Source organism: Leuciscus leuciscus (genome assembly GCF_965113295.1).
Source record: "Leuciscus leuciscus genome assembly, chromosome: 21".
Classification (NCBI taxonomy): Eukaryota; Metazoa; Chordata; class Actinopteri; order Cypriniformes; family Leuciscidae; genus Leuciscus; species Leuciscus leuciscus.
In genome coordinates this window covers 12955294-13068671 of record NC_138745.1, presented here as the reverse complement: position 1 = coordinate 13068671, position 113378 = coordinate 12955294, and the positions used below count along the sequence as shown (strand labels likewise).

Here is a 113378-nt window from a genome sequence, read left to right as displayed (position 1 = left end):
GCTAACACTATTATCGTCAAAGATAGAGACAGAGACCGTGTTTACTTTGAACACGTAACAAAATGTAGTGAGACTATTTAGGGCTGCTTTTAGTATACATTCTTTGTGTGATATCTACAGTTTTTAGTGTAGTGACATTACAAAACGCACTGTGTTTAGTTGAAGACGCAAAAAAACTGTGCACATTAGCATACTCCCCTTCAGACTCTCTAGATTGGGTGCACCCAAAACCTTCTTTTATGTCTTTTAAATAAAATGAAAAGCTCGTCTTCACGGATGCTATTGCTATGACTATGACTGGATGATGATGATGATGAAGTGTCCATGTTTTCTCAGCTGTCGGCGCGATTCGCGCGAAAGTTTTGGAATGTTGAAGCTCTCTGAACGTCACAGACGTCGCAAATTCGCGTCGCGGCTGATGTGAATGGTTTTGATGCAAACTGTTCGCACACGAATTATTCGCTTTTTCGTTTCGCTTTTCCGTTACGCATCCGGTGTGAAAGGGCCTTAAGTTGATTATGGAAAGTGAACAGCACGAGAAAGACAGGATGCGCAATATATCGAAAGACATGGAGCGGGTCAGACATGATTTTGACCACTTCATTAAGTTTTGTTTTGTAGAAAACCTTTCTTTAAAGTGAATTTCGTTTTGTATAAATTGTATCTTAATTTTAATCAATTTTTCATCAACCAATGGCCTGGATTTAATAAAAAAGAAGCATATACAGGCAATATAATCATGGAGGCGCCCGAGCGGTCAATTGCATTGCACGATAAATGGAGCGCATCTCATCCTAACTTAATGAAACTCAGTGTATGCCTCACACAGACATGAGAAATACATCAAATACACAAAGCTTGAAATGTCTTTAAACGAAATAATTCAAAACGAAAAGAAAAAGGCTACTCTCTGAATATGTAATCCATTATGTGCATTTCTCTCTATAGGCGCGTTCACTATACGGATACGGCGATCGTCAACTTCATCTTTGCAGTCGACACTGTCAGAAAACACTAGTTTATTAATAAAAATCAATGCACGCATCACCGGATTTACAAATACACATCTTGCTTGTTGCACGCACACATATTATGTCGAAATAACGAGATATTATGTTGAAATAACCTTATTATTAATAATACATCTTTTAGAATATTTGATTGAATGCTGAATGTTGCACTTGTTCAATTTAATATAATTAAAACTTTAATTGTGATCATTAAAATCATTGAATATTAAATATTTAGTGGCCAAGTTTTGCTGAATTATTATTAGTATATATAGCTCCCCCTGTCAATGATCTAGCACCCCCTCAGCACATGCGTTAAAAATTCTCTCACTATACTTTATATTATATTACCTTTTAAAAAAATTACAAAAAAACTAGTTAATGCTGCTGTGAGGGTTTCTAATACAGCATCTGTGGGAGTGATGACAAATTGACATATATCTCTTCGGAGTTCTGACTGCCGTTATCCATCTCTGGCATTTTTTTTCCTCTTTTTGAAAGTTGTGAAAAAACTATAGAGTTTTTCTTTTGCTATTTGAGCAAATGGGAAAAAAAAAATATAGGCCTATTTAATATTCTCTCATTCACCGCTATATATATTTATTTATTTATTTTTTTTGACCACCGAGGGCCGGTGGTCTACGAAATTTCCCGGTAGATTTTTTGGTCCCACTCCGCCCCTGGTGTCAGGCATAATGCGCACCCTTTGGATTTTTGATATTTATTCAAATAAATTTAAGTTTGCTATTGAAGTTAGAAACGTGTTTGCCAATGTTGTATGCAACTTTAGAGACTTTAGAGACACTAAATGTGCGAGTGTCCAATGTCAAGCCAATTTTACATTTAGTCATTTAGCAGACGCTTTTATCCAAAGCGATTTACAGTTAAACTAACAATATGCAAGCTAGTGCTATGACTCTTCCCTGTTTAAGCTAATGCAATACACGTAGGCATAGGGTTGGGGAGTAACGGAATACATGTAACGGCGTTATGTAATCAGGATACAAAAATCCAGTAACTGTAATCCGTTACAGTTACGTCAAAAAACATAGTAATCAGATTATAGTTACGTTTTGAAAAAAGGGGGAATACTTTCAGGATTACAATGGTTTAATTTAAAACTAAATAAATAAGTATTTTGGCATAATAACACTATATTAAGCGCTGCTTGATTATACAGTAGTTCCTGGTTCTGTTGCCAGTAATGACTCCCGTGTGCCACGCACTGGTGCATGCGCAAATAACAGCTGTCTACAATCTCCTCAGACGCAGATTTGAATCACTGCTGCTAGTAGAAACGATGCTGCCTGTGGGTAAAATCGCTTTTAATTCATGGAAATTCCGCTGCTATTTTGTAGAAATTAGGAGAGTAGCTTTTTTAGTGCCCAAAATGTCCTTTCTTATCTTTTCTCACATAACAGGATGTTCGCTGTCTAGGTAACGTAGGGGAACTCCCACTGCCAACGCCCCAAGTTCCAAATAGAAAGATCACGGCTTTAGTCAACATGTAGGCCTATTTTAAAATAAACTAATATGTAGATTGTTTAAAATTTTTAAATGTTGTGTTTTTATTTTTTAGTTAAAAATTAGTTAAAAATAAAACAAAATAATCTGTAATACCATACATTAGCCACTAGATGTCTGTATAGCCCTTTACATAAATATATATTCAGGCATGTGTGTATATTTTGCAAATATTGTACACTGGACCAAATTCTTAATAAAAAAAAATAATAAAATGTATTTTAATAATATTTCTTGCTTGACTTTATTTATATACGTGACCTTGAAGTAATCCCAAAGTAATCAGTTACATTACTTTCATATTATAGTACTTGGATTACGTTACTGAATACTTTTTTTATGAAGTAATTTGTAACTGTAACGGAATACATTTTTAAAGTAACCCTCCCAACCTGCATATAGCCTATATATATATATATATATATATAGAGAGAGAGAGAGAGAGAGAGAGAGAGAGAGAGAGAGAGAGAGAGAGAGAGAGAGAGAGAGAGAAAGAGAGAGAGAGAGAGAGAGAGAGAGAGAGAGAGAGAGAGAGAATAGAATCGAAAAGAAAGTGTTAGTATTAATTGATCAAGTGTTGATTTTATGCCAGTATATCACGAAACGCTCAGAAACTTTGTGCGTTAAGTTCATATTTTGAGTTCATCTGCTTGTAGCCTATATAGTAGCCTCCCAGCTAACAATTTTTGGTTCCCAGAATGTTCTCAGAACGTTCTTATTTGGTTCCCCCAAAGGGGGAACGTTCTGTGTTAACTGGGCTACAGCCTACATCCCCAATAAGGTGCGAGTTTGGTCTTTTATATCACTGTATTAGTCGTTAAGCGTTTTGTCCCGACGGAAGGGGAATCCTTGAGTATGAGGTATTGAGGGAAACCGATTATAATCCTGTTCATGGTAGAGAAAGCTGATGCCATGTAGGCTACACAGCGAAAGTAACAATGAAGTTATTGAATGAAACATAAACACAGCTTTTGTGTGTTTATCATCTTTTCCACATATATTACTGACACAGATAATCATTTTCATTTTATGAATGAATGGCTTGCTCTAACTTTTGCTCGGTCTTCGTCAACAACACGCGCTTTTGCACCTCCTGCTGGTGAGATCAACTAACAGCAGATGGAGAGCATGCTCGGCAATCTACTGCTTTTCCTGCAGTTCCTGGATGTCAATGTTGAATTTACTGTCGAATTTGAACCACTGAATTTGTGGAAGCGAATTTGCAAAGCGAAATAAAATGGACCGAAAATTGCCTGTTGAATATTATAGGTTGTATTTTTAAACAGTTAAAATATTTTGGAAGTGAAATATGAAAGGTGAATATGGATTATTGAATTTTTAATAATGAAAACGTGTTTGAAATGTTTTTAATTGAAATATTCACAGCTTAAATATTCAACCATGATTTTTTAGCCCATAAAAATGCAAGCCCTAAAAATACAATGCATTAAAATGCAAGCATGGTTAATGCAATGCCTATTTTTTTCAAGTAGTGCAATTCAACAGGCTTTTTTATTTCAAAAACATTTGACATTATTTTACTTCCATAGGAGAACAAAGTTTGTATAGTATGTGTTTGTGGTTGGTCTTGTGGGTTTCCTGTGGGGCTAAACTGTGGGGAGTTTGACTTTGTTGACATTCCCTGCTGTGGCTAGTTAACCGATGCCAGATGAGGGAGTGTCTGTAAGTCGACACTCTTCATTTGTAGATGATATTTACTTGCAAGTTAATATTAAACAGGAGGTTGAAACTCTATCATCTGATATTTAGTCTTTCTTTGGTTTAGTTAACATTTCTTCTAAGTAGCAACATAATTTTAATGGCAAAATGGAAATGATGTTGAAATATTGCAAAAACAATTTAAATCCATGATGTATAAAAACATCAGCATAGCCATACATATAAACAGGTGTAGAAAATGGATGGATGGATGGATTTCAAACAAATATTTATTGCTTATTTAATGACTAAATGTGTTATCTAAACTTGCCACGTTTTATTGTATATCTAAATTGCTTAGGTTTGCTTCGGGTTCAGTACTGAAATTTAGTTTTATAAATGGTCACATAAATCATTTGAGATATTTCTTTCTGAGTGTTGTCTAATTCTCAGTGCTTTAAGAGGAAATCTGGTCTGTAAACTTTTTTCATTTAAAGTGTCACTTGTCAGACACTCCCTTGAACTCAGATTAACAGTTAAGATAACACTGCTGAAAGTTTGGAATTCAGCCCTGGCTGTCCGAGAGTTATATAAGCAACCCTGCACTTTAGGAATTTATTACAGTAATGCCCAAGGAGTAGAAAGAAATATAGGGACACAGTTAGAAAAGGGAAAAATCAAAAGAATACTTAGAATTAGAATGCTAAAAGTCTAAGAAAGAAACTTTGGACAGCTAACAGAACATGATAACTATTCAAGGAGGTCAAGCGAACAAATAACTTTAGGAGTATAGGCAAAGACAGTGAGGGGCTCAAAGTGTATATTTTAAGGCTACTAATCCAAAGCTCATTTAAGAAAAAATACAAGTGACATTTCAAAAGCATAAAGGAACAGGACAGGAAGAAATAACTCAGTATACTTTAAGGCAAAAAGAAAGATTTCAACAAGAGTAAATTAGGGAGGAAAACTTCAGAAAGCTGGACTAAAAAGGATAAGAGGATATTCTGGAGGACGCTTTTTGTGGTGATGGAGGAGGTACTGCTGAGCTATGAAGAAGCCATTAAGAGGGCAGGTGATGCTATTCATCGGTTTCCTCTAATAGAGGTTCAGGGTGTCCCTCTCATGAGCACCATTGCAGACAACTGGAAATCAATCTGGGAATTCTGTCCTGACCCATCAGACCTACTCATCTCTACTTATCCTAAAGCAGGTAAAAAATAAAAAATAAATAACTTGCTAATCATCCTAAGGTCTTGTGCTTTTTAATGCCCACTTACTGTAAGACCAGACTACACTGTATACTGTGTACTTTGCACTCTTTCTTGACACCATTTGAGCAATGGATTTAAAGGAACAGTCCACCCAAAATGAAAATTCTTTCATAATTTACTCACCCTTAATATGAATGGATAAGTCTTCTGTTGTGGGAATACAAATTAAAGAATCTGTCTAAGATCCACTGATTCTATGTCCTGACATAACATCACATGAAAAAAAAAAAAAAAACTAATGTGAACTATGTTATATATGGCATTCAAACTGAACGCAATGGCATTAGTTTAATGATTAGATTAAATAGTTTCCATTCAAGGGGTTCTGCCAGTCTCTTCCTACTGAGGGTCAAACTATGTGTTGACATGTCTATATTTCTCATGACCAGGGACTAGGTCTGCTGGATCTCACAGTCAGGGGTAATGTCCTGTGTTGCCTTTAGATGCTTTGGTTAAAGCGGTCATCTCTGAGGCTGAAGTAATAATAAAATAGCAGAAAAAGTACTGGCAGCTCATTACCTGGACATTATCCATTAATTTTACGGACCTTTCCGTTAACTCTAAAACACAACACAATGCAGTGTAAAATTCAAAATACAGGTAAAACACCTGTAAAAAATAAATACGAAAAATTCCTTCTAAGCCCTATTTTTATTAAAAAAAATATTTTTTTTTAGAGTAGCACGTTCTTAATAAAGAATCCTGCTGAAGAGATATCCGGGTTGCAAAGAAAGAAAAGTTATTGTGACATCAGCACTATATTCCACGTCTGTTAATCAATGTTAATTTATTTTTATTTTTAGAAGTAACATTTAAAAAAAAAAAGTTCAATCCAAAAAACCTGAGCAAAACCTTTCTCATTTGTAACCAAACATCTCATATCATTCACAGGGATTTTCCTGGGTCAAAAATGGTCATCAGTGGTGGTGGACAAACACAGTCATCCACACACACAGTACAAAGTACCCTACCCCTGTGAACTGCGAGCCCAGTACTGACAATCAATCCAAAATAAATGCAAAAAAAAACAGTTTGTAATATTAACTCATCCTATTTATTCATGAAATACAAAATAATCACTGTCAGAACAGATCATAAAACAAATGTGCTTAGAACTATTTTATATACAGTGGGTACGGAAAGTATTCAGACCCCCTTAAATTTTTCACTCTTTGTTATATTGCAGCCATTTGCTAAAATCATTTAAGTTAATTTTTTTTCCCTCATTATTGTACACACAGCACCCCATATTGACAGAAAAACACAGAATTGTTGACACTTTTGCACATTTATTAAAAAAGAAAAACTGAAATATCACATGGTCCTATTCAGACCCTTTTCTCAGTATTTAGTAGAAGCACCCTTTTGATCTAATACAGCCATGAGTCTTTTTGGGAAAGATGCAACAAGTTTTTCACACCTGGATTTGGGTATCCTCTGCCATTCCTCCTTGCAGATCCTCTCCAGTTCTATCAGGTTGGATGGTAAACGTTGGTGGACAGCCATTTTCAGGTCTCTCCAGAGATTCTCAATTGGGTTTAAGTCAGGGCTCTGGCTGGGCCATTCAAGAACAGTCACGGAGTTGTTGTGAAGCCACTCCTTCGTTATTTTAGCTGTGTGCTTAGGGTCATTGTCTTGTTGGAAGGTGAACCTTCGGCCCAGTCTGAGGTCCAGAGCACTCTGGAGAAGGTTTTCATCCAGGATATCCCTGTACTTGGCCGCATTCATCTTTCCCTCGATTGCAACCAGTCGTCCTGTCCCTGCAGCTGAAAAACACCCCCACAGCATGATGCTGCCACCACCATGCTTCACTGTTGAGACTGTATTGGACAGGTGATGAGCAGTGCCTGGTTTTCTCCACACATACCGCTTAGAATTAAGGCCAAAAAGTTCTATCTTGGTCTCATCAGACCAGAAAATCTTATTTATCACCATCTTGGAGTCCTTCAGGTGTTTTTTAGCAAACTCCATGCGGGCTTTCATGTGTCTTGCACTGAGGAGAGGCTTCCGTCGGGCCACTCTGCCATAAAGCCCCGACTGGTGGATGGCTGCAGTGATGGTTGACTTACTACAACTTTCTCCCATCTCCCGACTGCATCTCTGGAGCTCAGCCACAGTGATCTTTGGGTTCTTCTTTACCTCTCTCACCAAGGCTCTTCTCCCCCGATAGCTCAGTTTGGCCGGACGGCCAGCTCTAGGAAGGGTTCTGGTCGTCCCAAACGTCTTCCATTTAAGGATTATGGAGGCCACTGTGCTCTTAAGCCTGGAACACACCAAGCCGACGCCGACGAACTAGCGCTGATGAAAGCCGACTGTGTTGTCGCCTCGCGTCGGGGTAAAAAGCTGCACTTGAACACACCGAGAGAACTACTGCCGACTGTTAGCTAGAATGCGCGTTCTGCGCCTGCGTGTAAATGAGACAGCTGTCTATTTCTGCAGATATATTCGTCTATATTCGTCATTCAAAAAGGGAAACCGACGCTGCCGGCTGCAGTTACACAAACCGTAAACAAAGCAGTGCGTGCTTACCGTTTTGAATATCAATCCTGCTAAACACTTTCTTTATTCCACTCCTCTCGTGTTAATATTGAAATATTCGCCAAGGAACACTCAGGTAAGATGACATATAATTGGAACAGCCTTCTATCTGTTCCGTTTTGACTTTGCTCGCTGTTTTGCTATTATTCTCGTGCACTGACTCGGTCACTAAGCTGAACAGCCAATCAGAGTTCCCTCTTTCACCGACGGCCCGACGACGATTCAACATGTCGAATCGGCGTTACAAAGCCGACGAGGACCAATTTCAGCCGACGGTGCGGAACACACTGAGAAGATTTAGTCGGCCAATGCACGGAAACTGCCCAACGGCCGACCGTCGGCTTGGTGTGTTCCAGGCTTTAGGAACCTTAAGTGCTGCAGAACTTTTTTTGTAACCTTGGCCAGATCTGTGCCTTGCCACAATTCTGTCTCTGAGCTCTTCAGGCAGTTCCTTTGACCTCATGATTCTCATTTGCTCTGACATGCACTGTGAGCTGTAAGGTCTTATATAGACAGGTGTGTGGCTTTCCTAATCAAGTCCAATCAGTATAATCAAACACAGCTGGACTCAAATGAAGGTGTAGAACCATCTCAAGGATGATCAGAAGAAATGGACAGCACCTGAGTTAAATATATGAGTGTCACAGCAAAGGGTCTGAATACTTAGGACCATGTGATATTTCAGTTTTTCTTTTTTAATAAATGTGCAAAAATGTCAACAATTCTGTGTTTTTCTGTCAATATGGGGTGCTGTGTGTACAATAATGAGGGGAAAAAAATGAACTTAAATGATTTTAGCAAATGGCTGCAATAAAACAAAGAGTGAAAAATGTAAGGAAAAATCTGAAAAATCTGAATACTTTCCATACCCACTGTATAATAATCTGTAGATTTAAATGTAAAAAGTCACTGAGTGACTGATTTGAAAAGTGAACAACAAAGTAGCACATTACACATTACATTGAAGAAGTATCAGGTCTATTATTTTGCATGTACACTCCAAGACTTAAAGGGCCCCTATTATGGATTTTTGAAAATGACCTTTCATGTAGTGTGTAACATAGCTCTAAGTGAATGAAAACATCCTGCAAAGTATTAAATCTGAAAGTGCACCATATATAAAGTTATTGTCTTTCAAAAGTAAGAGTCGACTCTGAGTCAATTAAATGAATAGTTTTTTAAACGAGTCATAAGCCGTTTCGTTGTGACGTCAAGACGAAACATTAGTATATTGCCCGACCACTTATTGCGTCAGGGAAAACTTGAACCTCATACCAACAGCTGATTCCTGTGGATACTGGATAGCATCATGTCGAGAAGATGGCGTTGTGCTTTATAATGTGAAGGTAAAGATAGGTTTTTTTTTCACTGCCCAAGGACGAGCATGTGAAGAATCAGTGGTTAAAATTCATCTTTACCATGATATCACAGCAGTATAATCCGAAACTTTTGCTGTGTTCCCTTTATTTTACTGATGACTGCTTCTCAAATCTCGGAGTTCAATGCAGGATTCGCAAACCGTTTTTACTCTTGAAAGATGGTGTTCAAAAAATGTAGTTTTGAGTTTTATATTGTGTAGGTCTCCTGCTAACTGGCTAACTCACGTTATCACTATATTACTGAAATACTTTTGCAAATCAGTTGTGGACCACTATTACCTTTAACTGTGTTTATTAATGCTGATTGTCTGTCATTCTCACTACTTTGAGGAAATATTTGTTTTACCAAACGTTTATGTTACATCAGATCATTCACTCTAGTGCTCGGCTAATACATTGCATACATGCACTGTTATTGATACAGTTTCCACGTATTCACCGCAATATATTAGAAAAATTCTCGGTAAATAAATGAGTACAAGTAAAATAATCGGTTTGTTGATGGACATGCACTTGTTAATGCTGATGGTGAGGAATTACAGTTGCAACATCTCATACGATGTACCTCAAACTGAGTAGTGTATCACTGAGAAACACTGAGTCCTGCTCGAGTCGTCCTTGTGATGGAGGTTCTGGTTGAATAACTAGTTCTTCCAGTGTTTCATCATCGGACTCGCGCTCGCATTGATATGGTCAAATCGACGTCATTGTTCGTTACTGTGTTTAGTTTACAGTGTAGGAAGCCTCAGGACAGCTGACGTTGTTATGGTAATGGCCGTTTTTGTTTTCGGCGCGATGTACACGGTAGGCCAATCACAACAGACTGAGCTGTCTGGCCAATCAGAGCAGAGTAGCTCGTGGAATTAGAGAGGGATTTAGAGAGATTGATTCATCTCACGAGTCGTTTGAGAATCATTGAAAATGTGATGATGTGCAAATGTATATTATGAGGAAATTAAACAGTTTTTTTTTACCTTTGATGCATGTAAACATGTTGTAGGAGACTCCACAACAACATTAGGAAACTTTTAAAATAGCATAATAGGGGCCCTTTAATGGACAGATCATTTGACATCCCTTACGAAAAAAAAGTATACTTCAAGTTCTCTTCTGCCTTCAGCTTATGTTTGCTTTTGCAGCGAGCTAAACAAAGGCTTAGTAAAAGTCGTAGACATTTGTCAGGGTCAAACTTGCTTTACTGAAGCCCAATTTGTGAAACTGTAACACAAATGAACGATGATATTTAAAAAAATATCAATTACAATGTTACATTCAGTTCACATAAATCAAAACATTATTTAAGATGCACATAAATCACCCTTACATAACTTAGAAGATAGCTGTGTCAAGAAGAACAATCAAGCATCACAATTATGTGCTTCGGGCTACATTTAACATGTCACATGCAAATCGTTCTCAATCATATGTATATATATATATCAGAATACATGTAATCATATTTTACCGCTTAGATTAGTCTTTTTAACTTACAGATTGTGCCGTTTCAAGAGCAAAACAAGAAGGATGGACGTGGATGCACCTCTATACTCTCCACCATGAGCTCTAAGATCCAAAATGGCTGATATATTATTAAAGGCGATGTACTTCTTAAAGTAACCACAAGGTGTCAGTATTGACAAAGTAAACTATATTATAAATAAGGCCAGGATACTCCCCGCCTGACATCAACAGATGTCACATCAGACTTGAGGAACAGTAACAAAGGCGTCAACATCCAGATCGTTAAGCCACCTTAATTTGTGTCCTTTGAAACCAGAAGAACAACCTCATTGACTGGTCTCACGAAGAATCTTTGTTCACCTTTCTTTATGATTTTTACTTCAATCTTTCTGACTTTGCCATCCTCACTTGGGTAAGTTTTACATTTACATTTATTCATTTAGCTGACGCTTTTATCCAAAGCGACTTACAATTGCTATATATGTCAGAGGTCGCACGCCTCTGGAGCAACTAGGGGTTAAGTGTCTTGCTTAGGGACACATTGGTGTCTCACAGTGGATTCGAACCCGGGTCTCTCACACCAAAGGCATGTGTCTTATCCATTGCGCCACCACCACCGCACCACATAAGTTTTAGTTATGATCCCAACTGGCCAGTCATTTCTTTTCTCCTGGGCATCTTTCAGAATCACAACGTCTCCATTTTGTAGGTTTGGCTTAGCCGTGCGCCACTTGCGACGTCCTTGAAGTCCACTCAAACATTCATTCTTCCATCTTCCCCAGAAGACATTGGCTAAATACTGAACGCGACGCCACTGAGCTCTGCATAGATCATGGTTTTCAAATTGGCCAGGTGGTACTGGTGGGGCTCCAACTTTCTGCGTGAGGAGCATTGCTGGTGTTAGTATCATTGGTAGTTCTGGATCAGTAGAGACTGTGGTTAAGGGACGAGCATTCACAATTGCACTCACTTCTGCCATGAACGTTATTAAAACTTCATGTGTAAGTCTTGCAGGGCTGTGTTGAAGGAGCATGGCATCAAGGATACGTCGGGAAACTCCAATCATGCGCTCCCAGGACCCAGCCATATGTGAAGCATGAGGAGGATTGAACTGCCAGCAGCATTGATTATCAGATAGGTAAGCTTGGATGTTTGTGTTGTGGCAACCTTGCTTGTCAATTTGTAGCTCTTTGCAGGCTCTCACAAAGTTGGTTCCACAATCAGACCTCAAGATCTTAGCGGGGCCTCTGATTGCAAAGAAACGCCGCAGGGAGTTGATAAAGCTTGAGGCACTCATAGACTCGATCACTTCTAGGTGAATCGCCCGTGTAGTCATGCAAGTAAATATGACCGCCCATCTTTTAGCTTCTGCCGGACATCCTCGTGTTTTCCTGACCGCGACTGGCCATGGACCGAAAACATCCAGCCCCACGAATGTGAATGGCGGGTCTATGTGTAATCTGTCAGCTGGTAAATCTGCCATGATCTGCTCCTCTTGTTTGCCTCTCAATTTGCGACAAGTAACACAGTTGTAGATGGAGCTGCTGACCGATCTCTTACCTCCAACAATCCAGTAACCACCTGCCCTGATGGCACCTTCCGTGAGATGTCGGCCTTGGTGACATACCTTCTCATGAAAGTGTCGAATCAAAAGCTGAGTAACATGATGTTTACCAGGTATGAGAGCTGGATACAGTTCTTCAGATGGTAGTTGAGCTCTCCCCAGCCGACCTCCTACTCTGAGAAACCCTTCTGGGTCAATGAATGGACAGAGTTTGCTGAGAGGACTTGACTTTTGGACAGGCTGACCTTGTTCTAGGCGTTTAAAGTCATCTCTGTAGACTTCTCTCTGAACAGTTTGAATGATTGTAGCTTTAAGGGGGTCGCACACCGGACGCGCAGCTCGGCGGCGCGCCGCGCAGCGCCACGTCTTTTAAATTCGAACACACTATTCTCTATGAGAGTACACACACCGGCGGCGCCTTTCGGCGTCTGTCCGCGGCGGCTCAGGAACGTGTTCAAAATCCTGCCGCGCCACAGAGCGCCATTTACATAGTTTTATATTAAATTTACATGTATGTGTCTCAAATCGTAGTTAATGTATATACGGACCTCACCCTGTGCTGCAATATACATTTAGTTTTATATTTATTTACAGAAATCAGAAAATTGCTGATGTTATCGGATTTTCAGGTGACAGTTGTCCTAGACGTGGCGCGGCGCGGCGCTGAGCTGCGCGTCCGGTGTGCGGCCGCCTTTAGCCTGCTTCAGCTGCTCTTCCTCCTTATGCTTGTTGCAAATGTGCCATCCGCGACAGACATCTCCTGACCCAGACTTGACACACTTGGCTATGTGTTGCAATCGTGCTATGGCCTTTAACAGGGAGCTCCAACTAGAGAATCGTTGGAACCTTTCACTCCCAAGGTTTCTTTGTGACAGGCTAGTCACACAGGTAATACACTCTGGACGAAGCTCTGCATCTGTTTCAGGACTGACGAGGGTGTAAGACCTTTTATTAAGTTCGTCTTGTCTTGTGTGTAAGAGGAATGGAGGCCCTGTTAGCCAATATGATGAAGTTAGTTGCTCTGAGGGGAGTCCTCTGCTTGCAGCATCGGCTGGATTAAGATGAGTGGGCACAAAGTTCCACTGATGTGGTCCCGTAGAGTGTCTAATGCGCTGTACTCGATTATGAACATAGACGTGAAAACGTCTTGTCTCATTGAAGATGTATCCTAGCACTACTTTAGAGTCAGTGTAAAATCTCACATCATCCAGTGTTGTATCCAGCTGTTCTTGAAGCATCTCTGCTACTTCCACTGCTAGTACAGCCGCACATAACTCAAGTCGAGGGACAGTGACATCCGGCTTTGGAGCAAGCTTTGCCCTACCGAAGAGGAAACCAACCTCACTGAGACCATCTGTGTTAGTAACTTTCAGGTAAGCTACTGTACCTACAGCTTTAGTGGAAGCATCACAAAACACAATGATCTCTTTCTTGTGTGCACTAGACAATGAGATGGAGGTATACATTCTTGAGATTTTTAGTCCTTGCAGATGTTTGAGGGAATCTTTCCATTTTTGCCACTTCTCTTGTTTCTCTTTGGGCAGAATAACATCCCAATCATCTGCATCTCCAGAGATGTCTCTCAGGATGGAGCGACCCTCAATGCTTATTGGTACTACAAATCCTAGAGGATCATACAAACTGTTGATGGTAGAAAGCACTCCTCGCTTAGTGTAAGGTTTGTCACTGATGGATACTTGAAATACAAATGCATCTATTGACAAGTCCCAACACAATCCTAAGCTTCGTTGGATGGATAGTGAGTTCACACCAAGATCGAGGCCCTGCAGCGTAGTTGCCAGATCCTCATTCTGTAAGGCTCTCATGATGATGGGGCTGTTGGATGAGATTTTGTGTAGGTGGAGGCTGGATCGTGCTAGCATCTGTTGAGCTCTGTGCAGTACATCAATGGCTTCAGCTTCGGAACTGAATGATTTTAGCCCATCGTCCACATAGAAATGGCGCTCGATGAAGAGCCTGGCATCACTTCCAAACTCCGACTCTCCCTCTACGGCTGTTCTCTTGAGCCCGTATACAGCTACTGATGGGGAGGGGCAATTGCCAAAAATGTGGACTCTCATGCGGTACTCCACGATATCTCCATTAAGGTTGTGATCCTTAACCCTCTGGGGTCTGAGTGGTTTTTGGGGTCCTTGAGATGTTCTGACATGCCCTGACATTTGTGCTTTTTTCAGTTGCTTATAAACATATTAATGGCAAAGGTATAATTACACTCTATTTAGCACAAACAGGGCTATCATAATATGTGAGCAACATGCATGTACATGTTTGTATTTTTGAGAGAATAATGTTTATGCATGGTTATTGAAAAAACTAAAAACTAAAGTTTCTGAAATAAGGCCACAAAACACATACTAAATATGTGACAATAAGACTTTTGACTAATGGATGTCGTTGCCTAGAGTTTTTTCTTCAAAATGATGTGAAAATCATCCTGCCCTTATCATTCACATAACACAATACATTGATTTAAATCTTGTAAAACACTTTTTGTTTGTAAAGACAATATGCGCAAGGGGCGTCAACGATTCAACAGCATCATGCATATTTAGTGATTCACACCTGAGGTGACAATGGGGCCCGCATACTTAATGAGCCATTCATTCAGGTGTGTCACCTATAGCCACAAGAAAGAATGCAAGAGCAATATATATATATATATATATATTCTACCAAATTGGTTCACAGTTGGAAGCAAGTCAATTTTTTCACAAATTTTGCTTGCAAATTGTATAATATCCAAGGAAAACATGTCTAGTAATTGTGCAGTTAATTCTCATACTGTATTTTCAGTTTTGGAATATGTATCCTCTCCCCAAATTTGTCAATAATAAAACACAATAAAAATTATTTAAAGAAAACACAATTACAACAACAATTGAAGTGTAATCTTTCTTTGTAAAAACTAAAGTATACATTTTATCATACATATTTCAAAGTTAAGGATTCATTACTTCGAAATATAGCCTACATTGACGAAACATACTATATTTAACATATTAGCAAAAATTGGCAAAAAAAGCTTATTTGAGGTGGCAGATATTTTACAGTAAAAATGTGTAATCTATCCAAAACTAGTCAACGAAATGTTGTCTTTCATTTGTCTGTAACATAGGTCTTTCGTTTTTATTATAAGGAATATAAATGTTAATTTGCAGTTTAATATGTTGCTTATACAAATACATTTTATTTCAACATATTTCAGTCGATTTTTACTCAGTATAGCAAAATAGTTTGCTAAAAGCAGATCATTCATTCACACACAGAAACGCAATTCAAATTTAAACCGTCTTTTTGCGAGTTGTGGTAAACAGCGCATCTCTGCCGTTCATTCATTCACACAGAAACGCGATTTACTTGAGAATGAAAAAAAACTTACTACAGTATTCCATCCGTTGCTCCTCGAAATACCAGCACTTCTGAGGTACGTTTTCCATTATTATTATTCCTCACAGCGCTGCGAGACAGTGTAAACAAGTGCAATGATCTGAATAAACTTGATGTGTTTTCTCGAGCTGATATGGGGGCGTTCACAGTTTGTATGGGATCGTCTCAGTCATTTGCGTTTGAATAGCGCGCGCTCTCCGTGGGCGGGGCAGATTAAAACGTAATGAGCTGAGATGAGAACGACTGACATCTCTCTCTTTTCATAAAGATTACATAAACAGAGAATATTTTTTTTTATATATATAAATTACTTAATTTAAAAGAAGAGAATTCAAGCTTCATGCCTGTGTGTCTGTGTGCCTGTTTGACTGAGTATTCGCTGAGTTATTGTTCATTTTCGGACGCGTTTCAGAATGGACTTCACTGACAGAGAGAAGGCAGAACTCGCTTCGTGTTTATTTTTCTTTATTTTGCGAAAAGCACAACACTTTGTTTTTATTGTGAGTATACACAAAAATAATACACATTTAACAGAATCGATTGATGTATGAAACTTGTTTGTAATATCAAAGTCAACAGAGCAAAATGAATCTCTTTTGAACTGATAAAAAAAAAAGCGAGCTGGTATCGCCGGCGATACAGCCGACCCCAGGGGGTTAAACCACAAGAAGCGCAGGTAATCTCGATGTTCCTCTTTGACCAGAAAGCTGTGAAACATTTGCTCAATGTCTGCCATCACAGCGTAGGAGTCAGATCTGAAGCGGATGATCACACCTATCAGGCTGTTGTTCAGGTCTGGGCCTTTAAGGAGAACTTGATTTAAGGATATGTTGTTGTATTGAGCACTTGAATCAAACACTATCCTGATCTTCCCTGGCTTTTGTGGGTGATAAATGCCAAAACTTGGCAGGTACCAACATTCCTTGTTGTCTTCAAGAGGGGGAGCAATCTCAGCATGTCTTTTTTTTAACATTGTCTCCAAGAAATCCACATAATGGTCTTTCATGTCCGTCTTCTTTTTCAGAGAACGACGAAGTGATAATAGACGACTGACAGCCTGGTCTCTATTATTGGGCAAACGCTCTCTGGGACAGCGAAACGGGAGTGGAGCCACCCAACTATTTGCTTTGTCTTTGGTGAATTCGTTGTCCATAATATCCAGGAAAACCTCATCTTCTCCAGATAGTGCGAGCATGTTGTCTTCTTTGGTTTGTTTGAAGATATGCTTCCCAATGTCATGAGATCGTTTTGTGCTCCTTATGAGTCTGTGCTCTTCACTTGTGAACCTTTCTTTAGAACAGATACTGTTTTTGCAAGGTGTGAGAAAGCTGGGCCTGCCGTTCTCAAGCACACTAGTTTTGAAAGTGCTCACTGTGGGTTTGTGAGCTCCACCGAGGCACACATCTCCTACAATCACCCATCCCAGGTCGAGGAGTTGGGCATATGGAGCATTGTGAGAACCATTGCGCTGTCTGCGGACCTTGTGCGCACGGATAAGATCTCTCCCTATGAGAATGAGAATGTCAGCTGCGGGATCCAGTGGAGGTATCTGAGAGGCAATGGCTTGAAGATGAGGGTGGTAAGCAGCGGCTTCAGGAGTGGGAATCTCCAGTCTGTTATCAGGGGTCGAATTACACTCTATGAGTGTTGGAAGCATCATTGATACTTTCCCATCCAAGGATTCAACCACAAAGTCGTTTGCTCTCCTCCCACTAGTATCAACTGTGCCTGAGCATGTTCTCATTGTGTAAGGGAAGTCTTCACCTTGAACATTGAACGTGCGAAAGAAGGCTGACCTCGCTAAAGAGAGGTTACTCTGATCATCCAACATTACATACATGCGCTTCTTTTCCTCAGAACAACCATCAGGGTAAACATTGACTAAGCAAATTTTTGAGCATGACTTTCCTTGTAACCCTGTTCCACATATTTCTGTGCATACGGATGTGGTCACTGTGGAGGTTGGTTCGTCTTGCTCCCCACCTTGAGCCTCTGTTGGTGTGGCGGGACCCTTTTCGAGCCATGGAGCTGGACCATCATGAAGAGCAGAGACATGGTCATGGCTATTGCATTCTGAACAATGGATAGTCACCCTGCAATCTTTGGCCCTGTGGTCTGAAGAAACACAGCACTTGTAGCAGATAGAGTTCTCCTTAAGAAACCTCTTCCTTTCAGCTAAAGACTTCATTCTGAAACCTCTGCATTTCAATAGTGAATGGTTCCTTTTATGGAAGGGACATTGTCTTGTCAGGTCAACTGAACTGGTGTTGGAACTTACAGACAAATTTGATTCAACCTCTGTTTTGCTGGCAAAGATAGAAGGTCTGAATCTTGACTGCTTCATTTGGACTGTTTCAACTTTAGGCGATGTATTAGAAGATTGAAAAGAGAAGCTGGGATCTGTTCTCATTTCAGCATTTTCATTGACAAACTCGACAAAGTATGAAAAAGGTGGATAATGAAGTAGATATTCTTTCTTGTATTTTGTTCCCTTAACTATCCATGCTTCCTGAAGACTGTGAGGCAGTTTTTCGACGATAGAGTTTATTCCCTTTGATGTGTCAAGGAATCCAAGACCAGGTAGATTGCCTTCCTCTTTCACTGCTTGCACTTCCAGGAGCAGATCTGCGAGTGCTTGCAACTGATTGAAGTCTTTGTGAGAAATCTTAGCGAAACTCTCTAAACGTTTGAATAAAGATGCTTCAATGACCTCTGGGGAACCATATTTTTTGTCCAAACGTTGCCATAAATGTCTGAGACCAGCTTCAGGATCATGTGCATGGGCAGCTCTTATTCTCAGAGCATGTCGGAGGGACTCACCTTCGAGCCACTTGGTAAGCAAATCAATCTCTTCATTGTCTTTTAGATTTAGACCATCAATGGCATTCATAAATGCTGTTTTCCTGGGTATGTAATTCTCTGGCTTGTTGTCAAATACTTTGAAGCTACAAGTGAGAAGATCCCGGCGTGCAAGAAACACTGCAAGATCAGACACCTCTCTGGATCGAGGTACTGGTTCGCTTGGTGAGCAGGGGTTTCTCACATGAGAGGGAAAGCTATTCGGCTGTCTTGTATGCTTATACCCCAATTGGTCATGTCTGCTTATTGCATTTACAGCGTTAGGAGTAGACTGGCTGATTCCAGGAATGTCTCTTTCTTTCTTCATACTCTGGTTCTGAGAAAAGTGTGTCCTAATGAATTCTTCTGTGCGTTCAGCAGCCAAAGAACTACCCCTTTCAATTTCGTCATTTGAACAAATTGCGGCAGATTCCAACACCCTTGCTGCTGCAAGAGCTGCTTCAGCTTCACCCTCCTCTTTCAGAGCATTCAGCGTTGCTTCAATCCTAGCCTTTTCGATCTCCATATCTATCTGGCGCTTTGCAAACTCAGCTCTTGTGCGTGCGGCCTCTGCCTCTGCCTTTGCGCGTGCTTCAGCTGCAGCTTGGCTTGCGTTAGATTTATGAGAGCGACGTGTGGATGAAGTGTTGCTGGCTGAAGATCTAGCCTCTGACCGGGTTTCCAGCTTGGAAGCTTGGCTGTGTTTCGACGAGTGTGGCATACTGGTTCTTTGTGTAGATAGAGCGCATGTAGTCCAGTGTTAAGCTCTCAATGTGAAGTCAATCTTTTCACTCTTCTGCCTTCAGCTTATGTTTGCTTTTGCAGCGAGCTAAACAAAGGCTTAGTAAAAGTCGTAGACATTTGTCAGGGTCAAACTTGCTTTACTGAAGCCCAATTTGTGAAACTGTAACACAAATGAACAATGATATTAAAAAAAATATCACTTACAATGTTACATTCAGTTCACATAAATCAAAACATTATTAGAAGATAGATTAACTTAGAAGATAGCTGTGTCAAGAAGAACAATCAAGCATCACAATTATGTGCTTCGGGCTACATTTAACATGTCACATGCAAATCATTCTCAATCATATGTATATATATCAGAATACATGTAATCATATTTTACCGCTTAGATTAGTCTTTTTAACTTACAGATTGTGCCGTTTCAAGAGCAAAACAAGAAGGATGGACGTGGATGCACCTCTATACTCTCCACCATGAGCTCTAAGATCCAAAATGGCTGATATATTATTAAAGGCGATGTATTTCTTAAAGTAACCACAAGGTGTCAGTATTGACAAAGTAAACTATAATATAACTAAGGCCAGGATAAGTTCATTTTATGAAGTATACTTGAGTAATGTTCAAGTATATTTTTAAGTATACTTTATGTAGTAAGTATACTAATGTCAATATGTACTAGTAGTAAACTTGTAAGTGTACTATTTTAATACCGCTTGGGACTAAATTGGCCCACTTGAAGTATATAAAAGTATATGTTTAAGTGTACTATAAGTGTAACAGTAGTAAACTTTAAGTGCACAACTAGTTCATAATTATGTTTCTCATTTGTACTGCAAGTGAACTTATGAGTATACTATTTACTATTTTAATACTTGTAGCAACTTTGAAGTATACTCTCAGTAAACTACTAGTTTAGTAGTTTTATACTACAAGTTTTATTTTAATGTACTCTCAGTAAACTACTAGTTTAGTAGATTTATACTACAAGTTTTCTTTAAGTGAACTTAACATACTTATAGTTTACAATGTATATATTATTTTTACTCTTTTAGTGTACTCTCAGTAAACTACTAGTTTAGTATTTTTATTCTACAAGTTTTATTTTAATGTACTCTCAGTAAACTACTAGTTTAGTATTTTTATTCTACAAGTTTTCTTTTAATGTACTCTCAGTAAACTACTAGTTTAGTAGTTTTATTCTACAAGTTTTCTTTAAGTGAACTTAACATTATACTTATAGTTTACTATTTATATAATTTTTTGCAGTTGCAGTAGGCCTATACTACTATGTTAAAATGTTATTTTTTTATACTTGAAAAATACCTTTAACTCTACTTTAATTTTAAAAACATTTTATTAGCTTCATGCATCCTTTTTTATCAACATTTGAATGTCAGTAAGTTTCATAAAGGCAACATTTTAAACAAAATAGTTGAGAAAATCACATTTTTGTCAAAGACTACGCCTTGATCAGATCCAGAACGATGATCAAAACACAGGTGGAGTAGATCGAGTCCAACACCCCCAAAGTCGTTTTCTCTTCATGGGTTAGGCCTACGCTTCATTTCATTTGGAAACATTAAGCAGTTATGATTTACAAGCTGTTTAATGTTTGATATTACATTATTTTACATTTGAGTGTGCAATCTTCTATCACTTGTTTCAGCTTCTTCTTCTCCTGTGTTTTGATCCAGAGATTCTGTACTAGAAGATGTGTCATAGCGCCCCCTACCGTATACCAGTGAAAACATGGATAGCTGGAAAATTCAGTCAATGGTGGGGAAAAGTTAAATTAAAGTAAATATGTACACTACCAGTGGACTAGCCTACACAAAAATTCAGATACGCAGAATTAGAAACATATCTGTTTTATATCAATATTTTAATCAATATTTTCAAACAAAGTTTCATAAGACTGTATATGAAAAACGATGTAAAAAAAAGTATATTTAATAGGCTACTCGATCAAAAGAGTTAACACAACTACAAGCCAAGTATACTTTGAATAATTCAAATTTTAAGAATATCTCGATCAAAAGATTGAGTACAAGTATAGGCCAAATATACTTGGACTTTTCTCTCAGTATAAGTCAAGTGCACTTAAGTGCAATTAAGTATAGTTTTGAGAAGTATATAAAATGTAGACTGAAAGTATGCTTTCTTCTTTTTAGTTGAAAAGAAGTATACTAATAGAACACTTGAATAAACGTATTTTCCATGCTTATTTTATTTACTCTATAAGCTATTCCACCCGAAAGTTTGTTACTATATAAAGCTGAACATGTTAGTTTATAAGACGGTGTGTAATATTATGTTTTTAAAAAAGTATTTAATAAGCTACTCAATCAAAATAGTAAACACAAGTACAAGCCAAGAATACTTAGAATACTTAATTATACTTTTAAGTATATCTCGATCAACATAGGCCAAATATACTTAGACTTTTCTGTCAGTATAAGTCAAGTATACTTAAGTGCAATTTGAAGTATATTTCTGAGAAGTACATAAAGTATATTTCTGAGAAGTATATAAAAAGTAGACTGAAAGTATACTTTCTTATTTTTAGTTTAAAAGAAGTATACTAATAGAACACTTAAATAAACTTCTTTTTCGTAAGGGATATCAGTAACAGATATCAGTATCAGTATCAGTTCTGTGGATATCACTGTTAATCGGATTCAATCTTACATTTAAATATGGCTGTCAATCCAGAAACATTGCAATGTATAGTTAGCGGCATTAAAAATATATAGCTATACAGAAAGCGAGCAAAGATCGCTGCCATTATTTTCACTGAAGCTGTCAATTACAACTCGAGGTACACAAAGCTGCACTCTTGCGAAAACTCCCATTATAATCAATGAAGCTGTGCAATGAATCTCTTATTGACATTGTGTTTATACTTTGTTGGTTATTGTAACACAGTTCGTTGTTGTGGGAAGAAGGAGGTGGGAACCGGCAAACGTTCAAAAGACTTTAATAAATAAATAAACAAATACAAAACGAAAGTAAAGGCCCTCACGGATGACTGCTGCCACATATAATAAAACAAAAACAACGTAAAATCCAGGCCTGGCCTCTTTTGTCCTTCACTGTCGTCGCTCCTCCTTTTCATTATCAATCATGCCACCGGCCTCACGCCGTTCTCTCACGACCCTCCTTATCCTGAAGGAGGGAATGGAAATGTTACGTAAGTGACTGACGAATTGGGATCTCGCCTGAGAGCCCAATCACATCCAAGTGGTACAGACGGACATTGGCAAGTGAGATTTGCACAGCAAACCACCCCCCTGTGCCACGTGTATAATGAAGCATGCAGGACTCACTCATGAAGTTTTTGCTGAGAAGCCAAACCAGTGCCCGGTCGCTCAGCGATGGACGGGAAGTAACGCATCCGTCCTCTCAATAGGTAACCAATGTTTTTTCTACCTGTTGATAATTCTGAAAGAAAACAAGACTGGAACCAAACGTTGCCATATTAGGCTAACAAATACATCTTCTAATCGCACCTGTTTTAAAGATTAACCATACGCTCCTATTTTAGCTCAAGGCTTTGTAAAGTAGGTTAAACAGTGTTAAGTTAAAGAGCACAAACTTTATCATTCAACTGAACTGTGCACATTCATTTTAGACACTTATGCTCTTGTGCCATCCATGCAATAAACGCACATCTTTAAATGATTGTTGTTTACTCGGGTTGAATTGACGTAGATCAGCAATGAGATCCACCCCATCCCTGTATCCATCAGTGGCTTTACACAGATAATGTTGATCACTGCTGTTCCTACTTACCTATACAGTGAGACTATTGGATAACACTGGGAAAGTGTGCCTATTCCAATGGAAAGGGACGCTACAGAGGCTACATCCTGCCTGTAGGGAGGTAACCTGGAGTTACACATGTGGACTGACTAACCCAAGGATTTGGGGCGATGACGGTGTGTGCGAGGACAGAGGCGATGCCGACGGGAAGGAGGAACCTGCTGCATATAAAGGGGTGGATGGACGGATTGCAGCGGATGGCCCGTAAATCCATGGCGGAAGTGGTGTGACGACTGATCAAGGGGGAGCCGGTGGGATGAGGGAACCTGGAGAAGCCACTAGGCTGAGGGTCTCTCGTGGAGCCAAAGCTGGGAGAAGCCAATACGGAGCCGACAGGTCAACGGGCCGAGATGGAGCAAAGGGATCCGAGACCGGAGGCGGAGCCACAGGATCCTCTTAAACAGGTGCTGCTGGTGGTTGCATGACCCCAGAGACGGCGCAGGGCTGTAAACGTCCAGTAGCGATGGGGCAGGAGGACTGGATGAGCTTTGTGATGGTGCTAATGCAACCAAACTTGAGAGGATGACCGTAATTATGATGCATTCCACACAGGTTAGCGCAAAGAATAAATCCCAATTCATATTGTTGTCCTTACACAGTCGTAAGTCTGTACAGGCAGATGAATCACAGTTCACTATGCATAATAAAGATGATTCAGATACTGGATGGGATAGGAGGGTGGGAGTTGACAAGTCCCCATCGAAGTCTATCAGTCAGTCCTCCGCTTCCGTTCCCTCGGCCGCTGGTTTCACGGGCTCACACCCCTGGTCAGATCCACACTGGGGCTCCACTTCCGGGGTGATGGTAAGCTCTGTCCTCTTGTCCACGGGCTCTGGCTCACTCATCGCGGCGGGTGGTGCCGCTCGATCTGCGGAGGGCTCCACGTGACTTCTCCTTAGTCATTGGTGTAGAAGTTTGCTTTGGGTCTGGCTGTTCTCTGGATTGGGATGCGACGCTCTCCAAACACCCAATGACGGCCTCTCTCCAGTTTAGTCCTTTGGTGTTTGGGAGGTCAACGGGATGATAATAGTTTTCCCGATCCAGAAAAGGGACTTCAGAGTCTCGTCATCGTAAGGGCAGGTGAGTGCAAGACGGCAAAATCTTTCGGTGAAAACAAAAAAGTTCTGAGCGAATTGCACTGCGTGGTCCATTTTTTGTCCGGTCATCTGTCACAGGGTATTTGCAGATGAACAGACAAAGACAGGAGAAGAAGGTTCCAAACAACAGGTTCCAGCACTATCTGCACAAGGACACGTGACAAATGAAAACAAACTGAAAGTCCACGAGAACAGAAACTAACAGAACATAACAGTGATAGTATCCTCATGACAACTGATGAATTAATGATATTAAGAAGAGGATCTATGACCTCTGGAAACATCTCTTTCAGTAGCATAGTCAGTATAGGGTGTAACATACATGTTGTTGATTTAGATGATTTAACAATTTTTGGCAAAGCAAGTGTTGTGGCACTTTAATTCACTAAACAATCATCTTTGGCGTAAGAGACAGTCTGGAATCAAATGATCATTAAAAAGTCATTTATTCTTGCAAGAAGGCCCAGTTGCCACACAGAAGTCACAAGTACAGTCTGTGGAACAAGTGCGACCAGGAGAGAGAGGCAGGCCAGTCTTTATACTGTTATCTTCAAGGTTCTCTAAACACTCCATAGATGGATAAGACACTCCACCAGTGATCCTATTATACACTGAACTTTAGTTTAGCTTAACTTACAGCCTGCAAGTCCTAAATTGGACACCCTTTGACCTTAGGGGTCAAGGCCTCGGCGTCTCCCCCTCTTCTCCTGCCTCACAGAAGTTCCACATCAATCATTATATCACATGGTCAGCAGCACACATAGAAGTCAATCCTGTGTATGTTAATGAAAATCAAAAATCTCCCATTACACAAGTTTATTTGTATAGCACGTTTCATACACAATGGTAATTCAATGTGCTTTACGTAGAATAAATTAAAATAATCAAAAGAAATAAGATTAATTAAAACAGTTTAGAATAAAAAAGAAAAGAAAATACTGTGCAAATAGTCAAACGAACAGTGGCACAGTGCTCATTCAGTAAATGCATAGCTAAACAGATTGTTTTGGGTCTGAATTTGAATGTGACTACTGTAGGAGCACATCTGATCTCTTCTGGAGAGTGGTTCCAGCTGCGGCTGGCATAATAGCTAAAAGCGGACTCACCATGCTTAGAGAGAAACCTTGGTATTTCTAGCTGATGTGATCCTAATGATCTGAGTGATCTGTTGGGTTTACATTAAGTGAGCATATCTACAACGTATTGAGGTCCTAGGCCATTGAATGATTTATATACCAGTAATAATACTTTGAAATCAATCCTAAATGTAACTGGCAGCCAGTGTAAAGACCTGAGGACTGGTGTGATATGTTCATATTTTCTGGTTCTGCTCAGAATCCAGGCAGCAGCGTTCTGTAGTAGCTGCAATTGTCTTATGGTCTTTTTGGGAAGGCCAATGAGGAGTCCATTACAATAATCCACCCTGCTGGTGATGAAAGCATGCACAAGTTTCTCTAAGTCTTGACTGGAAACAAAGCATCTAATTCTTGCAATATTTTTTCAGATGATAGTAAACTGATTTAGTTATTGCTTGACATGACTACTGAAACTAAGGTCTGAATCTAGAGTCACACCAAGATTCCTGACTTGATTTTTAGTTGCTTGACCCTTAGAGTGAAGGTATGCATTCACCTTGAGAACTTCATCTTTGTTTCCAAACGCAATTACTTTTCAATGACGCAATGAGTTTTGTCTTTGTTTAACTGAAGAAAGTTTTGGCACATCCAACTGTTTACTTCATCAATGCATTGGCACAGGGAGTCAATGGGGCTGTAATCGTTAGGTGTTATGTCCCTCCACTACCTGTGGTGGCTCTGTTTCCTCTTCTAATGTTTGGCTGCTCGGTAGTATGTTTTCATTTGTTATTGTGTGCAGGTGTGATCTGTAACGAATGGGCGGAGTGACACCCTTTAAAATCTCAGGCACTCCGTGCAGAGAGCGGAGACTTGTGTTCCGGCTACCATGCCTGTGATTGATCTTCCTGCATTGTTTTTATTCTGTTGTAGTTAATCTCCCATTTTCTGTTTTGTTGGTAATTTACTTAATTGTTTAATAAACCCCCTAGACAAACGAGTCCAACTGACTTTGTGGTCATTCTATGTTGTGGCCAGTGTGTCTGATCATAACATTAGGCGATAGGATTAAGTAGATGTGTGTGTCATCTGCATAGCTGTGGATCCTCAGCTGACCACCCGCCGATCACACTCTCCTCCACAGATGTCTGCAATGCACTGAGCAGGATCAGCGCGCACAAGGCTGCTGGACCAGACAACATCCCTGGACGCGTACTCAGGGCATGTGCGGAGCAGCTCGCTGGGGTTTTTACAGACATTTTCAACCTGTCTCTTGCCCAAGCAGCTGTACCAACATGCTTTAAATGCACTTCCATTGTGCCAGTGCCAAAACACTCCAGCCCGAAGTGCCTTAACGACTACCGCCCTGTAGCACTCACACCCATCGTAATGAAGTGCTTTGAGCGGCTGGTCCTGGCACACCTAAAAGACTCTCTTCCATCCACATTGGACTCACACCAGTTTGCCTACCGTAGCAATAGGAGCACAGAGGATGCAGTTTCCATGGCACTGCACTCTGTGCTCACACATCTGGACAATAAGAACACTTATGCACGCATGCTGTTTGTTGACTTCAGCTCAGCATTCAACACTGTCATCCCAACTAAGTTAATAGCCAAACTTGGAGACCTGGGCATCAACACCTCCATGTGCAACTGGATTTTGGACTTTTTGACCAACAGACCCCAGAATGTTCGATCAGGCTCCAACTGCTCCACGTCCATCACACTCAACACTGGTGTACCACAGGGCTGTGTGCTAAGCCCGTTTCTCTACTCCCTCTTCACCTCTGACTGCAAGCCTGTGTACGGATCTAATTCCATCGTCAAGTTTGCGGACGACACTACGGTGATTGGTCTCATCAGCAACAACGATGAGACTGCCTATAGGGAGGAGATCAAGCACCTGGCCACATGGTGCACTGAAAATAACCAGCTCCTCAACACCACCAAAACGAAGGAGCTCATCGTGGACTTCAGGAAAGTGTCAAGAGGCACACACGACACCATCCACATCAATGGAATGGCTGTTGAGCGTGTCTCCAGTTTCAAGTTCCTGGGGACCCACATCTCGGCGGACATGACCTGGACAACCAACACCTCCAGCCTGGTCAAGAAGGCTCACCAGCGCCTTTTCTTCCTGAGGACACTGAGGAAGAATCAGCTCTCCTCCACTATCCTGGTGAACTTCTATCGCTGTGCAATAGAAAGCATCCTGACCAACTGTGCTACAGTGTGGTATGGGAGCTGTTCTGTTGCAGAGCGCAAGGCACTGCAGCGGGTGGTGAAAACCGCCCAGCGCATCACTGGGACTCCACTACCTGCCATCGAGCACATCCAGAGGAAACGCTGTCTGCATCGAGCTCGCAGCATCCTTAAGGACTCCTCTCACCCAGCCCACAGACTGTTTTCTCTCCTGCCCTCCGGCAGGCGTTTCAGGTGCCTCCGGACCAGGACCAGCAGACTAAAGAACAGTTTTTTCCCCAGAGCTGTCTCTTTATTAAACTCTAACCCTCATTGATCCCACTCCCCTCATATACTGATTGACTCTCCTCTCCCTCCTCACACCTGCCTCCATTTTGTTATTTGCAATACTATAATGTTCATTTGCACTGCTGACTGTTATTACAGAAACAACTGTTTACATATGCATCTTGCACTACTACCTTGACTGGAATATGCTCAATTTGCACTGCCGACTGTTTATTTACAGTACCGACTGTTTACATATACATTTGCAATACCGTACTTTAACTGTAATATGCAATTACTTCCACTGCACTTTCACTCGGATAGCTTCTGTCCAAACTTTATTTGCACTACTTTAAATCCATTGTTATACTGCTCATTTTAGCCTAACTTATACATATATCTATTTGTAAAATTCTGTTTATAGTAATAGCCATCTGTATATTATGCTCACATTCTGTTTATAGTAACACCCATCTGTATATATATATTCATAGTACATATCTATCTGTAAAATTCTGTTTATAGTAATAGCCATCTGTATATTATGCTCACATTCTGTTTATAGTAACACCCATCTGTATATATATTCAGTACATATCTATCTGTAAAAATTCTGTTTATAGTAATAGCCATCTGTATATTATATTCAGTACATATCTAGCTGTAAATTCTGTTCACAGTAATAGTTATCTGTATATTATATTCATAGGACAAATCTATCTGTAAATTTTTGTTTATAATAGTATTCAACTCTATATTTATTCAGTACATATCCATGTTCTGCACTTATGGAACCACTGTATATCCTGCACTTGCTGCTATTGCACTTCTGGTTAGACCTAAACTGCATTTCGTTGCCTTGTACCTGTACTTGTGTAATGACAATAAAGTTGAATCTAATCTAATCTAATCTAATCTAAGCAATTTGGTTCCTTCTCATTATTTGGCTCAGTGGGAGTATATACAGGTTGAATATATATACCTACTTGGTGCAAGAATTGAGCCTTGAGGGACTCCGCATGTCATGGATGTCCACTCAGACTTATGGTCTCCAATACTCACATAATAACCTCTCCCTCCTAAGTATGACCTGAACCATTTTAGGACTATCCCAGAAAGCCCGACCCAGTTTTCCAGCCTGTCAAGAAGTATGTTATGATCGACAGTGTGAAATGCAGCACTGAGGTCAAGTAGTACCAGCACTGATAATTTGCCTGTATCATTATTTAAGCGAATATCGTTTATTATCTTTATGAGCGCTGTCTCTGCTGTGATGCGGTCGGAAACCAAATATATATTCGAGCTTAAGAATTTGTTCAGCTGATTGAAGACAACTTTTTCAATGATCTTGCCTATGAAAGGAAGATTTGAGATTGGTCTATAGTTGCTTACTATGGTCTTATCCAGATTGCTCTTTTTCAGGAGGGGCTTAACAACTGCAGTTTTCAGGGAGTTTGGAACACCCTGTAGCCCAAGACTGGTTGCCCACTGAAGCTAAGCAGGGCTGAGCCTGGTTAGTACCTGGATGGGAGACCTCCTGAGAAAACCAGGTTGCTGCTGGAAGAGGTGTTAGTGAGGCCAGCAGGGGGTGCTCACCCTGTGGTCTGTGTGGGTCCTAATGCCCCAGTATAGTGACGGGGACACTATACTGCCAAAAAAAGAGCACCGTCCTTCGGATGAGACGTTAAACCGAGGTCTTGACTCTCTGTGGTCATTAAAAATCCCAGGATGTCCTTCGAAAAAGAGTAGGGGTGTAACCCCGGCATCCTGGCCAAATTTGCCCCTTGGCCTCTGTCCATCATGGCCTCCTAATCATCCTCATATACTGATTGGCTTCATCACTGTCTCCTCTCCACCAGTAAGCTGGTGTGTGGTGGGCGTTCTGGCGCAATATGGCTGCCGTCGCATCATCCAAGTGGATGCTGCACATTGGTGGTGGTTGAGGAGATTCCCCCATCTATGTAAAGCGCTTTGAGGTCCCAGAAAAGGCGCTATATAAATGTAACAAATTATTATTATTATTATAAAGGGTGCAGTTTGATGTTTTAAGGTGCTGTACAGTTTCTTCCAAAATTTTGCCATCAACTTCTTCGAAATCAGACATAGTGACTACTTTCTCAGGTTGTGTTCTGATCTGTCTAACCCCAGCGCAACTCAAGGATGTGCTGATCACCTTTCTGATATTATTGATTTTCTCAGAGAAGAAGGAAGCAAACTCACTGCATTTGCTGTCTGAGAGCAATTCATTGGGAATCTGACTTGGGGGGTTTGTCAGTCTCTCTACAGTAGCAAAAAGAGTGTGTGTGTTGTTTAAGTTGCTGTTTATTCTTTTCAGAAGTTTAGTCTTCTGCCAATGCTTTTTTTGCATTGTCTTTTCATATTTTGCACTGCTTTTTGTCTGCCACTCTTCTTCCTGACTTTCACAAGAGCAATATCATCACTTTTAACTTTTGAGTTAAAAGAATCAAGGAGAAAATCAACAATTGTTAGAGATGTATTAGGATTTTGTTTAAAATCAAAACACAGCACCGCACCGCAATGTCAAGCACCGTCCCCAACACCCCCCTGATAAAAACATTTCCCGCGGCTAAAACTCTGTCCTTTTGAGCAGTGTTGAGTAGATTCTGACTAAACTTAAGCACATCTGATTGGCCATTGTGTTCACACGCTCAACAGATATGTCTGTGATTGGATACAAAGCTCAAAACTGCAACAACACATTGTAAATAGACACCTTTGATGCTCTTCACATAGCGCTATACTCACCATGACTCATGGGTGCATTTTAAAGCAGCTGGCTATAAGCGGGTAGCGGTACTGCAGAACAGTTGGTATCATCTCAATAAATTATCAAATTAATCTTTGGGGGGACAAAGATTCATTTTGGTGTTGGCCAAAATATTTTCAGTGCAGGAAAAACCCTGATACAGCGTACAAAAATGGTTATATCAAACAGTTGCAAATTTAAGGTGCTATTTAATTTGACCCTTGATGTAACTTAATGATATTAAATCATATTTCTGAAAACAAGCAGCTAATCACAAGTCACTAAAAGTTACTAAACCTTTTTTGGTTACCTGAGAAAATTTAACTGTGCCATTATTTGAATAAACATTTAACAACATATAAAACCTAAGATGGTTGAAAGCACTTTATTTTACAGTCATGTTTCGCATATGTCACCATAATGTTCAGTTTAGTTTCATTATGATGGACTTTTAGTTTGTTTTCATTCTAATCATGTGCTCCTTTGTTCAGTTTTCCTGCTCCAGCATGTATATACTGTATACTTATTGTAGTAATTACAATACACTTACACTTAATATTCAACAATATTATTGATCTGCCTGCATTGACACCATTATATGAGAACTGAACTGACCTGGACGATGGCATCACTGTTTGTTTCAGAGCAGCTATATATTGTAACGGAACGGCTGCCTCTCCCTTGTCATCAGCGGCACCCCGTCCCTTAACTCGCCACCCTTCGCCAGGTTCCCGACTGGAGTGGGTGTGAATGTGATTGGAAAGGAGGGCCGCTGAAGAGGAGAATTGGCAGCGTGTGATGAGGCGCACCTGAAGAATATGAAACCTCATCACCGCCGCTGTTAAATGATGAGCGCGCCTCTCCTCGAGAGATCGGTCTCTTCCCCATGCATGCATACTGGTGTTCTCGTGGGTCCAGGAATGAGCGCGGTGGGATTCCCGCGCAGTCCAAGATGTGAGTCGCCAGACCCGCGGTCCGGAATGGAGAATCATACGTGACGCCGCTGACAGGAGGATGCCGGGCCGCTATTCCCCTCAGTTGTAGGGGCCTAAAGAGGACAAGCAGCTATGCTCAATCCGCCACCGAAGAGGGAGAGAAGCGCGCATGACCACCGGACACCGCCCACTTACCTGGACCCATCCGATCTTTTCATGATTACCTGGCAAGACAAGGACATTTTGTTTTAAGACTTTATTTCCCCCATTTTTGGACATTTTATGTTTATTTACTTTAATAAATGCCCCTCCGAGGCTTGACACCACTCCCACTGTGTCTCGTTTGCAATAAGCAATTCGCTTATTTTGTTTTAAATACCTATAAGTATTGTGGTTCCCTTTCGAGAACGGTCACTTCGTATTGCGTAGCTATACGCAGTGGGGGAAACTCCTTTTCCTCAAAATTCTGAAGCCTAAAATGTAAAACGCATTTTGCAGCTGCACAGCTAGCACAGTGAGTGTCTGGCTCACTCATTCGCTGTGCTGTGGCAACTGCACATCCAATGGCGCGGGCGCCAAGGGGGCGTGGCCCGAGCCTATATTCGCCGCCTGTTCGCCGCCGCGTTCACACAGCTTAAAGGTGCTCTAAGTGATGCCGGGAGTGTTGACATTCGAATTGTTGTCAAACAAAACGGAGGCTAGCTAGACCCTCCCTCCTCCTCATCCCGTCTCCTCCCTCCTCCCCTCCCTTCCGGCATAAAGGAAAGTCAAAGTAGTCACTAAAAACAAAGTAAAGTTTTACTGATACTTCATTCAATGTGTAATGTCACCAAGTTAGATAAATGCTTTTATATATTGCAGAACAGAATGCAGAAAAAGAGAAACATTGCCTTAAAATCGTTTCGCCACCTGAGGTTATAACTATAACGTTAGCTCCCATACAAGGACGCAATAATAGCAAGATAACGTTAGCTTCCCGTTTCCCAGTGAGCATAAACAACGGCGGCGGCGTAAACAAATTTAGTCAAAGTTGTCGATAGCCCATAAATGAACATTCAAATCCATAACAAACAGTGGGTGAAAACAATCATTCACACAAATTGTCGCCCTACTGTGAATTTGCTTGACCATTTACAATAGAGATTGATCGCTAGCTGCTAGAAACATATGTTGTATTCACCAAAGCTAACGCTGACTGCATAGTTCTAGCTAATTACATCCTTGTGTTGGTTTGGCGAACATGAACGTCAATTTAGAAAGAAAAATGGATTTACCTGTTCTGCAAAAACAGAGCAACTGAATGTCGGATTGGAAGCCCTTCTGCCGGCGGAGTTCTCGCCACATTTCGAGGGTTTTTCCGATGTAAATTCGGGACTTCGTGCGTTCCTTATCCTTGTCCCTTATCCTTGTTATTGCTCTTCTTTGCAATTTGTTTATCGGAACGTCGTCTCTTTATTCGTGTGTCGGCCATAATTCAAACTTCCCTCTTCATGCTTCTCTCTCCTCCACACACCCCCTTCATGTGCACGCGCACTAACCCCCAAACCACACCCCTCAAATACTTCTTGTCTGTGATTGGCTGGAGCACTGTTTGTTGTGTTTCGTGGTGCGGGTGAGCCCAGTTTGTTTTTGTTGCCGTTTGTGGAGCCTGTGGTGTCTACAGAGACCGCGTTTTTTGACAGTGTGTTCAGGGGACAAGCAGCTAGCGGATAGTGAGGAGATGTTTGCTGTATGTGACAAAAAATGTTTTGGCCTAAAAAATGCGTGACATCACTTAGAGCACCTTTAAGGAGCGTGAGCGTTGTTACAAACGCCTCGCTCTACATGCGCCACTTGCGGATGCCATCTGCACGAGGCCGACGGGCACATGAAGTGCGTCACAAGCCTGGGAACCCCCCATGCTGAAGCTGCACTCTCTGCCCGAGGCTGCTCTCTCTGCGAGAGTATGCCTGTTCTGTGACTGCGCATGCGGCTAGCTCTCTGCAAGATGGCGACGCCGCTTCTCCTGCTATTCCTTTTCCCAGAGGAAAAAGAAGCGCCGCAGCCCGAAAGAATGGAGGTGAGCAAGCTCACGCCGGCCAAGTCCCTGCGTGTCTCGTTCTCCCCATCTCAGTCTCATTCGCCGGTACTGTTCACTCAGGCAGACCTGGGCCCCTCCCTTCGAGTGGCGGGTCTCGTCTCACTCGGCGGATCGGCTTATTTACATAAGCGCTCGTGGCTAGCTCTCCTTTGGGACGGCAAACCGCCTCTCACGCTCCCCCCGTTTCTTCCCTCGTCGAGCCTCGACGGAAGAAGCGCTCGGGGAGATGTTCGCATGGCTAGCTCTCTTTACGACACAAGAGAGATACCCCGCCCTCCGTTTTGCACGTCACACAGAAGCGCGTTTTCTCTGAAAATGTTCTCTCTCATGCGCTTGCCCGCTTCCTTCCCTCATTGAGCAGCGACGGAAGAAGCGCGCGGTCAGATGTGCACGCGGCTATCTCTCTTTATGACACGAGAGCTACCGCTCCCTTCCATTCTGTTCATCACGCAGAACCTTCTCCGTGATCAGACACAACAGCGCGGTTTTCATGCCTGGAATCAACCACGCTGAAACTGTTCTTTCTCACTGCGAGATCAAGCCGCCATTCTAAGTACTCTGAAGAGCTCTTATCTGTCAATCCACCCTGTGGCTCAGTGGTAGATTCTAAGACTTTCATGTCAGAGACCGGAGTTCAAATCTCGGCTCCACTGAATCTTTTCACCAAAGCGAACAAGCTCACGCCGGCCCCGCCCCCGCCTGACTCGCTCTCTTTGGCAACGTACGAAAAAGGGGTTGGTCAGGCTCAACGCTTGACCCCGCCCCCCCATCTAAACCCAGCATGAGTGCAATTGGACGAAGCATGGCCAGCTAGTCATGTTAACAAGCTGCAGTCTAAGGGCCCGCTGTAAACCGCGCACCGCTGCAAACTATCGCTGTTCTCACAGCAGCTCAAGCAGAGTGAGAAATAAATGTTCCCCCACAGCCCCCCCTCACAGGTGGCTGGGAACGTTCTCAAATCAGTCATTAGGCCATTTACAAGCACGCACCACTCATACTGCACACTATCACTGCAGTCATTGCGCCCACTACGAAGCGTTCACCACCACAGATAGTCACTGCTCCTACAACTGCTCTATAGAGCAAGATATGAGTCTTCACGAATCAGTCCGAGCCCGTCATGAGACATGATTTAATAAATAAATAAATAAACTACTCACAGCTCCCTGTTAGCTCAGGCGGCTGGAGAATTGTTTACTGTAGAAAAGTAACACCCGCTACACTGCGCCCGCCTCTACAAACAAAGAAAGCACATAAAGAGTATGTTTCACGGTCCCCCTTCATTAGGTGGCCCCATCCCAGTTGTTTCTCTGACTTTGCCCCAGGCGAAAGCCTTTGTAGTCAGCCCAACACTCAGTATGTGCACAAATCACAATATAAGGGTATCAGGTCCCCCTGTGTTAGGCGGCCCATCCCCAAACATGTGTCAAACCCTAGCCACATAAGCCCTGGCCTGGCAAGCCATTCCCGGTGTGTCGAGTTGGGTTTTAAACACAATAAAGCGAGGCTACTCACTCCAATTCGCTCGCAGACCCCCAAAATTTCAGGTGGTTGTCGAGACTTCGGTGAGAAGCAGCGGGTGTCACGAAATACAAAATGTGTTAGCAAAAGAGTGCTGTAGCTGTACATATCAACTACCTGGAAATGAAAGCAGTGTGTTTGGCCCTCAAAGCGTTTCTGCCAAACGTCAGGGGGCACCAGGTGTTAGTCCGTACAGACAACACGTCAGTGGTGTCATACATAAACCGCCAGGGCGGTGTCAGGTCGGGCAGCCTGTACGCCCTGGCGAGGGACCTCCTCATGTGGGCGCAAGCCAACCTGAGCTCTCTGAGAGCAGCACATATCCCTGGCATTCAGAACACGGATGCGGATATGCTGTCACGGGGCAACACTCCCCTAGGCAAGTGGTCCCTGAACCCTCAGATGGTGCGTCTGATATGGAGGATGTTTGGCAAGGCCGAGATCAAGGGAAAACACTCACTGCGCAGTGTTCTTCTCGAAGGACAGGGATGCGCTGGCCCATCACTGGCCCAGCCTCGCCCTTTATGCATTTCCCCCCATTTCAATGATTCCCCAGGTCATCGAACGGGTCAGGAAGAGCGGATGCCCAGTCCTCCTAATAGCCCCCCCCTGGAAATCCAGACCGTAGTTTCCAGAGCTGGTTCAAATGACGGGCGAGGTTCCCTGGCCTGTTTCGTTGAGGAAAGATCTCCTCACGCAGGCGAACGGGACGATATGGCATCCGCGACCCGATTTATGGGCACTCCATGTAGTCATAGCTGCCTCGTTAATTTTGGTACAACCCAAGTACAAATGAATGGTAATCACCTAATTAGATCCAGGTGCGCTATAGGTGTGTGAGTGTGTGTATAAGGAAGCTATTGCATTGTTGGAGCGCGTTGACTGCTGCAAACTTGGACGCCGTCTTTTCGAGCTGAGCCACGCAGTATTTGGGTATGTTACCATGAAGGAATAAATATTTAATGTGGGGCGAGCTGTTGGCTATATGCATTCTGTTATTTTTAGTATGCATCCTGGGCTGTTTATCTATCGTGGTCTGACGTTGGAAGGGCTGATTTGTTAATAATCAGGTGGGTAAACGATTTGATTTAATGGGTGGATATCCGCGAAAGGATTTGTTTATATCGTGTTCCCCTCTGTTGTAGCTGAAGAGGCCAAGAGCTGGTAATATGTCCGTGTGATGACAGCTGATTGGGACCGTGACCGGGCTTCCCTTTACTGTTTGGTCTTTGCCTTCGTTGTCTTGAGTAGCCTACTACTGTTGTTGCGCGTTGCCGCGACGTTCCGTCTTGCCTCATCTCAATTGCGCCTGCTTGACCAGTCCACATCAAGTGAACTTGACATCGGGAGATTGTGGAGACCCGAGTATTACTCCGTGTGGCCGTTCGGCCACCTCCGCACTGTTTCAACTGGAAGACTGTGTCTGTGGGGTTTGTATGGTTGTGTGGATGAATTCAAAAGTTGATGTGATTTGTTTGAGTGCATTTGTTTATTGTTGGAAGTGTGTGCGAGCGTATATGTACGAGTGTGTGAGCGTGAGAAATAAGTATTAATGGTTGTGAGTTTGCGTGATCTTAAATGCATCCTTTATGTGTGTGTATTGCTAATGGACCAGGTGTAATGTGATTTGCATCTGTTATTTTGTTGCTTTTTTTGTATTTTGTTGATCAACTTTGTATTTGTATTTTTCTTGTTTATTGATTTGATTTCTGTTATTTTTTGCTTTGTATTTTAGTTGATCAACTTGTACTTTTCTTTTCTCGTTTATTGATTTGATTTATGACAATTTGATTATTGTTCTCTCTTTTTCTTGTTTATTGATTTGTGACAATTTGAGTTGATTTTGGTAACTTTGTTGGACCGGCTGAGAAGGAGTGCTGACCACTCTAGGTCCAAGTTAATGGGTACCCTTGTTCACTGAGTGATTTGATTCTTTTGAATTTCCTGTCACTTGAATACACATGTGCTTGTGGTGAAGTGAGTACATTACTGTACGTTTGAAGTGCTTGTAGTGAAATGGAATTGGGTAGGTTTGTTATTTCTCCTTGCCATCCGACATGTTATCTTTGATCGTTTTTGTTATCTTTCTTTAGTTTTGATTCTGAAGCCATATTAACCCCTGGTGTATTGAATTGTGTGTGTGTGTGGAGCTTTTAGCCTAGTTATAATAAAGTATTATTGTTATTTTCTATATTCACGTCTCTGCTGTGTCTTTGTGGGAACGAACCTGTGTGTCCTTATTGGACCATTATTTCCCTGGGTGAAATTCCCAGGGTGGCGTAGTCGGTGTTGTAATTATAATTGAGTCCAGAATAACGAAATCCACCCCCTTCGGTGGCTACAAGTGCATGTGTGGCCCCTCAACGGGTACCCAGCGACCTTCCTGACAAGGTCCTAAACACGATCACTGAGGCCAGGGCCCCTTCTACTAGGCGCCTGTATGCTTTGAAGTGGTCAGTGTTCTCCAGCTGATGCTTGGACAAACACTTTGAACCCATGACATGCGAGGTACCAGTGGTGCTCTCCTTCCTACAGGAGCTGTTGGACGTGGGCAGGACCCCGTCCACGCTCAAAGTATATGTGGCAGCCATTGCAGCTTACCATGCTCCGGTGGATGGCCAATCGTTAGGAAGAAATTACTTGGTGGTACGGTTTCTGAAGGGAGCCAGGAGGATTAACCCCTCCAGACCTCCGTCTGTGCCGTCATGGGACCTCTCCACGGTCCTTCGGGCCCTGAAGGGTCCACCATTTGAACCGCTCCAGTCGGTTGATCTCAAACTACTCTCGCTGTACACTGCTCTCCTGCTGGCACTGGCATCTATCAAGCGAGTGGGAGATCTGCAGGCGCTCTCTGTGAGCCCCTCCTGTTTGGAGTTTGGTGTCGGTGACTCGAAGGTCATCCTCAAACCCAGACACGGTTATGTGCCTAAAGTGCTTTCAACACCGTTTAGAGCACAGGTTATCACATTATTAGCTCTTCCCCCTTCCATGGAGGTTGGGGAGGCTAATCTACTCTGTCCTGTCAGAGCACTGAGAATATATCTGGAGCGTTCTGCGTCGTTTAAGACATTCAGAACAGCTCTTTGTCTGCTTTGGTGGTCAATCCAAGGGGTCCCCTGTCACGAAGCAAAGGCTATCCAGATGGATAGTAGATGCCATTTATTTGGCATATACCTCAGTGGGTCAGGCTTGCCCTATTGGTACTAGAGCTCATTCGACTAGAGGCATGGCCTCGTCTTGGGCTTGGTCTTATGGGTTTCCTTTTCAGGATATTTGTGCGGCGGCCGGCTGGTTCCACCATCACTCCCTCAAAACGATCACTGTCACCCGAGTACTAATCACCTGTACCTGTCACTCATCAGCCATGGACTACTTAAACACAAACCTCAGTCACATTCATTGTCTGTTCTCCCAAGCGGATACAAGACTAACGCTCTATGCTCTACTTATCTGTGGACGATTTATCTAAGAAGATTCCAATTTCTACTCCAGCGTTCCACAATCCTCCACTCTATCGTCTCCCTCCTTTGTCTCCGTGCACTTCCCCTGTCTCTGTGGATTCTCTCCTACCAGCGGCAACTGAGGTGTGTGCATACCATCCATTCCCTTCGTTCATTCCCCACTCAGCTATATTCAAGAATAGACTGTTACTTTCAGCCTCCATATCATCATCGCTCAGTGCTCTGTTTGATTCTGATACCTGTCTGTTTTGACTCTCTCTCTGCTGCATCAATCAACTTGTGTATAACTGTTCTCCCGTCGTGCTCTCTGAGTCTGCATATTATTACAGTCATCTTGTGGCCCACAGAAATTTGCTGAGGCCCCCTTGTGGGCTCCAGCTCCCTGGTTGAGAACAACTTGTCTAATGTTTGTCTCTGTGTTGAGGCACAACCTGGACTCAAGAGATAGTGGATCTTCTGCGGCATAATGGAGATGCTGAGGTGTGCAAGAGAGCGCCGACAGCTGTCCGTATACCATTTCTGGAAATTTGCGCTCCTCCACCTATACCATCAGGTACACATTTCTGTGCATGCTTCATCTATACTTATCACAAGGTTTTTGTTATATGAAGAATGTGTCAGTGCACCTGTGTCTACACCACTCATGTCTTGAACATATTTATCTTTTATGCTTCATATAGGGCTTGACTTACTTAGACAGATGAAACCACCAAGAGTAATCAAAACTCACTTGCCCATTCAACTAGTGCCTAAAGGATTCTGGGAAAATAAATGCAAGGTAATAATGTAATTAGAACAATAAAATATACTTTTGATCATTTCAAATACAAGGTCAAATTTGGGTTTAGTTTCATTCTTCCTATCCAAAGCAAAAGATAACAAAATGACCTGTCTCTAGAGTGTACTGGTAATAGGCACTCAGCAATATAATGTGAAAACCCCTTGATCTGCCTCTGACCACAGAGTACCACAAATCATGTCCACTAACTGCCCTGCCTGCTTTTCCCCAGGTCATCTATATGGCCCGAAATGCTAAGGATAACCTTGTAAGCTACTTCCACTTTGATCGTATGAATCTTACCCAGCCAGAGCCAGGACCTTGGGATGGATACATTCACAAGTTCATGAGGGGGCAATGTGAGACAAAACTACTTATTTAAATAAATAATTCACCCAAAAATGAATATCCTGTCATCATCCAATCCTCTTCATTTTGTTCCATACCTGTGACTTTTTGTTTTCTGCAAACAACAATAAAGAAAATATTTTGACAAATGTTTCAACCATTCCAACTGACAGTGTTCCATTTTTGTGGTGAACTATCCCTTTACAATCATGTAGAATGTAATATAATCTAGAATCTCTGGTTACTCTGTACTCTAATGTTTTTACAGTAGGTTGGGGCTCTTGGTATGACCATGTCAAAGGTTACTGGAAGGAATGCAAGGAAAAGAATATTCTCTACATGCTCTTTGAGGACATGAAGGAGGTATAGTTTTAGTCCAGCATATCCTTTCAAGTCCTGTCATTTTGCTAAATTCTGATTTATCTTTTATTTTATATTTTTTATTTAAATATATATTTAGATTTTTTTTTTATATATATAGATTTTTTTTTTATTGACTCTCTTGTATCTATGTTTTTCTCTTTTCCTCTCACCAAGAATCCTCTTAGGGAGATTAAGAGAATCATGCACTATCTGGACCTGTCTGTTTCGGAGGATGTCATAGAAAGGATTGTGCAGTTGACATCCTTCCAAGTCATGAAAGACAATCCAATGGCAAACTACTCCTACATCCCAAAACCCGTGTTTGATCATTCTATTTCTGCCTTCATGAGAAAAGGTTAATATAAAACCATACTAGAAATTCCTTAGTATTATGGGTGTGACAATGCACTTAGCTCATGAGACGAGATGATAAATTATATTGGGTTCACCAGAACGAGACGAGACAATATTTTAACGCTATTTTTAAAGAAATCTTCAATAATGAAAGAAATGACATTTAAAATGTTTTTTTATTTGACTGAAAGTCACAAAATGCAAAACAATGCAGGTGCATTTTGAAATGTTTGAACTAATCTTCAGTTCTACTTTCTGAGTATGAATTATAATATTCTGTAAAAGACAAAACAATATAATGCACGCACTGTAAAAGGTTTTGCTACAAACTCAACTCCGTCATGCTGATATCGCAAGACAGCTTTTCACCTCGCGAGATCTCATCACACCCCTACTTATTAGATGATATCTATTCTTAGTTATTTAAACGTTTAAATGTTTTTAGTTATAGAATGAGGAGCAGGACCTAATATTGCCCAAAAAATAAGACTGATGTACCCCCTTAATGGCTGCCTGAGAAAGTTAGATACTGATATAGCCAATGCAGAGTTATTTTTAGACTGTAAGGAAAACATATGGGTATCCTGCTCATATGGCTGTTTAGCAAATACAGGGATATGACATATTGATTTGATGTAAAATGATTTTTCTTGTAGATTAGCTAGACAAGTAGTCCATTGCAGCATAAAGAACAATTAGCATACAGCAAGATAAACATTTTAACAATTTTACAGTTTTAATTTACTGTTGCAATCCAAATTGTTTTCTATTGTTGAGGCAAAAACAAGTAACTAACAAAACAGCATCAGGCATAAGAGACATCAAGATCAAATTGTCCTTAAAAGATATTTATTTCTTGCAAGAAATGTTCCCAGTCCATCCACAGACCAGCTGCAGGCGGAGTGAGACCCAGAGCAGAGGTTGGCCCGCATTTTTATAGTGTTATCTCTTTCAAAAGCTATCTCTTACAGCCCCCACTAAACAAAAGACACAGAGGAACCCCTGTGGCTCCCCTAACCCCCTAATCTTCTCACCTCTGGGTCACACACACACACCCTGCAGCTGTACTAACATCATAAAAGAAACTCAGAATACAGACAAATGAATGTATGGCATTCATTTGTTAAATCATTGAAAATAAATAAAAAGAAAAGATTAATTTTTTCCCACAACAATTCCTCCTCTTTATCATTCTCTGATAAACTATATATAAAAATTCAGCCTTGTTTTCTAATTTTAATTAAACCCATTACGCTATTAAATCTTCAGAATAGAATCAATTCAAGTCTTTACATAAGACTAGAATTAATTCGAGTTTCTTACATCACAGTTATACCCTTCATGTCTGATTTTCATATACCTGATCACTCTACTTGAACCTTGAAAGAAATAAGAAAAATAAAATAAAAATAAAAACTTTGGAGCAAGCAAGTAAACATTTTATCTGAAGCCGGGCTAAATGGATAAGCACTGTTACCATATTTCCCGATAAATCGGACCCTCAGTCACTCCAGTATAAACAAGAAATAGTATAGATTGTCATAGTAGGAAAACCATATCAATTTAACACCCCTGGTTGATTTGAATAAAAATGTTTACCGATAAAATTCAAAGATTAAAAGTAGAATAAAAATCCCTCATTTCAAACCCTGCATCCTTCTAACCAATGTAGTTGTTCAATATTAACTCTAATACTTCCATTATGGACTGTCTTTCATAGCTTATTACACATCAGTTAATAGATTTTCTACATTTGCACCAAACAAATCAATACCTAGTTTGATTCAATCAAATACAATCATCAAAGTCATCACGAAACATATTCTTCTGCTAAACTTAAACCATCAGTTGGTCCACATCTTTCTCCAGATGTGTTGATCATCTCGTTGCCCCATGGATGTTCCATCTTCACCATTTTGACACTTTGCGCATCGTTGAAATGGTCTTTCCAGCGTGGGCAAGAGAGGAATGTTTCTAGCACATATCCTTGATCTCTCGCTTTATTCTTCGTGTTGGCGTGTGGGGTTGCTGATGTTGGTTGGTTGATTTTCAAATCCTTACAAGGTTTTCCCTTAGATCATGATCGCACCCCCACTGGAATGAGTCGTTTACTGTCTGCTGTCACCTGTGAAAGCAGACCTTAAGTGATTTTGTTAGTGACCGCTTGTCTTGTCGTCCCTTTGGTGTGACCTGTGGATTCAACAGCCTGAAACATTATTGTCACCAGATAATTTTGCTCACTGAATAGCACTCAGGGTCCTTGTCCCCTAAAAAAAACATTCAACCCACGTTGCTCATGTTAACAAAAAAAAATACAGAATCAGTTCTGTTTGGTTCAATCCATCCTGACATCCTGCAAAATGAAAATTTTAAGTTAGGCATTGCACAGGGTTAGGCACTGTTTCTTCACTTTGCTCATGCCATGCGCAAAAGTCTGCATCTTCTGTAAAGAAAAACAAATGTTGAGGTTATTGTCACATAGTTTTCTTTTGTCTGCTGTGCTGCCACATCTGCTCCGGCGTTTCCTGTCGAAACAATTCTTGTTATTAGCCCACTTAAAATACAAACAATGCACACAATTAAACCCAATGTCCTCCCAACATTTATCTTCCCACCTGTGCGATGGCTTTCAGCAAATGTGAACCCCTTAGTAAACCAGATCTAGCTGGTTAAGACAAATAAAGTTCTTCTAACCCCTCCTGGTATCATTCTGAATGCAAATGGTCCTTCTGACCCCCTGAAGAGTTGAAAGGCTCTTATCTGACCACCAGTGGGTTCCTCCTGGACTTTTACTGTCCTCACATACCGATGAGGTCAAAGCTAGATAACCTCTCAGCCTGCTGTGAAGACAATGGGTTTACTGTTTTCCCACCTGTGAGGCCGAAATGTCTTTGTTTGTGGCCTGAATACAAATTATCCATACTGAAAAGTTCAAAGACTCATCTGACCACTTGTTTTACTGTGCGTTCTCTTGTTCCCGCCACAAGCATATTCATCCTCCTCTTGATGCACGACACCCATCTCGTGCATAAATTTAACATAATAAAATTCTCTTACTTTTATCAGACGCTTTTATCCATAGTGACTTCCATTTCAAGGTACACATTTACATTCTTATCAGTTCTTGCTTTCCCTCGGAAATCAAACCCATGACCTTGGCGTTACAGGTGTCAAACTCTAATGTTTGAGCTACAGGAAAACTGCAATATTTGTTCATATTTATTTGGTAACATTTGTTTGGATAAAGTTTGCTAACCCAAACGTTGTCCTTCAGCCAAATTTCCTTTAGACATCTTTCTTTGCCTCTTAAACAAAAATATTACTTAAAGCCACAATTTCATCTTCTTATCAACTTGTTTTTAATTATGGCCTCTTAACCAGTTTCAAAGCATGTCTGTTCATTATTCATTTGATTTTAGAAAAGTCAGCTGGATTGTTTTGGTTCATTATCTTATTTTGCTCCAGCTTTCTTTGGCTGACTGATAACAGAAAGACAGACAGAGTACCATCCTCTTCCTCCACTCAAGCAGTCTCTTTCTCTCTCATTATAAGCAAATAATCTTTTCAACAGCCTCCTAGGACTGTAACTAAAATAATCATAGTCAACCCTTAATAGTTCACAAATGTCAAAATACAGATGTTTGACTCAAATTAGAACCATTACAACGATCTAAAATACATTAGATACATTAGATTCATTAGATCTTTTCTAAGGTTATCTTTAGTTTAAATACTCAATTCACCTAACCTTCGTTTTTCAGAAATTTCTCTTGACTCATCACAAGCTGTTCTCATCTTTAGCCACCACCATGTCTAACGACCTTCAGAAGTTAAAACTAGTTCAATATCAAACATTTTTCCTTGCCCATAAGGCGACCAACATCATGTTCCTTATATAAATTAATACGTTTTGTTACGGTCTCCACAACAAATAATGACAATCACCCCTCGGTCTCAGTTGGCTCTTGAAAGCCCATTTCCATTAGCTCTTAAGCAATAATGTTCTTTTCTTCAGGGTGTTGTCTCCCTGGCATGTATGCAGACACATGTCACAATGGAAGACAAGCCATACAATCAACGCGGTTTCTTGTGAGTGGTATAGGGGCTCACATTTTCTGGGGCAGACTGAACTTCTTACAGCTCATCTCGCCTCTCAATGATCTGCTGATGCTGGTCGCCACTCAGTCAATCAGCGCCACTCTCATATCCATCTCACATAAAAAACACCTCCATCAGGAAATGCCCAGTGTTTTTGCGTGATTCTTCTGTCTTAGGTTGTCCTTTTGGCCTAAAAGATCTTACCCGTCTTTGAAGTAATCACTCGTACACACTGGTAACCGCTTTTCCCCATTACAGAATCTGTGACCGTTTTCTTCAACATAATCTGTTGTTTTCTGGAGCTTAGGAAAAGGCACATTCAAGAGTCATCAGAGCCATTCGGACTGCCTACTAGTGTTAAACATAGGGAGACAGATTAATAACAACAGTATTTAATCACTTAAATTCATTAATCATTTTTAAAGGCAGCAACCTAGCTGCTTAGATTATAGTCAGTGAATTTAGATCATAATCGTACATTCAGTGTACTGTTACTTCTGTAGCCGGAGCCATCAGCCCTGTTTTATGGTGGAGGCTAAAATGAGACAAAGTCACTGGTCCTAAAATAAATAAACAAGTTCAAAACAGTATTATTTTAAAGACTTCTTTAAAGTCTTTCAGTTTTACTTTTAAAACGTTTTAAGTACAAATTGCTCTTTGAATGGCAATGATTTCCTTTAACATCTCTGTGTCTATGATTTTCAACTGAAACACTGTGCTTTACACAGGCTCAGACAACAGCTTTCAGCTGACATTGAATGAGAGAGAGACTCTTGAGGCACTCAGGACTGATACACTGCATTCTCATAAACTTTTAACTTCAGACTTTATCTACCATCTTTTATCTACTCTAGCTCATCTTAAGGCATCTTTTCCATAAATTACATGTATTGTAATTTAGACATTACAAATTTCCACTCAGAATGAGTCTCTGTTGCACTGAAACTGTGGCAGTTTCAGTTACAGCACATACCAAATTCAGATAAGCAAACCTGTTTTGGCCAATTCACAATCTTATCTTTTGAACCCAAAACATCAGCTGTTAGCTCTTTTCATAGTCAACAACAAGCTTTTGTTTAATCAAATGCCTTCTTACACATTTTACATTTTGCAACTGTTAATCCTATAACACTGCTTCTGCTTATTTTATCTTAAAGAAATAATAAGAATTATTCTAGTTCTTAATAACGTTTAAAATTTCATTTCAATTTTAGTTGTCAGGTTTTCAATTGCCATAATTTAATACCTGACTTCAATGTTTTCTCTAGGAGTTTATCAATCTGCTTCTATGATTCAAACTAACTTTTGAGGCTGCGCTCTCTGCTTGTCATACATTTTATGATTATCACTATAAATCATTCGTTAGATTTGTCTCTCTATATCATATAAAACCTTATCAAAGCGTTTCATTCAAAACACAATCATCCTTTTAGTGACCGGTACTTTTAAAATATTTTGCAACTCATTTAGCTCATCTGTAATTTTACGTCAACCGGTACTTTTTATAGTTCTTTTCCTTTCAAAAGGAATTCCTTACACTTAATATCTTTCAATCTTCTTAACAACTTTCAAAAGTTCCCTCATTTACTTTTACAGTCATACAGTGGGCATTTTATAGTCACTGAATGACCTCGCTGACCGCAGTAAAACACTCTCTGTTATTCTACCTACAATCACTGTGATCTTTCTAACATCTCCACCCTACTTCACACCCCTGAAGCAGAGTGTTCTTATTCAGGAAATGCAAACAGAGCCACTGATAAGTTCTCTGCATTTTTCCCCACTGTCCCAGCTGCAAATTCAATTACAATAGCCGAATCATAATCTTCATCATATTAACACTGATCTACTTTCTAACCCATATTAACACAGACTTTTCTTTAAATTTGTGTTATTTTGGCACTTTCTTTGTTTGGAGCCAGTCAAGTTACTGTTTATCTTTCCAATCAGAATCAAACTTTTACAAAAAACATAATCTGCAAATCTCTTTAAACTGAGAGCTTCAGAGCAGAGCTGCTTACAGCATTTGCTCTCTTTTGTATCAGGACTATTCAGTTACTCTTCATACAGTATAAAGAAATTTAGCATGTCATTAATTTCATTAACACTGGTTTGATAGCTTATTCAAATGGTTAGTATGCAGATTCAACTTAATATTATCATTATTCAGTCCCACTTATCTCTACTGTTTCACAGAAATCACAAGATTCCTCAAATCTTGTTCTCAGTCTCTAAATTACACAGACAGCTATCCTAACCGCTTGCACCTTCAACTCTTGTTACAAAAATATGGCAATCTATTCTTCAATACTCTTGTTTTCATAACATTAATACAATAAAGCACATTCACATCATTATTATTGGCAGAACATTAATTTTCATAAGCGACATGGAAAATCTAAATATTCTAAGCAGGTTTCACAAAGTTTCTGATTAACTTTAGTCACACGTTGTTTAGGGAAATTATCTCCAACCCATAATTTCCTTTATAAAACAGACAATGTCCTTGTCTTTCAATGACTTAATTTCAACAAAATATCTGACTTTGTACATTATTGATTTCCAAAATCTTTGGACATAGCTGTCTTTACATCTATCTAATTGTGTTATCAACAACACTGATTACAAATCAGGTATATATTAACATCCGGAAGCCGGCTTAATAAGCTAGCACTGTTGCTATACTCCCAGCATAGCTGGACCCTTTAGGTTCAAAAAGACAATGGTTGTCAAAATAAACATAATTTCAATAATTATTTTATCTCTAAAATATAGCATTTTTCCCGTTCTGCTTAATGAAACATTCCTTATCTTTATATCATGTTAATCCCTGTTAATCATACTCAATGCCTTATTTTTATCTAAAACTCACCTTTCATACCATTTACTTAATCAGGCGTTCATAAATATGAATTTTATCTTCCCCTACATGCCAGTTCCTTCTCCTATCTGTTCAATCCAACAATTCACTGTTTGTATTTTCCATCAGGAAAAACATTCTCTCTTCCCTACATGTCAGTTCCTTCTCCTATCGACTCTGTTCTCTTTTATCTGCTTCTTTTCCATCCAACAATTCACTGTTTGTTCACATTTTTATACTCATGAACAAACTACAACAACTCTTTGACTAGTAACGGATAAATTGGCACTTCAGAAAAGCCCTGTACTTTTGCACAATCTCATACGCTCATCATTTACAACACTGCTCAAATCATCAGTCATAGCTTTGCTCAAAGTTTCATAGGACACACAAAAAGATTTGCAAGCAGTTTCTTAAAATAGGTGTGTAAAAATTGTCTATTTTACTGTTAGATGACCCCATTTTGGTTGAATCTCCCTTCTGGATTTCACAACTTCGACACGTGTCTTACAATATCTGTCAAACGTCTTCGACAGATCCGATCTTTTTTCGTCACCCAAAATCGGTCGGGTTTCTGTAATTACGTTTTACTCAAAATCTTCCCATAGGCCTAAGCACTTTCTAGCGCTCTATTAATTCTGATTTGATGTGGCTCTTCCGTCCACTTGTTACAGAGGTTACAGAGATTTTGAGTAAAACTAACTAATCAGCAATTGTGATTATCTGAATCACCTGTGGCATTTCCGTCCACCTGTGGCACTTCCGTCCACCAACGAGCTAAGTGTGGTAGAAACCGATCCGAAGCTTCTTCAATTTCTTCCCCAAACAATTGTGATTATCTGAATCACCTCTCGCTCGTACCAAAGCAAAACTCAGCCAAAATGGTTCACGTTCACTCATATCAGATTACACCACACAAAATAAAATAATTTAACTGTCTCTTACCCGAGATGCTTTTACTGCCTCCGAGTTCTTTCTGAATCCAGTGGGTTCCTCCTGGCCCTGATAGCAGTTTTGGCTCTTCTCTCTCAATTCGGCGAGGTAAGACTAAAGCCTTTTGTGCTTTAGGGTGATCAGTCCGTCAATCCGCTTTCTCAGGGCCAGAAGAAACCTCATGGATCCCACGTTCTGACACCAACTTGTTGAGGCAAAAACAAATAACTAACAAAACAGCATCAGGCATAAGAGACATCAAGATCAAATTGTCCTTAAAAGATATTTATTTCTTGCAAGAAATGTTCCCAGTCCATCCACAGACCAGCTGCAGGCGGAGTGAGACCCAGAGCAGAGGTTGGCCCGCATTTTTATAGTGTTATCTCTTTCAAAAGCTATCTCTTACAGCCCCCACTAAACAAAAGACACAGAGGAACCCCTGTGGCTCCCCTAACCCCCTAATCTTCTCACCTCTGGGTCACAAACACACACCCTGCAGCTGTACTAACATCATAAAAGAAACTCAGAATACAGACAAATGAATGTATGGCATTCATTTGTTAAATCATTGAAAATAAATAAAAAGAAAAGATTAATTTTTTCCCACAACACTATGTTAGCTTACATATTTAGCTAAAAAGTTAACACATCTTCCTGTGTTTAATGTTCTTTGTAGTTTGTTGTGGACAACAGTATAGAAGCAAAGAGAAATCCAGCTACACTTGTGGTGAAGAGAACTTAGATTATTCATAAAAAAAAAATACTGATGTGTTTCGGCTTGAGAGCCTTCCTCGGGGTATATAACAGACAAGACATGAACATTTTAAAAACATCTCCATATTAAAGGAGTAGTTCACTTTAAAATGAAAATTATCCAATGATTTACTCACCCTCAAGCCATCCTAGGTGTTTATGACTTTCTTCTTTCAGATGAATACAATCGGAGTTATATTAAAAAATATCCTGGCTCTTCCAAGTATTATAATGGCAGTGGATTATAACAGATTGAAGCTCAAAAATGTGCATCCATCCATCGTAAATGAACTCCAAACGGCTCCTGTGGGTTAATACAGGCCTTCTGAAGCAAAACGATGAGTTTGTGTAAGAAAAAATATTCATATTTAACAGGTCACAAAGTAAAATTCTAGCTTCCGGACAAACGAACATACACAGTCTACTTGCCCCTAATGTGCAATTTACGAAATATATGACGTTAGAAGCGTAGTGCGTCATGGCGTAGCGTAAATATCAGCAGTACGTTGCATTACTGCATAAGTTGCGCTTTACACTTAAGTGGAATCCGTATAATCCGGAAGCTAGTTGTTTTACTTTGGAAAGTTTTAAATATTAATATTTTTCTTACAAAAACTCATCGTTTTGCTTCAGAAGGCCTTTATTAACCCCCAGGAGCCGCGTGGAGTTCGTTTATGATGGATGGATGCACGTTTTTGAGCTTCAATCTGTTGGTTGCAATCCACTGCCATTATAATACTTGGAAGAGCCAGGATATTTTTTTAATATAACTCTGATTGTATTCGTCTGAAAGAAGAAAGTCATATACACCTAGGATGGCTCGAGGGTGAGTAAATCATGGGATAATTTTCATTTTAAAGTGAACTACTCCTTTAAGCTTATTTAATCATTCAGTATTAGGGAAGCAAAAGGAAATTCACAACAGCTAACAAGCTCCACCCACAATGTCATATTCCATTGAAAGGAATTAGGCTTGTTTGAGATGAGCAAAATCTGCGCAGAACCGATCACCGGTGATCACCGCGAGATGCATGCCTGGTCCACTTTTAGACACGCACTTGCAAAATTCCCTAATCACGTCCCCTTGAGGGAATCCTTGCCGCCATTTTGAAGTGCGTTCCACTTTGTGAAGTGGACGAGGGAAGTTTATATGGACTTCCATATATCCTTGCTCCCTCGATTTTGACAGAGGGAGCAAGTCTACTTCATATGTACACTTCTTCAGGCAGCTCCATATACCACAATGCAACACGATTGTGATGTCAACGCATATTGCGTTTAATTTACCCCACCACAAACAACTCTGATATATATATATATATATATATATATATTTAATGTAAATGTAAACTCAAACACACCTATACATATACATGGATTTCTCTGCGACGTCATCACTGCATGCGCACGCAACCAGGAGGCAGAAAAGACCCGCGGCCTTCGTACCAGAGTAACGTTAAAGGGTTTAGGGTAGGCTAGTAGCATAGTGGTGGTGGTGTTGTCGCTCAATCAAAATGCTAATTATCATGTTAGACTAAGTTAGTAATGTAACAGCCAATGTTAGCAGTGCAGCATCTATAGAGCCCGAATTTGCTTTTATATAAGTTAACCTTGTTTACGTTACTTTACGACCTGCAACATTTCATGACTTCACACATGTACGTGGCGATAATATTACTCTCAGCAATGGTGAGATCTTGCCGGATCCCTACGCAATACATGACGATCTTTGGATTGTGGATGACAAGTGGCCAGCAATTGTATGGCCTGATATATATAATTATTTTATTCGAAATCCATGTATACACTACTGTTCAAAAGTTTGGGGTTGGTAAGATTTTTATGTTTTTGAAAGCAGTCTCTTGTGCTCAAAAATTCTGTAAAACAGGAATATTATGAAATATTATTGGAACATACATTTTAAAATGCATTCAAAAAGAAAACGTGTAATTTATCAAAGCTGAATTTTCAGCATCATTACTCCAGTCTTCAGTGTCACATGATCCTTCACAAATAGGCTTGTTTGAGATGTGCCAGAGCCATAGAGAGAGAGTTGCGACACTCCCATAGACCTCCGTTGTAAATAATGGCGGCGCTTTTAACCGCCTACTTCCGGGATATGAAGATCGGAATAGTTCCAAACACTGTCATTTGGGCGTTGGACACCATTCACTTACATTGCTGCGCGTCGAGTTGTTCCAGAGTTAAGTTGCCGAAATATCGACCTCTTTTGAATTGTCAACTGTCTATATTGTATCAGAGGCCCTTTGCGATGGTTATACTGGTCTTCATTTGTACATGCACAGCGTAATTATTTATATTTTATATTGGTTGTTTCAACCAATTTTCAAGCACTGCCTGCTAGCTAACGTTAGTTAGCTAGCGCGACTTCGTCAGCTAAGAGTTCGGTAATGAATCGCTACCACCTTTATGGCAACTTTTATTTAATTTAATTTTTTGGGATATACTAACTTTTCATTATGTTATTATTGTCTTGAGTGAAGCGGCTTGTGAGAACAATGCTGGACCTTTAGGATTGTTATGGCCATCACCAGTCCTGTCTGTTTCATGGATCACCTGCCCCTGGTTTTTGTTTTTCTTGTTCACACACACAAGCACACATTTTTGTTGTCTGTCATTGTTTAATAAAAAATATTTTATTTGAAAACCTTCATTTGTATCAGCCATGCTTAAATTCGTTTTTAATCTGTTATAGTTTTGATAATGTGTATGGCCTTAATCTTAAAATAATATTCTGAGTCTTAACATGATCATGTTTCACGTTGTGGTCCTGGGGGTGGCCACTTTCATCAGAACTCAGAAGTGAGCTAGCTTCTAAGCGAATTCTGAACGGACCGCCACGGCAGACCTCTTTGCGTGATCACGAAGGTAGGCTAATGGCTGAATCAAAATTTATAAGCAAAATCACGGGAATCAATAGCCTAATACAGCCCAGTTGTGCTAAAATAAATATCATGAGACGTCCATCATCAGATGAATGATATGGAAAAGTTAAGTTAGAGCCGCTAAAGCCAGTGCTACTACCCATGCGAACATGAACACTAAGCTTTTCCCTCCAAAAATATAGCTTAAAACTTATCTCCAAATGCAAAACTGACATTAACAAAATGCAATAACAGCTGAAAAAGTACTTGGGTGTGTGTTTTTATTTTATATTTACCGTTCAATAATGCAATCGCTGCTGTCTGTCCCATAGAAGAACATGACAGCCAGCGTACGTTTTGGAACTATTGGGGCTTACATGAACCACGTGACAGCCATAGCGGCGACATCAGAGAGTGTCGCAACTCTCTAGGCTTGTTTGAGATGCGCCTTGCCTCGCCTGAAATGTATGCGAGAGTAGGCGGCTGCAGTAAGGGGAGGAGTGAAAAAAGCGCAGGCAAGCCGGACAGATCTCTCTTCTCGTAGTGGATCTGACCATTGCGAGATCAAAGATGGATATCGCGGGATTCACGCTCGTGCAGTGTTGCTAATAAACTGGATGTAATTCAAGTTCTGTTGCTTTTATATGAAAATAAATAAAATGAACAAGACACCCAAAGTACTTGTTATTTAATTCCATTCCAAATACATGTTTATCAATATTTTTTTTTCTTTAATACAGACATATGTGTTTTTATTTATTTTCTTTTTTTATAAAAATTTAATTGCATAACCCAAAGAGATCGCACTGTCAGATAGTTTGGGAATATTCACACATAACATATACACATAAAACCTGATATTAGAGTTTTAAAATCAAACATTTTAAAAGAGAACAATACATCACAGTTGTTTAAACCAATGAGCATTAAGCTGTGTCGTCAGCAAGTCGTTTCCCATCGTGCTTTTGATCAGCGCAGTCGGTGGAGAGCAACTGCGCTCGACTGCAAAATCCGACACGTGCGCCTTGCGCTCGCGAGAGATTTTTGACATACGTCAGCATGACATCAGAGCCAGGCGGTCCGCACCATAGACATGGTCCGCACTCGGACACATTTCTAACCGGCATGCATCTCGCGCTGATCACCGGTGATCGGTTCTGCGCAGATTTTGCTCATCTCAAACAAGCCTAGTGTCATGCCCTTCACTCGCAAACTTCCCTCCGTCTCGTTCACTCGGATGTACGTCATTGCGAGTGCTCACCATAGACAGTATATAAACTGGACACAGCGACCCCATTGGATTCAACGGAGACAAGTGAAGTCAATTAGAAGCTCTTACTTCCTGATGGTCGAGCGTACTGCGCAGACTCAAACTGAGCTTGACGACGTAGATGTGACGTGAGCAACCCGTCTATCTACTAGTAGCTGTACCAAGAGAAATCTGAATCATTCCCTTCCGAAACTTGCAGAGACGGAGATCGTGAGTAGGAGGTGTCTATGAGCTAGAAGCAGGAGAAACTTTTGCTAAGTATTCTGATTAATTACTTTGTCATTTTTCCTCCACGTCTCCCCGATTACCCGCGAGCTTCTCCTCCTGTCCATACGGTAATCTCTCTACTGTGCGACAGAGAGTCGCGTGTTATGACGCAATCGTTAGCCTATTTTTACAAAAACTGCTTCTACGGGGCCATAACGTAAGATACAAGGTAATGGAGCCTTTTATACATTTTCGTGTTTCTTTAGAAATAAATAATGGACAAATGGAGTCTTTAAACGCCTCAGATGTAAAGTTATTCGCTGTCAAAGTGACGCCAAAATGAATGGGAGTCAATGGGATGCTAACAGCAGGTGATGGTCCGCTAGCCAATGGCGGCGCCCGGGGAAACTTCAAAATAATATGAAACCCTGCCCCCCTGGTGCTCACTACTGGCGGAAACTGCAATGGGCTGAACTGGAACGTCCTAAGCCCTTGATCACTTGGAATCAGCTGTAGAGTTGATTTATTATTTACATTTTTTTTCCCTTTAAGAATTTGTTTAATGCAGCATCCAAATGTTTATAGGTGTGTTTGGGTTGTTTTAAATTAAAAATATTATTAATATATCATAGAGTTGTGGTGATTAGATGAGATATGTGGTGACGTCACAGTCGTACTGCATTGTGGGACATATAGGTGCCTGAAGTGTACATTTGAAGCAGACTCGCTCCCTCGGTCAAAATCGAGGGAACGAGGGTCTGTCCATATAAACTTCCCTCGTCCACTTCATGAAGTGGAACGCACTTCAAAATGGCGGCAGGGATTCCCCCAAGGGGAAGTGCTTAGGGAAGTTCGCAAGTGCGTGTCTAAAAGTGGACTGGAACGCAGCACAAGTCGGACAAAATTTCTAACCGGCATGCACTGCTTCAAGTCAGCCGCCGATCGGTCTGCGCAGAGCTGTATGAAGTCGAACAAGCCTATTCTAATATGATGATTTGATGCTCAAGAAACATTTCTGATAATTATGTTGAAAACAGTTGTGCTGCTTCTTATTTTTGTGACATATTTTATTTAGGATTCTTTGATGAATAGAAAATTCAAAAGAACAGCATTTATTTGAATGTTTTCTTGTAGTATACTACACACTTGGTATACTAAATGTCAAATTTGCAATCTAAATAGCTGTTTGAAAAAATAAACGTATTTTTTTTCACTGTTCATAACTGGTTGAGCAGTTAAACTCTAGTATGACAGCACATAATCCACCGTCAAATCTTTGATTTACAGTAAGTAACGTTATATGTGTGCAGTCATGACAGTCATAACTTATAAAAGCAAATTCGGGCTGTAGATGCTGCACTGCTAACATTGACTATTACATTACTAACTTAGTCTAACATGATAATTCATACATGCATCACAGTATGTCCGGATTTTGATTCGTAAACAGTTGGACTTTTTACATAATGTTATATTAATATGAAACACAAACAAACAGATCCAACTCTGAAATTGCAGTTTATTATTGAGTCAACAAAAAATTACAAACAATGCGAAATCTACGTTAATTACAATGTTCTTTTATTCTTTTATTACAGAACTCGGCATAACGGATAGCGTTTTTTTGCCTCCTGGATGCGCGCGCATCCGGTATTGTTTGTATACAAGAAACCCGTGTATAGAATGCTGCATTAAACAATTAAGGGGGAAAAAAATGTATAATAAATCAACCCCATAGTGAGCAAACGTTCCAATTCAGCCTATTGCAAAGTGGGCACTCATGGGTACCTCTGTGGGCACTCATCGCAAAAACGTACATCCGAGTGAACGAGACGGAAGGAAGTTAGCGAGTGAAGGGCCTGACAATTTTGGACTGGAACCAGGGGGGCAGTGTTTTGGAAAACATTGAAGCTTCCCCGGGTGCCGCCATTGATTAGCGGACCCCCACCTGCTGTTAGCATTCCATTGACTCCCATTCATTTTGGCGTCACTTTGACAGCGAATAACTTTACATCTGAGGCATTTAAAGACTCCATTTGTCCATTATTTATTTCTAAAGAAACACGAAAATGTATAAAAGGCTCCATTACCTTGTATCTTACGTTATGGCCCTGTAGATGCAGTTTTTGTAAAAATAGGCAAACGATTGCGTCATAACCACGCGACTCTCTGTCGCACAGTAGAGAAATTACCGTATGGACAGGAGGAGAAGCTCGCGGGCAATCGGGGGGACGTGGAGGAAAATTACAAAGTAATTAATCAGAATACTTAGCAAAAGTTGCTCCTGCTCCTAGCTCATGGACACCTCCTACTCACACTCTCCGTCTCTGCAAGTTTCGGAAGGGAATGATTCAGATTTCTCTTGGCACAGCTACTAGAAGACAGACGGGTTGCTCACGTCACATCTACGTCGTCAAGCTCAGATTGAGTCAGCGCAGTACGCTCGACCCCCAGGAAATGAGTGCTTCTAATTGACTTCACTTGTCTCTGTTGAATCCAATGGGGTCACTGTGTCCAGTTTATATACTGTCTATGGTTGAAACCTATGGGGTCGCTGTGTCCAGTTTATATACTGTCTATGACTGGAACGCAGCCCTGGTTATAAATGTGTCCGAGTGAGGTCCGACTTGCTCAGATGTCATGCTGACATGTCAAAAAACTCTTGCGACGCAAGGCAGACTGGTCGGATTCTGCAATCACACGCAGTTGATCATCTCCACTGACTGCGCTGATCAAAAGCACGATGGGAAACGACTTGCTGACGACACAGCTTAATGCTCATTGGTTTAAACAACTGTGATATAGGCATATTGATCTCTTTCCAATGTATTTGGAATGGAATGATATAACAAGTAGGCTTCTTTGGGTGTCTTGTTCATTAAATTTATTTTCATATAAAAAAAGCAACAGAACTTAAATTACATCCAGTTTATTAGCAACACTGTGCACAAGAGTGAATCCCGTGAATCCCGCGATATCCGTCTTTGATCTCACAGGTGTCAGATCAGATCCACTGCGAGAAGAGAGATCTGTCCGGCTTGCCTGCCCTTTTTTCACTCCTCCCCTCACTGCAGCCACCTACTCTTGACTACATTTCAGGCGAGGCAAGGCGCATCTCAAACAAGCCTATTAGTTAAAAGGGTTAATGATCAAGATTAAACAATCAATGAATCAGAATACATCCTTATCAAATTGGCATGTCTTAAACAATCAGCAAACATCAAGGTAACAACTTCCATTTAAAAACACACCAGAGCCATAGCTATAATACATTACAATACAACAGTGAAATATAGTTTAGCTGTCATTAGAAACCACTCATGGCAGTTGAGCAATCATAATCAATTATCCGGAGGCTCATGCAATAAGAAATGAAATAAAGCATATTGTGTTCAAAATTAATGAATAAGTATGTTTGTTTTCACAGGAGAGGTCGGTGACTGGGTTAACCATTTCACCCCAGCTCAATCCAAGATGTTTGATGAAGACTATGCAAACCAAATGAAAGATGCAGACATTCCTTTCCGCTTTAGCATCCATTTATAATTTGTGCAACATTAAATATATAATATCACATGCTATTCAACTGATCTCTTCTAATTACAAAAATGTATTACAGAAAATAACCTTTTTTTTTTCTCAGAGCAAATTAAATTTCAGCATTTCTATAAAAGTTTAGACCTATATCAGACTTAGACACTTAAAAGTTATAATTTATAGCTTGAATAATTTACAGTTAAGGTCAAGACAATTAACAGAATGGAAATAAAGAGCTAACGTTAGCATGCATTGTTCAGTGAGGGACTGAGAAATGGAGGACATGATGGTGTCCAATCTAAGGTTATTTAGATTTTCTTTATAACCATTTTTGAAATGTTGATATTATCATGCAGATACTCTGTATTGTTATCTAACTGGATGTAATGTTTTAAATTTACACAAACCAATATTAAACTTAACATAAATAATCAAATCCATTAATGTTTGTTATGTTGTTCTCTTTCATCATCTCGTTTCGAGATCCACCTATGGGAAGGGCATCCGGTACCTGACCTCTGTAGAAGCATCCAATTGCACCAAGTCTGGTTAACAGACAGAAGCGCGCAGCCAATGCCCGGTAAGGCCACACCCCCTTACCTAAGGCATATAACCCCAATGCGCGCTCGTGTACCTCAGTTGTCATTCGCTTCTCGCGATCTCTGTATTACTCAGCTCAGTGAAAATTTGCACACTGCTCACCGCGTGTCTGCAGGAGGACATATCGACTCGATCAGCCTCCGCCGGACGTGACAGTCGTGTTTTCATCTGTTGCTGCGTTGCATTCGGAGCCGCCCGCGCTCTCTATCTCCGTTTTCCTCCAATAACGGCTGCCCGCCACGGATTTCTCCAGCTTTTTGCGGATATGTCGCTGTCCAAGCCTGCCGCCTCGTCGGGGGACTCCCTATCACGGGCCTGCCCGGCCGCGTGTGGAGCCCTTATTGCTGCGAAGGACCCTCACCAGCTGTGCGTGGTTTGCTTGGGTCCGAAGCATGCTCGCGAAGCCTTGGAGAATCCTGAGAATTGCAGCCTTTGTCTAAGGCTGCCGAGGAAGCTGCTGAAGCGCCGTTTCAAGGTAGCTGTGACACAGTGCACCGAGCTCTCCCTAACTTCGGACTCGGACGGAGGACACGGTGATGACGCGCTACCGGGGGCCTCCCGGGGCGCGACTCAGTTTGTTTGGGCTGACCAGCCCAATTCCGCCTTCCCCGAAGAGGACATCTTCGAGGGCGGCCTCACTCTCGTCCACGAACCGGCCGATTCTGGCGAGGAGGATGATGCGGCTATCCTTGGGGTCTCCGAGGACGAGGAGGCCATCCCGCCCTCCGGTGTTCCCCAGGCTAGCACGGCCCACACGGCTTTACCACAAGCCGTTCTCCTGGAAGTGTGTGAGCGAGCGGCCGCTCGTCTCAACGTTGAGTGGCCAACTCCCCAGAACGTCACCGACCAGGAGAGGGACATTTATGATGGGAAAGTGCTGGGACCCCCTCCCGGCCCGAGGAAACAACTCTTCCCCATCCTCCCGGCGTGCGCTAAGCACATGAGAACGTACTGGAGCGACCCGCTCGACTTCAGATACGGTCTCTCGGGACTCGAGGCTAAGGATATGGCGGCTCACGGTATGGGCGACCCCCCCCCGCTGTCGAGCCGTCCATCGCCAGGCACCTCAACCCCGCTCAGGGTGGGCTACTCGCCCCGCCTAAGCCGGTCCTGCCAAACAAGATGGACCGGTTTGCTGCTTCCATTCACCAAGCCACGTATAAATCATCGGCCGTGGCTGTCAGGGCGCTGAACGTTTCTTCCCTCCTCTCCGCCTACCAGGCGGAGATTCTCGAGGAACTAGGACAGCAGCTGGTGAAAGGAAATCCTTCGGATACCCTCTGGAAGGAAATCCTCACGGTGAACGACCTCGTTCTCCGTAACGCCCGGCAGGCCGTCCAAGCTTGCGGGCGCTCCATGGCGCTTTCCGTAGTGGGAGAGCGCGCGCTGTGGCTCAATCTGTCAGGACTCCCAGACAGCGAGAAGCGGCGCATCGCAGGCGCGCCGGTGGAGCCCGGCCGGGCTCTCTTCGGTCCCGCCGTCGCACTGATGCAACAACGGTGCGACGATAAGAAGAAAGAAGATGAGGCGTTTAAGCTGTGCCTTCCCAGGAAGGCTGCCCCACGCCAGGTGCCCCCTGCGCGTGTGCCTAACCCACCTGCCATAGGTCGACAGTTTGCTCAGGGCAAGGAAAAACCCTGCAGCTTCCCTCCACCACGGCAGCAAGCCCCAGCGCCGGCCAAGCGCTGGGGAAAGTCTAATCCCCCCGCGGCCGGGAGACAGGCTAACCCCACTTCTACCGACCCGAAACGCAAGCGGCCTGCCTGACGTTCTACCGATGGGGGCTTCGAGTCTGCCGTCGCGGGTCACAAACCCGTCGGACTCCCCCCTTTGTTCAGGACCCCCGTCGAAAAGACCCAGGGGTGCCCTCGGCTCACCGCGCCGCGAGACTGCCCAGTTCGCGGGTGCAAGTGTGTGTTTTCCCCCCACGTTCAGGGGGCACTCTGTGAGGTTACGTTCATGTGTAGTGGCACCAAAGCACCACTCGCCCTCTGTTCCCCTCACGGTTTCAATAAAGGCTTCGGCCCAAGTGCATGTCCAGCACAAAACACACACAATTCAAAAAAACACGAATCACATAAATTCGTTTCGGAGGGAAATCCCCTCTCTGCAGAGAGATCCCATCTCATTGCAGAAAGAGGAAATTCCTCCGAATCCATGCATGCCGCCCCCAGTGTGCCCACTGGATGGCGGCATTGCATCATTGACAAACCAGCTGGACGCTCACAGCTCCGCTCCAGCCCGAGCGGGGGCGCTCGCGAGCCACGAAGCGGCTTGGCAGGCCATTTCAGCTCCCGAGTGGGTGTTGCGTACCGTAACCAAGGGTTACAGGCTGCAGTTTGCAATGAGACCTCCACATTTCAACGGTGTTCTTTCTTCTCACACAGAGGAAAACGCCGCACACATTCTAAAAGAGGAAATCTCCTCTCTCCTAAGCAAGGGAGCGATTCAGAGGGTACCACCCAATCTGATAAACCAGGGTTTTTATTCCCGGTATTTTCTTGTTCCAAAGAAATGCGGCCCACCCCGCCCCATTTTGGATCTGCGAGTGTTGAACAAGCACTTGAGGAAATACAATTTCAGAATGTTGACACAAGGCTCTCTCGCCCGTGCCATAAAGCAGAACGACTGGTTCACATCAGTCGATCTGAGAGACGCTTTCTTTCACATAAGCATCTACCCCCCACACAGGAAGTATCTTCGTTTCGCCTACCAAGGCACATGTTACGAATTTACAGTTCTGCCGTTCGGGCTCAGTTTGAGTCCCCGAACGTTTTGTTTATGTGCGGAAGCGGGTTTGACGCCCCTGAGACTATCAGGGCTGAGAATTCTGACGTACATAGACGATTGGCTCATCATAGCCGAATCGAAGGAGAGTGTGTCGCGGGACACCACCCGGGTACTCGCGCACATCACATCCCTCGGTTTCAATGTGAATATGAGAAAGAGCAATCTGACTCCCAGTCAGAATGTCATTTTCCTGGGCTTGGAATTGAGCTCTCAAGAGCGCGTTCACTCTCTGATGGACTGTCTGTCTCGTTTCAGAGAAGGGGCGAGAGTACAATACCGTACATGCCTCAGGCTGCAGGGTCTCATGGCATCATCTATCCAGGTTGTGCCATTGGGTCTACTGAGAATGAGAGCGTTCACAAAATGGGTTTTGTCACTGCATTTCAGCCCGATTCACGATCTCTGCCGCTCAGTTACGGTGACGCGCGTCTGCTCGGCGGCCCTGCGTCATTGGGAGAGCAAGGGCTTTTACGCACGGGGAACCCCCCTCGGGACGGTTACGATGCGCAAAGTTGTGACGACAGATGCGTCCTTAACAGGCTGGGGAGCCACCCAGGAAGGCAGAACGGTGAACGGTCTGTGGCCGAGCAGACTACGTTCAGTGCACATAAATTATTTAGAGCTCCTGACCACCTGGAAAGCTCTAAATCATTTTCTGCCTCGCCTGCAGGGACATCACGTTCTAGTACGGTGCGACAATACCACGGCAGTGGCTTATATCAACCGTCAGGGCGGCATGCGCTCGTCGAAACTCCACGCTCTAGCGTACAAGCTTTTGGTGTGGAGCAGACGGGTGTTTCTGTCATTACGCGCGACTCATGTTCCGGGCATTCTGAACAGAGGCGCGGATCTGCTATCGAGGGGAAACCCAATCTACGGGGATTGGCGTCTTCACCCGCAGATAGTGGAGATTTTATGGGCGAGATTCGGACAGGCAGCCGTAGATCTATTCGCCTCGCGCGAAAACCACCATTGTCCTATGTTCTTCTCGCTAAAGGACGTGGACGCGCCCCTCGGGGCGGACGCACTGGCCCACCCATGGCCCAAAGTGCTGCTGTATGCTTTTCCTCCTCTGTGCCTTATAATTCTTACACTGGCCAGGGTGAGGTAGCATGGCCTGTCTCTTATTCTGATAGCACCCAGGTGGCCCAAAGCCCCGTGGCTGGCAGAGATAATCCCTCTGTTATACGCCGAGCCATGGCGCCTCCCCCCTCGCACGGACCTGTTGTCCCAAGCCAACGGGGAGATTTACCACCCCCACCCGGACAGGGTGGCTCTCTGGGCCTGGCCCGTGAGAGGACGAACCTAAATGCACTGGGGCTCCCGCCGTGTGTAATTGCCACGATCCAGAATGCCAGGGCCGCGTCCACGCGATCCCTGTATGGTTGTAAGTGGCAAGTGTTCGAGGGGTGGTGTGATGGGCGTGGTCTCACATCTTATCAGTGCTCGGTGCCCGATATTTTGTGTTTCCTGCAGTACCTCATGGAAAAGGGCAGGTCCTTTTCCACTATTAAGGTCTATTTGGCTGCGATTTCAGCCTGCCATGTGGGTTTTGAGGGCTCGTCGGTTGGGCAGCACCCTCTAATCCGCAGGTTTATGAAGGGTGCACGCCGCTCTTTACCGGTCACCAGGAGAATTGTTCCGGAGTGGGACCTCTCCATGGTGCTGGAAGCGCTGTCTCTACATCCCTTTGAGCCGCTGGGGAGTATCTCCCTTAAGCTTCTGTCCCTCAAGACAGCTTTGCTCTTGGCCTTGGCATCTGCTAGACGGGTCAGTGAGCTACACGCACTCTCGGTTCATCCCTCGTGCGCCAAATTCTCCCTAAGTGGAGATAAGGTTTCCCTTAAGCCTAACCCGGCCTTCATGCCGAAATGCTTCCCTGCGTTCACGTCAGAGGTTTTGGAGCTGTCCGCTTTTCACCCTCCACCCTTTGCTTCCCCGGAGGATCAGAGGCTCAATGCTCTGTGTCCCGTCCGTGCTCTGCGAGCATATATGACCAGGACCAGTGCTTTCCGTAAGAGCGACCAGCTCTTTGTTTCATGGGCTCCTCCGCACAGGGGGAGTCCCATTTCGAAGCAACGCCTCTCACATTGGCTTGTGGATGCGATAACTATGGCGTATGAAGCGAAGGGAGTGCAGCCCCCAGAGGGCATCAGAGCTCATTCCACAAGAGGCGTAGCCACCTCTTGGGCTTTGTTCAGGGGAGTGTCACTGCAGGACGTCTGCTCCGCTGCCAGCTGGGCCTCTCCTCATACATTCGTGCGTTACTACCAGTTAGATGTCACTAGAACCTCGGTGGCACACTCGGTCCTAGGGGTAGGGTCCTCTTAACCCTTTCCCTCAAGCCCCGTTGGGTATCCAACAAGGAGTGAACGGGCGGGCCAGTCATGTTCATTCCAGTCACCAAACACTTGCATTCCTTCTTGGGTTTAGCTTGTGCAATTGTAATGGGGGGCTATTTTCATGTATGTGTCTCATACATGATGCATGCTCTGCTTGTCCACTGCAGTCAGCGTGGCGTTATGCTGGCAGGGTCATGTTTTTCTTTTAGGACGTGTCAGGCACCACCTCTCGGAGGTGACCGTCCTTCTCTGGTCTCAGAATTTCACTGTAGGTGTATTGGGCAATCGGGGAGCTGTCCAGGTCTCCCATAGGTGGATCTCGAAACGAGATGATGAAAGAGAACAATAGGTTACTGTCGTAACCCCGGTTCTCTGAAACATCGAGTGGAGAGATCCACCAGCTTTGCCCCGCTTGCTGCACGAGAAGCGAATATACTTACTGAGGTACACGAGCGCGCATTGGGGTTATATGCCTTAGGTAAGGGGGTGTGGCCTTACCGGGCATTGGCTGCGCGCTTCTGTCTGTTAACCAGACTTGGTGCAATTGGATGCTTCTACAGAGGTCAGGTACCGGATGCCCTTCCCATAGGTGGATCTCTCCACTCGATGTTTCAGAGAACCGGGGTTACGACAGTAACCTATTGTTTTCCTCTCTGAAAATGATATTGCTTTTTGGAGGATGATGACCTGGCTTTTGTTATTTAAAGGGATAGTTCACTCAAAAATTAAAATTAGTTCACTAATTACTCACCCTCATGTCGTTCCAAACCCGTAAGACTTTTGGAATGCAAATGAAGATCTTTTTTATGAAATCTGAGAGATTTCTGTCCCTCCATTTTACATCTATGCAACTACCACTTTGACACTTAGAAGAGTAAAACTAATCCATATGAATTGAGCGGTTTAGTCCAAATTTTCTGAAGAGACACGATCGGTTTATATAATGAACATATTGAATTTAGGTTTTTATTCACATTTTGCATTACTATCTCGGTATCTCATTCATACTGTTTGGTAAGTTGACCATCAACGTGACGTGATACGTGATATGATAAGCGATCGTTAGATTTAATCAGCGTGATTTATTGCAATGCTTTTTTCCCTTAGTTGGTCAGAACCAAAGTGGATGTTACTTACTTGTTCAGATGACATTTTCCAGTGAAAATTCTTACGTTGGTCATTCTTCCAAAAAGTAGAATCTGTGTTTCTGAATGACAGTATCCACACCGGCACGGCGACTGACAGTCGCACATTCTCCTCAAAACATTGTGTAACGGGGACAACAGAATAAGTATTAGGCCTAAGTGTAATTTACACAGCAGAGGTTAAATAAGGCCTAGGTTCGGCTCTAGGAGGATTTAAAAGTAGAAGTTTGGGCCAAATTAAATTCAAGCAAGAAACAGCCAGCAATTTTATTACAAAGACTCAAAAACTTTGAGTAAACAATTTTTTCATAATTTACATGAATAACAATTGTCTGGTTTCCACTCAACACCATGAACCAAGAAAAAAAAAAAGGTTCGTATGGAGTCCAAAGTTGAATGTGAATCCAAGAATAAAATAAAATAAAATAAAATAAAATAAAATAAAATAAAATAAAATAAAATAAAACAAAGTCTCAATAGTCCTTCTGGATCCCTTGTGTGTGTGTATAATACTCAAATGTCCATGTGTGTAAAGGCCTTTCTGTGTTTTCTAAAATTTTATAATTTTCTAAAATTACGAACACATCTTCCTTTTTTAAGAATGACTTAAGTGCCGTTCTTTGTTCTTTTCTCAAAGAAAAGCTTAACTCCAAGTCCTCCAGAGTCGCGGCCAAAGCCGATTCGAAAGACCGCTGTTCGTCATCAGCCATTCTTTGTTTTCAAGTAGCAGGGAATTCACACGGAACCGTCACAACTCTGTCGTCATTATGTTAAGTCCGCCCACCGACTCTATACACGATGTGATTGGCCTGACCAGAGTTTGGTTTTTCCAGCTCGAAAGTCAACGGAGAGTTGCTAGACTACCCTGGAAGCAAAATAAATTTTGCTGCCGCTAGGGTGCGTCTAGATTTCGTCTAGCAACAAAGAGGAAAAACTACGGACTGCAGCTTTAAAGAATTACAAATACAGCCTGTGGTAAATTGAATAAACAGTAAATAAAACAAATACATAAATAAAACAGTGACAAAGTCAAAAGATAGAAATCAAGTTAAGCAAAAACATTAAAATTAATGTTTACAAATAGAAACACATTTTTCAGCTTTCTTATTTTTCCAACATATATTGCTTTTAGGTATTGATGAACTTCTGTCTTTAAAAGTAATCTTATTTCCCCATAATTTACAAATACTAAATTTACCTAAAAGAAGTAACAGATTAATTAAATAAATTCCTTTTGATAAACCCAACCGCTGCAATTGCCATTTTGTTTCTCGCTGTGGACAGGATCTGGAGCTCTACACAGTCAAGGTAATTAAAACGTATAACTAAAATGCAAAGAGAGTAGAGAATAGCCCATTTAAATGTGTACATTTTCACTAAGGTAAACTTTGTATGTACTAGTCATATCGAGCAACATTGTTTTAAAAGCAAAGTTAGCGCTGTTTAAGTTAGCTAATGTTAACAACACTAGCTTTAGCCGTGCATGGTTGAATATTATCAGGTATATGAAATTGTTTAGAAATGTGTGCAATCTTTTTCGGTGTGTGTGTGTGTGTGTTGACTAACTAGATTACTAAAACTCGTGTCAATATGAGAGACTAATGTTAACTGGTGGCATCAACAATTAGGCCTAAACAAACTAATGCGGGTGGAGGGGATCTAACGGAATGTGTCACATAATTTAGTCGGGACAGGCTAGGCTTTAGCTTTGACAATGAACACAAAAAAATCACTGATATCTATCTGTACTGTGGACTGTTTATAGTAAATTTTACTATTGAAAAAGCCAGTACAAGGCTTGTACAAGATCTATAGTCCTTGAGCTTCTCAGAAGCTAACAAATAAAAATATATATGTTCATAAAGACTAAAGATATGTAAAAAGAACAATATATCGATTTCTAGCATATCTCCTGTATGATTTGGCCCACCTAAAAATACATCAACATTGTTCAAGAAAATGAGCACGATGACTTTGCAGGAAGAATTTGAGATCTCTCATTTCTGACTGTGTCTTCAGCTGTGTAAAAAACTAGGAGGCAGAGGGAAATGGTGGAGAGTTGTGAGAGAAGAGGAAGAGTGTCTTTCTTACCCCACCAGCAGAGGGCAGGGTCTTCTGAGGTGAGGATAGTATCTATATATTCACATTAGATCTTTGCAAACTGGAAGCTGAAAAATAAAATGTACCATATTGTAGTCAGGTTTATTGCTTTTTGGTAGGAGAAAGGTACGAGGTATGAGAAAATGATGTCCAACTGACGTGTTCCTCCTCCTCCTCCTTTTCATCCTCTTGCAAATGTTGTTGCAAATGTTTTTAAAAAAAGTGTAATTTTACTCTTCCCTCGTCTAGTGAATGTTGTAAATGGGGTTCTATTTTGGAGATAATCTATTAAGGCCAAAAGTATAGGCTAATATATATATATATATATATATATATATATATATATATATATATATATATATATATATGTTATATATGTGTGTGTGTGTGTGTGTATATATATATATATATGTTATATATGTGTGTGTGTGTGTGTGTGTATATATATATATATATATATATATATATATATATATATATATATATATATATATATATATATATATATATATATATATCAGTCAGTTTATGGTTTCCCAAAGGGAGAAAATTAATTTGATCTGGGATTGATTTTATCAGGTTTTTGTCAATGTTTTTTTTTATTTTTTATTTTTTTTATCAGGATTATTTTATTGTGATTTTATTTAATGAAACACCACTTTACTGGATAAAGCTTTCATTTAAACATGTTAAATAATACAAGGTCACGTGACAAAAAGCATAAAAACAACATAAAAACATGTTCATTTGACATAGGCCCTATAGGCAACAAGAACATAGATAAATTGTTGAGGAACCATAAAATAAATGTGCAACCGATGTACTTTTTTTTTAATCCAACAGATTGTTTTAGTGTACTTCGCTCACTCCATTAAAAGAGTGCGTAAAAATCTTTTTTACACTGAAAAACGTGAAACATGCATTCAGCATTTGGAATAGGCTGTCACGGCTCGTCGCAATGAAGAAGAAGAAGAAGAAGAAGAAGAAGATGAAGATAATCTCAAATGCTTTAATAATATAAACTCAGGAACAGGGGCCTGTTTCAGAAAGGAGGTTAAGTGAAAACTCTGAGTATGTTAACCCTGAAATGAGGGAAACTCTGAGTTTTCTGTTTCAGAATGGGAGGTATGTTAAACCTGAGAAAGCAGAGTAAGTCAAGCCCGTTTCTGAAAGAGAGGTAACTTATACTCAGAGTCAGTTACCATGATAACTTACTCTGTGAACCTAACCTGGTCAGGAGCAGGTTTTCTTCGGTAAACCCAGAGTTTCTTTCGGTCTCCTCCCCTTTTTTAAAGAGGAAGTGGTGTTTAAACACTTAATTCATTCTTTCAGTACATTTTTACCAATAAAAATAATAAATAAAATATTGCTATTTTTACTGCTGTTTTTTTTATTTTTTATAAGATGAAGTCTATATATAAGTCATTAACTTGCAAATGAAAATACAGTAGTAGATTAGAGTTACATAATTTAGTTCTAAACAAATTTTGGGGGGGGGGGGGGGGGGGGGGTATAATACTTGGATATAAACTTATATTCTATAGGCTACTCCACATAAATATGTGAAAAAAATCTGAATGTGTAGATTGTGTGATGTGTCCATAATATTGCCATAATATGCCATAATATTAACATTACCTCTCTGTGGCAGCAGAAACTCTTTATCCTCATTGTCCTGTGAAGATGAGCATTTGGTTGAGTACACTTTATAACACTATTTATCATAATTTCTGGTGTATTGAGTAGGCTACTTACAACTGCCTGGGGTTCTGTTGGGACAGGAGGCTCCAAAAGACAGATATTACCATCATTACCATATGTTGGGACCAACAAAAAACCCAACCCAAAGTAAAATAAATGGAAATATCAAAAATAGCCTATAAATGACACATGTAAACCTCTTACATTTTATGAAGGCCCTTGGATCTTCGTCGGGAGTGACTGGCTCTGAAGTCCCTCCAGGAATTCCCTCAGCCGAAAATGCTGCTGCACTGCTTGACACTGGATGCTCTTTAGTTATTTATGTCAAATGTAAAGTCAGGTAGCCTACACCCATGATATGCTCAAGCCTTACCTAATTGAATTATGTTTTTATATTTCATTTTCAGCTGCTGCCATGTTCTTTTAATGCCTGCAGGATTGTACCTACATGAAAATTTAAATTAGGTTGAATAACATACTGTTCTTTCACCTCTGATATTATAACAGTTGGGTAAGTTACTTGTATTACTAACTACAAATGACATCTTCAACAGTGTAATTAGATGAATGTCTACTTATTTCTAATTACTAAATCCCATTATCAACCTCAACACTTGAACAATACAAGGAGAGATAAGAAACTGCACTTTTAATGCTTTCAAATAAACAATATACAATTGCATGAATTATTCTTGAATTGACCAAAGTGTGTAGAGGGAGAAGGTTACATAAAACATATACCTTTTAAAAATGTATGTTAAATATACAGAATTGTTCTATAGTCTAATGCAATTACATCAGATTTTACTTTAAATTACAGAAGAATTAAGAGTAATCCCTTTAATTAAATTGCAGTATTTAGATTATTTGGTAATTAATTACACCCAACACTGTATAACTAATTAAAATGTAAAGGTGAGAAACGTGCAGACCTCTTTTGTCTGGCGCTGTTGCCAATGGTGACTCATAATATCTGTGCTCCATTGATAATGGCTTTTTATAGTTGTGGTGCACGCGCTTAACTCAGAGTCAGTCAACTCAGAGTTGATTGAACTAACTAATTTCAGCTGTTCTGTAACCGAAAACTCAGAGTTTCCCATATCAGGGTAAGTCAACTCAGAGTTCAAGTTTTAACTCAGAGTTGGTTGAACCTCCTTTCTGAAACAGGCCCCAGGAGATCGGGTGAGACATAGACAAACAATAATACCAGACACTGAACTGGGGCTCGTTCTTCGTACGTTGCTTATTACATCCGAGATCAAATGACACATCCAAAATGATATCATCGTGCTAATCATGATCTGGCTAACTCGGTTCTTCGAACACACTTGCCGGATAGGATTAGTATCGCTGGATTGAGTTATCTGAGATAATTGCGCGTTCATGCGCTGGTTTAAAAGGGGATATGTATCGATAGTAGAAACATTGATCAGCAACGCTGCTATTGGCTGTTCAGCGTGGCCAAAGAGCGCGCTCAGTTTTTCTCCTCAGCAGAGCAAGAACTAATAGTCGAAGTTTATTCTGAATTTTAATGTTTTAATGCAAAACGCCAGGGAACACCTCAAAGTCTGCAAAAGCTTGGAGAGAGGGCTGGCAAAAAGTAGCAGACAATTTAAATTAGTGGTGGGCCGTTATCGGCGTTAACGTGCTGCGTTAACGCGAGACTCTTATCGCGCGATAAAAAAAATATCGCCATTAATCTATTCTCCAAGTTGGGTTGGGAGATGGCTCTATACTACACAAGCTATGATGACGCAATCTACCCGCGGCCGCGAGGTAAACCCGGCTGCAACGCATATTCGTCGTCATCTTAAGTAAACACGGCTGAAAGTGAAAGCTGGTGAAAAAGATCGGTGCAACATCCATTATTTGGACTTGGTTCGGGTTTAAGCCGTCAGACGAGCAGCAGCAAACTATATACAGAGTGTGTGGGGTAACAGTTCGGTAAGTTAACACACGACTAATCCGTTCGACCACCTCAAATTCAAAACGAAACATGATATCACTGAATACCAGCGCGCGCGTATTATTCCCATTCCAATATATCTTAGTGGTGTAGCACATAATCTCGATTTTAAGAATCGTTGTTGTGTTTCTTTTTAACTGAAAAGACATCAGTTAGACAATATTCTAATTTTAAATTTGGGGTTTCATAAACTCCAAGCCATAATAAACATTAGACCTACTTAAGTCTCTGCAGCTAGTGTACTTAAATTTTATTTATCTGCAAAATTATGTTGTATACTTACAGTTTTGCACAATATATGTTCTCAAAACTACATACACCCTTTAAAAAAAATACATTTAGCAGTTGTTTAGCATGGGTCTGTGTAATCTGTTCTGAAATGGTTTTATTATAATATACTGTATATCGTTATCGCAAGAGGCTGCAATGTATATCACAATATAGATTTTAGGCCATATCGCCCATCCCTAATTGATAGCCTATAGTAGTTGATAATAACATAGGCCTACCTAATGTTGCCTACGGACGGTAACAGTACAGTAGTAACCTTTTACAGTGTATGAGTAGAACAGCTTTCTCAAGCAGTTTGTGATGCATTTTGGAAACAGGAGATGAGCCCCTGGTCTAATGCGCCACCTGGCTTGAGAAACCCGTTCTCAAAGACTTACTTTTATAGTCATTATTTGGGTAGCACACATATTCTGAATGCCTTCGGCAGAATTCAAATGAGCCATTTTAATCTAGATTAATCTAGATTAATTTCAAAATTAATCTAGATTAATCTAGATTAAAAAAATTAATCAATGCCCACCTCTAATTTAAATCCATTAGAAGTGGCCATGTTAGATGTTTTTATCACTTATTAGCCTATATTTTTGTATTTGAATAATTGCATAATTACTTTGTTCATTGTAATGTCAGAGTCACCACACTAGAACATGGGAACAAACAAAAGTGAAGTACAAAAATATTCTACATAATGGTAATTTTTAGTTATATTATAGTCTCTTTTATAAAAGACACTGTTAAATAAATGGTTGGCTGTTTATAAAAGCAACCAAGAAAAAGGCTGAGCAAAAAAAAAAAAAAGAAGAAAAGATCTTAGTAGCCTACACTGTAAAATAATTTTTGCTGCATGAAATTAAGGCTGCATAGTCATTTCAACTGTTAAATCTTGAGTAATGATGAATTGCTTTGACTTGTGAAAGTGAAAACTAATAAACTTATATTAATGTAAAAATATTTTTCCAGAGTGTAGTTCATTGTAATGACATTGTGTTATCCTCTTTTGTGCACCTTTACATAATACACCAACACTTGTATCTGTTCCCAAGAAAGTGGTAGCTGAAATATGTGCAGTAAGTGGACATTTTTTTTATAACTTTCCAAAGGAAAGAAAGTATAAGACTTTGTAATGTCCATTTGTTTCCATTGCACTGGACAGTGAATAAACCCTCTCAGATAACTGTCATATGGAGGAACTAGCCTACCTGCAAGTGCATAAAGAACTTTACTTAATTTATACTTGTATGCTTTATGGCAGCAATATAAGTTGCAGGATTCCACAGAAAGGCCTACAGAAGAGTCTGCACAGACAGAGGAGACATAGGCCTCTAATATCTCTTGTTGCAGGCACTTGACCACTGGCTTTTCTTTACAAAGAACAATTGAAATAAAACTCAAGGAACTAAGTATATTGGTCTTTTATTAAACATATAAAATTTTTTTTGGCAATGTTGTGTAATATGGCACATGCAGCAATGTCACAGGCCCTGTCAGGTGTGCAACCCTCAGTTCTCTTACGAGAGGTTCTCTCGTACTTGCGTAAGTTATCTTACGCTAGGGGAAAACCTCTTTTCCTCGAGATATTGAAGCCAAAAATTATCCTTAATTTTGCAATAATGTAAAACGCATTGCAGCAGCATGCAGACATGGGCGAGACAGCTTGCGCGCCCATAGGCTGCTCTGCGGCAACTGCACCAGCCTATCGATAGAGGCCCCTCATGACGTCAGAACCAATGAGGGTGCTTCGCGCCCAATACGTCATGTCCCGCCGAAAGCGGGTGGGGCTAGGGCTATAAATACTGCCCAGAGAGGCTGGTTTGGTCAGTTTTTTCATCGCTGAAGCGAATCAGAACGTGACGCATGCACGGCAAGATACGCAAGTACTCGTTCCCTCTTCTAGAGAGAACCGAGATTACATTAGTAACCGAGTACGTTCTCTTACGAGAGGTTCTCTCGTACTTGCGTAAGTTATCTTACGCTAGGGGAACACAGTGTAAAACGCCGTGCGTGCTTGAGACATAACACTAAAGTCCCAAGGGCAGGTGCCCAGGGCTCATACAGTGCCTAATCACAAGGGACTCACAGAGTCCCGCCGAAAGCGGGTGGGGCTAGGGCTATAAATACGGCCCAGAGAGGCTGGTTTGGTCAGTTTTTCATCTCTTCAGCGGACTACGCATCGCTGGATCCTGAGAGGAAGCCGCGCCGTCTGACTCAAGCACCCAGCGGGATTTATCTGCATCTGAAGCTGCCGGTCGACAACTCGCCGCCTTCAGTCGCCTTCCTGCTGACGCTTTCCGGCGTACCTATATCCTTTCATTGCTGTGTGTGTGTTCGCCGCTGCGACACGCGCACTTATTTCCTAAAAGAGCACGAAGCGTCTTTTTCAAGATGCCTCGTTCTTCCTGCGGCTCATGCCGAGCTCCACTCAGCGACGGGGACCACCATGTCATCTGTGTTTCCTGCCTGGGTGAGGAACACGCAGCTATCGCGCTCGCCGAGGGCGGCTGCCCTCACTGCGAGTTAATGTCTATGGTGACTCTGCGGACTCGCCGGGCATTCTTTCTCCAAGCTGCGTCTTCGCCCGCCGGGCTGCCGCGCCGTAAAAAGCGCCGCGCTCAGCGGGTCCCTGAACCTCCTCCATCCCGCGAAAGCTCGCCGGTGCGCCCGCTAGCTTCGCCGCCTGCTTCACCCGAGTCTCTCACCGCCGGTCAGCGGTCGCCGTCTGCCGCCGCTGCCGCCATTGAGGATTACGGGGAAGCCGTACAAGTGGAGGACGACAGTTGCTCTATCCTAGCATCGGGCATTGAGGACTGGTCGAGCTCCGCGGACCTCGCACCATCTTCTCACCCGCCCTCTGGGAAGAGAGCCAGCATTGAGGCGGAGCTTATGCGTCTCCTCGAGCAGGCCGTCGAGAGCCTCGGCCTTGAGTGGTCGACGCCCCAGCAGCCTGCACTCAACCGCCTGGATGGCTGTTTTCTGCAAAGGGACCGTACTTCACAGCCTTCAAGACCAGCCCCCTTTCTTCCTGAGCTTCATGAAGAGGTCGCTAAGTCTTGGAGCGCTCCCTTTTCAGCCAGAGTGCGTACTCCCGCTTCCGCAGCATTCTCCGTAGTTGACGGTGCTAAGGAAAAAGGGTACCACTCTCTTCCTCCTGTCGAGGAAGCGGTAGCCGCCCATCTTTGCCCGCCCTCTGCTGGACGGCGTGCTAAGACGGCGCTGTCATCAAAATCCTGCCGCACTACCTCAGCTTTGCACGGTCACGCTTACACCGCCGCCGGGCAGGCTGTTTCGGCGCTTCACTCAATGGACATACTCCAGGTCTTCCAGGCCAACCTTCTCCGAAAAATGGACGAGGAAGGACCGGAAGCTGTGAGCCTACCGGATTTAAGGAGCGCGACGGATCTCGCCCTTCGCGCCACTAAATCCGCCGCGCAGGCCATGGGGCGGAACATGGCTTCTCTCACCGTTGCTGAGAGACACCTGTGGTTAACGCTCTCGGAGATGTCGGACTCGGAACGCTCTGCGTTTCTCGACGCCCCCGTCTTTCCGTCTGTCAAGGACTTCGCAGACAGATACGCAGAGGTTCAGAAAACATCACAGGCCATGAAACATTTCCTGCCCAAGCGCTCAAGCTCCGCAGCAGGTCGCTCAAAACAGCCGTCTGCTCGCAGCTCCCAGCGCCCTGCAGCGCCGACAGCCCCGCCCCGCAGCGCCGACAGCCCAAGGATCAGAGACCGCGCACCCGCTCCGCCGGCCGCCGCCCCCCGCCGCGTGGGCCACGGCCAAAGATTGAGGTAAAGCCCGAGGCCTCTAAGTCTTCCTAGCCAGTCTACGGAAGCGACGGTGTTCAAGTCCCGCTGCGGCCGGACTTCCACTGAAAATTTTTGCTCGCTCAGTTCCAGTAATTGCGACTGTTCCAGCGTATTCGGCAGTAAACAAGTCGGCAGCACAGCCCGCTTGCCTGCACACAAACGCCGTTTTTACGGAGACCCAGATAAATCCCAAAAAGAGTGTATTTTCTGGTATTCCGGCCACGGCCGATGGTGTTATGAGTGTAGTAAAAATGCCCACTGCCCAGTGCCCATTCCTACACACAGACACGGCCCGCCACACACGGCCCGCACGAATAAAATCAATTTTTGTCGGTTGTGCACCAAATGTAGTGATTGTGCCCATGTCCCAGTGCCCACAAACACTACATGCTACATGTCTCACGGTTTCTGTAAAAACGAAACCAACACACATACATTCTGCACAAACAGACGGTGTTTTCAGCGTTATAGATGGGCCCGTTGTCCTGCGCCCTCATTCGCTCACAGACATATTACACCCCACGGGGCTCACCACGCTCGCTCTCTCTCAGCACACCGCTGCAGAAGAACTGAGCGCGGGCAGGCTGCCCACTGTGATCAGCGCGCCCCTAGTCTCACACGCTGCGAACGCGGCGCTCATGTTACAGCACACCGTTGCTCTCCGCTCGCCACTACATTGCGACCAGAGCCCAGATATCATTCTACCCCTAGCCACTCACGCGAAAGCGTGGGCAGAGCTCCCCGGGGTATCAGAATGGGTGCTGAACATTATAGAAAGAGGCTATTCGCTACAGTTCGGTCGACGCCCGCAACGCATAGCGGCGCGAATCGATACTACGGTAAAGAAGGAAGTAGCTCACCTACTTCGAGCCGAAATAGCGAAGTTACTGAGCAAAGGGGCTATAGAACCCTTATCACAAGCTCAGAGCGAAGGGGGCATGTACAGCAGATATTTTCTGGTACCCAAAAAAGACGGGGGTCTCAGACCCATTCTAGATCTAAGACGACTAAACAAAGCACTTCTGAAACGACGGTTCAGAATGCTCACGACCAAGAAAATCCTCTCGCAAATTTGCCAAGGGGACTGGTTCATGTCGATAGATCTGAAAGACGCCTATTTTCAAATACAAATAGCGTCACGTCACAGGCGATTTTTGAGATTCGCCTTCGAGGGCCAGGCATATCAGTACACAGTCCTGCCATTTGGCCTATCCCTGGCACCTCGCGTATTCACGATGTGCATGGATGCAGCGCTCGCACCCCTCAGGCTCCGAGGCATACGAGTGCTGAATTATTTGGACGATTGGCTGGTTCTAGCTCGATCACAGTCGGAGCTCGTAGAACACAGGACCATATTACTCGATCACCTCGAGAATTTAGGTCTCACAGTCAATTGGGCGAAGAGTTCGCTGTCTCCCAGTCAGAAAATATCTTTCCTGGGCACAGATCTGGACTCGCTGTCTATGACAGCACAGCTGTCGCCGCAGCGCAGACAAAGTATTCAGCGCATGACAGAGTTTTTTTGCCACGGCGCTTTAGTCCCGCTCAAAAGGTTTCAAAGGATGCTGGGTCTCATGGCTTCAGCATCCTCAGTGCTTCAGCTGGGTCTGCTTCGCATGCGCCCGCTGCTGTATTGGTTGAAAGCGCGCGCACCGCGCAGAGCGTGGACCTCCGGTCTCGCGCGCCTCAAGGTCGATCAGAAATGCGTCGCAGCTCTGAAACCTTGGACAGTGACCGACTGGTACCGGTCAGGTGTAAGCCTGGGGACTTCCTCGAGTGTAAAGGTGGTGTCTACGGACGCCTCAACCTCGGGATGGGGAGCGCTGCTCGAGGGCAGACCGTTATTCGGCCAGTGGTCGGAACGGGAAAAGCTTCTGCATATAAACTGCCTGGAAATGATGGCAGTCGACAACGCGCTGAGGCGTTTTTGTCCCCAGATAAAAGGACGCCACGTCTTGGTCCGTTCGGACAACATGTCAGTGGTGGCTTACATAAATCACCAAGGAGGTATCAGATCCAGAATCCTTCACAGGCTGACGGAACGCCTCCTGGTCTGGGCCCAGCACAATCTGCGCTCGCTCAGGGCAGCGCATGTGCCCGGCCATCTGAATGTGGGACCAGACAGACTGTCCAGAAACAATCTGCCGGCAGGAGAATGGTCTTTACATCCACAGACAGTCAAAATGCTATGGAGGACATTTGGCAGAGCGAAAATAGACCTATTTGCGTCTCAAGAGAACGCTCATTGTCAGGAATTCTTCTCCAAGAGCAGGGATGCGCTGGCTCACGTCTGGCCCCGCTGCCCGCTCTATGCGTTTCCCCCTGTCACGCTCATACCCCAGGTGTTAGAGCGAATCAGGGAGAGCGGATGCCCAGTGCTACTCGTCGCCCCATTTTGGACAAACCAAGTCTGGTTTCCCGTCCTGATGCAGCTGACAAGTACCGCCCCGTGGCCGATACCGGTGAGGAGGGATCTCCTCTCGCAGGCAAACGGCTCGATCTGGCATCCTCACCCGGAGCTTTGGTCCCTACATGTGTGGGCCATCAACGGGTACCCGTTAACCTCCCAGCGGGAGTGTTAAACACGATCACACAGGCTAGAGCTCCATCTACGAGGCGGCTCTATTCCTCAAAATGGTCTGTTTTTACTAGCTGGTGCACAGCGAGTGGCAGAGGTTCTCTCCTTTTTACAAGAGCTTCTGGATAAGGGCAGAACCCCATCCACGCTCAAAGTTTATGTTGCGGCCATAGCAGCGTTCGCTGAACCACCGCTTGGCCAGTCATTAGGAAGGAACGATCTGGTCATTCGCTTCCTTAGAGGAGCTAAGAGGCTGAACCCTCCCAGACCACCCTCAGTTCCCGTTTGGGACCTTTCCACGGTTCTGGAAGCCATGAAAGGTGCCCCATTCGAGCCAATACAGTCAATAGACCTGAAACTCTTGTCTTTCAAAACAGTGTTTCTTCTGGCTCTCGCTTCAGTGAAGCGCATAGGGGATTTGCAAGCGCTCTCAGTGAGCGCGACGTGTATGGAGTTTGGACCGAATGACTCGAGAGTCATACTCAAACCAAAGCACGGATATGTTCCTAAATCCCTCAACACACCGTTTAGGGCACAGGTTATCTCCCTGTCGGCCCTGCCAGTATCTGAGGAGGAGGGGACGCAGGCTTCCTTTGCCCGGTCAGGGCGTTAAGAGCCTATGTGTCTCGCTCATCTGTTTTCAGACAGACGGAGCAGCTCTTTGTTTTGTTCAGCGGACGTTCTAAGGGACTAGCTGCGTCAAAACAGAGTCTATCCAGATGGATAGTTGATGCTATAGCGCTAGCTTACACATCCAAGGGCCTGCAATGCCCGATAGGTGTCAAAGCGCACTCCACAAGAGGCATGGCCTCGTCATGGGCTTGGTCCAGTGGGATTGCCTTGCAAGATATCTGTATGGCGGCAGGCTGGGCCTCCCCGTCTACATTTATAAGGTTTTATAACCTCGAGGTTCCCGCTTTACAAGCTAGGTTGCTCTCGGTTTAAATTTTCAGTATTGCCCGCCCGAATCCTATCGGCTCAGGATGCTGAAACCGCTAGAGCGTCGATCACTGATCGTATATATACTTCTGTGGGCAGTGCGTAAGTCCCCCATATCTATCAGTCCAGGCCGTGTTCGCCCTGGCTGTGTGGAACACTTGATATAATATGCTCTTATCAGAGCTCTATATTACAGGAATGATGCTATTCTAGCCCCTCTTCCCGGATTCTCTGTGAGTCCCTTGTGATTAGGCACTGTATGAGCCCCGGGCACCTGCCCTTGGGACTTTAGTGTTATGTCTCAAGCACGCACGGCGTTTTACACTGTGTTCCCCTAGCGTAAGATAACTTACGCAAGTACGAGAGAACCTCTCGTAAGAGAACGTACTCGGTTACTAATGTAACCTCGGTTCTCTCTAGAAGAGGGAACGAGTACTTGCGTATCTTGCCGTGCATGCGTCACGTTCTGATTCGCTTCAGCGATGAAAAAACTGACCAAACCAGCCTCTCTGGGCAGTATTTATAGCCCTAGCCCCACCCGCTTTCGGCGAGACATGACGTATTGGGCGCGAAGCACCCTCATTGGTTCTGACGTCATGAGGGGCCTCTATCGATAGGCTGGTGCAGTTGCCGCAGAGCAGCCTATGGGCGCGCAAGCTGTCTCGCCCATGTCTGCATGCTGCTGCAATGCGTTTTACATTATTGCAAAATTAAGGATAATTTTTGGCTTCAATATCTCGAGGAAAAGAGGTTTTCCCCTAGCGTAAGATAACTTACGCAAGTACTCGTTCCCTCTTCTAGAGAGAACCGAGGTTACGTTAGTAACCGAGGTTACGTTAGTAACCGAGTACGACTTCTCAGACACTGAAATATTCCCTTTAGTTAGCCAAAGTTCATTTCATTGTGTGCCCTTGTCCTGACTAGAGCTGCATTGTAACTGGTTTGGGTCAGGGAATGGGGTCATAAACACCTGTCTGCTGGCAGGAACATGTCATAATCATCTATGAAAAAAATGCAGTTCTGTTAGGATCAGCATAAGTGTATGTAACACAGTGAGCTTGATATTTAATTGTGGAACTTTTCATACCACTTTCAAATAATGTGCATAAATGTGAATCTCTTGAAATTCTTAAGTCATGCACAGATCCTGGCCATTTTGCTTTCACATTTGTGATATGGAAGATTTTAGTCAACTGCCTTTTTTTATTTGATATAATATTATTAATCTGGAATATTAAGAATCCCAATAGTAACTGGGCTGCACATTTACATTGTGAACCCCCTTTCTGTTCACATAATCCCCTTCATTGAGGCCTTGATGGCAGTCTATGGAAGCCGTCTATGGTACCAATCACGTTAGTGAAGCCTGAGTGACATACTGTAATCGGCATGGTCATGATTGCATGATCTTCATAAAAAATGATAGCCAAAAAAAAAAAAAAAAAAAAAAAACTGCTTTAAAAAAACTGCTTTACAACATTGGGTCTTAAAAACCTAAAACTGTTTTTTAAACCTAAAAGCGCCAGGTAAAGTCCGAATACACGACAGACAGCACTTTCCATCAAGTTCTCCGCATCTCCAATAGTGTAAAGGAAAGAGCCACTCGCAAATAATCTTAGGGCAATGCAAACAGTTTGTGCTGTAGTTAAAGCCCGACTCCGACAAGTCGAAAATAATGTGCGTTTCCAACAAATTAATAATGTAAACGACAATCTCAGAGTCACGAGAAAAAAATATCAATCTCAGAAAGTGCACTATCGCGCTGCGCTGGACTTCCCGTATCAGCTCCGCTTATAAAGCTGCCATCTAATCCTGTTTACATGAAATAAGCCTGCTCCCGAGCAGGTTTAAGCTTACGGACCTGTTGCTATGACAGCAAGTCCAGGATGAGCGTCGAAGAACCAAACAATCCAAGATCATGCCAAATCGTCAACAATCAAATCCAGCTAACGTTAACTGAGTTAGCGACGTACGAAGAACGAGCCCCTGAATACAGGCAGGTACACAGTGGTGATGAACACAAACAACAGGCACCTGTGAGGAACGTGATCAGTGTCCATGGTAACAGATTGGTGGCGGGAAACAGGTGATGAATGAAAACAACTGTGTCTATGAACTGAACATAATGGTGACATAGGCACTGATTTCTCAGTCTTTTATTTTAATCTACAATGAAAGTTTCTGAATATTTAAATATAAATCAATCGTCTATTAACTAATAAAAATCAGAAACATGACACTTAAATTAAAATAAAATAATGAAAATAATTTTTAGCCTACAATTTAATTATAGCTATAATTTTGTTTCAATTGAATGAAGAAAAGCTTTTTGAATATCTCTGTAGCTTGTATTTAGAATGTCATTCATGACAAATGAATATCACATATGGCACTTGTAAATAAAATACATTGATACAGCCTATTCGGTTGTTAAGTCGTGACGTAACCACTCCGATAATACTCTTTCCGGGTCCAAAGTCCAGGTCCTCTCTACCTACCTACCGCTTTCGCTAGTGTTTTGGTTATTATTGAGTGTTTTTACAATGCCGCAGTGCTGTGTCCCGTGTCCCGAGCAAACTCACTTCAACCTCGTAAATCTTCTTTTTCATTGATGCCTGGACTCTACCCTTAATTATGTCACCTGAGTGATGAGCTACACTAACCACTCTGTTGGTGTTAAAGGAATTTAAACACTTTTTGATCACCAAGGGTGCCTCACTAAGAAGGACGTGATCGTAAATAAATTTACAGGTTCCACCATTGTTATTTCTGGACGAGAGGAGCGCTTGGACCCGGAAAAGGCTAAACGTCACGCGTGACGTCAGACTTAACAATCGGATAGGCTATTATCTGAAGACCAGGGGACCACGCTGCTAGAACGTTCTCCATGGGATTAACTAGCCACGACATTTGAGGACATGCCCACGACATTTCTGAAACGTTAGCCAAGATTCAAAAAAAATGTAACTCTACCACAACATCCTCACAACGTTGCCATAAAGTAATGTCACGCTGACCAAATGACAACTAACTGACGTCGTCGTCACAACGTACCCTGATAGCACAAGTACATCTCGGAGAAATCTATTTGACATCTTTTTTTTTTTTTGAGACTGAGATGTTTTTACACAGATATAGTAGTTAAGATGCTGTCAGTTTCAATGGCTGGTCGATTTCAAAGCGGCTTGCCGCCAGCCGGCCGCGGTTCATTTAGACGGCGGCAACCGCCAGAGAGAATGAAGTCGGCGGCCCGGCGGCTGTTCGCCGGCGGCATCTCGCAAGAAATAGGAGTGACGTATTCGGCGGCAAACGTTTCATCGCCGCCAGCGGGCCGCACCTATAGCCGACAGCTTGGGGCCGGCGGCAAAAAGAAGCCGTACCGATATTTTTTGCTATCTGGGTAGCACATACGTCTGCAAGATGTCTGTTAAAGATCACTTCATCTGGAAACCATCTGCTGTGTACAAATATCTGATAGACGTCTTTAAGATGTCAGTTTTACATACATTCTAAATCATAAACATCTTAAAGACATTTTCTAAATGTCTATTTGACATCTGACAGGAAACGTCCTATAGACGTATTGCAGATGAGCAAACACTCTAAAAAAAATACTGTGAGCATGATGTGAGCATTAATAAAAGAAAATAAATCTGACCAAAAATCTAATTGAATGAGGACAACTCCAAAATAAATGAAAGTATGTTTCTGCATGTAAACCACAAAACGTACAAAATATATCAATACAAAACGTTGTCATATAGACTAAACAAGGACTACTATCCTGGTGACGTAGTGTGTTTGCTGAGAAGTGTTCTTGTTATACGGTTTTTATTTTGTCACTTACTTAAATATGAATAAAAATATCAATGTTATATGATATTTGAGACAGTAAAGAACTGGCCACCGACACAGGATAAGCGCTTTGGAAAATGGATGGCAAGATGGATTGATGGATGATCTATCTATTCGAGCCATGGCGCGCCCTCTCTCGGCATGCAGTCAGTATGACAGCTTTTCGTCTGGTGTGTTTGTTTGTCCTGGAGGCGGAGCATCGCGTGACATACTAACTGACGGTCAAGAGTGCGGAAGTTATAGGCTCCACACATTAAACAAATATTTTACTTTTTATTTCTTCTCTTTTGAACTCTGATCTGATTGTAATAGAGCGGATGGAGTCGCAGTGCAAAGAGGAACCGGTGCTGCACATCGTAGTTGTGGGATTTCACCATAAAAAGGGTTGTCAGGTAAGAGACTGTCCTCATGTTTGTTTATTAATATTAATCTGCTTCAAACGTGCCGTGCGCTTCTCTATTACCCTTACAAAGAATGTATGTGTTTTTACTATTGTACATTACCATTGGTACTTTGGTGTAGAAATGCATATATATATATATATATATATATATATATATATATATATATATATATATATATATGCGAAATTAAATCTGCTTAAGGAGTTCGACTTCACTGAATGATGAATGATCATAAATGATCAACAACATCGCCTGTAATTCAATACTGATGGTGATAAAGTGTGTGAGATCCAGCTTTAGCACTACTGCCCTCTTCATTCCATCCAGAAAAACAAAACAACAAAAACACATTTCTTTTATTTTTGAATGAGTGGCACTTATTGTATGATGTCCACTCACATGAGTAGATTTCAGTCATACATAGTTGTATAGCAAAAGCTATTTTATTCTTTATAAAGGTGTCCCTCCCTCATGGAAGTTCCATGTTGATATCACATGACCAGATGAATAATGGTCACTGGCTGTACAAGAGATAGTAACGTATCAAGGCATCACATACAAATTCAATTATTGTACATAAAGATAAAAATATAGTAGGAATAATAAATTCAGTTAGAATAATAAGACATTGTAATAAGGTCGTTACAAATCAAATTAAATCAGTATTAAAAAAAATCTATATGTTACACTAGTGCGTTTTCATTTTAAAACTTCATCCTGTTCAAAAGTTTGAGTTTGTTGCCCAGCCCTATTTGTTTGAATCGTGAGAGGCATCAAAGTTTACGCTACTTCTACGTCGTGTCTTTTTTGGCGTTAGTGAAGTCGGCGTGCGTAGGCCGTCTGCCGGAAGCTTTATTTCAGTTTTTAATATGGATATTTTTCTTACTCAAACGCATCGCTTTGCTTCAGAAGGCTTTTATTAACCCCTCGGAGCCGTGTGGAGTACGTTTATGATGGATGAGTGCACTTTTTTGGGCTTAAAAATTTCGTCCTCTATTCACTGCCATTATAAAGTTTGGAAGAGCTTTTATATTTCTGCGCTACTGAATGATTCTCTGTCTATTGTACACGTAAATGAATCGCCACTCTAAAATAATGGATGCTGCATTGTAACACACACACATCACAATCTACAATGTAGCACCCATTAGTTTAGAAAGGTAAATAAACTTAGGTGTACAATAAGCTGTTTAAAACATGCATTCTCTCAATTAATTTTGAGCATCTATAACATAATCAAACATCTTGTGAAGCGCTCTCTGAGTATGCATTTATTTGTCATTTTAACTGTCTGGACATGGAGCTTTAAAGTGGACTTCCAATATGTATTATCCTGTTGTGCCCTCTATAGGCCATGACCAGCGACTAGTCGACGCTTAAAGTGTCATGGCAGAGCATTAAAGTCCACTAGTTGGTGCAACCTCTGTACATTCAAGCTCTCTATTCTCTATTCTATATCTATATCTTCCCCTAGTGTTCATGCTTAGCAACATTGCCTACAGACACCACATTCCCTAAAAGCTTAAAATAATTTTCCCTCTCTCCCCACTATTTTCTTTAACCTTGCAATTACAACCTTGCAAAAAAAAAAAAATCATCATTTTTGTTTGTGTCCATATGGTTTAATTTAAATTTAATAGGGTTAAAATTTCTAAATAAAATGGCAAATGACTTGCATACATTCTCTTTTTTTAGGACAAAGTCTAACATTTCTGGTTTTAATTCATTTTGAGAGAATATTTGGGGGATGATTGCAAAAATGTTAATCTGGTGTAACCGTAAAAACTTTGTACCAAATAATTGATCTTGTTTAAAAAAGGTGAAATTCTCAATAAAACAACATATCAGCTAGTTTGACATAATTTGACATAATAATCTACATCAGAACTATTTAGGCTAACAGTAAATAAAAGTAAATGGAACACGATTGTTCTAAATATTATAATTAATTTGGGGAATCATGCGAGTCAAGTCAAATTCCTGAAGTGTCAAGGTGGTGTAACCACCATTCAAGGAGTCATTTGTTAATATTGTATAAAAAGACCATGTGGCAGGAAATTATATCACAGAGAAGGACCCCTGGTGACACTAACTGCTGCATGCAAATGTTAGTAACTCTCATTAAAGGGATAGTTCACTTTGAAATAAAATTTTGGTATGTTTTAGCTTACCTCAAGGGCATCCAAGATGTAGGTGTCTTTTTTTCCGCAGTAGTTTCAATTTTGATATTTTTAGGTCAAACCGTTCTTGTCTGTCAGTCAAATAATGCAGGTCTATGGTCACCACCTCAAAGAGCAAGCACAGAGTCCAAATTAAAACAATTCCACATCGTCCAAATTAAACAATTCCCCATCGTAAGTACACATTGATGGCCTAAGACACGAAACGAGCAGTTTGTGTGAGAAAACGAACAGTATTTATATCGTTGTTACCTCTTGAACACAGCCGCGTCCAAATGATCTGAGGGCGCGGGCAGGTATTCATGGGTTTCATCAGGTCCCTTTCCACAGGTGTATTAATCAAGCACAATGCAGTCTGCATTCATAATCTAGGTGCTTGATTTTATACACCTGTGGAAAGGGACCTGATGAAACCCATGAATAGATATATACACTAGATGTCGCCTTGGCTACTGCAGTTCATTGGAACGAAACCGTAGCCAAGGCGATATCTAGTGTATATATCTATACCCGCCCGCGCCCTCAGATCATTTGGACGCGGCTGTGTTCAAGAGGTAACAACGATATAAATACTGTTCGTTTTCTCACACAAACCGCTCGTTTCGTGTCTTAGGCCATCAATGTGTACTTACGATGGGGAATTGTTTAATTTGGACGATGTGGAATTGTTTTAATTTGGACTCTGTGCTTGCTCTTTGAGGTGGTGACTGGTGACCATAGACCTGCATTATTTGACTGACAGACAAGAACGGTTTGACCTAAAAATATAAAAATTGAAACTACTGCGGAAAAAAAGACACCTACATCTTGGATGCCCTTGAGGTAAGCTAAAACATACCAAAATTGTATTTCAAAGTGAACTATCCCTTTAAAATGTGAGATCATTTGACATTTTTAGGGTATGGTCAGGTATCCTTAAAGGACAAGTTCGGTATTTTACACTTAAAGCCCTGTTTACAGATCGTTTCTGATGAAATAGAACGGTTAAGATAACATTTTGGACACATGCTGCTGTCCCGAGAATTTTAGGTTTCTTTCGCAATGTCTATAATACAATGTCTATAATAATATGAAAGAAATGTTTAAAAGGTTGTGACATATGTTTGTGATGTTGTGTTGTATTTGCCGAGATGGTCAGTTAAGCAGCAATATCGCAGCACATCTCAATTCTCATAAAGATGCGTTCTGTGTTCTCGCGTCCTTCCGAGTTCGTTCTTTCAAGGTCGCCTGGCAAGACCAGTCTCAAAGAGAACGCAAGTCTGTTCTTTGCGTTCTTGGAATTGAGAAACAGCTAGAAAATGGGCAAAGAGGCGGGGCGTGGGTGAAGCTGGAGGAGCCTGGCTATGAAACCACGCTCGCGGCTCACCGCTCGACGTGATCGAGTTAGCTCAGGCTTGGGAGGTAATGCTATATGCTACTGAAAGTAAGTCAAGTCAAGTCAAGTTTATTTGTATAGCGCTTTTCACAATACAGATTGCATCAAAGCAGCTTCACAGTATTAAATTAAAATAATACAACAAAGTTTGTTTCAAGAGGAATTTATTGATTGATAAAATTAAATTAGATATCCCCAAAATATCCCCAACTGAGCAAGCCAAAGGCAACAGTGGCAAGGAACCGAAAAACTCCATCAAGTGACCTAATGGTGTCCTAAAACTCCATCAGGTGCCTTAATGGAGAAAAAAAACCTTGGGAGAACCCAGGCTCAGTCGGGGGCCAGTTCTCCTCTGGCATTGGATAGAGGCCGGATTGTAGTTTGAACTGTAGGATTATATGAATGCCTGGCTGAAGAGATGCGACTTTAATCTAGTTTTAAACTGGGAGAGCGAGTCTGAGCAACGAACAGTATCAGGAAGACTATTCCAGAGTTTTGGAGCCAAATGTGAAAATGCTCTCCCTCCCTTGGTGGTTCTGGATATCCTAGGTATGACCAAAAGCCTTGAATTTAGTGATCTCAAAGAGCGCGATGGATTATAGGGCGATAGAAGATCCGTTAAATAGACTGGAGCTAAGCCGTTTAGGGCTTTATAAGTCAGTAGCAATACCTTGTAATTAATACGGAACTTTATAGGTAACCAATGCAGTGATGATAAAATCGGTGTTATATGATCATATTTTCTTGATCTCGTAAGAACTCTAGCGGCGGCATTTTGGACTAACTGTAGCTTGTTTATTGAGGATGCAGGACAACCAGCTAATAAAGCATTACAGTAATCCAGTCTCGAGGTCATGAATGCATGAACTAACTTTTCTGCATCAGAAACTGATAGCATATTACGTAGCTTAGCAATGTTTCTAAGGTGGAAAAAGGCTGTTTTTGTAACATAAGAAATATGATTTTCAAAAGACAGGTTGCAATCGAGTATAACACCCAGGTCTTTTACTGTAGAGGATAAAGTAACAGGACATCCTATGATGTTAAAGTTGTATTGTGCGAGGTTTTGTGGGCGGTTTTTTGAACCGATAAGTATTACCTCTGTCTTGTCTGGATTTAATAAAAGAAAATTACGCGTCATCCAATCTTTTATATCTTTAACACACTCTGTCAATTTGGAAAATGTAGCGTTTTCATCCGGCCGTGATGAAATATATATTTGAGTGTCATCAGCATAACAATGGAAACTAATTCCATGTTTCCTTATAATATTTCCAAGTGGCATCATATATATTGAAAATAACAGAGGGCCTAATACAGATCCCTGCGGCACTCCATAGTTTACTGGAGTTATGATCGATTTTTCTCCATTTAAATAGACAAAATGGTAGCGGTCAGATAGGTATGATTTGAACCAGCTTAGTGCTTGTCCTTGAACACCAGTATAATTTTGTAGTCGATCTAAGAGTATTGTGTGATCTATAGTATCGAACGCAGCACTAAGATCAAGTAAAACTAGTATTGAGATACAGCCTTGGTCAGAAGCTAAAAGTAAATCATTTACTTGTACCCTATGGAAGTACCCTATGGAAAGTACTAAAGCCGCGTTTCCACCGAAATTACCCGGAACAATTTGTACCAGGAACTTTTTTTGCTCCAGACCGGTTGCTTTCTGCGTTTATACCGCGGTCTAAAGTACCGGGAAGGTAAACTGCGCGCAACTGCTCCTCCCAGTCTGCGACGGATAGTAATCAGTTGCGCCACATTTATAATAAGTATGGAGGAGATTCAAACTGTGCTGCAGTTATGTATTGGTTTACTAACGAGGTAATTAACAAAACAAAATAGACGAGCACTGATACTAAAGCGTGTTCAGAAAGCTTGTATGCGTATAAAATTAGACAACGTATGTTATCAGTTATTGTGAGATGCCTGGGACGAACGCGCAAACAAATTTCCTCTTTCGCAAATACGCTTAAAAAAAGCCTGAACCCCGTCTATCAATCATAAATAGTGACAGTCTTGTAAATAGTTGTTTGTTACTAACCTAACCTTGCAATAGATGACAATGTGTAAACATAATGGGTCTCATTCATGAAACACGAGCAGAACGAATTTTTGTGTAAATCGTGTGTAAAGTGGTTCTGGCGTAAATTTTCGGATTCATTAAAATGTTCGTATTTTCCAAATGTTAGTTGGTACGAAAGAAATCTACACCTCCTCCCAGCCACGCGTAAATAGTGCGTTTAACATCCGAACGTTTTGCTCATTAATAAGGCTGCATTTTAATTCACCTTAATCGGTATTACACAGCATTTTGAAAAAATATTATATAGGCCTATAGTAATTACATACGGTTTTTCTTTTTACTTTTATTACGAGAGCCAGTAATAGCATCTGCAAACTGAACACAAGTCCGCAAGTCTTTTATTTTTTAAATATTTTTTATATTCAAGCTGTTTATTCATTTATTTATTTTTTCCGCAAGTCACAAGTGTTGCAGTCAAGCTTCATGTCGAACCATTTTCTTTTCACTTCTGGGACTGTTCGATTAACAGATGAAACTCCGTTAACTGCATCTGCAGGCTAATATGCTGCCAAGTATTCGTACCTAAAGCATTTAGGTAAAAGCATTATTATCTAAAAAAATCCTTTTTTTAGGACCTGATACGCCACTATGTAGGCTACGCTTGAAAATAAAATGTGGCGTTTTGAATGAACTTCTGATAATAAAACTTCAATTTCTGCATCTGAGAAATTTCTCTTCTTCATTCGCTTTTGAGAAGACATGTTGAAATCCTTCGTTTCGTGTCATAATATGATGCCCATATATAGTTGTCAGTCGGGCGGGATTTATGGTAATTGAGAATGAGCGTGCACGCGCGTGTCCCATTTACGACTGATTGGAATTCATTAACCCACACACACATTTCACTATCACATCTGACATTTATGAAGTATTTGTGAATCAGGAGAAGAATTTTCGGGAATGTCTCTTTAAGCGCAAATCACTCACATATTTACTCGTATATTTACGAATGTTTCATGAATGAGACCCAATGACTTAATAATAAAAGCTGTGGCAGAAAAGAGACGAGCACTGATAAAGCGTGTTCAGTAAGCTCGTAATGCTAACGTTAGATATAAAATTTGTATGTTATCAGCTATTGCGGACATTGACCGTGAGATGGCTGGGACGAACGCGCAGAAAGTTTCCTCTTCCACAAATACCCTTAATAAAGCCTGAAACTCGTCGCCAGTCCACCAGTTTTTTTAATTAAATTCCATATTTGCAGACAGACAACTCTTACTGCATGAAGCCACGACACGAACCGCAATAGATTTTTTAAAAAGGGAGGTTAAAAATAAATAAAATGCTGCGTGGAATCATCCAACCAAAATGCGGCGTGAACACAACCAATCAGCTTGTGCAGCGCACAAGTCCCACCCCTGAAAGTTCCTGAACTTTGAAAAAGTACTACCTCATGAGCGGGGACTATCGGAGGGGGAAATATTTACCCGGAACTTCATTTAGACCCTGGTTCCTGAGGTGTAAACACATCGAGTACCAGCCCAAAGTTCCTAGTTCCTGGGGAAAGTTCCTGCGGTGGAAACGCGGCTTAAGTCTGCGACTGCACAGGGCCTCGCGCTAAAGTGACAGTTGATGATGTAAAGCCAATGAAAAGTTCCTGTTTTTGCCCTTCGAAATATTATTAAAAGACATGGCTACAAGTGAGACTGTGTATCGTGATTCTGTACTATTCTGCTAGTTGAAAATGTATTATGCAGTAACTTAACTATTATTCTGAGAGAGTGTGTGTGACAGTGATTTATGTGCATAACAGTTACATGTCAGTCATTCTTTTTTTATAGTCTATGGTCCGTCAGCACGGAATCGCTCGTCAAGTTCGTAGAGAGCTTATTCAGTCCATTTTAAATTCAGATTTTGGCCGCCTCTCAAATGGGTTAAACCATAGATATATTACCTATGAAGTTAAGTAAATGCGCTAGAAAATCCACGCTCATTCAAGGATGTGCATTTATAGCATGGACGGAGAAAGCGCCGACACCTGCAGGATTTCATCTGACGGTACATAAGCATATTATAATCTATCTGTTCCGTGAGAGCAGAACCAACGAGCCTTTATATCTATAGACGTTTTTAAATCTGAAAACTCCAAAAACCAACGAAATTGTCAGACATCCATTAGTGCATGTTCACAGAGGAAAACAACTGAAATACAGCGCTGGTTGTTCTCTCGAACGATACTCGACGACAACGACGGAATCCAAAGCCGTGGGCGAAGTAATGGGTGTATTAAATTGTATGAAATAATCCCGAAAAAAGCACAAACACTGCAGAGATGGCAAGTTCAGCAGCTAAAATTTGCTGAGGTGAAGTGAGTAGTGACGCGGCTAACAGCAAACAAACGTCTAGCATTGACATCAGCGGGAATCCACCTGTCACTCAAAAGTGGACACACCCTTAATTATGCAGAACTTTAAATATTAATCAACTAAACGGATGAGTTATAAAAAAATTCACCCCCCTCACAGTTGTTATGAAGGGCAAAATTAGCTGTATAGACCAAAGCCACATAGAGAACCAGGCTGTAAACATGTTTTTTTCTGCTGTAAAGTTGGTCATTTTAACATGGGGGAGATACAGATTTGACTCACTTCTGCAGCCAGCCTCAAGCGGCCAGTCGATGAATTGCAGTTTAACTCACTTCCGTGTTGGTTTCAAGAGAGAGACGGGGAGGTTGCCGCTTGGATAAAACCTGTTGGAAAGCATCTTTTGCAGCGATTTTTGGGACCGATTTTGCAAGTTCTCCCACTTAGAAATCATGGAGGGGTCTGAAATTGTCATCGTAGGTGCATGTCCACTGTGAGAGACATAATCTAAAAAAAGAAAATCCAGAAATCACAATGTATGATTTTTTAACTATTTATTTGTATGATACAGCTGCAAATAAGTATTTGAACACCTGAGAAAATCAATGTTAATATTTGGTACAGTAGCCTTTGTTTGCAATTACAGAGGTCAAACATTTCCTGTAGTTTTTCACCAGGTTTGCACACACTGCAGGAGGGATTTTGGCCCACTCCTCCACACAGATCTTCTCTAGATCAGTCAGGTTTCTGGGCTGTCGCTGAGAAACACAGAGTTTGAGCTCCCTCCAAAGATTCTCTATTGGGTTTATGTCTGGAGACTGGCTAGGCCACGCCAGAACCTTGATATGCTTCTTACAGAGCCACTCCTTGGTTATCCTGGCTGTGTGTTTCGGGTCATTGTCATGTTGGAAGACCCAGCCTCGACCCATCTTCAATGCTCTAACTGAGGGAAGGAGGTTGTTCCCCAAAATCTTGCAATACATGGCCCCGGTCATCCTCTCCTTAATACAGTGCAGTCGCCCTTTCCCATGTGTAGAAAAACACCCCCAAAGCATGATGCTACCACCCCCATGCTTCACAGTAGGGATGGTGTTCTTGGGATGGTACTCATCATTCTTCTTCCTCCAAACACGGTTAGTGGAATTATGACCAAAAAGTTCTATTTTGGTCTCATCTGACCACATGACTTTCTCCCATGACTCCTCTGGATCATCCAAATGGTCATTGGCAAACTTAAGACGGGCCACTGGTTTAAGCAGGGGAACCTTCCGTGCCATGCATGATTTCAAACCATGACGTCTTAGTGTATTACCAACAGTAACCTTGGAAACGGTGGTCCCAGCTCTTTTCAGGTCATTGACCAGCTCCTCCCGTGTAGTTCTGGGCTGATTTCTCACCTTTCTTAGGATCATTGAGACCCCACGAGGTGAGATCTTGCATGGAGCCCCAGTCCGAGGGAGATTGACAGTCATGTTTAGCTTCTTCCATTTTCTAATGATTGTTCCAACAGTGGACCTTTTTTCACCAAGCTGCTTGGCAATTTCCCCGTAGCCCTTTCCAGCCTTGTGGAGGTGTACAATTTTGTCTCTAGTGTCTTTGGACAGCTCTTTGGTCTTGGCCATGTTAGTAGTTGGATTCTTACTGATTGTATGGGGTGGACCATAGACATAATAAATACATAGACGCCCTATTGGCCGATTTGGAACGTTGCTGCGATACGTCAACGCGTCCGCCATTTTGCGGAGGGCAAGACTGCGCTGTAATCAAATGCAAGTAAACAGGTGAGCTGCGTTTTTTCTGGATAAAAACCCCAAAAAATGTAAATACATTTATCAACCGATTTCAGTGGTTTGTACGTGGTGTACAAAAAAGTTCCATCTCTAGTTATTTAAAATCTCGATAGTTAGACTTTTAATTTTTTTAATAAGGAATGGCCAAAGCTCAGGCTTGTCATGTAGCCTATTTGGCTTTTTATTCTTGGATAAGAATTGTGAACACCCCCATACTGAGATATAATTTAATTTTCACATTAAATTAAATAAAGTTTTCTTATTGTGGAAAAAGCATATTCTGTCATTGACCGATTTTAGCAATAACAAAGATAACTGATGGATCCTTTATGGTAATACATATGATATGGTACAACTACAGTGCAATGCAAATAGTAAATATAAGATAAAATGAGAAGTAGGCTAATAGTAAATAGTTTAGTCAATAAAATAAACAAACAGTATACAGCAAATAAAATAGTAATGAAAAGTATAATTATATAATATCATAAGTACTATAATATAATAATAATAATAATTTATTGATAATAGCATATAGTTTATATATAATACTATAATAATAGCAATAGAATATGAAATATCAATTACAGAATATAGACAATAAAAAATAATAAGTTAAATAGTTACTATGAATAGTACAATAATTTAACAGCATAACTATAATAGATTGATAATCGCAAGTGGTATATTATTATAATAACAATAATAAATAATGTAAATTTATATATTTTAAAATATTCTTACATAGGCTATATAAAATAAAATGACGCAACCCTGTCTCTTTTTGTTAAATTTCAGTTTTTAAAAGGTATAAGAAGCTATACAAGTCAAGAAATAAAGTAAACGATTCAGTCAAACATACAGCAGGCTACAACGTTAAAGTTAAATAGCCTAAATATATAAAGTTATGAAACTTCACTTTGCCCTCAGCCAAAACGATTTGCCAAGGAACAAATTATAGATTAATGAGACCAAAGATCGCCCGTTAGATATACACAAGACGAATTATTCTCAATGTTTAACCACTAGCCTAAAGACATCAGATCCAGCGGCGAACGTCAGAAGCACTAGCCGAGGTAAGGCTGTTCTCGGCGGGGTACATGAGCACTGAGCGCCCGGTGATCGCTGGATCTCACAACTCCGAAACCGTCTGATAACATTTTTAAATAGGCGCTATCTTTATAAATAAACCACAGATTTGACCTTTAAACAACTACATTGTCGACTGAAAAACTCTTAAAACTACATTTCGTGACACAATAACAGTAGTATTTAAAAATTTCGTGGCCTTTCTCCTCTGAAAATAAAAATAGTAAATGAAATACAACCAGAAACAATAAATTTTTTTTAATTTTTTTTTAATTTTTCAATTTTCAAATTTTCAAAAAGGTAATTCCCTGAGACCTGTTTTCAATTGTGTGGCGCTTTGTAAAGCCCCAAGCAGCACACGAAATAGGCATTTTTCTCAATTCTCATTATGAGAGGTATGGGAAAGTTGCCCTCCGCAGTATGGCGGCGCCGTTGACGTACGATCCAGCGGCCAATAGCTATGTATTTATTATGTCTATGGGGTGGACAGGTGTCTTTATGCAGCTAACGACCTCAAACAAGTGCATCTAATTTAGGATAATAAATGGAGTGGAGGTGGACATTTTAAAGGCAGACTAACAGGTCTTTGAGGGTCAGAATTCTAGCTGATAGACAGGTGTTCAAATACTTATTTGCAGCTGTATCATGCAAATAAATAGTTAAAAAAATCATATATTGTGATTTCTGGATTTTTTTTTTTAGATTATGTCACTCACAGTGGACATGCACCTACGATGACAATTTCAGACCCCTCCATGATTTGTGGGAGAACTTGCAAAATAGCAGGGTGTTCAAATACTTATTTTCCTCACTGTATATATAGGTTGTTTGCGCACGTGATATCAGGAAGCAACGTAATACACAAATGGCGACAGGAGGGTGACGGCAATGCGCAAATTGAGTTACTCCTCCCACTTCTGCTAGTTTTACTGAGATATCTTATTCCATGCGAATTGGCCATTACTATTACAGACATCCTGTGGTAAAATTACATTACTCCATCTACCCTTGTAAAGTTAATCCCATCCGAATAGGCTAGGGCTCAAGAAAGTGCAAGCAAAACTGGTGAAAAATGCACATTTCTCTCATTCATTCATAGGCTAGCCATATACTGCGCACCCCGTGGGGAACCACCCCTCACTGTATATAAATAAAACACCATCCTTGTGCATTTGCGAGCCGGGCCATCATTTTTTTTATTTTTTTTATCTTGGACTGTAACACCTCCAGTGGGCTGCCAAAGCTCACTTCTGTATATAAATGAAGAATACCTTGTCAGGAAAGAAATTGTGCAAAAATTGTGCATTTAATATGAAAAAAAAGGCATGATGGCACAATGCATTATTCCTTGCTTCACAGAATTTTGAAGTCCTCAAAAGTGTGCCCCCTCAGTCCGCTGACCTGTTAGCCTTTTGTTAGCCAACCCCTACTTTTGAAAAAATCCCAACAAATGGCATATCCAAATTACAGTTCATGAACCCTTTGTGCTAAAAGCATAGCCTAAGTATGGTTTCATTTGAAAGCAGACACTTGGCAGTTTATTGTAAAGTCAGAATTAAATTATTGTCATAATTATATATTTTTTATAAAAAGCTTCACATTTTTTAAAGTAATAAGAAACATATTTTTATGAAAAGTCTTTATGGAAATAAAGTTGAAGTTAGCATGGTTTTAATCTAGAAATGCACTGCAGCTAAAGCCACATGTCTGACCATATTATATGTCAAATCTGAAGATGATAAGTCTAAAACTTAGAATTGTATTAAATGTGTTTTAAGACAATGGGCCCTATCTTGCACCCAGCGCAATTGACTTTGTACACCGACGCATGTATCATTCCTATTTTGCACCCGCGCACAGCGGATTTTTCCCTCCACAGACGCACGTCGGTAAACTAGGAAATGCATTTGCGCTCCCGGGGGCGGTTCAGCGCAAAGAGGAGGCGTGTTCCGGCGCAAACGTATTTTGCAGGTTTAGAAAACAATTCCGCCACTGACCAGGAAAAACCTAGTCTAAAGTCAGTGGCGTGTTGCGATGTTATTCATATGCTATTTTAAGGGCGCATGCTTGGCCATAACCAATGTAGCGTGTGCACAACGTGCAGACACTTTGCTTATCTCATCTACACACTGACGCAGCAGTTCTCATTTTTAGAAAACCATACATTATTACAAGGAAAAATATTAACACATGAGGGAAATCATTGTTGTGTCCATGAAGATGTGAAAAAATAGGCATAAATCTAGCTTACACATTTACCCAAATTATTATACACCTGTTTAACCGAAGCTAATTTGGGTGTGTTTCTCCATCCCCAATGTCACTTCTCTGTGTTTTACGGTGCTGACGAGAACGTCGGTCTCCTTGGCTGTGAACCGCTCCTGGCGTGCGCCTGGCAAATCCGCCGTTATAATATCAATCCGCCACAGAACAAGCGCGCCTGCTCTTAAAGGGAATGTGAGATGACGCTCTGATTGGTTTGTTTCACGTTACGCCCAAACCACACCTATGAATAATGAAGCTACTTCAGACCAACCCATTTTAGATTTGCGTCGGGCGCAAGAGTCATTTATCCCGCCGGTATAATAGCAACAGCGCCCAAGACCCGCCCACAAAGTTACTTGCGTTTCGCGCTTGATACTTGCGTTTCAGATCGTTAAAATAGGGCCCTATGTCAGGTGATTTTATTTTGAGAAGACTCTAAAATGCTAACTGATGTTTATTGTCATCTTTTAAGCAACCATTCAGTGTATTGCCTCTATTGTTTTGTGTTGCAAACTGCCCCATTCAGTTTCAGTCTTCACTGCACACATTCACACCTCTCTAGCCTGGTTATGGCTCTAATTATTCTTTTTTTTGTCTTCATTATAATTACTGACGACTTTCTATTCACATTATTTTAATCCCTCATTTCTTTGATCAAACATCTCACTCCACCTTCTTGGAAACTGTATCAAATGCCCTTCTTGAAAAAAAAAAGAAACATTTCAGTGAGCTTTACTATTTTAAAATTATTAATAAACATAACATATTTGCTCAGCTAGGTGGAAGGTGCATCTTAGGCCTAGCTAGCATGTTAGCTTAGCACACCGAATACATGACAATTTTTTTTTTTTTTTCAAAAAATGTTTTTGCTCCAAACATACTTTTATAACCTTCTGAATCTGATGTGGCTTCGGATATAAAAAATCAGACAGCAAATATATTATTTTATAGTATTCTTGCACAATGATAGAGGCTATGTCGATTAGCGTTGCATTATAAATATAATCTATTATTATGAAGATACCCGACACAGCTTGAAGAACATAGATAAATCATATATCGTTGCAATCATGTGTTTGTTGTCTCCAAAACGTATGGAATTAGAATAATGTCAAATGTTTTTGAAATAAAAAGCCTGTTGAATTGCACTACTTGAAAAAAAAATAGGCATTGCATTAACCATGCTTGCATTTTAATGCATTGTATTTTTAGTGCTTACATTTTTATGGGCTGAACTTCAACATGGTTGAATATTTAAGCTGTGAATATTTCAATTAAAAACATTTCAAACACCTTTTCATTATTAAAAATTCAATAATCCATATTCACCTTTCATATTTCACTTCCAAAATATTCAAACTGTTTAAAAATACAGCCAATAATATTCAACAGGCAATTTTCGGTCCATTTTATTTCGCTTTGCAAATTCGCTTCCACAAATTCAGTGGTTCAGATTCGACAGTAAATTCAACATTGACGTCCAGGAACTGCAGGAAAAGCAGTAGATTGCCGAGCATACTTTCCATCTGCTGTTAGTCTACCACACCAGCAGATGGTGCAAAAGCGCGTGTTGAAGACCAGCAACAGTTAGAACAAGTCATTCATTCATAAAACTCATTTACAGAAATGTAAGTGTATTTGTGATTATTATGACGGCTGTTTTATGTGAAATTCAGTGTCTTCACGGTTACTTTTCCTGTGTAGCCTACATGCATCTTTCTCTACCGTGAACGAGATTATAATGTTATTCCCCGATGCGGATATACAGATCCAATGTTACATTTTTGAGGTTGACATATATTTCTCTTGGTTGTTTAGTTGCCTTAACTTTATATTGTGGCGATGTGCTGCATGCAGGCCATTAGGGTTTCCCTCAATACTTAAGGATTCCCCTGCTGGACATATACAACGCTTAACTGGACTACAGTGATGTAAAAGACCAAACTCGCAGGCAAGCAGATGGACTCAGAATAACGCGCAAAGCTTAATGCTGAGCGTTTCCCAGTGATAGATTGGCATACAGATGGCTTGATGTTGGACATTCGCACATTTAGGGACCGTCTCTAAAGTGTATACGACTTTGGTATACACGTTTCTAACTCCGATAGCATTTGAATAGAACGACTTACAGTCATAAAACCAACTGTAAAGTGTTCATTTAGTGTCAGGCATAATGCACACCCTTTGGATTTTTGATATTTATTCAAATAAATTTAAGTTTGCTATTGAAGTTAGAAACGTGTATGCCAATGTTGTATGCAACTTTAGAGACGGTCCCTAAATGTGCTAATGTCCAATATCAAGCCAATTTTTACATTTAGTCATTTAGCAGACGCTTTTATCCATAGCGATTTACAGTTAAACTAACAGTAGGAGGACAATATGCAAGTGCTGTGACAGTTTAAGCTAATGCAATACACGTATGCATACTATATATATGTGTTGATTTTATGCCAGTATATCACGAAACGCTCAGCATGAAACTTTGCGCATTAAGTTCATATTCTGAGTCCATCTTCTTGCCTGTAGCCTATATAATAGCCTACAGCCTACTTCCCTAATAAGGTGCAAGATTGGTCTTTCATATCACTATCAACGGAAGGGAAATCCTTGAGTATAAGGTATTGAGGGAAACCGATTATAATCCTGTTCATGGTAGAGAAAGCTGATGACATGTAGAATACACAGGGAAAGTAACAATGAAGTTATTGAATGAAACATAAACACAGCTTTTGTGTGTTTATCATCTTTTCCGCATATACTGACACAGATAATCATTTTCATTTTATGAATGAATGTCTTCGTCAGCAACAAGCGCTTTTGCACCCCCTGCTGGTGAGGTCGACTAACAGCAGATGGAGAGTATGCTCGGCAATCTACTGCTTTTCCTGCAGTTCCTGGACGTCAATGTTGAATTTACTGTCGAATTTGAACCACTGAATTTGTGGAAGCGAATTTGCAAAGCGAAATAAAATGGACCGAAAATTGCCTGTTGAATATTATTGGTTGTATTTTTAAACAGTTTGAATATTTTGGAAGTGAAATATGAAAGGTGAATATGGATTATTGAATTTTTTATAATGAAAAGGTGTTTGAAATGTTTTTAATTGAAATATTCACAGCTTAAATATTCAACCATGTTGAATTTCAGCCCATAAAAATGTAAGCACTAAAAATACAATGCATTAAAATGCAAGCATGGTTAATGCAATGCCTATTTTTTTCAAGTAGTGCAATTCAACAGGCTTTTTATTTCAAAAACATTTGACATTATTCTACTTAAAACGTCTTTATCTGCATATTACAGCGATCTCTGGAAGCCTTGTTTTTGTAAAGGAGTTCCTGGAAGTCACATGATATGGCTGTTCAACCAAAGCCACTAGACAAGCCTGCAACCTTGAGCTAAAAAAGCGTAAGGGCTAATGCGAACACTGCGGTTGTGTCGGTACGCAGGAAGCCAGAGGCCAATTTTTTTTTTTTTTTTTTTTTTCATAATCGAACCGATATGTAGATTTTACTATGATAAAAAGGTTATTTTATAAGAGAAGGCAGAGAAGGGAATGTCTCTACAGGTAGACTCATATACGGCATTACCATAGTATTTTTTTTTATTATTTTTTTGGTTTCCCTGTTTGCCTGTCTGCCTACCTGTCTTCCCTAGTTTGTTCCCTTGGTTATTGATTACGTATACCTGTCAATCATTATGTCTCCCCATGTATTCAAGCCCTGATTTTCCCTAGTTCTGTGTATGGTATCATCTATGTTTAGTTCTAAGTTTTAAAGTGTTGCCAGTTCTCCTGATTTTTCTTGTTCTGGATTATTGGACTGTTTTTGTCATATGTCATCAGTCGTGTGCTTCACTACAGCATGCAGTAATATGGTTTCCTAAGTGTTCATGCATTTGATCTGCTGTGTTCCATGTCGAATTTTGCAATCAATGGAAATTTGCAGTTTAATTAAAGGTACAATATGCAAGAATTTTTGCCGCTAGAGGGCGCTACATTCCAAACAACAACAACGGCGTAGCTTGATGACGATGTGAAGGAGCGTGGAATGATGGGAACTGTCGTTTTAAACTCCACCGTGGATGTAAATCAGTCAGACGGGAATCGAAAAATCATGTTCATGGATGATGAGGCTAAGTTCTATTTTTATAAATGTTGCGTTTAATGACATGCTTTTTGTGGCGAGGGGGGCGTGGTTCAGCGCGGTCTGTAACGGGAGAGAGAAGAGACGAGCAAGTAGGTCAAGTGCAAATGCACCTGTGTCTTATTGCAGTGATCCGCGTGGAGAGACCGCTTATAAGCCGCGCTGGAACGAGAGAGAGAGACTGGAGAGAAAATTGGACTCAGAGGAAGAAAACCGGTGGATCCGAGCTCTCATTTTTTAACTGTTTTGTGCCGTCGCGGTTGCCACAGTGAATGAGCGTTGTGCTCGGCTTTTGTTTGTTTTGCTTTATTTTAATAAAGTACGAGTCCCAGTCACGACGACGCGTCTTCTTCCTTCCTGACTCTTAAACCTCATCACACTTTTATTTCATTAAAATGAATTAACCGCAAGAAAAGTAAGGTTTAATACTTCATAGATGTTACTGTATTTGTTGAATTCATTGTTGTGATAACGCTGCGCAGTTTTACATGTTCTAAACAATTGTTGTAAAAGTACATTCGAACATGCCCACATCATTTGCCAAAATACTGATTAATCTTTATGTATAACACATGCTATGTTTATTTACATGGCCATAAACACCAGACGTGATAAACAATGTCAATAAACTAAACACAAATCTAAAGCAATAATACTTTCCTTACATAAACATAACTATTACCGAATGCTACATTTGGAAAATATAAAATTAAGCATGCTTTGTCGACAGAACCAGCTGCAATCGGTAAAGAATAATTGTGTCCCATAACGACTGCAAGAAACAAGCTAACGTTTGTAGCTTGATAGACGCTACAACTACAACTTCCGCATTTGTCCAGGACTCCACGCAGTATGAGCGGAAACCGAGGGTAACGCGGATATGACGCAATTGACTGGCGACTCCCAGCTCCCCCCTGCTCTAACGCCCCGTTTCCTTGGTTAAAATCGCAATTTTCTCACGATTTAAAAATAGTTGGAAACATTTGGGATATTGTAAGTAATCAACTTAACAAAATATATAACACTGGCCTTGAGATTTTGGGATATTTTAATGCAAAATTCTTACATATTGTACCTTTAACAAAACAAGTTTACAAAACCTCCACGGTTCAGGGTACATTATCTTATTATATTACCAATAACTTAGCTTGTCATCAGTTATTTCTTAATTGTTTTAAGTATTTTAAGTTAAAAAAATAAAATAAAAAAAAGGATCTGTAAATTTTACACATTTTACATTTTACTGCTCTGAAAAACAACAGAAAAAAAATAATAAATTAAAGTTAATTTTCAAAACTCTTCATTGTAAAACTAATTAAAATGTTATACATGCAAAGGTATTATATTATTTGCAGTGCATATTAAGCTCACACCACATGCCATGACAGGTTAACTTGGTAAAAAATACATTCGTTTTATTAAAATTGATGAGTACAAAGCTGTTCAAATATTTGAGCTGTGCTAAAAATATGCTAGATTTTTATAGTTTTCAGATAGCCCCTTTTCATCATTAACCTAAAATCAGTCTACTGTTGTCTTTTTATTTTTATTTCAGGTAGAATTCTCATATCCTCCCATTATTCCCAGTGCGGGTCATGACAGTAACACACTCCCAGAGGAATGGAAGTACCTGCCTTTCCTGGCACTGCCCGACGGAGCGCACAATTATCAGGAAGGTAAAGTCTCAATCTACACTACACTACACTTTAGTACAAATTGAGAAGAGTTTTTGAAATTCTACCTAAATACTTTTATTTCTTCAGTTGTAAATTTCTATAAAATCTGGTACCATTTGTACAAAATATCTTGAAAAGCCGATGTGAAATAACTCAGGTTTATTAGGGCCCAAGCCCTGAAAGGGCGAAGGCCCTATTGTTTTCGGTAGGATTATTTATTAGGGCCCAAGCCCTGAAAGGGCGAAGGCCCTATTGTTTTCGGTAGGATTATTAGGGCCCAAGCCCTGAAAGGGCGAAGGCCCTATTGTTTTCGGTAGAATTATTTATTATTATTCTTCTTATTCTTATTTTTCTGTCAACCTTTCGGGCACTTTTGAGACCCTTAACGTGCTCGAAAACTCTTGAAACTTTGCACACGGGTCAGAACCCGCGGCCATCAGGGCCGGGCTGAAGCTGGTACCCGGGCGTGGCAGGGGGGCTCGACAGCGCCCCCTTGAACGGGGTCCGCAAACTTGGTCCATACATCAGACACGCTTGCATGTAATAATATGAAACTCGGTACACATATAGATCTCATCGGGCCGAACAACTTTCGTACTTTTACTTTTTACGCCAGCCCAACAGGAAGTCGGCTATTATGGGTTGTTTGGAAACGCATGCTGTGGAATTTAATGTACTCCTCCTAGGGAATTCATCCATTCGCCTCCAAACTCGGTCAGCATGAAGTCAAGACATTGAGGATGCTAAATTGCGGACGGATTTTTGATATCTCAAACGGTTTGGCTGTGGCGAGGAAGCAAATTTATGGCGAATAATGGAAACAGGAAGTGTGTTATAAGTTCTGCATACATTAACTGATCTTGATTAAACTTCAGCAGTGTGTTCGTTGTAAGAGGCCGATCACATGGATGTGACTATTGTGAGTCAAAGTTATAGCGCCACCAACTGGCAGTAGTAAGTGTGTCCCTTTCAAAATGCTTTGAAATCACCCTCTTATTTTTACCCGATTTGCTTCAAACTTTATGTGTATAATGTAAACACACGGCAGATGTAGACCTGAGAAAGGATTTTTGATATCTTTAATACTGTTGCCATGGCAACGCTTCAAACTTTAATATTCTTTTTTGATGCTTTTGAGACTCTTAACATACTTGAAATTGGATGAAACTCGACAGACACATCACATTTATTAGCCCGTAGACATGTGCAAAGTTTCAGAAACGGGCGTGGTGAGGGGCTCAGTAGCGCCACCTTTAGTCATAAGTGGGGGCTTAGTTTTAAGTAGAGTCACAAAAATCGTTATGTATATTGTTCTCATCAAGCCGGACAACTTTCTAATTTATAGTAATAAGCTGTGACCAACAGGAAGTGAGATATTTTGGTTTAAATGTGATTTTTTGGAGAATTCTCTCCCTCTCTCTCTCTGCCTCTGCGTCTCTGTGTGTGTGAGGGGTGGGGGGATTTGTCTTCTGAGTGAGATTTGTTTAAAATTCCTGTTTTTCAAGGTTTCAGGGGCTTTTGGGGCCTTAAACGTGCTCGAAAACTCTTGAAACTTTGCACACAGGTCAGAACGTGCGGCCATCAGGGCCGGGCTGAAGCTGGTACCCGGGCGTGGCAGGGGGGCTCAACAGCGCCCCCTGGAACGGGATCCGAACACTTGTCCATAAATCAAACACACTTGCATGTAATGATATGAAACTCGGTACACATATAGATCTCATCGGGCCGAACAACTTTCGTGCTCTAAGTTTTACGCCAGCCCAACAGGAAGTCGGCTATTATGGGTTGTTTGGAAAACGCTTGCTGTGGAATGCGAAGTACTCCTCCTAGAGAATTCATCCAATCCCCACCAAACTCGGTGTGCATTAAGTCAAGACATTGAGGATTCTAAATTGCGGACGGATTTTTGATATCTCGAACGGTTTGGCCGTGGCGAGGAAACGAATTTATGGCGAGAAAAGAGAAACACGAAGTGGAATAACTTCTGCATACATTAACTGATCTTGATGAAACTTCAGCAGTGTGTTCGTGGTAAGAGGCCGATCAGATGGATGTAACTATTGTGAGTCAAAGTTATAGCGCCACCAAGTGGCAGCAGGAAGTGTGTCACTTTCAACATGCTTTTGACAAAAGTGGGCGGGTTAGTTTTAACTACAGTAAAAAAAAAATAGTTTGCATATTGTACTCATCTAGCCGGACAACTTTCTAATTTACATTCATTAGCTCCGGCCATCAGGAAGTCAGATATTTTGGTCTGAATGTGGATTTTTTTGCTAAATCAGCCTCTGAATGTTTAGCCACTCCTCTTAAACTATTTATTTTATTCCCACCAAACTTTTTCAACATGATGAAAATACATTAAATATGCTAAATTGTGAACGGATAATAAATATCTCAAACGGTTTTGCTATGGCGAGGGATTAAAGTAATGTCCAAAAAGGAAACACTAAAAAGCCTCAAATCTTCTAAAAATGTAATTATATACCATTTATTTCTATATAAAAGTATACAAATATTACAACTAAACCCATTTTTTTCTGTTAAAAAAAAAAAAAATTATTCTAATTTTATTCTAAAATTAAAAACAGTAAAGTAAAAAAAAAAAAAAAAGTCATGCATAGGGCTATTCTGCCCTCTTGTGTCCAAAAGGACATCAAAATAGTATATACAACTTTTTACTAGGTAGGCCAATATTGTATTTAAATATACATTTATTAGGTATGTGTCTGAGGATATTTTCCCACCGGTTAATCGGCGTGTGACACGAGCGGGTGCTTTTAAATTGCTAATATAAATGTGAAAGAAAAATACGGACGTCCGCACGGACATTGATAATGTTGCACACACAAATCACACACATGTTGGAAAGAATGATACTTTTAAACATAACACTAAACCGCCATTAAGTGTCGCCAGGCGACCGTCTTAATGAGTGAGTCATTGATTCATTCGTTCAAACGATTCGTTTGAAAGACTGAGTCATTCATGATTAAGACATATGTTTATGGATTGATCATTCAATCTTTGAGTCAACCGATTCGTTCAAAATGCTGAATCATTCAGTAATGAGAAAACACATTGCTGAGAGATGCGCGTGATGATTCTGCTGTGATCTTTTTGTTTAACTATTTTCGCTGCTGAAACAGAACAAAAACAGTCAATATTGCATCTAAAATGTAAGTGACTTGATTATAACTGTTTTTTAACCTGTTGTATGAAATCAATGTCACAGTTTCAATCGTGATTGTATTCAGGAAACAGCCTTCTCGTCAAGTGAGGTTGCTTAACTGTTATAAAATATATCAAAACTCCATATTTATATTTTTTATAGTCAGTAAGTTGTTAACTGAGTTTGTTTTTTGTGTGCTGATCTCATTTGTTTACATTTCTCCTGGAGAAGCTGCATGAGCCTCAGCAGCGCAACCTTGTTACCATTGATCAACTGATTACTGGTAATCCATTTATTAACAACTGTTGATTGCAACTTAAAATGAATGTAATAAAATTAGAATAATCTCTCGTTTTAGTGTTTCCCAAGTTATTTTTTTGTCATTGACGTTCTAATCAGGCTACTCTGGTCGGGCAAGTAAAATTCTCTTTCAGGTTGGCCTATTGTATTTATATATAAATATATTAGGGATGTGACTGTGGGAAAATTTTCCCACCGGTTAATCGATGTGTGACATCGCTGGGGGCTTTTGAATCGGTAACTTAAAAACGAAAGTAAAATATGTTCGTCCGCACGGACATTGATAATGGTGCAGAGCGAGCGCATTGCAATCTTGATATCGCAGTCTGTTCATTATAGCCATTATAAAATATAATAATAAAATAGTCAACCTAACATATAAAAATTACACTGCTCTGAATAGTATGAATGGTACTGACCATTTAAACACAGTAATCACCGCTAAACTGTGATGTTTCCAAGCACATATTTGCGCATGTGAAGAGGATAATTTTTCCCTTCAATAGTGGAACGTGAGTGAAGTACAAAGCCTATAATAAACAAATGTTTAGCATCCAAAAAATGTAATATATATATATATATATATATATAACAAAAAAATAAATAAAAATAAATATATATATATATATATATATTTTGTTTTTGTTTTTGTTGTTATATATATATATATATATATATATATATATATATATATATATATATATATATATATATATAAATATAGCTGCGAGCAGCGATGGAGGGCCCAAGCCGGTGAAACCGCCACCCCGGTGCCTTTAGTGTAACTAAAGGCACCAGGGTGGCGGTGCCACCGGCTTGGGCCCGCAATCGCTGCTCGCAGCTATATTTTATTATTATTCTTCTTATTCTTATTTTTCTGTCAACCTTTCGGGCACTTTTGAGACCCTTAACGTGCTCGAAAACTCTTGAAACTTTGCACACGGGTCAGAACCCGCGGCCATCAGGGCCGGGCTGAAGCTGGTACCCGGGCGTGGCAGGGGGGCTCGACAGCGCCCCCTTGAACGGGGTCCGAAAACTTGGTCCATAAATCAGACACGCTTGCATGTAATAATATGAAACTCGGTACACATATAGATCTCATCGGGCCGAACAACTTTCGTACTTTTACTTTTTACGCCAGCCCAACAGGAAGTCGGCTATTATGGGTTGTTTGGAAACGCATGCTGTGGAATTTAATGTACTCCTCCTAGGGAATTCATCCATTCGCCTCCAAACTCAGTCAGCATGAAGTCAAGACATTGAGGATGCTAAATTGCGGACAGATTTTTGATATCTCGAACGGTTTGGCCGTGGCGAGGACACGAATTGATGGCGAATAATGGAAACAGGAAGTGTGTTATAACTTCTGCATACATTAACTGATCTTGATTAAACTTCAGCAGTGTGTTCGTTGTAAGAGGCCGATCACATGGATGTGACTATTGTGAGTCAAAGTTATAGCGCCACCAACTGGCAGCAGGAAGTGTGTCCCTTTCAAAATGCTTTGAAATCACCCTCTTATTTTTACCCGATTTGCTTCAAAGTTTATGTGTATAATGTAAACACACGGCAGATGTAGACCTGTGAAAGGATTTTTGATATCTTTAATACTGTTGCCATGGCAACGCTTCAAACTTTAATATTCTTTTTTGATGCTTTTGAGACTCTTAACATACTTGAAATTGGATGAAACTCGACAGACACATCACATTTATTAGCCCGTAGACATGTGCAAAGTTTCAGAAACGGGCGTGGTGAGGGGCTCAGTAGCGCCACCTTTAGTCATAAGTGGGGGGGTTAGTTTTATCAACAACAACAAAACTTGGTATGTGTATTGTTCTCATCAAGACGGACAACTTTCTAATTTACATTAACGATCTCCGACCAACAGGAAGAGAGATATTTTGGTTTGAATGTGGATTTTCTGAAGAATTTTCTCTCCCTCTCTCTGTGTCTCTGTGTGTGTGAGGGGAGGGGGGATTTGACTATTGCTTTTATATTGTTAATCAAGGTTTCAGGGGCTTTTGGGGTCCTTAACGTGCTCAAAAACTCTTGAAACTTTACATACAAGTCGGAACCCCCTGCCATCAGGGACGGGTTGAAGCTGGTACCCGGGCGTGGCAGGGGGGCTCAACAGCGCCCCCTTGAACGGGGTCCCAAAACTTGGTCCATAGATCAAACACGCTTGCATGAATTAATTTGAAACTCAGTACACATATAGATATCATCGGGCCGAACAACTTTCGTGCTCTAAGTTTTACGCCAGCCCAACAGGAAGTCGGCTATTATGGGTTGTTTGGAAAACGCTTGCTGTGGAATGCGAAGTACTCCTCCTAGAGAATTCATCCAATCCCCACCAAACTCGGTGTGCATGAAGTCAAGACATTGAGGATTCTAAATTGCGGACGGATTTTTGATATCTCGAACGGTTTGGCCGTGGCGAGGAAACGAATTTATGGCGAGAAAAGAGAAACACGAAGTGGAATAACTTCTGCATACATTAACTGATCTTGATGAAACTTCAGCAGTGTGTTCGTGGTAAGAGGCCGATCAGATGGATGTAACTATTGTGAGTCAAAGTTATAGCGCCACCAACTGGCAGCAGGAAGTGTGTCACTTTCAACATGCTTTTGACAAAAGTGGGGGGGTTAGTTTTAACTACAGTAAAAAAAAAATAGTTTGTATATTGTACTCATCAAGCCGGACAACTTTCTAATTTACATTCATTAGCTCCGGCCATCAGGAAGTCAGATATTTTGGTCTGAATGTGGATTTTTTTGCTAAATCAGCCTCTGAATTTTTAGCCACTCCTCTTAAACTATTTATTTTATTCCCACCAAAATTTTTCAACATGATGAAAATACATTAAATATGCTAAATTGTGAACGGATAATAAATATCTCAAACGGTTTTGCTATGGCGAGGGATTAATGTCCAAAAAGGAAACACTAAAAAGCCTCAAATCTTCTAAAAATGTAATTATATACCATTTATTTCTATATAAAAGTATACAAATATTACAACTAAACCCATTTTTTTCTGTTTTTAAAAAGAATTTTATTCTAATTTTATTCTAAAATTAAAAACAGTAAAGTAAAAAAAAAAAAAAAAGTCATGCATAGGGCTATTCTGCCCTCTTGTGTCCAAAAGGACATCAAAATAGTATATACAACTTTTTACTAGGTAGGCCAATATTGTATTTAAATATACATTTATTAGGTATGTGTCTGAGGATATTTTCCCACCGGTTAATCGACGTGTGACACGAGCGGGTGCTTTTAAATTGCTAATATAAAAGTGAAAGAAAAATACGGACGTCCGCACGGACATTGATCATGTTGCACACACAAATCACACACACGTTGGAAAGAATGATACTTTTAAACATAACACTAAACCGCCATTAAGTGTCGCCAGGCGACCGTCTTAATGAGTGAGTCATTGATTCATTCGTTCAAACGATTCGTTTGAATGACTGAGTCATTCATGATTAAGACATATGTTTATGGATTGATCATTCAATCTTTGAGTCAACCGATTCGTTCAAAATGCTGAATCATTCAGAAATGAGAAAACACATTGCTGAGAGATGCGCGTGATGATTCTGCTGTGATCTTTTTGTTTAACTATTTTCGCTGCTGAAACAGAACAAAAACAGTCAATATTGCATCTAAAATGTAAGTGACTTGATTGTAACTGTTTTTTAACCTGTTGTATGAAATCAATGTCACAGTTTCAATCGTGATTGTATTCAGGAAACAGCCTTCTCGTCAAGTGAGGTTGCTTAACTGTTATAAAATATATCAAAACTCCATATTTATCATTTTTATAGTCAGTAAGTTGTTAACTGAGTTTGTTTTTTGTGTGCTGATCTCATTTGTTTACATTTCTCCTGGAGAAGCTGCATGAGCCTCAGCAGCGCAACCTTGTTACCATTGATCAACTGATTACTGGTAATCCATTTATTAACAACTGTTGATTGCAACTTAAAATGAATGTAATAAAATTAGAATAATCTCTCGTTTTAGTGATTCCCAAGTTATTTTTTTGTCATTGACGTTCTAATCAGGCTACTCTGGTCGGGCAAGTAAAATTCTCTTTCAGGTTGGCCTATTGTATTTATATATAAATATATTAGGGATGTGACTGTGGGAAAATTTTCCCACTGGTTAATCGATGTGTGACATCGCTGGGGGCTTTTGAATCGGTAACTTAAAAACGAAAGTAAAATATGTTCGTCCGCACGGACATTGATAATGGTGCAGAGCGAGCGCATTGCAATCTTGATATCGCAGTCTGTTCATTATAGCCTTTATAAAATATAATAATAAAATAGTCAACCTAACATATAAAAATTACACTGCTCTGAATAGTATGAATTGTACTGACTATTTAAACACAGTAATCACCGCTAAACTGTGATGTTTCCAAGCACATATTTGCGCATGTGAAGAGGATAATTTTTCCCTTCAATAGTGGAACGTGAGTGAAGTACAAAGCCTATAATAAACAAATGTTTAGCATCCAAAAAATGTAATATATATATATATATATAACAAAAAAATAATAATATATATATATATAAACACACTTAAAAAAAAAAATATATATATATATATATTTTGTTTTTGTTGTTATATATATATATATATATATATATATATATATATATATATATATATATATATATATATATAAATATAGCTGCGAGCAGCGATGGAGGGCCCAAGCCGGTGAAACCGCCACCCCGGTGCCTTTAGTGTAACTAAAGGCACCAGGGTGGCGGTGCCACCGGCTTGGGCCCGCAATCGCTGCTCGCAGCTATATTTATATATATATATTTATTATTATTCTTATTTTTCTGTCAACCTTTCGGGCACTTTTGAGACCCTTAACGTGCTCGAAAACTCTTGAAACTTTGCACACGGGTCAGAACCCGCGGCCATCAGGGCCGGGCTGAAGCTGGTACCCGGGCGTGGCAGGGGGGCTCAACAGCGCCCCCTTGAACGGGGTCCGAAAACTTGGTCCATAAATCAGACACGCTTGCATGTAATAATATGAAATTCGGTACATATATAGATCTCATCGGGCCGAACAACTTTCCTACTTTTACTTTTTACGCCAGCCCAACAGGAAGTCGGCTATTATGGGTTGTTTGGAAACGCATGCTGTGGAATGTGATCTACTCCTCCTAGAGAATTGATCCAATTGCCTCCAAACTCGGTGTGCATGAAGTCAAGACATTGAGGATGAAAAATTGCCAGGGGATTTTTGATATCTCGAACGGTTTGGCTGTGGCGAGGAAACGAATTTATGGCGAATAAAGGGTCACAGGAAGTGTATTATAACTTCAGAATACATTAACTGATCTTGATGAAACTTCCACAGTGTGTTCGTTGTAAGAGGCCGATCACATGGATGTGACTATTGTGAGTCAAAGTTATAGCGCCACCAACTGGCAGCAGGACGTGTGTCACTTTCAAAATGCTTTGAAATCACCCTCTTATTTTTAACCGATTTGCTTCAAACTTTATGTGTATAATGTAGACACACGACAGATGTAGACCTGTGAAAGGATTATTGATATCTTAGATACTGTTGCCGTGGCAACGCATCAAACTTTAATATTCTTTTTTGATGCTTTTGAGACTCTTAACATACTTGAAATTGCATGAAACTCGACAGACACATGACATTTATTAGCCAGTAGACATGTGCAAAGTTTCAGAAACGGGCGTGGTGCAGGGGCTCAGTAGCGCCACCTTTTGACAAAAGAGGGGGAGTTAGGTCTATACTTTTATCTACAATGATAAAACTCAGTACGTATATTGTTCTCGTCGAGCCGGACAACTTTCTAATTTACATTCATTACCTCCGACCAACAGGAAGTCAGATATTTTGGTTTGAATGTGGATGTTTCGAAGAATTTTCTCTCTCTCTGTGAGAGGGAGAGGGAGAGGGGGGGGAGAGATTTTTCTTTGAGTGAGAATACTTTTAATTATTGGTTTTCATGGTTTCAGGGGCTTTTGGGGCCCTTAACATGCTCGGAAACTCTTGAAACTTTGCACACAGGTCAGAACCCGCAGCCATAAGGGCCGGGCTGAAGCTGGTACCCGGGCGTGGCAGGGGGGCTCGACAGCGCCCCCTGGAATGGGATTCGAACACTTGTCCATAAATCAAACACGCTTGCATGTAATAATATGAAACTCGGTACACATATAGATCTCATCGGCTTGAACAACTTTCGTGCTCTAAGTTTTACGCCAGCCCAACAGGTAGTCGGCTATTATGGGTTGTTTGGAAACGCATGCCCCTGGATTTCGATATACTTCTCCTTGGGAATTGATCGGATTGCCACCAAACTCGGTCAGCATGAAGTCAAGACATTGAGGATGATAAATTGCCAGCGGATTTTTGATATCTCGAACGGTTTGGCCGTGGCGAGGAAATGAATTTATGGCGAGAAAAGAGAAACAAAATGTGTGTTATAACTTAGTCCGTTTTACTTACAGTTATAAAACTCGCCACATATATTGTTCTCGTCGAGCCGGACAACTTTCTAATTTACAGTTATTAGCTCGGATCAACAGAAAGTCAGATATTTTGGTTTGAATGTGGATTTTCTCTGACAGAGAGAGTGCCCTCTGCCATTCTGTGTGTGTGTGTGTGTCTGTGTGGGGAGGGGAGGGGGGTGTCTGTGTGTGTGTGGCGAGGAGGAGGAGGGGCTCTCACTCTCTCTGTGTTTGTGTGTGTGTGGCTGTCTGTCTGTTACAGTGAAAAGAGCTTAACTATTTCATTCATTTGTTCTGCATTAAATGATAAATAATTCTCTAAGGCCTTGCTTTTTTGTATATAAAATATTTATATATAAAAATGATATGTATATATAAATATATATTAGGTATGTGACTGAGGATATTTTCCCACCGGTTAATCGATGTGTGACACCGGCGAGGGCTTTTAAATCGCTAATATGAAAGTAAAATACTCCCGTCCGCACCGACATTGATAATGCTTCGGAGCAGGGCGAGGGTTTTCCATTATTTGCTATGGAAGTAATGAACTAAAAAACGTTCGCTTTGTTCTGCTCGCTCCTCGCCGTGGACGCGCACCGTCATGAATGACCATGCAGCCGTGCACTTAGTTTGTTTAAAATTAGTCCTGCATTAAAAGGATAAAGAAATATCTAAGGTCTTGTCTTTTTGCATAGCACTTTATGGATATTTTTTAAATGACAAAATATGCATAGAACATATCTTTTAAATGTATTGTTTGCTTTAAATAAAATTAATATTGTATGTTTGGTGATTCAAGCTGAATGAATTTAAAATTAATGTGCTATATATATTAGATCAATATATATGTTTTCCTTAAAATTTTAATCAACACTAACTTTATTCTCATCAGAATTATAAATTTTTGTATAAAATAATACTACCATTAAAAAAAAAAAAAAACAGTCATTAGCTTGGATCAACAGGAAGTCAGATATTTTGGTCTGAATGTGGACTTTTGGCAAAATCAGCCTCTGATTTTTTACCCACTCCTCTTAAGTGGTTTATTTAATTCCCACGAAACTTTTTCAAAATGATGAAAATACTTTAAAGAAGCTAAATTGTAAACCGATAATAAATATCTCAAACGGTTTTGCTATGGCAAGGGATTAAAGTAATGTCAAAAAAGGAAACGCCTAAAACCTATCTTCTAAAAATGTAATTATACTCCATTTATTTCTATATATAATTATACAAATATCAGATCTAAACCCATTTTATTCTGTTTTTTCAATTTAATAATTGTTTAAGTTTAAAAACATCCAGAATGTTTTTTTAGTCCAAAAAAAAAAAAAATATATATATATATATGTCATTCATAGTGCTATACTGCCCTCTTGTGATCAAAGTCAGGTAGGCCTATTGTATCTATGTAAAATATCAAATATACTAGGTACCCGTATGTGACGGTGAGGAATATTTTACCACCGGTTAATCAACGTGTGACACCGCTGGGGACTTTTGAATTGCTAACTTAAAAACAAAAGTAAAATATGTTCGTCCGCACTGTAATGGATAATGGTGCAGAGCGAGCGTTTTCAATGAATTCCTATGGAAGTAGGAATTAACTAAAAAACGTTTGCTCTTCTCTGCCCGTTCCTCGCCGTGGACGCACACCATATATATATATATATATATATATATATATATTTTTTTTTTTTTTATTTTTTTTGTTACATATATATAATGTATATATTATTATTTTTTGTTACATTTATATATATATATATATATATATATATATATATATATATATATATATATATATATAAATAAATATAGCTGCGAGCAGCGATGGAGGGCCCAAGCCGGTGACACCGCCACCCCGGTGCCTTTAGTGTAACTAAAGGCACCAGGGTGGCGGTGCCACCGGCTTGGGCCCGCAATCGCTGCTCGCAGCTATATTTATTCTTATTCTTATTTTTCTGTCAACCTTTCGGGCACTTTTGAGACCCTTAACGTGCTCTAAAACTCTTGAAACTTTGCACACGGGTCAGAACCCGCGGCCATCAGGGCCGGGCTGAAGCTGGTACCCGGGCGTGGCAGGGGGGCTCAACAGCGCCCCCTTGAACGGGGTCCGAAAACTTGGTCCATAAATCAGACACGCTTGCATGTAATAATATGAAACTCGGTACATATATAGATCTCATCGGGCCGAACAACTTTCGTACTTTTACTTTTTACGCCAGCCCAACAGGAAGTCGGCTATTATGGGTTGTTTGGAAACGCATGCTGTGGAATTTAATGTACTCCTTCTAGAGAATTCATCCAATCGCCTCCAAACTCGGTGTGCATGAAGACAAGACATTGAAGATGCTAAATTGCGGACGGATTTTTGATATCTTGAACGGTTTGGCCGTGGCGAGGACACGAATTGATGGCGAATAAGGGACACAGGAAGTGTATTATAACTTCTGCATACATTAACTGATCTTGATTAAACTTCAGCAGTGTGTTCGTTGTAAGAGGCCGATCACATGGATGTGACTATTGTGAGTCAAAGTTATAGCGCCACCAACTGGCAGCAGGAAGTGTGTCCCTTTCAAAATGCTTTGAAATCACCCTCTTATTTTTACCCGATTTGCTTCAAACTTTATGTGTATAATGTAAACACACGGCAGATGTAGACCTGTGAAAGGATTTTTGATATCTTTAATACTGTTGCCATGGTAACGCTTCAAACTTTAATATTCTTTTTTGATGCTTTTGAGACTCTTAACATACTTGAAATTGGATGAAACTCGACAGACACATCACATTTATTAGCCCGTAGACATGTGCAAAGTTTCAGAAACGGGCATGGTGAGGGGCTCAGTAGCGCCACCTTTAGTCATAAGTGGGGGGGTTAGTTTTATCAACAGCAACAAAACTTGGTATGTGTATTGTTCTCATCAAGACGGACAA

General features: G+C 41.1%; 3 protein-coding genes and 2 long non-coding RNA genes across 6 annotated transcripts in view; 2 read left to right on the top strand and 3 right to left on the bottom strand.

Annotated features, from left to right (window-relative positions):
* Positions 1-4804: 4804 nt before the first annotated feature.
* Positions 4805-57455, top strand: sult1st6 (sulfotransferase family 1, cytosolic sulfotransferase 6). Its single transcript, XM_082152863.1, has 7 exons — positions 4805-5403; positions 39054-39182; positions 39310-39407; positions 39640-39766; positions 40024-40118; positions 40293-40473; positions 56906-57455. The coding sequence occupies exons 1-7, from the start codon at positions 5220-5222 to the stop codon at positions 57022-57024; spliced, it is 933 nt and encodes a 310-aa protein (XP_082008989.1). The 5' UTR covers positions 4805-5219; the 3' UTR covers positions 57025-57455.
* On the bottom strand, positions 5410-17029 carry LOC309485724 (uncharacterized protein). 2 transcript variants are annotated; one of them, XM_082152699.1, is made up of 3 exons: positions 16477-17029; positions 13098-14530; positions 5410-12714 (listed from the first exon to the last, which is right to left on the bottom strand). In XM_082152699.1, exons 1-3 carry the CDS (start codon positions 17007-17009, stop codon positions 11438-11440), a joined length of 3243 nt encoding a protein of 1080 aa, XP_082008825.1. In that variant the 5' UTR covers positions 17010-17029; the 3' UTR covers positions 5410-11437. The 2 variants fall into 2 exon arrangements, with proteins under 2 accessions (XP_082008825.1, XP_082008826.1); XM_082152700.1 differs by having other exon boundaries at positions 12686-14530.
* Positions 31369-35478, bottom strand: LOC309485903. Its single transcript, XR_014201324.1, has 2 exons — positions 35367-35478; positions 31369-33653 (listed from the first exon to the last, which is right to left on the bottom strand). It is a non-coding gene; the product is annotated as an uncharacterized lncRNA (long non-coding RNA).
* On the bottom strand, positions 41713-43429 carry LOC309485886. The gene is made up of 2 exons (XR_014201305.1): positions 43323-43429; positions 41713-43269 (listed from the first exon to the last, which is right to left on the bottom strand). It is a non-coding gene; the product is annotated as an uncharacterized lncRNA (long non-coding RNA).
* Positions 57456-81324: 23869 nt separating the features above from the next.
* avl9 (AVL9 homolog (S. cerevisiase)) overlaps positions 81325-113378 on the top strand; it is a 71559-nt gene continuing 39505 nt past the window's right edge. The window contains exons 1-2 of the mRNA XM_082152752.1: positions 81325-81520; positions 100331-100451. Coding sequence (XP_082008878.1) covers positions 81446-81520; positions 100331-100451 — 196 coding nt within the window. The 5' untranslated portion in view covers positions 81325-81445. The remainder of the gene's footprint in view (positions 81521-100330; positions 100452-113378) is intronic.

Excerpts from the sequence above, each read along its gene's own strand:
- sult1st6 (XM_082152863.1), top strand. The coding sequence starts at position 5,220 with ATGGAGGAGGTACTGCTGAGCTATGAAGAAGCCATTAAGAGGGCAGGT. Across the intron at positions 39,767-40,023 it reads CAAGTTCATGAGGGGGCAAT|TAGGTTGGGGCTCTTGGTAT; the intron begins GTGAGACAAAAC and ends ATGTTTTTACAG. Across the intron at positions 40,474-56,905 it reads TTCTGCCTTCATGAGAAAAG|GAGAGGTCGGTGACTGGGTT; the intron begins GTTAATATAAAA and ends TTGTTTTCACAG.
- LOC309485724 (XM_082152699.1), bottom strand. The coding sequence starts at position 17,009 with ATGCTCGCACTATCTGGAGAAGATGAGGTTTTCCTGGATATTATGGAC. Across the intron at positions 14,531-16,476 it reads GATTACCTGCGCTTCTTGTG|GGTTAAGGATCACAACCTTA; the intron begins GTTTAACCCCCT and ends CAGACCCCAGAG. Across the intron at positions 12,715-13,097 it reads GCAGCTGAAGCAGGCTAAAG|CTACAATCATTCAAACTGTT; the intron begins GCGGCCGCACAC and ends ACCCCCTTAAAG.